The 144,179-nt window shown below is 42.8% G+C and overlaps 1 protein-coding gene across 2 annotated transcripts; it reads right to left on the reverse strand.

Annotated features, from left to right (window-relative positions):
- Positions 1-2,835: 2,835 nt before the first annotated feature.
- On the reverse strand, positions 2,836-105,551 carry SYK (spleen associated tyrosine kinase). Of its 2 annotated transcripts, XM_082629194.1 has the most exons (14): positions 105,454-105,551; positions 55,154-55,582; positions 52,902-53,062; positions 41,790-41,925; positions 38,647-38,728; positions 38,219-38,262; positions 36,446-36,514; positions 27,508-27,589; positions 25,918-26,095; positions 22,468-22,677; positions 21,434-21,623; positions 10,104-10,244; positions 8,271-8,383; positions 2,836-5,490 (listed from the first exon to the last, which is right to left on the reverse strand). In XM_082629194.1, the coding sequence occupies exons 2-14, from the start codon at positions 55,553-55,555 to the stop codon at positions 5,418-5,420; spliced, it is 1,881 nt and encodes a 626-aa protein (XP_082485320.1). In that variant the 5' UTR covers positions 55,556-55,582; positions 105,454-105,551; the 3' UTR covers positions 2,836-5,417. The 2 variants fall into 2 exon arrangements, with proteins under 2 accessions (XP_082485320.1, XP_082485321.1); XM_082629195.1 differs by lacking the exon at positions 36,446-36,514.
- Between the last annotated feature and the right edge of the window lie 38,628 nt (positions 105,552-144,179).

The following is a 144,179-nucleotide window of genomic DNA, read 5'->3' on the forward strand; positions in this document are numbered from 1 at the left end:
TTGGTCAGCTAATGCCCCATAAGGGGGCAGTGACTGGCAGTGCCCAGCTGGTGAGATCATGAGTTTAAACAGGCACAGGACGGTTTGAATCAACTCAGGATGTGCTGGGCGTCCAGGTGGATTTTTGCTGCATTTGGTGGTGGTGGCTCTGGAAATGTGTACTTTCTTAATGTAGGTTAATTTTGTAAAACTACAAAATAATAAATAAGTGGTCTTAAAAAGAACTCTATGTAATGAAACATCAAGTTATGTGCCCTGGGCCCTCTTTCTGTATCAAAATGCTATCATTTTATTTCTTTTTCTTGGAAGGAAAGATTGATTATGTGTGTCCCAGTGTTGTGTGTGTGTGTGTGTGTGTGTGTGTGTGTGTGTGTGAGAGAGAGAGAGAGAGAGGGAGAAAGAGAGAGAGAGAGAAGGAAAGAGAGAGAGGGAACATGATGTATAAATAACCCACATTTGAGAACAGGACAGGGCTGGTTTTTCAGCTAATAAGAACAGGGTAACTGTTTCCTTGGCTGATTTCAGGGACAGAATTACATTCCCACAAGTGCACAGTATCCCACTGTAGAAACCCTCCCTCCTGCGTGGTAAGTCTGGCATTTCCTAAAGTGTGTGAGGAACACCAGCTTGGTCTTGCTAGTAGGCACTGAGCACAATAGTGCTTCTGTGGTCAAAGAAGCCGGGAAAGTGATGAGCTAGAAAAAAATGTGTGAAAAGGTCTTTGTTGCACTTTATTCCTTGAACTTTGGGCTAATGGGGCACCAGAGTCCTTATGTGGGAATGCACTCAGCCGTGTTATTTGATCAGGGAACTGCTGGGTGCGGAGCACAGCTCTGTCTTCCAGACTCATGTTTGCAGGAAGACACCTGTGAGCTGTTTCTCCGGTTTCTCTTTGGATGGACAGCAGGGAGAAGGAAAAGGTGTAGGGCCTGGGGGCCTGACTGTGCTTTGCCTCTGCTGGGCTCCCAATACCTGAGAAAGGCCATGATTCAGGAGGACTTGCTTTCCCTGAAGCAGGGACAAATTCCACCCTGAGGCTGCAAGCCAGTGTCTAGAATGAAGCAACTGCTGCCTAAAGTGGGAAATGCCAGCATCGTTTGTCCTGAACTAGAATCTCTTTCTGGCTCTTTCAAATTATTTTCATTTTTCTGAAAATCAGCTTTATGTTTCAGAAGCTGGGAGCCACTGATGCTCCTGGCCTTAGGTGTTCTACAAATTGATAGGCAGTTCAGGGTCACACAATGAGTTGTCACTTCCATGTATCAGGTGGTCATTTGATATGTTTCTTCATAGCAATGTCATTCATAGGACCCCCCCATATGGGGGGTTAGTTTTCAGACTCCTAGGTTTGGCCTGTGTGGGTGGGATGGGAAAAACACATTCTCTTCCTCCAGTCAACACCACCAGAATGGGCCGATTTCAATGAAATGGAACTCTTGAGGGGACAAGAAGTCACTCAAGCTTACAGGAAGTCAGCTGTTCTCTGCCACCCCCCTTTCCTTCGGGCCCCAGCAGCTCTCATCTTAACAGCAGCTCGGGACAAGGTCTAATGGGTACTTTTTTCTAAAAAGAGAAAGTGTTTATTGATTGGTTCTGAAGTCCCCTCCTCCCCTTGGAAAGAAAGGCAGGTCTTAAAATCTCTCTCCGCCTGAGCTCACTTTGGTGACAAAGCCATCTCACATCCCTGCTTCCAAGGATCACAAACAAGTGATTACCTGGGTTCTGCGCCCTCCCTGGGGTTGAAGAAGTCACTTCCTGAGCTGTCACACAGTGCCACCTGCTGGCCTGCAGAATCCCCATCGACCAGGTCACCCATTGCTCTTGGGGGCACAGGCTGTGGGGCCCGCTGGCATTTTTAGAATATGGCTCCTGGCCTCTGTGGCCAGCACTTACATGTGTCATCGTAGGTCAGTGGGTAACCCTCAGTTGCAGTTATGCACATCAGGAGGTTGAGTTTGTATGACTCGCCCAAGGTCAGTGCTGGAGACCACCTGTTGTGCCCTGCTTCCAGGGAAACCAGCCAAAGGGCTTTTTGGCAGTCATCCCCCTTCTGGGGCCCTCCTGGTCTCAGGGCCCACCAATGGAGTGTGAGGCCAGCCAACCCAGGTCTCCTCCAAACCTCTGCCTTCCAGGAGCTGGAGGACTTCTACTGGGGCTGGGAGGGAGGTTGATGGCCAGGAGAGACTCTGGTACTTGACCCAGGCCCAGAGCAGGTAGAAGAGAGATGACTAGACCCACTAACATGTATTCTGAGGCAGGATGTCTGTCCCACAGTGGCATTGAAGTGGTCATTCGGAATAAGCTTCAGTGTGCATGTGTGCTTATTGCAGTGTGTGTATGTGCATGGTGTGTGTGTATGTATGTGTATGTATGCGATGTCCATGCATGTGTGTAACCTCCTTTAAAACAGGGGATGGGGCCTCTGGATATCTTTCCTTGACACTCCCCATGCTCCCTAAGCTATCTGTACAGAGAAAGGGAAAGTTCACAAGCCACAAGGCTGCTCTAGCCTCTTTTGGGATTTCTGTCTTGTTAGCCCACCTCGCATTAGTGTACGATGTGAGCTGTGAAGCTCTTGCTGGGCAGATCCCCTGCCCATGAACAGAGGATCATGGCTGGCCAGGGCCCTCCTTAACAGGCCTTTTCCTTCTGTGCATGGCAGAAGCTTCCAGATCTGCTCCGACCAGCCTGCATACATCCATCTTTTTAGGATGTGGCTGGGGACTTACCATTTTTTAAAATACATGTTGCACATTGGACAATGCTGTTTGGCACAGTGTATTTGACAGTATAACCTATCATACTTCAATCACATCCATGAAAATCATCACAAAGCTCATTTAAAAGTTTTATTAAAAATCACAGTTGAAAAAAAGTCCAGTGACAAAAGATGGCTCTTCTGAAATGAATGGAGAATATGATGCCCGGATTGACAGGTCGAGTGTGCTCTTTGGGAGTCTGGGGGCCTGATAAACCGGCGGTCACCCCTACATGTGAAAACCCAGGGGGGATTGCAGTCATTGGGCTGGGGTAAATGTGAAGTCACCACGCAAAGGACAAAGGCAAGGCTGGTACCAGCAAGCGCAGGGGAAGGACACGCTCAAACGAAAAGCACTTGTAATTATTTTAACCACAGAATGAACTACATTTGTGTTACTAAAACTTTTGGTCCCACTGAGGTGACACAGTGTTTGTGGCATCAGCAGACAATTGGTACAGGCCAGCGCCGTGTGTCTGATGTGCTGTCCTTTGGTTCCTGCTAAACATGGACCAAAAGGTGAAGGCACACGGAGTGGGCCCAGACCCAGGTAAAGACGTGGTTAGACCCATCAGAAGGGCAACATGCATGGGAAAGCCCAGCCCTGCAGTAAGCCCTAAGCTTGCAAATTTTGCTCATTTACATCATAAGTCCTTCCACAAAGGTGCCTTTCCCTATGTGCCTTCCTCTGTGACCCCAGGGAAAAGGACAGTTATCCCTAACGCAGGACACAATTTTCACTAGACAAGACTTGGGCGAGTGGCCACAGTGAAAATTCTACACACAGGCCACTTTCCATTAGGGGGAGAAGCGGAGGCCAGAGCGGAGGGGAGTGCTGGCTGCCTCCTGGGCAGGGCATCTCTTGCCCACTCACATTCTAGATGTTCTTCATCCCCAGACTCCTGGGAAGGGTGTTGAGCTGCTAGACAGTGTGGAAAATCCCACTGGAAAGAAGGCAAGAGCTCTACATGTGTATGACATGCATGCCCTCTATTCCTGTAAGTGTGTGGCCTTGCTACAGACACACGTTGCAGGTAGAAGGACCCTGGGAATTCAGCAGTGTGTATGGATGGTCTCTTTCTCAGATGCCATTACTGCTTTATCCAGCCCTTTCTGTGATGATTCTACAAACAACCTGACCACAGAGATTGTGTCACTCATCTTTATAATCTCAGGGACTCTAAATGTGCATTGCCATTGTTTTGAGTATCTGCTCAGCACACAGTGATCCTCTCTTTAACACGATGATTAAACTACCCTGTGGCAAAAAAGCATGGGTGGCTTCTGAAAGTTTCTTAACACAAGTTCTACCAGTGGACTCATGTCTTCTGCTGGCTAGGCTGGGGTGCCGACTGCTGCCTTTCTCCATGCCTGGCTCCCCTGTCATGAGTGGGGCCTCCTCTCTGGCCACAGGCTGGATGTACACTTTAAGATGTCTTAGGTACCGCTGAAGACAAGATGGTCTGAGTTTATGTGTCTCGACTGACCTAAGAAGGATAGCTACAGCAAATCTGATATCAATGGGCTGATGATCTGCATGAGATCAAACACTAGCCAAGGATTAACTAAGACTCAGGGACTAGAAAAAATTTCTTGGGTCTTGTATCTTCAACCCAAAGTCACACTTAATGAGGTTTACTTGTGGAGAGGGTCAGGCTCTGTGGCTTTATTGTGAATTAATACTTGCCTTAGAAACTCCTCTTTACATGACCTTGGCCACCAGGTTGTCCCTCACTATGAATACAGAAAACGTCAGGGAATTCTGGCTGCATCCCCTCTCTAAGGGAGAGCAAGCTTGGACCACACTAAGCAGACGGCAGCCCGTTGTACCCTGCTGTCTGTCCTAGGTCAGACCTGAGATGACAGACATCCTCTTCCCTACTGGGTCTCCACGAAGAACTTAATTTATTAGTCTCCAGTCAAGTACAGTCTTCAGAGAGGCTTTTGGGGGGAAAGTAAGCCAAGCCAATTCATTCCAACAGGCTCCATTTTTCATATAGATGTGAGTCTTCTGCCTCAGGACACACAGAGCAAAAGCAGTATCCAGACTTTTTATTTTCCCGTAACTAGGCTACAGGCTTAGAAATTGCAGTGGTCCAGCCTGATTTTTTAAGCCTCAAAACACTTTTATCGGGGCACGTTTTTCAGTGGCAGGGCTCAATCTTGGGACCTGTAGGAACCATGTCCTGGAGGCCGTCAAACCTCTTCTCCTCTCCCTTCCTTCCCTCCACGGCAGGCATCACAAGCCAAGGGCACCCTCTGGTCACTGAAAATGCAGCCGAAATGGGCAAGAGGGTTCAGCACCCCATGGTGATGCTGGGTATTCAAATGCAGCCCAGGAGCCCGAGAACTGAAAAGACAGAAAGACATTTGGAAACAAATCCTGCAAATAACCTGCCACTCAGACAAGAAACACACACGAATCCATGGGACCCTTGGTCCTGGTGTCCGTCTGTCTTCCCATCGCTCCTCTGGGACGGGTTGCTTTGTGGAGGGCGTGCTCCAGGACAGGCTTTGGGGAACGACAGTCAGTGGAACGTTCCACCTGAGCCGGCTCTCCCGGGCGGAGGAAGATGGAGACTCAAAATCAAAGCACTGGAATCGTCTTCCCTCGACTGCTCATTTGCTCAAAGGCAGCCACAGACGGGCGCGGGAGCCGTTAGTTGACCACATCGTAGTAGTAATTGCGCAGCCGCAGTTCCACTGCTACAAATCCGGGCCTGTTCTCCACGCTGCAAAGGTGAGAGAGGCATTGTTGTTTGTTATCAATGCTCGTGAAAAAGTGCTGGTCACAGCAGGGGCTTTTGCAGGCCAAGGGCTAGTGGAGTGGCAGCGCCCCACTTCCTCATGATCCTGAGGTCACACTGTACCCCTGCTCTAAGTGTGGCTGACCAGAAGCCTCTGGGGAATACGGTGTTAGGCCCACCCCAGACCTAAAGAACCCAATCTGCATTCAACAAGGTCCCCAGGTGACTCCTGTCCACCTTAAAAATGGGAAAGTTCTGTTCTCAAAGTCAGGATCTTTTAACCGCAGGTTCAGAGACTGTCTCCTTACGATCTAGCAAAACAGAACGTGTCTGAAAATACTTAGTTGGTCAGTGTGCTGCAGATATATATTTAACGTTTGACTCAATCTTTTTTTTAAAAAAAATGTGGACACAATTTAAACTTCCCCTCCCCACACCCCAATCAGGTGGCTCTGGATTTCCTGAAAAGATGCTGCTCTTCTAAACCTTAACGTGGCAAGGCCTTACTTGTGTCACTGTTGGCAGGTGAGGTGATGATGTATATAAACCATGGGTAAAAGTTTTCTTAACAACTTGCAACCTCTAAACAAACTTCTATAGACATCTCTGCTTTCTCTAACATGGGCATACTGAACAGAATCAGTTGGAAGCAAGTATTTCTTAAAATTCGGAGAGTCTATCCTTGCTTGGAAGTTAATTTTATTTTGCAAGATTTTGGGCTCTATGGCAAGTGGGTAAAACTGCCCAAAAAGTGACATAGAACTTGAGGTTAAACTGCATGAACTGTCCACATTCAACCTTTTTGACCTACAACAACTGTGATTTCATATGGTTCAGTCTAGTTATAAGAGAACAGCCAGGGACCACACATGGGAACCAAGAATCATTTACTGTGATAAGGGCAGGGTGGCTTCTACAGAACCAAAATAGGTTGTCTTGTCAAATGGCATCAAACAAACGGTTGCACCTACAGCTTTCAAGAGCAGGCAATAAAACTACGTAAAAATATCAGCCATCTGTGGTCACGTCTATAGACCACACTCACTGTGGGAAGATGCCTCTGGCCACTAAACTGTGTTGCAGGAGGGGACGTGATGGCCAAGCCTGGGATGTAGGACCATGTGTGGAAACCTGTGTCCACACAGCAGGAAAGCCTCCCTCCTGCTACTCAACTTCAAGCCAAAGAACACAACTTCAATATCTTTGCCAAACAGGATGTTCTACTCCTACATGGGGATCCGAATGCACAAAGAGTCCCTTTGAGTCTTGCTGTGAGAGTTTCATCCACGCAGCAGCCTAGCGCCAAGCGAACAAACTAGTGTAGGGAAACAGGAGTACAGACTGGCCCTCAGCAAAGATACCTGGTCAGGTTTCCCAGGGAATCTCTCCTTTATACCATGGGTGAGGCTGCCTCTAGGACATCACTGAGCTTCCGCAGAGGAAGGTGGCCAAGTGTCCTGTGTGTGTGCCGGCGTCCTGGTCACTTCCGACTACCTGGGTCTGGGGTGCTTTTTCCGCTCTGACCCTCGTGCCCAGTGGGGGCATTTCCGGCACTCAAGCTCCTCAACCTGCAGTTCTCGGTTGGAATGCCCCTCCCTAAAAGAGGCCAATATGGACTCTCCAATGGAAGTATGACCCTCCCCCCAAAACTCTCTACTCTCATTCAAAGCTCCCTGTAGCTTTCTCTATAGCTCCCATCACAATACATAATCAGGCGTTTATGTCGGGGTTAATTTGTTTCCTGTTTGCCTAGCCCAGAATTGTAACCTCCATGAGGAAAGTGGCAGGGAAATAACTGCCCTCTCCCTTGCTGACCCTGGGTCATTTCTAGACAATAATGAGATTCTTCACTTCCACTCCCAGCTACAGTTGTGGAAGATGCTTCCCGGGGCGTTGCAGAATCCCAGGTGGCATCTGAAAGCACCTGAAATATCCACCATCCTGAAGATACTCTTGCAATATCAGCTGTTATATCTGAGAACAAACCTGGCCCTCGAAGTATCAAATCTACTGGCAGATATATGAGCTCCCCCGGATTACAGACCTGCATCATTGTCAAGTTGCGAGGGCGCTATACGCACACTTCAGTGTCAGAGGGACAGAGACCATGGCTTGGAGGTTTCCCCATGATGCATGTCCAGGCTGCCAAACCCAGGCAAGGTCAAAGGCCACGTCCCTGATTCTTAGGTACAGTGTGTTTCCCTTGCCAGCTGAGCTGCCCTGGACATCACCTGCCTACAACGTCACACGTGCTCTACCAGGCAGGCCACGTGAGTCCCCTCAGTGCAGACTCTAGGGCCACTGTTCCAAGTTCTGAGTTGCTTCTCGGGAAGTGCTACCTTGGCCAATCCATCTGTGAGCTGGTCACCATCCGTGGTCATGCCTCACTCTGAAAGGTGATCAGGAATTAGGAAGTATGACATCCCCCTGCTAAGTACCCCTGCCAGCCACTCATGCCAAGATAGCACGTGTCACCAGACCAGACCCTTAAAAATATTTTTTTACTTTGACCACCCCTCCACCCTTTGGCCAATATTATCTACGTTTAAATGTTGATACCCCGAATTAGAGTAATTGTCTATACTCTTTAGACTAAAGAATATAAGTGTGTGGTCCAGGAAGCAAGACCTCTCCCCCCACTGTTTGTTTAGAAAGGAGCCCATCCCTGATTCATGAAAAGACAGAATTCATGCTCCTTTTTAGTGCTTGGCAATTCTATCTGCCTCCAGAGCATTGGGCTAAATGGCAGAAGGGCTGGTACTCACTCATAGGTCCAGCACAGGGTCATCAGCTCGTACATCTCTCTTGGACACCCTGGAGGGCACTCCATCCTCTCTCCTTTCTCCAGCATAGCAGAAACTTCACTGCCTTTCATTCCCTAATACATGCAAAATATTCTTGAGCTTTTTAAACATAGCATGCAGCAAAACAAAACAAATACATCCTACCCCCACAAAAGAAACAAAAGAGTACATGCTGTGTGATTTCAACTATATAAGTACAAAAAATAGGAGCACCGGGCTTCCCTGGTGGCGCAGTGGTTGAGAATCTGCCTGCCAATGCAGGGGACATGGGTTCGAGCCCTGGTCTGGGAGGATCCCACATGCCGCGGAGCAACTAGGCCCGTGAGCCACAACTACTGAGCTTGCACGTCTGGAGCTTGTGCTCCACAACAAGAGAGGCCACGACAGTGAGAGGCCCGTGCACCGCGATGAAGAGTGGCCCCCGCTTGCCATAACTAGAGATAGCCCTCTCACAGAAACGAAGACCAACACAGCAAAAATAAATTAATTAATTAATAAAAGAAAGCTGTTGTATGTAGAAAACTTAAAAAAAAATAGGAGCACCTAATCTATTTTTCTTAATATTTATTTATTTATTTGGCTGCTCTGGGTTTTAGTTGCAGCACAAGGGATCTTCATTGTCACGTGCAAGATCTTTAGTTGTGGCATGTGGGATCTTTTTAGCTGCAGCATGTGGGATCTAGTTCTCTGACCAGGGACTGAACCTGGGCCCCCTGCACTGGAAGCGTGGAGTCTTAACCACTGGACCACCAGGGAAGTACCAGGAGCACCTAGTCTATGATGCTAGAAGTCAGATGGGTTACCCTTGGGGTAAGTTTTGTGTGTGCAGGGGGAAAGGGGGGCTTCTGTTCTGTTTCTTCATTTGGGGGCTGGCTTCATGGGTGTGTCCCAATTGTGAAAATCCATCAAGCTGTGTCCTAGGATTTGTGCCCTTTTCAGTATATATATTGATGAAAAATATCTAAAAAAAGGCAACAGATGCAAATTTGATAATGGGAATAGCCATTATTTCTATTTCAAATCTAATAAATGGTGATTTGGGTATATATTTGATGAAATAAAATTTATATTTTAAGGCAGGACAAGAAAAAAATTAAACATAAAATTCTGTGTTTGTTTGGACATTCTCCCTCCCTCCCTACTGTGCAGTCTGCATCTGCATCACACATTAACCAGAGCTCCTCAAAGATGGGAGTGCCTGCTTGGCTATAAAGATCACTTTTTTTTCCTTTCTTCTGACACTAACACTGTAACTTCTTTAAAAAATAGTGCTCTTTCCTAGCTCTGTAGGTCATGGTGACTTGCTGCTCCCTTTGTACACGTTTACCTGGACTATGTATCCCTAGTGACCTTTATGTAAAATATCAGTATGTCATTTTGATGTATGACCCTTTGTCTCAAAAATATATATGACTATGCCTTCGACTTCTAATGGTGGAACAGTTCTCAGAGCTTTCCGGGAATCTGCTTCCTGGGTTATAATCCTCAGTTTTGCTCAAATAAAATTCCCTTTTACCCTTCTTAACTTGATAGTGAATTGAATTTTCGTTGACGTATTTTATGCATATTTACATGTGTAATACACAATAAAAAAACCCCACAGACTGTCCAGATAGCTTCAAATATTTCTTTCAGTTTAGAATAAAGTGAGATCATATTAACCCCCCACTCTCAAAAGATAAAGACTCAGAAAGGGTGTCCAGATTTGATGATTTTCAGGGTCCTTTAAAGATAATCTGGGGCTGATCTGTTTTGATGGTCTGTTAATTAGGAAATGAAACAAATGTAGCTCACCCGATAGGGCTTCTGCCCGTAGGAAAATGCTTCCCACATTAACACTCCAAAGCTCCAGACGTCACTCTTGCTGGAGAACTTGTAGTAGTTGATGCATTCCGGAGCGTACCACTTCACGGGCCACTTCCCGTGGGTCTGGGCCTGAAAACCAAGCACATAGAGATGTTTCATTAAGAATAAAATGGTGGACACCATGTTTGTTCATAGCAGCACTATTCACAACAGCCAAAGATGGAAGCAACCCAAATGTCCATCGACAAATGAATGGATAAACAAAATGGGGTATATTGATACAGTGGAGTATCATTCAGCCTTAGGAAGGAAGGGAACTCTGATACATGCCACGACATGGATGAACCATGTGGTTACCTTTATTATGCTCAGTGAAGTAGGCCAGTCAAGTCACTAAGGGACAAATATTGAATGATTCCACCCATCTGATGCCCCTGGAGTAGTCCCATTCACAGAGACAGAAAGTAGAATAATGGTTGCCTGGGGCTGTGGAGAGAGGGTGGGATGGAGAGTAGCTGTTTAATGGGTACAGAGTTTCGGTTTGGGAAGATGAAAAGAATTCTAGAGATTGGTTGTGAGCAAAGTGAATGTACTGAACATTACTAAACTGTACCCTTAAAGACAGTTAAGATGGTAAAATTTATGTTATGTGCATTTTACCATAATTAAAAAAAATAAAATCATGACTCACAAAATGCCTGTGTGTATATATCTGGTCTGAATCTTTAAAATATGTTAAATCTTAACATCTTAAATTTTTAAAATTTAAATACATATTTTTAAGGTTCAGACTGAATTTTTTATATTTTTTAGTCTCTTTCTCTTACTTTGTCTACTCACAGCTTCTTGGAGCTTGGCGTGGCAATGCAAGAGTCAGGCCTGAATATTACTTCATGGTTTTGCTCCAAGAAATACTAGGTTGTTCATAATATATTTAACTATTACTGTACATTTTTCTACAGCTTTAAGCCAACACTATTTTGGGGGAGATGGTTTGCTAGTATCATTTAAAACAAAGTTGTAAACTTTCTAATTTAAAAAAGCAAGTGCTAGTAAAGAGATAAAAATCTTGCCTAGCAAAACTCTTTCTTTGGGGCTTAGGGTTCAGCGTGGTGTAGTGAAGTCTTGATACCTCCCATGGAAGTCACTCTAACCTGGGTGACATCTCTTGAAGTGGAGGGAGGGAGGTGAGTTGCCCTACAGTGGCCAGAGGAGACAACTCGGGGATATCAATCTGAGACCACAGGTGCTAGGGCACTTCTCTAAATGACACACTGCTTATACGTCTGTCTCATTCATGTTATGTATTATTTTTAGATTTTGATTTCAAAAGTTGTGAACAATCTAGTCATGTATGTTATTTCAAGTTTATTCTGAATTTTAAGCCAATCACAAGATAAACCTTTGACAAATCCTAAATATGATGAAAAGGGAATCTCTCTCCACCACAAACTCCAAATCCTCACCAAGAGAGACATTTGATCGTTTTTCTTGAATCCTTCCAGAAAAATCTACATATAAGTATAAACTGGTAATATATGCTTTCTTGAGGGGTAATCAAGCTATAGGTATATACATTTTGCACTTTTTAATTTTTCTACTTAACCATGTGTCATAGATATATGTCTATGTCAGCACATGCAAAGAAAGTCACTTTTAGGAGAGTTAATTGTATGCTTCGCATAAATCTGCTACAACAGATTTAACCAGCCTCCTACTGAGAGGTCATTAAGTCATTTCCTGATTTTTGCTACTACACATCATGCTAGAATGAACATTACTGACAGTGTGTATCTGCCCTGTGTGTAGAGTACTTGTAAGGAGTTGCTGGATTAAAGGGTATTTGCATTTACAGTCCTGCTGCACAAATTCACGCTGTCATGCACAGTTCTCTGAGCACTGAGCTAATTTGCTTTCATCACTATCATTTCTCTTTAATCTTGCTTAACTCTTTAATGTTTTCCATTTTACTTTGTTTTCTTAAAGAAATTCTCCATGTTCCCATCTTTTCATGTGTGTTCAGTCTCTTTTAGCTGCTTCTAACATGGCTTCTTTTTTTTTGTACAGTATGATGATTGAGACACGTATATATTGCAAAATGTTTACAACATAAGGTAAGTTAACACATCCTTCACCTGACAAAATTGCTAATTTTTCTTGTCACTGTTGTAATGGTGAGAACACTTAAGATCTACTTTCTCAGTAACTTCCAAGTAATATACAATGTAGTACTGTTAACTCTAGGCACCGAGCTACAGATTAGATTCCCAGAATTTATTCCTCTTATAACTAGAACTTTGTACTCTTTGACCAACATCTTCTCATTTCCCCCACCTCCCAAACCCTGGCAACCAAAATCTACTCTCTGTTTCTATGAGTTTGGCTTTTTAAAATTCCACATATAAATGATATCATACAGTATTTGTCTTTCTCTGACTTATTTCATTCAGCAAAATGCCCTCAAGGTCCATCTATGTTATTGCAAATGGCAAGATTTCCTTCTTTTTTTAAGTCTGAATATATCCCATATATTTGTCTACAGTTTTAAGCCAACACACACATACACACACACATGCACACACACACACATAACACGTATCATATTTTCTTTATCCATTCATCTATTGATGGATAGTAGGTTGTTTCCATGTCTTGGCTATTGTAAATAATGCTGCAATGAACATAGGGGTAAAGATATCTTTACTAGATAGTGATTTCATTACCTTTGGATATATATACAGAAGTGGGATTGCCAGATGATATGGTAGTTCTATTCTTAATTTTTGAGGAAACTCCATACTGCTTTCCACAGTGGCTGCACCAATTTACATTCCCATCAACAGTGTACAAGGATTCCCCTTTCTCCATATCCTCAACAACACTCGTTATCTCTTATCTTTTTGGTGATCGCCATTTTAACAGGTATGAAGAGACATCTCATTGTGGCTCTGATTTGCATTTCTCTGATGCTTAGTGATGTCAGATACCCTTACATGTATTTGTTGGCCATGTGAATGTCTTCTTTTGTCATAGAAATATAGAAAAAAAATAGAATACTTCTACTCAGGTCCTTTGCCCATTTAAAAATCTGATTATCTGGGGGGCTTTACTATTGAGTTGTATGAGTTACTTATATATTTTGGATAATTACCAATTATCAGATAGATGGTTTGCAAATATTTTCTCCCATTCTGTAGTTGACCTTTCATCCTGTTGATGTTTCTTTTGTTGTACAGAAACTTTTTAGTTTGATGTAGTCCCATTTGTTGATTTCTGCTTTTGTTGCTTGTGCATTTGCTGTCATATCCAAAAAATCATTGCCAAGACCAACACTGAGGAGCTTTTCCCATATGTTTTCTTCTAGGAGTTTTATGGTTTCAAGTCTTACAATCAAGTCCTTAATCCATTTTGAGTTAATTTTTGTGAATGTTATAATATAGAAGTCCAATTTCATTCTTTTGCATGTGAATATCCAGTTTTTTCAACACTATTTATTGAAGAGACTATTTTTTCCCCATTTAACATTCTTGACTCTCTTGTCAAATATTAGTTGGCTATATATGCATGGGTTTATTTCTAGTTTCTTGATTCTCTTCCATTGATCTATGTGTCTTTTTTACATCAGTACCACACTGTTTTGATTACAACAGTTTTGTAGCATAATTTGAAATCAGGAAGCATAATGCCTTCAGCTTTGTTCTTTCTCAAGATTGCTTTGGCTATTCAGGGTTTTTTTGGGTTCCATATGAATTTTAGGATTATTTTTCTATTTTTGTGAAAAATGCCACTGGAATTCTAATAGGGATTTGTATTGAATCTATAGATGGCTTTGGGTAGTGTAGTCATTTTAACAATATTAACTCTTCTGATCCATGAACGCAGGTTATCTTTCCATTTCTTCAATTTTTTTCATCAATGTCTTATTTTTGGTATGTAGATCTTTCACTTTCTAGGTTAAATTTATCCCTAAGTATTCTATTACTTTGATGCAATTGTAAATGAGATTTTTTTTCCTTTATTTCTTTTTTGGATAGTTCACTATTAGTGTATAGAAATGCAACTCTTTTTGTGTGTTGATTTTGTATCTTGCTATTTTACTGAATTTGTTGATTAGTTTTCAGTTTTTTGAGAGAGTCTTTAGGGTTTTCTATATACAGTTGACCCTTGAACAATGTAGGAGTTGGGGGTGCCGACACTTCACACAGTCAAAAATCCATATATAACCTTACAGTTGGCCCTCTGTATCCACGGTTCTGCATCCATGGATTCAACCAATAGTGGATTGTGTAGTACCGTAGTACATACTAGTGAAAGAAATCCATGTGTAAGTGGACCTGCACAGTTCAAATCTGTGTTGTTCAAGGGTCAACTGTATAAGATCATGTCATCTGCAAATAGAGATGAGGTAATTTTGGTTTATAAGCCTTTTATTTCTCTTCTTTTCTTTCTTTTTTTTTTTTTTTTTTTTTTTTTTTTTTGCCTAATTGCTCTGGCTAGGATTTCCAGTACTGTTTAATCAGTGGTGTGAGTGGGCACCCTTGTCTTATTCCTTATCTTAGATGAAAAACTTTCAACCTTTCTCCACTGAGTCTGATGTTAGCTGTAGGCTTGCCATACACGGCCCTTATTGTGTTGAGGTATGTTCCTTCTATACTGACTTTTTTGAGACTGTTTACTATGAAATGATGTGAATTATGTCAAATGCTTTTTCTGTACCTAATAAGATGGCCATATGATTTTTATCTTTCACTCTATTAATGTGGGGTATCACATTTATTGATTTGAGTATATTGAACTATCCTCAAATTCAAGAATAAATCCCACTTGACCATGGTGTATGATCTTTTTAACGTGTTGTTAAATTTAGTTTGCTAGTATTTTGTTGAGAATTTTTGCATCTATGTTCATCAGGGATATTGGCCTATAGTTTTCTTTCCTTTTATCTGGCTTTTGTATCAGGATAATGTTGGCCTTGAAAAATGAATTTGAGAGTATTTCCTCCTCTTCCATTTTTGGGAATAGTTTGAGAAGGACTGGTGTTGTTAGGTCCATTTGGTCTAAAGCACAGGTCAAGTCCAATGTTTCCTTATTGATTTTCTGTCTCTATGACTTATCCATTGTTAAAAGTGGGGTATTGAAGACTGCTACTATTATTATATCGTTATCTATTTCTCCCTTCAGATATGTTAATATTTGATTAATATATTCAGGTTTTCCAATGTTGGGTACATGTATATTTACAATTATTTTATCTTCTTAATGAATTCACCCCTTTACCATTATAAGATGACTGACCTCCTTTGTCTCTTGCATCAGTTTCTGGATTAAAGTCTGTTTTGTCTTATATAAACATAGGTATACCTGCTACTTTTTGGTTTACATTTGCATGGAATATATTTTTCTATCCCTTCACTTTGAGTTTTTCTGTGTCCTTAAAGTTGAAATGAGTCTCTTTTAGGCAGCATATAGTTGACTTTTTTTTTTTTTTGTACATTCAGTCACTCTATGCTTTTTGATTGGAAAATTTCATCCATTTACAATTAAAGTAATTATTCATAGGTAAAGACTTACTAATACCGTATTACGGTTTTCTGGATGTTTTAAAGTTATTTTGCTCCTTTCTTCCTCTCTTACTGTCTTCTTTTTTGATTTGATGAATTTCCATAGTGGTATACTTTGCTTCCCTTTTCTCTATCTATCTTGTATGTATCTATGGCAAGTTTTTGCCTTGTGGTTACCCTGAGGCTTACATAAAACATCTTATAAATATGTCTATTTTAAGGTGATAACAGCTTAACTTCGATTGTATGCAGAAACTCTACCCTTGTACTCCTCCCCACATACTATGTTTTTTTTTGTGTGTGTGTGGTATGCGGGCCTCTCACTGTTGTGGCCTCTCCCATTGCAGAGCACAGGCTCCAGACGCGCGGGCTCAGTGGCCATGGCTCATGGGCCCAGCTGCTCCATGGCATGTGGGATCTTCCCAGACCGGGGCATGAACCCGTGTCCCCTGTATCGGCAGGCGGACTCTCAACCACTGTGCCACCAGGGAAGCCCATGTTATGTTTTTGATATCACAATTTATGTCTTTTTATATCGTGTATCCATTAACAAATTATTGTAGCTATAGCTATTTTTAATACTTCTGTACTTTAATCTTTATATCAGCATTAAGTGATTAACACAACACCATATTATAGTAATGGGGTATGCTGAATTTGACTATATACTTACCTTTATCAGTATGTTTTATATTTTCTTTTTTTTTTTTTTTTTTTTTTTTCTTTTTGCGGTATGCGGGCCTCTCACTGTTGTGGCCTCTCCCGTTGCGGAGCACAGGCTCCGGATGCGCAGGCCCAGCGGCCATGGCTCACGGGCCCAGCCGCTCCGCGGCATATGGGATCCTCCCAGACCGGGGCACGAACCCGCATCCCCTGCATCGGCAGGCGGACTCCCAACCACTGCGCCACCAGGGAGGCCCTGTTTTATATTTTCATATGCTTCCATGTTACTAATTAGCTTCCTTTTATTTCAGCTTGTAGAACTCAGAATTTCTTGTAAGGAAGATCTAGTGGTGATAAACTCTCTCAGCTTTTGTTTGCCTGAGAAAGTCTTTATCTCACCTTCCTTTCTGAAGGACAGTTTTGGGACATAAAGTATTCTTGGTTGGCAATGTTTTTCTTTCAGAACTTTGAATGTATCATTCCACTCTCTCCTGGCCTGTAGGTTTTTGCTGAGAAATCTGGTGGTAGCCTTATGGGGAGCTCCCTTGTAAGGGACAAGCTTTTTTTCCTCTTGCTGCTTTTAAGATTCTCTCTTTGTCTGATTTTTGACAATTTTATTATTCTGTGTCTTGGAGAAGATCTATTTGAATTGAATTTATTTGGGGACCTATGAGCTTCATGAACCTGGATGTCCAAATCTCTCCTCAGATTTGGGAAGTCTCAGCCATTATTTAAAAAAATAAGTTCTCTGCCTCTTTCACCCTCTCTTCTTCTTGGACTTAAGAAATATATAACTTGTTTCTCTTAATGGTGTCCCATAAGTCCCGTAGGCTTTCCTCACTTATTTTTATTCTTTTTTCCTTTTTTCTCCTCTGACTAGCTAATTGCAAATGATCTGTCTTTGACTTCACTGATTCTTTCTTCTGCTTGGTCCAGTTTGTGGTTGAAACTCTCATTGAATTCTTCAGTTCAGTCTTTTTATTGTACAACGCCAAAAGTTTGGTTTGCTACTCTTTTATGTTCTCTATGTTTTTGTTGAACTTATTTTGTTTTTGTACTGTTTTTCTGATTTTTATTAAATTGTTTATCTGTGTTCTTTTGTAGCTCTCTGAGCAGAAGAATTATTTTGAATTATTTGTTAGACAATCTGTGTATCTCCACTTTTTTGGGTTCAGTTATTGGAAGTTTACCATGTTCTTTTGGTTGTGTTATGTTTCCCTGATTCTTCATGATCCTTGCAGCCTTGTGTAGGCATATGTACATTTGAAGATGCAGCCACCTCTTCCAGACTGTATGGGCTGACTTCAGTAAGGAAAGACTTTCACCTGTGGGTGGGAGCATGCTGGAGCATACTTTGACCCTGGGTCTAGGGCATGGGTCTCCAACCCCTGGGCCAAAGACCAGTACTGGGCTAAACAGCAGGAGGTGAGCAGCAGGCAAGCGAGCAAAGCTTCATCTGTATTTACAACCGCTCCCCATGGCTCGCATTACCGCCTGAGCTCCGCCTCCTGTCAGATCAATGGCGGCATAGATTCTCATAGGAGCACAACCCTGCTGTGAACGGCATATGCAAGGGATCTACGTTGCATGTTCCGTATGAGAATCTAATGCCTGATGATCTCAGGTGGAGCTGAGGTAGTGATGCTAGCTCTGGGGAGTGGCTGCAAATTCAGATTATCATTAGCAGAGAGGTCTGACTACACAGAGCCCATAATAAATCAATGCTTGCAGACTCATATCAAAACCCTATCAATGAGTGGCAAGTGAAAACAAGCTCCGGGCTCCCACTGATTCTGCATTATGGTGAGTTGTATAATTATTTCATTATATATTACAACGTAGTAATAATAGAAATAAACTGCACAATACATGTAATGTGCTTGAATCATCCCCAAACCATCCCCACCCCTGGTGTGTGGAAAAACTGTCTTCCATGAAACTGGTCCTTGGTGCCAAAAAGGTTGGGGACTGCTGGTCTATGGTACAGGACATCAAGTGCAAGTGTATGTGATGGCTCCAGGTCTGGGGGTAGGGCTTGATGTCTCACTTGCTTACATCTCTGTGGTTCAAAACAACAACTGCGTGCTCCTTGGCAATAGCTACAGGGGATCTGCAGTGGCTGCAAGGGCTGTTGGGGTCCTCAGTGGTACCTCCAGGCCCAGCAGCTAGGGACCAGGCAGGTATCGGCAGTGGCCAGAGCCAGTGGTGTGCATATACTCAGCTGTGGGGGCTGGCTGCAGCTGCCTCTGTAGTGACTGGGGCTGGCTGCAAAACACATAGTGGCAAGGGCTGGGCCTAGCAGCATAGGTTGAGGCCAACTGTGGGTGCACTAGCAGCTGCAGTGACCCTGGGCTACAGACATGCCCTTTTGTGGCTGCAGAGACTTGCCGTGGGTACATGCATGGCACTAAAGGTGATGGGAGTTGGGCTGACAGTGTGTAAGTGCACAGCTGCTGGTGAGCCCAGTGGTGCAGGCCAGTGACAGGAGACAGGGCCATATCCAAGCCCACAAGATGCCATAGGGACCTTGGCTGTCAGAGTGCACTCCTGCAGCTGCACAGGCTCATCCCAGGTACATGCACAGCAGTGGAGGCCAGTAATGGGATTTGAGCTGGCAGTGTGTAGGTGCACAGCTACAGAAGAGAGCCATGAGTGCACACATGCTGGTGGGGATCAGCCATTGGGGTCCAGGCTGCCACTTTGCATGCAAGCAGCTGCAGCAGCTGGAGCGGGCTGCTGGTATGGATCCTGCTCCCCATTGGGTGAGGTGGGGGGGAGTAGGGAGGGACTCAGGTGGCTGGTGAATTAGAAAACCTGTAGGGCAAAAACCCTCAGCAGTGAAATCTGTGGGGAGTCCATGATGAGATCCTGCGTGATCAAAGCTGGGGGGAGCTGCAGCATCTGCAAGGGCGGTTGAAGCCCTCAGTAGTGAAGGCTGCTGGGGTTCCTTGGCAGAGTAGGTCACCAGGAACCATGCTCACTCCTGCTGTGTAGCTGATAGTGGTAGCCCCCACTCTTCTCCCTTCTTCCTTGTTCCTAGCTGTCTCTAGACAGCTCAGCTTTGCTGGCCTCTGGGTTGGGTGACACTGAAGCAGGTCCTTCGTGCACTGCTCCAAAAGGCTGGGGAAGTTGGTTGCTCACTCTGCTTTCCCTTTCCTGGTGAAGAGAACTCTTTCTAGCTGGGTTCTTGCCTCCACTGAGCAGTGCTGACCTGAGGGATGGGATGATGCAGGCAAAATTAAGCTACTGTTCCTTCCCTTTTTATGTAGTTATTCTCAGATTTTTCGCTCCTCTGTGCTGCTAAAGCTTCTTAAGTGGACTCCAGCATTCTCCCAGAGCTGTTTCATTCATGGATCGCTGTCTAACTGTTGATCTTTGTTGGGGGACAGAAGCTGGGGTCTCCTACTCCATCGTCTTGTTGCTGATCCTTTGCCTTTTACTTCTATACTGCCTTCTATATTTTCTTCCCCAATGATTTTCAGAGTTTCACTGGTTTACTTTCAATGGTATATTGTTTAATATCTGTGGCAGTTGAAAAAATTGGCCCTCGTGTTCTTTGACATTCCTCCCCACACCCTTGAATAGGGGTGGTCTGTGGCTGCTCTGACCAACAGAATAAGTGGACATGACTCTGAGTCAGTTCCTGGGCCCTGAACTTAGGAGCCTGGCAGCCTCCACTTCCTGCCTCTTGAGTAACTTGCTCTTAGGACCCAGCCGCCATGCTGTGAGTAAGCTCAGGGGCACATGGAGAGGCCACATGTAGTTAAGATTTTGTTTAATGGGTACAGCCCAGTGGAGGTCCCAGACCACAGCCCATGTCAAATCAGTCATTAGCTGTGTGAGTGAGCAGAGTGGAAATAAACCCTCTGCCCCCTTGGAACCACCTCCTGAGACACTGTGTGGAGCAGAGATGCACCATTTCCACCAAGCTCTGCCTACAGTGTAGAACTGTGTGTAAATAAATGCTTGGCATTGTTTTAATGCACTAAGTTTTGGGATTATTTGTTATCTCAACTTCTTCGTCTCCTCTCTGAGTCCTTGTTTTAGTCTATATTTTCTTCTCTCTCATTATCTTGATGAAGTGCATGTTACAAAGTGTCTCCAACATAAAATCTATTTTTTTCTGGTGTGCATGTGTGGTTGTTATTCTAGGCTATTGTTCCCTTTGCTCCATCTCCCAGCAGTCCCTGCAAAGGGCTCACTTGATACTTTTCTCATGATGGCTCATTTCTGAAGCAGCTTTGCTTTGGGGCCAGCTTCTCTATGAAGAATGGAGTGAGGAGCTGTGATGGGAGCTCTGATACTGTTGCTCGTACCTTTGTGCTGACCCTTAGCTGACCAAGAGCTGCTATCTGCTGCTACCTGTCATACACACACCTGGCTCTCAGAGAAAGGGTGGGTGGGTAGGTGTGGATACTTAGGCATATTTCTCCAGCCACTCCAGGGTGTGGCACACAGGGCAATCCCACAGATCCCATCCTGCCATTCACTAGTTAGATCTTCAGGGTATGCTGTCTATTTCTGAGGTGGCTGGACATCCCCAGGGAACTGAAGAGGTGGGTATCTGTTCTTGGTACCCTCTTCCACCACCTGGTCTCAATCCTAGTACATCTTCTAATTGATCAACATAGACTCTACATACAGACTGTGACTGAATTCATATGAGGACGGGGCTTTCTTATTTTTTTCCCTTCTTTTAGTTGCTATTAGTTCATTTGAGGGTTCAGAGAGGAGCTTTGAAAAGTCCTGCAAGAGTCAACTTGTTCAACGCATATTTTCCAAAACAATTTAACAAAGGAATTCTATTCTTGTCTTTTTCCAAATGAATCATCATTAATACCTTGATTCCCTATTGCTCCAAGGAACATAGTTTGGAAGATACTATTCTGAGTAAATCCCAAGTTGTGACATATTAGAGTATTTCTATTTCTTTAAACAGTAGAATCAAAGCTTAAGAAGAAAATTTCTTACATAGTTATTTTTAAATAGGGAAATTGCTTCTTGAAATCCTACCATAATAAATTAAGAAAACATACATTTGCATTTCAGGTTTTTACTACCTGATACTCTGAATATTGGCTAAGTTTTTCCTACCTTGTAGTAGTTTTCATCAGCACGAAGTGCTTTGGAAAGTCCAAAATCACTGATCTTGGCATAATGTTGAGTAACCAGCAACACATTTCTTGCAGCCAGATCTCTGTGCACAAAATTACACTCTTCCAAATACTTCATTCCCATAGCCACCTGATGAACCAGCTCTATGATGTTCTTATCCTTGACATGCCTGAAAGTCACAAACGTGTTATTAGTGATAGTGAACAAAAGTCCATTTTAGAACAACCAACCATGCACACAGAATATGAACCCACTCACTTCCTATTCTTCTTAAGCAAGAGTCACAAATGGTGGTGACTGGTGTTCAGCTGGTAGAATTTTCAAGGTATGCTTTGAATTGCATGAAAAGCAGTATAATGGGGTGGTCAGACCTGGCTCACCAAGAGCCAGGCTTCAGTTGGAATCCCCCTTCCAATATTGGACAGCTAGCAAAACCAACCCTGAGTCTCAGTTAAGTATAAACATAACGTAGCAAATGGGATAAAGTAATCAGTGGCTATTATTATGACTTATTCCACGTGAGTTCCTCCACCTCAACCATGGCTGGAGATGAGCACAGAATGATTACTCCATCAATGGTTGTAATCAACTAATAGCAACGGATGTTTTCAGAAGTAATTACTCAAGGGAATGTAGAGGTCAGCCAGACATGTAAAATATCACTGTTTTCTTTTATAAAATGTTTATTTAAATATTTCTTTTCAAAAGAGCATGTTTGTTCTGCTTGGTGAGGGGAGACTGCTTGCCAAGATAGTCTAAGGCTGATTCTATCACCAGGCCAGTACAGAGTGAGCAAAGGAGACCAAATTGTTGGATTAGAGTTTTTCTTTACACATTAAGAACTAAAGAGCACTTGGTCCAAAGACTACAGCTCTCTTGTCTCCCTGAGTGTGTACCAACCCTGGGAATGTGTGGGAGGAGACAAGGCTTCCTGTAGAAATCAGGTTATGATGTGCATTGGGCAGGTGGGCCCTGCCCCTCACAGTATGAGCTTCTTGGGTACCTAAGGATACCTGTTCTGCTGTAAATATTTGTTGAGTGGACCAAGTTCCGCCATCTCCATAACCAGCATCCAGGACTCGGCTTCGCATATCCCAATCATGCGCACAATGTAAGGGTTGTCAAGTTGCTGCATGACGTTTGCTTCTGCTAATAACTCATCTTTAAGAGCGGGGTCATTGGCCTCGTTTTTCAGGATTTTCACAGCCACTGTTTTCACAACTCTGCAAAAGAAATCACAACACATAAGAAACTTTTCAAAGTGGCTCACACGTAGGTAACTATCTTTCATGAAGCATAATTCCTATGCTAGAAATGATGTTATAGAAATATCTGCCACAGAATGGAAATGCGTCTTAAGAAGGCATGTTATACATGACTGATTTTCCACTCATGTTCTCTCATTTTATAGACAAAGAGAGTAACACCCAATTGGTTAAAAATAATGGGAGAGTGCTGAAGAATGCCCCAACCAAGCAGAAAGCCAACACATTGTAGAATATTTAAATAACTTTCTAACAAACTTTACAAACTATGACATACATGAATTCCAGTAACATCTTGAGATTTATCATCTCAGATTATGTGTAATGTACGTAAATACAACATGCCTTTAATATATGTTACAATGAATTTCTAGCTGGAGAATTAAAAAACATATACTGTTAAAGCTCATTAAAACACTTTTAAAAACTGAGCTTTGCTAATTTTAAGCACGCTTCAACAAGTTTGAAAAAAACTAATTACTTTCCATTTTCTAATAAAAACATCACCTGGGTCATGTTTCAACTCTTGAAAATATTCTGATATAGTGGGGCTTAAATAAATGAATGGAACTTAACTATGTATGATTTGAGAAACTGCATCTCTCCATGATACAGTTCCCACAAATACAAGAAATATACCTCTTTTGTTGAACTCTGAAATGGGAGAATAAAAACAGAACTATCCCATAAAATAGGTAAAATAACAGAGTAACAGACTAAGTCTGACATACATTCAGAAAAGAACCTACAGCTTCAGTGCAGAACTCCGAAGAGTGTTTACACATTGGACACATGCTATAGCTCCTACACATATAGAGATACACAGCATCACCAGTACCCTAGGAGCCCCCTGCATCCTCTTCCTGAGACCAAGGAAATATTATCCTATGCTATCTCTAGACAGTTTATTGTTTTACCTTTCACATTTCAGCCTGCCATCCACCTGGAACTGGTTTCATGTATGGTGTGAGGTAGGGGTAAAAATTAACAAGCAAAAACCTCTTGATTCTTCCCAATGTTTAAGGAAGCGAGAACACCCACAAACTCTTCCAGAAACAAAAAGAGGAAGGGAACTTCTCAACTCATTTTATGAGGATGACATTAACCTCATAAAAAAAAAGAGAAATTACAAGAAAATAATTTACTGATATCCCTCACGAACGTAGATGTAAAAATTCAAAGGGAAATATTAATACATTAAATTCAGTGATTTATGAAAAAGATATGATGAATATATAATTCATGAACAAGATGGGTTTATTCCAGGAATGCAAGGTGGGTTGAACATCTGAAAGTCAATCAGTATAATTCACCACATGAACACAATAAAGGAGAAAAAGCCTGTGGTCCTAGCAGCAGAGGAGAAAAAGTACACACAAAGAATGTAATACACATTTAGGATTAAAAACAAATCCCTCAGAAAAGTAGAATAGAAGGAAACTTTCATAATCTGACAAACAGTAGCTATAAACCTAATGGTGAAATGTGGAAAGTTTTCCCCCTGAAATCAGGAAGCAGGAATGAGGCTACTGCCACGTTTACTCAACACTGAACCACAGTTCCTAGTTAGTACAATAAGGCAAGGAAGAAATATAAAAATATAAGGATTGGACGGGATGAAATAAAACTGTTGTTATTTATAGATGATCTATTTCTGGGTCAAAGAATACATAGATAAACTACTGGAAATAAGAAGTGAGTAATAATAGGGGACTTTAAGCAAAGTTGCTGGGCATCAGGCCAACAGACTAAACCACTCATATTCCTGCATTCAAGCAATGCCAAGGAATAACAAGTAAAAAATTTTAAATTATACCACATATATTAACATCAAAAATACTAAATACCTATGAATGAATCCAACAAAGAAGTTGTACAAGACCTCTACACAAAAAAACTAAACAACTCTGCTCAGAGAAATAAAAGACCCAAGTAAATGGAAGGATGGGTCACTGTTATGGATTGGAAGACTCAGTATTGTAAAGACATCACTTTGCCCCCAATTCACCTATATGGCCTCTCCTCTCCCCAAACCTCTGGCTGAAATTATGTATCTGTAGTTATATCTATGTTAATTTATATATTTAATTAAGCAAGGAATTTGAGTATCACAAACTAGTTGAGAAAATCTATACCTTAATACAGGATAATTTATATTCATTTTACAAAATAACTGTGATATATATATGTATACACATATATTTAAAAATAAGCATAGCAGTCACATATATATATACATATACACACACACACACACACACACACACATATATATATATACACACACACATGTATCCACACACACATATGGTGGAAGGGGCAGGATTAAAAGCGTAAGTTTCTGTGCATACTTTTGTCTATATTTTTGACCCTTGAATCATTTACATGATTCAAGGGTCAAAGAAAAAAAATTTTCACAAATTCCTTAAATTTAAAATAGCATCAAACAACCAAACCCAATTATATTCCTATCAAACAGATTTTCAGAGAAGATTTGTTTCAAAGGACTTTAGAAACCAGTATTTTTCAAAGTACTTAGGAACCAGTACTTTTACTGAACATTCCCTGTTGGATGCCTTCTAAGGACCAAATGAAGTACAAAGAGGTTTTTAGTAATTTAGCAATTCTAACTGTTATGTAATATATACTATTATTTGAAATTACAGGATAAAGCAAATAATTATGCTAAGGATATTTGTAATCAAGAATTTTCTGGTTAAGGGAAATGAGACGCTATTTTTAAAAATCAAAGAAAATAAGTGAAAACACTGGGTTATCATTGAATGATTGCATTTTAATTAATTAGTACATATGTGCATGTGTGTACATATAAAGATCCAAAAACATATAGACACGTTTGTTAACAGCAGTGGTGTTTGAGTGGTAAAATAGGATGTTTTTATTTTCTTATATTTTGCTTGTTTCTATTTTCTAATCCTCTGGAAGGGACACATAATACATCTAAACTAATATGTATATAATTATTACATACACAGTTAATATATATAATGGATGATTTCACTTCAATTGTACCAGAAATGAACAAAAACTACATGCTGATAACAAAGGATTTAGCCATGCCAGGTTAAATTTTGCATTTGAGATTAAATAAACACAATACATGTATATGTGGTAGTTTCTAGAATGTAAGCTCACATGAGAATGAGTGTGCTGTGACGGGGCACAGCTTTGACTTACTTTTTCATCTGGTAGTAGCCCTTCTTCACCGTCCCAAAGTTCCCAGAGCCCAGTTCCTTGTCCTCCAGGGTCAGCAGCTTCGGGTCCAGGTAGACCTCTTTGGGTCTGATCTCCTCGGGGTCTGCATAGGGGCTTTCATAGACCTCGGTGTCCATGGGCAAGGCTTCTCTCTGGGCTTCTGCAACGCAGTCAAGAAATGCACAACCCTGGGGCTGGATCCCCCACGAAACTGCCATCGTCCCCCCCACCTCTACCTCCTGGGCTCACAGCTTGCCTTTTAAGACCTTGGTTACCTTGGGCAGTTATGGTGTCTGTGAGCGCTCAAGGCACTCAAGGCAGCTGGTAGCAGGGTAGGAAAAAGCTCTTCATCCCTGTTGTACTTGACCCCTGTTCTTGCACTAATGAACATCGAGAAAGGGTCTTCCTGCCAGAGGCAAAGACAGATGGGGCCCTCCTAATGGGCCATGGTGGCTTTAAACTATGTCTGAAAATTGTGACCCTCCTTCACTGAGAGGTGGAATCTATGTCACCTCACCTCAGTGGCTTTTGTAATCATGTCAACCAATAGAGTATAGCAGAAGTGATGTCTGTGATATACTCAGGCAAGGTCCTAAAAGGCCATGCACCTTCTGCCTGGGTTGCTGGAAATCTGCCTCTTGAAGCTTCAGATGCTATGCAATTGTCCAACTGCCCTGACCCCTTCTATGCTGTGAGAATGTTCCAGCCAGCCCAGGCGAAGAGACCAGACTGAGAGCCTCCGAGGCTCTGTGGAGACAAGGAGATGCTGGTCAGCCACCGGAGCCCCGGCCCCAGTCTCACCACGGTCTCCACCCCCTGCTCGCCCAGCTCCACCCCCAATCTCCCTTCAAGAGGCCCTGAGCCACCACGGACCAGCTCAGCCTTGTCCAGATTCATGATCTGCATGAGATAATTAAATGATTGTTGTTGATTTAAGCTACTAAGTTTGGGGGTGCTTTTTTTTGTAGCATTAAACAGACCAAGTTCACCAATTGAAAAAAACCTGGAGCCACCTAGAAAACCTAAGAAGGTCACCCAGAGGCCCCATTTCTGATCAGTCTAGTAGAGGCCTATTGAGTTTGAGGGTGTGCCTCCCTGAATCCTATCCTCTCCTGGCCTCACAGAATCACTACAATTCCCTGAACTGTGTTGAATTCCAACAACTCAGACATTCCTTCAGTTTTTACCAGTCACCCATTTATTTCTGCACCTCTTGCTGAAACGTATTCCTGAACACAGACATTTTTCCAAGAACAGGATCTTAGAAATGGAAACTTTGAGTAGTATCAGTTATTGTTGCAAGAGGTGAGAAATCCTGAAGCAGCAGGATTGAAGGATATTTTCAACGTGGCCAATTTATTGTGAGGGAAGCTGTACAGACCATTTCATCCAACAGACAGCACTGCTCACAGACACGTGGCATCTGTCCCCTGCCACTAGATGACAGGACCACTTGCTGCTAACCAGTGCTATGTTACAGCTGCTGACAGTGGGGTGAGCCCACCCTGCAATTGGCAAGGGACTGTGGGAGACAGTTCTGTAACACCCAGGGACTAAAGGTGTGTCTCTCACCTCTTTCGTTGGCCCAGGGCCCTCGGTCTGGCTCATAAGGGTTGAACGTCACCGAACTTTCTGGCCTTTGGGATGAGGAGCCCTGAGGCACACAAATGATAACAGCTCACTTTTCTTCAGGGATTAACACTGTTGAGTTGATCTGCATAATTATTTTTATTTCCAAATAATCACATTTTAACTTAAGCAGGGAAGACAAAGGAAGGAACTTGGAAAAGAGATAGGAAAACAACAACGACATGGCTTATCTCATTCTTCGGGCAACTGATGGGATGCTGTGAGGGTTAAATAAAGCTCTTGCTCCCACAAAGAAAGGGGCAGGCAGGGGTCCCATTGTGAGAAAATTAATCATAACTGTTTGGGTGGTATTCCTTCCTACTTACATGCCCTTTCAAATCCTACTTCCACTTGCTAAAAGATGCTGAAGATTCTCAACCCTTTGGATTTGTTTTCCTCCATTACTTCTTTCTCTTTAATTTTATATTGTAGGGAAGTGATTTAAAAAGAAACATTAGGTATCCACCAGCTGTGCTCACCCACTCCCCAACTCCAAATATCTATGCCTTCCTAGTAACCTCTTATATATTTATCATCCATGGAGATGTAGCAACTTTTGGGTAGATGCCAGAGGGTAGCACTGGTCAGTAAGCTAGAGGTCCCAAGAGGAAGCGGTTGCCAGCAGCCCAGGGTCCACTGCCCCTGCTGCTGATCTTCATCATTGCCATAATCATCATCATGATCATGGACCCTGTGAGATAGGGAAGCCTCTTTTTTTTTTTTTTTTTTTTTTTTTTTTTTGCGGTAGGCAGGCCTCTCACTGCTGTGGCCTCTCCTGTTGCGGAGCACAGGCTCCGGACGCGCAGGCTCAGCGGCCATGGCTCACGGGCCCAGCCGCTCCGCAGCACGTGGGATCTTCCCGGACCGGGGCACGAACCCACGTCCCCTGCATCGGCAGGCGGACTCTCAACCACCGCGCCACCAGGGAAGCCTGGGGAAGCCTCTTTTTGCTAGCCAGAAGGAAAGTAATTCTTCCTTGTACCCAGAGCAGGTAACTGAAGCATATGGAAACAAAGCCTTGCTGGCCATTATTAATGGCAACCTTCCCTATTATTTATTCAATTTGCAACAGTTTGCGGCATGAAATAATGGGGGAAAATCCACTGTTACATTCCTATATCCTTTCCCTTCTGAAAGTCTCTATCTCAAAGTCTGTCTGATCCACCTTCACCCCAACTTAAAACAACGGTATTGCTACTAAATTTGGTTCATGGGAAAACCACGATTCAAACATTTTTTTGGCATGAGTGAGTGGAAATTTTATATATCTATTTACCTTAGCAGTGCCCAAACACTGGCCACGAAGGAATGAGATACTGCCAGATTTTGGAGAAATTTAAAGAAACAGAGACAGTAAGCTTAATTTTACACAGTCACTTATCTCCCGGCACACACTGAATCTTCTGCTGCCTTCCTGATATCCCAAGCCCGGGAACCAAAAGTACAGTAACAAGGTCACAATGCATCACTGCTGCCACGTGTCCACTTGTCTCCAAACCTTCCTGCTGCCTACCGAGCTCTACAGAGCCACTGCTCACTGGGCAAAGGCCCTTTTGACAGCCTACAGGACATTCGCTCTTATGTGTCAATGGGATGTCATTGGATCCATTTTCTGACGACTGTCTCGGCATTCTTATCAAGCTGTTTAATAGAAGTAGCTATGATATATCAAGAATGAAAACAGAATATAAGTTACAGGGGGCATAGTCATTTATTCACTGAATTAGAGCTTTTCTACTTAATTTGGTTCACTCAACCCACCACTGATGCTAAACAAAAATGGGTTCAACAAACACATGATGAATGAATGAATGAATGGAGATACCCTTCAAACTGGGAGATGTGAAGTGTAAACTAATGTGATTTAAAAGTGAATTCTCTCTCAAGTTCTTATATTAACAAAGAATAGGTGCAGATAATTCCAAATGACAATATACCGCTTTTAAAAATTTACATATAATTATGAGATTATCGGATGTGTTGTGAGCTCACTTCTCATTTATAAAAGAATTATCCTGTCTCAACAGAACTGTCCTAGGAGAAACTAGGTAATTCCCAAGGCTTGCCATCCTCCTGCTCTGCTCAGTTCCCTCTGGCAATCAAACTCCAAGATGGAAATAGTTTTCAAAACTTAAAAAAAGGTCTCTTTTAGGTTCACATTGACTATCATTTCAATTTCTCTGATTTCCCCTCGAGGTAGGAAGGTTCTGAATCCAAAGAGACAAAACTTCAAGACACCAGGACCAACCATCAGGGACAAAGAGAGGGCACCAGCACCCCTTCTCTTGACTGGAAGACCTCCCACCCTTTGTTCATTTAGAGATGTATCCTGGGGCTACAGCCTCTCCACCCTGATGGAATGTTCTCCAGAGCAGGAGGACTTCATAAAGGCTGTTACAATGAACTCAAAATGCAATTACCTGTCATATGAATCCTTTGGGGGAGAATTTAAAAACAGAGGTAGGGGTGTAAAATGTACTGAAAAGGATACTAGGACATGAGGAGTAAGAATCAGTAGGGACGGACACAGTTTGCCTAAAGCCCTGGACAGAGTAATGTACACTCTGATTAGCTGTGTGGTGCTCACCCCTCATCTGTCTTGGCTATGGATAAGGAAAGGGGTTAGGGGTCTTCTTTGAAAGGTTGGGTCCCATCTTTTAAGCTGTGGTGGTTCAGGACTTCATTTCAACGCTGCCCACATGGACCACCCCTTGACTATGAGCCTTTGCAGCCTGAGCCTTGAGTTTCCCTTGATAACCACATCAGCTCCCTGTGCGGACCCCTCGGCCCTCCCTGCCCTGACTGGGACAGAGGATGGAACTACACTCGAGAGACTGTTCTTTGGAAGAAATGGGAGGTTTTCTGCTGTGTCTGTTAAAAGGGTAGTATTGACTTTATATGAAGATGACGATAGAAAATACAAGTTTCATCCTTCCCAGAGTACTCGGTGAATATGCCATTAGTAAAACAATGACAAAAGCCCTCTGGAATCAAATGCTCAGTTGAAAAGAAGAATTTGAGGACTTTGTAAAGAATGAGCTCTAAGGCAAAATGATAAATTATCAAAGTATTGTTAATACTTAGAATTTAAAGAAATTTTAATTTAATGAAAAACATATTGCTGGTCCAGTTTGCTGTTCCAGTCTATCACTTGTCATTATTCTTTCTTCTTTGTATTTGATAACTTATTCTGCCCTAATCAATAGCATCCCCTTTTCTACACAGAGAACAAGGTATAAATGAAATGTTGACTGTTGCTTTTTTCCCCATTTTTGCTGGTATTCGAAACAGAAGTCCAAGCTGCAGGACACCACTAGATGGCACTAGCTACCTTAGCTTTCCACCTTCCAAAGTGCAATTTGCGATTTTTGCAAATGCAGGTAAAAACAGATCACTCCACAACAATAAAAAGAATATTTGTTTCGGTTATAAATTATGATCTGTGATCTCTGACTGGCCAGGCTTAACTGCAAGTAGGATATATATTTGACAAATATTCTTTCCATGCCGGTTTCTAAGAAGTGCACATTCAGAAGTGAACAAAAGAGAGAAAAAAATATTGCCCTTATGGAGCTGGTAGGCTAATTCAGAGTTTCCTGATTGGGGAGTATTGCTAGGTGTTCTGATGGCCATTTATAGACTTTAATTTTTAGACTTCTTAAAAGGCATTTTCAAATCAGGCAACAGCAGTAATAAAGATGACAACATATTTGTCACAATTGAAGTGACAAAAAGAGCCAGTAGGCTTCAGAAATATTGGCTGCCCAAACCAGACATGGTTCTGGTCTCTGGTGAAATGACCGTGGTCCCGATGGACCACGTTCCACAGGTGAAGGCAGACTCTTCTTGGCCAGGGTATGAGATAACCTTAGGTTTGCTTCAGATCCATGAAAATAAACACTTCACCTTCATAATTAATCTTCCCTCACCTTAGAAGCAAAGATCTAAAATCTGGCCCTTTATAATGATGTGGAAATATTTTCTCAGGGGTCTGGTCCACTGCTCCCACATTACCAAGTAAATGGGTATGACTTAAGAACTTCTTCTTTCTCTCTCCCAGCTGAACACTAGTGAATCGTGTATGAAAATGTCTTAAAATATTCCAACCAGCAATGTATGTGTTGGAATAAAACATGTAAAATGGGTTTTAACTTGAAATTCTGGAACCCTTTTCCACAACTAAGATAAATGTGAATGCTATGTCTCATCTTAGAGACTGTGCCTTTGAACTGTGAAACAGAAGCATAGTCTCTAAGGCTGCTGTTGCTCCAACTCTGCCAATCATCCTTAATAGGATAGGTTTATGCACTTAAAGTAGCAAAGAAAAATATTCCAAGGCTAATAACAGGAGAAATTTTATTCCTGTAAGGACTACAAGTCCTTAGAGTAAGTGATGGCAAGGGGTAAGGAGAAGGTGAATTATACTTTTATTTTTCAGTTAAATCCACTTATATTTTTAAGTGTTAAAACGTACTAATCTCTAAAGAGAAGAAAAATACACCTGCCCTAAAGTTTTTATTATGGACTTTCAAATTATCTGATTAATAATATTCTGCAAATCAAAAAACACTTGTCATTAACTACCTACATGCTAGAGTTAAGTCAAGTTCTAACATGTCCATTTTGTGCCTGAATTATTAAAAATAACTATTTATATTGATCAAATTAACAAATTCAAGAAAATTATTTACACCTTAGCTTAACAAATGGGATATCTGATATAATTCCCACAGTCTTTTCTCATGACTGGTTAAATAATGGAAAATTCCCCTTCTATTTGTGAAAACATAAGTATTAGTTCTCCTAATATATTTCTGGTGAGCAATTAAAATATTTTTAATCCATTGCTTAAATCACACAATCCTTCCTTTATCAATTAACTATTGATATCTTTGATATTTATGAAAATTCAATGCATACTTCAAAGTTGTTATAAATTTACATAGGGACTTCCTTGGTGGTCCCGGGAAGTGGTAAAGAATCCACCTTACAGTGCAGGGGACGCAGGTTCGGTCCCGGTCAGGGAACTAAGATCCCACATGCCTTGGGACAACTAAGCCCGTGCACCACAACTACTGAGCTCACACGCCTCAACTACAGAGCCCACGTGCCACAAACTACAGAGCCCATGCGCTCTGGAGCTTGCGCGCCACAACTAGAGAAGAGCAAACCCTCATGCCACAACTAGAGAGAAGATCATGCACCACAACGAGAGCCTGCGCACTGCAACGAAAGATCCTGCATGCCTCAACAAAGAGCTCACGTGCCGCAACTAAGACCCGATGCGGCCAAAAAATAAAAATAAATAAATAAATAAGTAATAAATTAAAAAAAGAAACAGCAGTAGCATGCTTTAAAAATAAATAGACAACAGTCCTCTTTTAGCCAGAAAAGTACTTCCACAGTATTAATCAGATTAGTTTCTAATATTTAATTATCCTTTAAAATTGATTAAATAATTTAGGAGGGGCAAATTTTAAAAGGCACAACTATGAAAAGTGGGTCTGCTTGACACCCCATTTCCTACTCCCAAGGCAACTAGTGTTATCAGTATTTTCTGTATTCTTCTGGAACATTCTACACTATATCAGCACATATATATGTGCATGACTTTGTTGTCTTCAATTAACATTGTATTTTGGAAACAATTCTAGATCTCAGCTACTCATCACAGTATGAATTTTATTGTAGCTGATTTCATTTATTTCTCATTGCTTGACTTTTAAATTATTTCCAGATTTTGTCAATGATACATTAGAATAAACATTTTCATATATACACGATTACACATAAATGCAAGAATATCTGTATGATAAATACTTAGAAGTAAAATTGTAGTTAAGAGGTTATATGTACTCTCAATTTTGATGGATGTTGTGAGATTGCCTTTCTTAGAGGTTGTACCATTTCACACTTCTCCAATAAATTACAGCTGTGCTTACTCACCACAGCCTTGTTGTGTGGTGTCACCAAGCTTGTTTATTTGGATCAGTTTCACAGGCAGACATAAGGGAGCCCCACAGTTTTAACTTGCATTTCTCTTATATGAAATGGAACAGCTTTTCCTATGTTTAAGAGCTATTTATGTTTGCTTTACTATAAACTATTGCCCATTAACCTGTTAGTTAAAACTTTTATTGATTTATAGAAACTCCTTACATATTAAAGATATTAACCTTATATATGTATCATCATTACTAATACTTATTCCAAGTTTATTATGTTTCTTTTGATGATGTTATGGTTCTTATCCACACATATTTTATTTTTAGGCAGTCTTACTGATATTTTCTTCAACTTTCCTTAGACATGTTCTTCTTTAATTTAAAGATCTACTAAAACTTATTTTCTGTATATTTCTTTAGTCACTGTGGGTGACCTGAGCTGGCTTCAGCCTGCTTGGGACAAGGACAGGGGTGGGAGTGGGGCCTGTCTCCTCACAGTGCTGGGTTACTGTTTCCTGGGGTGATGGCATTTTGATGTGTCAACCTGGCTAGCCTGAATGATATTCCTGTGTTAATGAATCAAACTGTGATCTTGGTACTGCTGTGGAGGGATTTTGAAGAGGTAATTAAAATCCTTAATTTGCTGATTTAATTTAAGGAGATTATCCTGAATGGGCCTGGCTTAATCAGTCAAGAGTCCTTAGGAGAGATTGAGGCTTTCCTGAGAGAGAAAGTGCATCAAGGGGAGAGGGGTGACTGACCCTTGGCTGGTTGTGAATGACAGCTTTGGCTCTTCCCTGAGTGCTTCCACCCTGCTCATCCTCCCTTCCTGATGATCTGCTCTATGGACATTGAACTTGCCCCTACAGTTGCGTAAGGCAAGTCCTAGTGATGTCTGTATATCTGTGTGTGTGTACATGTATACAGATGTGTGTATGTATAAATATGTACATGTGTGTGTTATGTATGTACCTATGTGTGTGTATGTGCATGAATGTGCTGTGTGTCTTTCACGCATCAATCTCTGACTGGTCATGCTTCCCTGGTTGAACCCTGAATGATGCCCTTGGAAACCACAGAATCAAGATAAATGTGGATTGCTATGTCTACTCTGTCTGCAGTGAAACTGTTCATTTCTGGGACTGTGCAGGGTGAAGGGCTATGTGTTGGCACACCAGCTGTGGGCCATGATAAAGAGAACGATGAAGAAACAAGCGGTGGGAGGCAGGGGTGTGGCCCACGCCCATGGGGGCTCCTCCATGGCTGCCAGTTAGACCTGGTGCGTGGAGGGGCCAAGGAAGCCAGGCGAGCGAAAGGTTCTGGGCCTGCTGATGGGGCACCATGCATGGGCAACTCAATGTCCCTCCCTGAGTTGTGCTATGAAGCTTCGTCAATGCAGCATTTGATCAGGACTCCTGAAAAGATGACTCGTGATTGGAAGGCACCTTGAACCAGAACACATTTTGAATCACCTCAGTTGATGGGGTACCATCTGACCTATTTCCCCCAGACAATGGTCCTGTGAGATGCCATCCTGGCAACCAGGTGAGCCCTGTCCAAGGAGAAGGGGCGAATGCCAACAGGGGTCGAGAGCCATGTGGGCCAGAAGGTGGCCACCGTGGAAACTCTCCACGAGTTTTGCCTTTGATCATGGGGAATGCTGACCTCTTCAAGGTCAAAGCCTCAATCACGTACTGGCCCTGGTGGCCTGAATCAAACAACAAATCATGGGGCAAAAGGGACACCAACATAGAGCATGTATTGTCTTGACAACCTGGTCCCCAACTCCTAACATGCCACCCTGGCATGGGTAGGCCTCACTGTCACGCCCCCCCCTCCCCGGAAAGGGATGCCCCCTCATGGCTGATGTTTCCCACGAGCTGATCCACACTGACTGGGAGCATGATATCAAAACAGACAGTTATTCCATTCAGGTTTATCACATAACTTTTCCCCTCAAACACCACACTAAACTCACTTCTCTGTTCTGTGGTCAACATGATTGAGAACATCTAGAATATGACTGCCACTTGGAAAGAAAATCTCAGGGCTTTTATGCTTTTTATTTCCGTTGTTTCTACTTAGTACTTTAGGCAATCTGCTTCATGAACTGACACTCAATTATATGCTGAAATGTTTGGAAAAATACCAACCGATATGAAAATGGAAAGACTTATTAATAAAATAATCAATTTTAACCCCAATGATAAAACTAAAAAGTAAAAACAGAAAAGCAATCCATATACAAGTTATAAATACATTTTTTGAGGGAGGTGATTCATTATAAATAAAAATCTTTAAAAAAGGAACTTCTTTTTATTTCTTTCATAATTCAATCATATAGCAAACTATGAAAATGCATTATATGTCAGCTTCACTCTCTCATAAATAAAAATGGCATTTCTAATTCTCAAATTCCACCTTGTCTTTATACATGTTATATTTAAAGTTTTGTGTTGGAACTGTACAGCCACAATGAAGTGACTGTGGCACTTCATATTTATAAATCCAATGGCCTTGTGTAGTCCCTGGGCAGGATCCACACAACCTTGGCTGTTCCTTCCGCCAACATGTAATTTATCTAGTCAATTACCATAAGGCTGCAGCATGTGATTCTGGCTCGCTTTGAAAAGACTTTCCCATATGAGAATTCCCTCCCACCTATTGCATGGACTGAAATGAGTTCCAAGAGCACATTATAGCGGAGAGAGCACACTCACGGTGATGGACTTTGCAGGAAAGGGACTCGGACCACACAGAAAGCAGGGCGTGGGCTGCCCAAGACGGCTACATATGGCAGGGACATGAGACCAGAGCAGCAGGAGGGTTGGCAGCAGGGCACACGGAGTGGGCAGCCACAGGGCAGAGTGTGGGTGCTGAGTGCGGGTCTGTCCTACCACTTAGTCAGGGACAGCAAGCAGGGGACGTTTGAGCACCTTTCTGTGGCCAGGCTTTGGGAAGGAGTATGATTTGATTCTTGAGATTATTCCACCCGCTGACCAAGTCTAGAAACCATAACGGCAAAGAGGAACAAAAAATGTTTCAGAAAACAAATACAGGCTACCTTACATGACATGCTATTTTAACCTGTTCTATAATTACACTAACGCCCTCCAGATTCTGTTGATGAGATGCACTAGGGGCAACACATGATCATTAAAAAGGCTTCAGGAAAAGCTGACCCCTTGAGCAGAAGGATCTGGAAAAATACTTGGGCAATATTTTCCATAGAAGGCTATAAATTTGAGCTTTTACATTAAATAGCCGACTTTTCATACAGAATTATTAAGTCACAAACTCAAGACAAATCATCCTAAAGAAACTAATTTTGCATGCCCAATTTTGTTACTTCTTGTGGGTGCTGGTTCCATGATGTTTGTGGAAATTCACTGAGTTTGGCCCTTAGGGAACATGCATTTTTTTCCTATATGTTTTTCACTAGTCAATAAAAAGTTTTTCCAAAAGGTCCAACTCCTTGAGGCCATTAGGTGATGCAAGGTTAAATAGAGGGCTTGATATTCTTTTAAGAGTGCTCAGTCCTAAGCCCTCATGCCTCTTAGAGGAAAATGGACCTGTCTCATGATGGGACGGGTACAACCTTAAAGTTGACTCGCCAGGTCCAAGAGCTGTATAAAGGGCAAAATAAAATGATGACTCCATTAAGGTGCTATATTTTAGAGGTTGATCCCAAAGTTCATTGGTATTTTAGCAAGCTCCAGTTGCCCCAGTCTGGGGACAGGGGCTGTGCCCGGAGAACCTGCCTGGTTCAGCGTAGTTGCCGCTTCTGAGCAAGTCAATAGCCCCCTCAGAGGGCAGAGTGGGCATTCTGCCTTTTGCAGATTTTAAGTGTTAACAGGCAGAAAGTGAGGTATAGAGTGCACAGCTCACGATGGGGTAATTTTCATTCCTCACAGATGGCATTAAAGGGCATCAAATGCCCACAGTGAGGTCCCCCTTAAAGTAGCAGGACATCATTCCTGCTTGGAGTATAAATCCGTGTGTCAACTCATAACAGTCTGGAGGGAGGAAAGAGCTGGAATTCTCTCTTTTTGGGAGTATCAGGCATGTGTTGGGCAAACCCACGTGGAGAAGTGTGGACAAACCACATTCTCACCTCCTATTGACAAGGAGGGAGATGTGGGTTCTGGCCAAGCCCCTGAATCCATCCTTCTCTAAGGGCTTCTCTCATGTGATGGCACAGAACATCCCCATCCCAAGCCTTCCTCCACCAAGGTATGGCCAAAGCAGCTTTCCTGGAAAGGGTGATTTTTCTGATAACAATGTCTTGGTTGATTTAACCAAAAGAGTCGGGCGGTCTACCTCAGTGAGATGTCTTACACACTTGGCTCACCACACCATCATGCACGTGGTCACAAGGATCGTGCACATGCCTCCACATGGACGGATCAGGACTGAACCTGAACAATATGCTACATTTCCCAAATCTGCCAGGAGGCATATTTCTGATTTAACACTGGGTTGCATGGTCATTTTGTATACTTTTAGAAAATGGAGGAATTTTAACCTACCTAAGAAGTTAAGTTGGCTAGCTCGGATCTGAAAATAGGCTGATTCTAGCTGACACCCGCAATCCCAGTTTATCAAGTGTGATGAAAACAATTACCATGACTCCTGTTATCTAAACATGCTTTTCATCATGTTAATATACAACTGTTTCACTTTTAACAGCATGGCTAAGTAACACTTACCACAGGATGGGAACTTGGAAGTTGTGGACGGAAATTAATATTTCCTGGTTAGAAAGAACATGGATAGTTACTGTTATGTTAGTGAAAACCAACTATTTATCCCCTCCCCCACTGCAGATCAATCAATGTGACTGTAAAATATTACTGCTTGAGGAGTAGATACATTTTCTGCATACATTTCTTGATACCCTCTTTCAGCTTTCTCACATAAGCAATTAAAATGAGTTTGTTTTTTAAAGTTAAAGTTATCAGCTATTTTTTGATGAATGATATCTATAAAACTGGAGCAATCTGACATCATTTTAATCAATCAGTAAAAACAAAAGCCTCATCCCATCTTGTCTGAATTTGCAACAGACCAGATCTAAAACGAGGCTGATTATTATCAACATCTGAAAGAGTGAGACTCCAATGTCTTGGCTACTCACCCACTTGCCCGTCAAATTTTTGACATGGAACTGTAAGAACTCTTAACAAACCATCTGACTTATAAGAATAATGCTCGACAAGCTGAAAAAGAAGAAAGTAAGAAAGTATAATAAATAATGGAGGCAGGCAATGGAGAAATCCTGACCTGGAGCAGCTGACTCCCCTTTGGACTTTAAAAGTGATTCAAGGACAGCGCTTAACAACAGAAGGTGCTTCCTTGGTGGTATTCCTGATCCCTTCCCATGCCTCTCTCCTGCCACCCTCAGACTTCTGGACAGAAGTCCACATGCCACCTTCCCTTTTGGACTCTGCTCTTGGCTTACCCTCTTTCTCTCTTTCTTCTTCTTCTTCTTTTTTTTTTTGGGGGTAGCAAGTTGCATTTATTTGTTTATATTCTCCCATATCTGTGTGATATTATAACAATGAATTCAGCATGCTAATGTTCATTCATTTATTCAGTCATTAAACAAACATTCTGCTGTGTGCTAGGTCCTGAGATAGGACAAAAGGTAAACTATGGTGAATCATCCTACAGTTGAAGTACTTTCTTGGTGGAGATATAAATGAACAATGTAAAGTGATTAATGGTGTAATAGTGTTGTGGGCAAAGGCTATGGAAGGACCAAACAATTCAGCCCAAAAGTTTCAGAGGGAAGACATCACAGCACAGGTGATGTAAGAGCTGGGACATGGGGAAAGCTGACCCTTTGGTAAATGGCCTTATGTTGACAGGATATGGACAGCCTTGGCTAATGGCTCCCAGAAAACTATGAATCATGATGCCTGATTGCTACATGAAAAAATAAATGAATGGCACATAGATTTACTTATATCTAATCAAATTATGCAATAGGAAGACAGTCTTAGTTTTCACATTTACTTTTCTCATACAGACATTTCCTCTTCAGACAAGCTAAAGCCTTCATATCTGATATTTCTTCCTTATCTGTTTATTGGTACCTTTTCCAGTTAAGGACTCTTTGCTTCTGAATCTTTTTTCCTCTCAAATCTTACCTATTTAGATGAATGTTTGTCGAATGAATATATTTTATCCTTCCAGGGAGCATTCTGTTTTTTAAATTTTATTTTATTGTGGAAAGAACACAACATGAGATCCACCTTCTTAATAAATGTTTCAATCTGAGCAGCCCTAACACACTACTGAGATGGACATCAAAGTTCTCTCTATTCTGTTAAATGCAATAGTGTGTTCTAAGGCTAATAGTATTGAGGTCCCTACAACAGCTGAAATATCACACATCTCCCCACTGTCATTCAAATATCTCCTTACAAGCTTATGTTTTCAGATAATCTATGCCACAAGGGTGTCTGGGAGGTGGGCATACATGTAAAGATTTCCCTCTTGGGCACGGGTCTGCAAACTTTTTCTGTAAAGGGCCAGGTAGTGATATTTTAGACTTTTTCACTCCACATGGCATCTGTCACACAGTTCTTTATTTATTTTTTTAAAAACCACCCTTTAACATATAAAAACCATTGTCTTCAAGTACTACAGAAAAGCAGACCAGGGGCAGATCTGGTCCACGGATGTGTTGACCCTAGCTCTAAAGAAAGGAATACTAGGGTAGTGTAGCAGTTACCAACTCTCAGACTCCTGGGTGGGGGAAGGGCACAGAGGTACCTTACGTTGGTGTCATGGAAAACCAATGAAATCACACTTGTAAAAATGGAAGGTACTGCTGGCATTTTTATGCTCTTTCTTAAACATATATAGTTTCTAACAATTAAAGTTGTTTAACATTATAGTCAGCATGCAGACTTGGAAACTGTGAGTGGGCTCAGACAGGGAAAATGGTCATTCAGGAGAAGTGTAATGGCTGTGTACCAGTGATGGAGCCCAGGACCCTCAAGCATTGGGCTGACAGATGGACTCCAGTGCCTTTAAATGCACACCATCAATAATTCTTGTAGGAAGTGAGAGACTCTGATGGGAAATTAATACCAGAAGGCAACATTCCCTACTCATCTCTCTGATTTGCATTGGGCATTAGTACCTAATAGGTTAAATACTCTTTCAAAGCGGTACCATTAAAACAAAGTCTGTGGTTGATAATAAGCTACATGCTAATGATCTACAAACCAAAAGACAATGTCAGCATTATGACTAATATGAATAAATATTAAAATACCCAGCATTCAAAGAAGAAGATTTTGTCCCCAGCTACAGCGTTAGGAACCAAAATACACCGTGTGGTGGTTACTCTAAGTGCTTTAAAGGTAATGGGCATCCCTGATCACAGTTTTTAAAAAGGCAAGATTTTGAGTCAGGTCCTTTCCTGCTGTAACCACACATGAGGTTCCTGGCGGGGCCTGGTGTGGACATTTGAACCCATCCCCGATGACGTGTCGCACCTACAAAAGCTCAACGTAGCTCTCGCTCTTGGGATGGCAGAGTCCCTTGGTTTTCTCTGTCTCTGGACCCACTACAGTTTATAGGATGCTTTGCCATTTCCTCATGGAGCTGTGATTTAGAATGAAGCCAAGTCGTTCGTGCTCAATGTTAAGCAGGGATGAACACCAGATTAGGGCTCATTAGTGCCTAAGAAACTCCCAAATTATGCTCTGTTTTCAGGTTTACTATCAGGTAGGTCAAGAAGAACCCCTTTTTAGACCAGGGCTGAACAATCCTAAACAAGTGGTGGCCTGAAGCGCAGGTTCAACTGCTAGGTTGCCCTAATTTTGCAGCAAGATTCACTTGGCAGTGAGAATGGCACCTGGCATTTTATATTAAATTTGGCCTCTCACAACTCAAAGAACAGTCTGATTACCCACTTCTAGGCCTCCCTTCCCAGCCATCCAAACCTTTCTATTGTGTGTATTTGTCTGATAGGCTGTTCTGGGTTCCAGGCAGAACGTCTTAGAAAGAAATGCCTCTAGTGCCCCAAGCCAGGGTCTCTGGTTAAACTAAGCACAGTCCTGAGCGGGTACCACTTCCTAGTGCCAAGAGCTGAGGGGCCCTGGATAAGCTATGGGAGCCTCTATCACCTGACATGATGACCCTAGACCAGTCATCCAGGAACCTGAAGGCTGAAAAGCAGACTCTGATTGGGCAAGGACCCAGGTGGCATATTCTAACAAGGTCCAGGTCCTGGTTCCTCTCTTTTCTAAGGATGATGTATACCTGCCAGAGCGTGTCGAAATTCTTCCCACCAGGGATGGAGAGCTTCCCCGTTTTGTCCTTATCGATGCGGTAGTGCAGCACCTTCCCCTCGTGCAGCAGGCACAGGGCGTAAGACCCGTTGTCCCTGGACCTGATCCTGGAAGAGAGGAGACAGCGCATCACTATCACTCCTACCACCTGGAAGGGAGAAGCACCCTGGGGAGGCAGCCTGCAACAGCGTCCCAACCTCGGGAACAAGGAGTCAAGGACTTTGTACCCAGGGAGGCCCAGCCCACAGCTCAGTGACACCGCAAGCTCCAGACAAGGAAATGCTATGGTCGGGGACAGGCCACAGCCAAGCCCAGCAGGCTGGGGAGCGTTGGGTGGGCATCAGGAGAGGCCTGGGCTCTGGGGGCAAGTCCTCTGTTTGCCTGGAGCAGCAATACTGCTCAGGGTACCAGTAAGTGGGACCCTCAGCATTCCACAGCTGGGGAGTCCTCTTCACTCACCTCCTCTCTTCAGTGAGGTCTGCATTTGGATCAGATTCCAGGGAGTGCAGCTCCCCTGTCTAGCCAAGGGTGGGCGTGGAGGGGGGTGGTGTTTGGTGGGCATTTTAACTAGGAACCTTCTGGACCCCAGATGGAGGGGGCTGAAAGCTCTCTTCACTCCCTCAAGCTCGCTCTCCCCTTTGCAGGGAGGAGAGGGCGGGACCAGGACCGGTATTTAAAATGTTCCATGTGATGCGGTCAGATGACGTTGCCAGAAGAAAATGTCCTCCAGCGTGGGGTGGGGAGCAGCAAGCAGAGCCAGGTCCGCGCTGGCTGTGCTGGGCGCCCAGGCTCTGCCTCCTGGTCCCAGTGGGTGCTCCTGGACCCCACCCCCTTCCCTTATCTAGGAAATGAGACTTGTGAGTCTGATACCGAGCAGAGAGGCACCTGCTGTGATGCAGGGGGACCTGCCGCCCATGGGGAGGGCCTGTGGGACTTGGGGAGGGCGCAGGCTAGGTGGGGCTGCAAAGGCACAGAATGGAGGTGAAGCCCCTCCCCAGCTGAATTCCTTAGTCATCGCCATCCTCAGCCCATCTTCCCCTCTCAGCAACTCAAGCCCTTGGGATCACAAGATCTGCGAGAGAGTGAGTCATTGAGGTCCCAGAAAGCCTCTCCGGCTTTGGCATTTTCTAAAATGAGGAAACTGAGGTCCCCAAATGTTAAGCAATGTGCCCAATGCACTGTATTTTGGGAAGAGTACAAATATGCCAAGCTGCCGTCGGATTTCCATGTTGAGGGGAAATTTCTGATGCCTCCTTTGGGTTGTACGAGGCCACATCCACAAGATGCACTTTGGAAGCTGACGTGGTCACCCTTGGCCTTGTACGTTCACCTCAAAAAGCTAACCCAGGACTTGAGATATGAGCTGTGTCGTTGGAACCTTGTTTTAAAAATAAGTTTAAGTTGTGCTTGGCTGTGCGTGACGAACTGGTTCCCTGCATGCACCAGTGCTCAGGGCAGCTGGTGTGGGTGGCGGGAAAGGCCCAGACCTGCCTCGGCCTCGGTAGGGGCCGCTTCTGAAACCTTCTGCTCTGTGAAAACATCCCTTCCTCCCAACCCAACCAGGTCACCGGCACCCCAAAGTGTAAGCTCCCTTTCACGGTTACATGGCCCATGAAGGCCAGTTGGTTGCTGTCAAACTGAAAAACCACCACACAGAAAAGGAAAAACATATTTTTATATGAAGGATAACTGAGTCTATCTTGTAGGGAAGCTATTTTATAATGTGGGGCTACTCACACCTGCTTTGTTAATTTTATAAGCATCCGTGGCAAACAAATAGGATAGTTTGGAGGTACAAAGAACTATACAAATTCTTAATGTGAAGCAATATCAATTTACATATGTGCATATAAATGGTGACCTTGGGATACTGATGCTCATAGGCCATTCCAAAATACCACTCTCTTTGATTTAAAGTCCTTTGCATCTTGGACCTCAGGGCCCTGGAATCAATGAACTGGATCTGAACTCTGGTTTTCCAGATCCATGTCCAACGCCCAACCATTCCACCTTGCCTTATGCCCTGATTGACCTTTTGTTGTTAAAACTGAGATGGAGGATCACAGAATGTCTGGAGAGATGGTTCAATCACCTCATCAGAAATTGGGAAATGCAAATTAAGACCACAGTGGAAATACCATTACACGCCCTTCAGACTGGCAAAAATTAAGAAGACCAAAAATGCTAAATATTTCTGAGAATGAGGGCAATAGGCACCCTCGTATACTGCCTGTGGGAGCATGGATCAGTTCAATCATTTTGGTAAACAGTTTGGAATTCTCTACTGAAATTGAACCTATTTCTCCCCTCTGAGTCAGCAAAACACTCCAAGATATACAAAATGTGTGCATTCTGCACCTATAAAGTATGTGGGGATGCTTATAACAGCTTTATCTGCGATTATCAAAAACTGTAAGGGTGGGAGGGAGGGAGACGCAAGAGGGAAGAGATATGGGGACATATGTATATGAATAACTGATTCACTTTGTTATAAAGCAGAAACTAACACACCATTGTAAAGCAATTATACTCCAATAAAGATGTAAAACAAAATAGCATACTTTGCCAAAATTTTGTAAAAAAACAAAACAAAAAAAACCGTAAGCAGCCTAAGTGCAGAGTAAGTAGGTTGTGGGGTATTCATACCACAGAATGTCATAGAATAAAACAAACAAATGGCAGTGATACAAAGCACAGATGACTCTCACAAGTATAAAACATATACTGTGATTCCACATGCATGAAGTTGCCAGACAGGCAAATGCAAACAGTTTTGATGTACACCTAGGTCCTAGGTGGTGACGAGAAAGAAAAAAGAAGAAAAAAGCCAGGGCATGCTGGACACAAGGGTGCAGGAAGTGGTGTCCTGTAACGGGTGGGTGTGAGTGAGCGGCTTTCTGCGATGCTGCTTGTGTTTTAGTTCTTGACTCCAGTGGTGTTTGCTTTAGAATTATCCATTAAGCTGCACTTACAGAGTGACTCACTCTTCTGTGTGTTTAGTATTTCATAAGAAAAACAGCATTAAAAGAGAGCTGATTGTAGGCAGAAATTGAGCATCTCTTGCTTTTGGGCAGTGATTTCTGCAAAGGCACACGCTTCCTTGGGGCTCACCCTGAGAACAGGTCCCAGAGGAGTTTCTCTCCCAGAGCTCCAGCCAGGCAACCTGTTTCAGCTCCCGGGATGCCAGCGGTGACAGCTACCTGGTGAGCACAATCTAAGGACTGGGAGGCACAGGGACAGGCTGTGGACACGCAGCCCGAGCAGCCCCCAAGGCAGCTGGCAGGAAACGAGGGCAGAGAAGGGAAACCCACAGGCCCAACATCTGTAGGTGGCAAAGCCCAGAGGCTTGGTGACACTAACGGCCAGTAACTGTGAGGTGTCTGCTGGCTGCAGGCGGATCCTGGGATGGGCTATTTTTAATCTAACATATGGAAAATACTGGTTTGGAAGCTGAAGTATCTCCTCCTCCTGGCCCCCTCCTGTTCCTCAGAAAGCACCCCTCTACCCTGGGACACCCGCCAGGTTTGTCACATGGACACCCAAAGGGGAAAGAGCAAAGACTAGTCTTGCACCTTTTCTTGGGGTTGCTGGCCTCCACCCTCCAGGTCAACTATCTTCAGACATATTCCTGGAAGCCACAGAATACTGTATTTTTTCCCAGTGAGTCTCTTGGAAGAAGCAGGCTCATGACAGATTTGTGTTTTGCTACGACAGGGTGTGGGACTTCAGCACTTTTGAACTGCAAAGTTGTCCTAACTGGCCTTAAGACCGTTTTGAGGTCCTTGGTGAGAGGGCAGGAGAGCCACCTTGCCTCTGCGGGTGGATGGTCTCAGGCTCTGCGATGAGCAAGGCTTGCACCTCACAGACACCAAGCACTTGGCAAAGCTGAGGTGGGGAGAGTGTTTGTTCTGCCAGGCACAGCCTGGGGGGCCTGAAGCCCTTTTCCACCCTCCTACGACCTCCTGGATCAGAGAAAACATGTGGTAATGATGCCCAGACACTGACAGGGAAGTGAAGACTGGGAGGTGGTGGGACCCTCAAGGTGACCTCCACCCAGCAAGGTCTGGGGACAGTGCATTGCGTCTGCTGCAGACAGAACAGGACAGCTGGGGCACATCCTAGCCCACCAGGCATTCTCACTGTCCTGTGCGTTTGTTTTCCCATGGGCAGAGTAGAGCGTGGCTGGACGGAGGGGAAAGGGGGTGCCTGGGATAAGCTGTGTGCCTATGGCTGGGATGGGCTGTACAAAGAGACAGGGAGGGGCTCACTTCCAGGGCTGACACTGTATCGGGTGGTCAGATACTGCGGCATGGGGCCCAACCGTGGCTTCAAGACAGCAGATGAGGAGTAAGGAAGGAGAGGATATGGGAGTGGCAATGCCCAGTAGTATGCTTGCCCGTATAACGCTGAGAGCACCCCCAGACTCAGGAGAGGTATCAGCCCTAATGATCCACGGAAGACAAAAGGAAATGCAAGTTCTGGGTGCCTTTGCTTTGCACTATAGCAACATTTAGGCACATGAGCACACCATACATGCAATGAAAGCAGGATCAGTGTGGAACACAGGTGTAAATATGGGGCCATGCCAAGCTATTCTTTCACACATCTGCCTTTTAAAAAGTTTTATCAATTCCCCCCCCTCTCCCTCTGCTCTAGTTTATGAGGTGAAACTAGGTCAGGCTGCTTCTCCTCCAGCTTCATGGGGACCTTGATCAGACCAATGAAGTGATACTGATGTTAGTCCACAACCCCCTTTAAACTTTTCACTTCAGACAGGCCATGACACTTTATGCTGACCTGCGGCTGCAGAACCACACGTGTCGAATAAAATGGCACACTTTGATCCATGATGGCAACACCTAAGAGCGCTCACTGAACTCACCTTTTTTGTGGCATATGAAGGTCACACAGTCTCATTCATCTATGAATAAGGTTTTATCTAAACCCAGAGATCACTTTTGAAATTTAAATATATAACAAAAAGTGAGTTATAACTTAAGCGGGGAAAAGTGAGTGGCAAAAAAGAGAAAAAAAAAAAAAAGTGAGGGCTTCCCTGGTGGCGCAGTGGTTGAGAGTCCACCTGTCGATGCAGGGAACATGGGTTCGTGCCCCGGTACGGGAAGATCCCACATGCCACGGAGCAGCTGGGCCCGTTAGCCATGGACGCTGGGGCAGGGGAGGGAAGGTCTGGGGTACCTGGATTTCAGAGGCAGAGCACATAAGAGCACATCACACAGGGAACTCAATTGCTCTGCAGGGCTGGAAAGGTGGTTGACTGTGGAGGGCATGCGAAGGATAAACGGCACCACTACGTGGTACCTGCTCAGAGGCCTCTGCACTGTCTTGTTTCTCTGCATACAGGGCCCCAGGCTACCTGGGATGACTGTAACATATTAAAGAGCTGTCATGAGAAAAGCACGGGTCGAGGAGTCCCACCTATCATATGCAACAACCACAGGCCAGCGCAGGGTGCTGAGGACCACCCGCAACTGCAGGGGATGTAACGCTCTACGACCTCAGGACCCGCGAAGCCCACAGGCCACAGCTCGTACACTCCCCAGAACATGTGCCTCTCAGACCCTCAGACTCCAACTCTCTTGGCCTTCCTCTAGGCCTTTGTTCTCACCTTCCTGCCCTGCCCACACTACTCAGCTATGGCATGGGCAACACTCGCTCTTGACTTCTGCAAACTACGGTCCTGGTCGAAGACCTGACTCTCTGCCATCTCTCCCCCTGCAGAACCCTCATTCCCCTCTCTTCACAATCCAGGGGCCCAGCCCAGAGGTCAGGGTCTTCCTCAGGACCTCAAAAGTCTCCCAGACCTGACTGTACCACTGGTTTGGCCCAGGAGACTCGACCTGGCAGCTCCTCATCCCCACCTGCTCTCCTGGGATCTCCTTCAATCCCCTCCACCTCTTAGTCCCATGGCAACGCTGGCCTGGCGTTCACCAAGCATTTCCAAAATAAGACCTGCAGTCAGCACCTCTTGCCTTCCACCATTCTCACCCAGCGGCTCTGGGCACAGCCGCCCCAGCACTCATCCTGCTGTGGCTCTTCCTCCCTCCTGATGGAGTCCAGAACTGCCTTAGTACCACCTCAACCTCAGCTAAATCTAATCGGCCAGTTTAAGGATCATTTGGCAAATATTACAGTTGGTGTGGTAATAGGATGACCATCTGGCCTGAGACAGCCCTGTGGACCCCTGCTGTACCCCCTCCCATCATGTTATCGGCCCCCTTTCACTCTCCCTGAGTGGACAATCCATTCCCTGGTCCACCCCTTAGGGTCAGGAGGGACTTCCTGTCTGGTTGGACTGCCTTTCCTTCACACAGCTTGTCACTCCTGCCCTGCTCCTGGGCCAGGCCACGCTCAGGTGGCAGTGTTGCCCCCTAAGACTCTGCACTGACACTTCCTCCTGCCCAGGACCCCTTTCTTTTCTTTCTCTACTGCTTCTCTTCTCCTCACTGCTCAGAGCACAGCTGAAATGTCCCTTTCCCCAGAAAAAGATTCCTACCACTGAGACCTGTTCTGAGCACTGGGGCTCCACCCGTGAAGATGGAGGCTGGTCCCTGCACTTGGGCATGGAGAACAAGTGGGACTGACGGACAACAAACAAGTGAACAGAAATAAAGATACCAACGGTGTCATTAGGTGGGACGACCGTGATGGATGGAGTGGGACATGTAGTCACACGTCACACACTCTGTAGTTATGTGTTTCTAAATTTAACATCTTCCCCTAGGCTGTAAGCACGGTGCAGGCAGGGACTAAAGTCTATGTTGTTTGTCACAGTCCTATCACAATGTCTGGCACACATCTGGTGGAATGCATTATTTTGTGGAGTGCAAGGCTATTTTTGCAGCTTTTTTTTTTTTTTTTTTTTAACAGCATACTTGTAAAGTCAGAAAATAAGAACTACAGTGAAAATGGCATTGGCGACTTACTGGTTTGATGACTCCTTTGACAAATCTGAGATACTATCTTTTCTGTGCCATGTTAATTCAGCCGTTTGGAGAGCTGCCATCTGTGTATTTTAAAGGTCACCCAGAACTCACTCTTGACCCTGTAAGACTTGCAAGGACTTTTAGCCAAAAACAATAAAATGTTTTCCTGGGTACTAAACACACAGCAAGTGACAATTCCATTGTCTTTCGTTTGCAGAACATGGAAATTTTAGAGCGTTTTCGTTCTGAGATCCCTTACATGATGATACGAAGGGACTAGCACATTACATTTCAGCAGATGTGATGTGTTCTTGGAGCAGCACTTGTGAATGTGAGCTCTGAGCTGTCCTGCACGAACCACACGGTGAGATATTTCTGAACTGGACAGTCAGAGAACCATTGACCACAGCCCGTCCCACGGCCTCGTTTGGCCCAAGCAGGGCCCAGCAGTGGGACCACATGGCCTTAGAGTTTTATATGATTTGTAAAAGATATTTAATCACAGCCAGAGAAGACCACTCTTTCTTCCACTCCAACTTCTTTTCCCAGAGTTGACAATGATCCTAAAAATGGATGTGCGTTACTCAGAATGAGCTGTGAACCTAGAGGAAGGACTGAGTTTTCTTTTTTCAAAATGAAGAAAATACTACCAAATTATTGTCAAATGAAGAGGCAAACACTATGCCGTCAAAAGATGTAGAAAATAAAAGGTGCTATAGACATGTGTCAGGAACTTAAGTAAAAATAAAATATTGCTTTTTCTAAATTTTGTATGTTTAAGGGATTGATTCGTTTTTTAAAAATTGCAAATCATTGTGACTTTTTTTCTCACTCTAAAATATGCTGTATTTTGTACCTAATTTTGTGTTCTTTCTTAAAGAGGGTCTCCAAATTAAACATGCTTTGGACCCCACCAATTCTGGATCCTTCCTTTGGGGGAGAGGATACAACATTTTCAGAAAGTAAGCTTTGTTTCTCTTTCCTGACAAATCCATTTTGTAGTCACGCCTGAGCTGTGGCTAATTTCTCAAAATGGCAAACTGTGCTGTCATATGAGGCCTCAGAGAGCTGAGGGGACTCATCCCCAACACAGCCTGTCCACTCTGCCTCTGTCCCTGATGTCACGAATGAGGCACAGCTCTGGCCCCGACCCACAGGACCTGGGCTGAGGGTCCCTGTCTAGTGTTCCCATCTGGCCAAGCCAGACCCCAGACACAGGCAGGTGCCTTAGTCAGAATACCACAGGCTGAGGGGCTTCAACAACAGACGTTTCTTTCTCTCAGTTCTGGAGGCTGGAAGTCTTGGATCACGATGCTGGTGAAAGCCTGTTTCCTGGCATGTAGACGGCCGCCATTTGGCTGTACACTCACGTACATGGCCTTGCCTCTCTGGTGTAGGCAGAGTCCAGCCTCTTCCTTTTCATAGATAATCCCATCATGGGGCCCCATCTTCATGGCTTCGTCTAAACCTAATCTTCTCTCAAAGGCCCCACCTCCAAATCTGTTACACTGGGGGCTGGGGCTTCCACATACAAATCTATGGGGACACAAACATTCAGCCCATCATAGCAGGTGATGAAAAGCCACCTCTAGAAATGCCACAGATGACTGCAAGGGAGGGTCTACAGGCCACACTGTCCATCTCCTCTGGAAAGAGCCTTTATTCTCCAAGGACAGTACCACTCCCTGACAGCCACTCTTCACAAAGCCACTCCTGAACGGTCCCAGACAAGCTGTGTGGACAGGAGACTAGAGGGGGGAGCGGGCATTCTGAGTGATGTGCCCTGGCACCACGCCTTACATGGGGAGAGCGGTGGAGCCAGAGACAGTGGACGCCCTGGACGTGGCTTTTGCTTCTGCTTCCTCTCAGCCCAGACATGCCAGGGACACCACATTCCAGCTCTCATCTCCTACTTGCCTGACAAGCCTTGGGCAAGCTCCTCTGTGCCTAAGTCCTTGTCTGAAAATCAAGGGATTTAGACCATTAGCAGTGAGGTCCCTTCTGGCTCAGGGGTTCTGCTACCGCAAATGGATTTCACACCATAGTTCAAGCGGAGAGAAAACATGCACAGTGTGGCCGGTGAGCATGCTCACTTCTGCACCTCTGCACTGGCTCTTTTCTACATGCAGCCAGACGGGTCCCATTGAACTTCAGTTGGATCCTCCCTAACACCTTCCCGAAGTTGGACAGACTGGTTTGCCCAAAGCAAAGTCCTCCCAATGCCCGAGAGCCTTCAGTAACCTGGCCCCCATCCTCCATTTCTCCCCCTCTCATTCTGCACCAGCCACAGTGGCCTTGTGGTGGCCTGGCCCTCCTAGCACACTCCTGGCCCCTGGGTACCCACACATGCTGCTCCCTCATCAGGATGGCTCCCAGCTGCTTTCAGGTCTCTGCACAAATGTCTCCTTCACAGTCAGGCCCTTCCTTGTCATCCAGCATAAAACAGAACCCCCAACCACAGCATGCTCTAGTCCCTTCCTTAAATGCTCTGATGCGCTGTGCAGCTCTTGTTCAATCATTCAGTGTCTACTTCTGCCAGTGACATGTGGGCTCCACAAGGCAGACGCCTCCGTCTCCAATGCCCAGGACGGAGCTGGTGTCCAGTGCCTCACGCAACTGTGGACACTGATAAATGCTGGTCCACAGATGGGCGAGTCGGTTTAAATGATGGGGAAGTAGGCAGGAGACACATTCTTTAGGGAAACCTGGATGGGGCTGGAGAAGACCCAGTTGGAAGGACCCCACAGCTGTGGGGCTGTCCCAGGGTGGGTGCTCCCTGCAACACCCCCTTGTCTAAGTGGGGAGCAGGCGCTCTCCCTGAACGTAGCTATTCCCTGGTGAGAGTCTGAGTGCAGGCTTCTGAACCGGTGAGAAGGCAGAGGCCTTGCTGTTTGGATAACCCAATTTGGGGCTGACTTAACGTACCAAGATGCCACGTATGCAGTCCCATGACAGGTGTGATGGAAATTATTCCTAAGAAGGTGGTAAAAGTTCAAACCTCAGGGGAAAATGAGCTGAGAGGTGTCACACTGAGGGGAAAAAATACCCCTCTGTCCCATGATTTCTGCCAGCGGCCATTACTGCATCCACTGAGCCATCATCCCAGCCACGCTGTGTGCCAGCCTGGGCTGCTCTGGACTTGTTTTTAGGATCTTTTTTTTTTTTTTTTTTTTTTTTTTGAGTATTGTGTTTAAGATCATTTCTTAAATAATAGGGATTATGGGAAAGTCTGAGGAAAATTCTTTACATAGATGGATACTCAGAGAAAACACTTCAATTCTAGGAAAAGTTTACAATGCCAGCTGGGTGTGACTCCACATCCTTGGTCATGGGGCTACACTGCTGTGTAAGTGTCCGAGCCCAGATTGGGGCACCCAGTCAGCATGTCCGGGGCAGGGGTCACTGAGCAGTGACAAACACAGGTGAGCATGCCTTGGCTGGCAAGCCCACCTGCCACAGCACCTCGGGGGAATGAGGTCGACACCTATCCGAGACAGCTCCTTGCCCTCTCTGGACCACTGACCCTGCCCCCAGGCAGCCTGCATCTCCAGCACCTCCAGGATTGAGGTGCACTGAGCACTGAGGATAAGAGTGAGCAGGCCTTGAGACACACACCTCATTTCTGAGATTATGAGGCCAGAGTCTGCACACCTGCTTGTGATCAAGTTCCTGCACTAACCTTTCATATGAGCGACTCCCAGCAAATTTTCTTTATTATCCATCCTATTGGTACTTCTCCCCAAGTAAAAAGAGAAGAAAAGTCTGAGATCCTGGGACAAATGTGAGCAAACACACTGCAGTATCTTTAGCTTGGATGGATAGCCACAGAGAGTGTTACGCATTCCATGTTTGTCATTAAAAGCAGAATATGTGGCTGAATAGATATTCTTCAATGATGTCCCTCAGTGCCCAAGAAAAGTGTTCACTTTGGGGCCATACTGGGCAAAACAAATGCTGAATTCCATGAGATGGCTTCAATTTGAGATGCCTGTGCAGCCAACCAATACACGTGTTTTGATGATAGCACATGATCCCCACCCCAGGGTCACCAGGACTCCAGGGATGGGGAGGCTGAGCTACCACTAACTGTCCAAGCAGGCCTGGAGCTACTGGGTGAAGGGAAAAGACACAATACTTACAAAAACTTTCCATTTGTCTTTGATCCTATCAGGACAATCTGCTCAGATTCATCCCGAGAGATTTTTCCGTGGAACCAGGGCATTTTTTCATGGGCTGTGGTGGCGATCAGCTTCTCCAGCTGAGGTTTCTGGCTGATAATGGCCTGCTCGAGAGCTTGACCCTGCCACGAGGAGAAGAGAGTGAAGCCATAGCAAGTGAAAGTGACGAGAAAGACGCAGAAAGCATTTCCAATCTATCCTAAGTCCTGACATGGTAAAATGGAATCACATTTATTTATGTGTTTGTATGTTCATTCAATAAATAAAGCCAATAGATCTGATATATTATTTAAGTGCCTTCAAGTATATAACTAACAAAATAGATTTTAGGATACAGAGGTGGGCACTTTCAAAGCCACATTGGGCTTTAGAAACCATCTGGTATAATCCATGAGGTCTAGAGAATGGTCTTCCTGCCCTCTTCCAATCAGTCGCCTCCTAGAACTGATTGTTCTGTGTTAGACCCTGGTCACATAATAACAATCTGTCTGCCTCTACAAGGCTTCACTCTGAGCACTTACACATGTTGCTGCCTGTAACTGCAAGAGATGTGATCACAGAAAGAGGAGATAAACCTTGACAACATGGAAGACAAAAATGAGAAAAAGGCTGACAGCTGGGTAAATTCGCTTCTTCAACTGTTCTTAGTGGGAGAGAAATAGATATCTTTCACAGTAGTAAATAAACAACCTGAGTTGATTATTCCAAGTTATAAAAAGAATCAAAAGTGAAAATAAAAACATAACCAACCCACACGAGGAGATGGAAGGGGGGAGGGAAGGCAGAAGGGAAGGTGAATTTGAAAATTTTGTCATGCTTCACAGATGGAATGAAAAACAAAAGCAGTAATAGTTACGTACCAGAGAGGCATCCGATTCAAAGTAAGCAGAGGGCAAAAGCAAAAGGGTGTGGAATACTACTCGGCCATAATAAAGAATGGACCCCTGACACACAGCTGACTCACAAATGCATTATGTGGAGTGTAAGAAGCTGCTCTGAAAAGGCTACATGCTGTGTGAGTCCATTTATATGCATTCTGGACAAGGCAAAACTATAGGGACAGAAATCAGATGAGGAGTTGCCAGGGGCTGGGGTTGGGGGTGAACATGAGGATGCTTGATGGGTGATGGAACTGTTGCATATCTTGACTGGGGTGGGGGGCTACATGATGCCCTGTGATTGTCAAAAAATCATAGAACCATATACCTAAAAAAGATGAATTTCACGGTGTGTAAATTACACCTCAATAAATCTGATTTATCTGATTTAAGAAAAGAGTAAAAAGATGGTCTAAGACTTATGTAATGAATACTGATGAAAAATACTGAATACATAGTATCTGTTTGCAAGACTGAATTCAGTGCAGAACATATTAAAGGAGTCAAGAAGTCGGTGTATAGAATCCTCAGAAAGCCTGTACTGTCATACATCCACATGGATATATAGGAAACATACATCCAGGAAACACAAGGAAATGGTTGAACATGTGGGTCTGAGCAGGAGACCATCAGCCAGCCTGGTGGCTCCTGATATCAAGTGCTCTTGAGAGTGTGGCAGGAATGTAAGTTGTCACAACCTCTGGGAGCTTTCTGGATGACAACCTGTCAATATGTCCAAATCCTTCACTGTGGCAAATGCAACCTGTTCAGGGTTATCCTGCTGATGCTGCGTAAAGCATTAGGAGAATGTCACTAGCAGCGTTATTTATAAACCATGAAGGTGTCCGTCAATAGGTACTAGTAAAATAAATTATGGTGCACAGAAGGGACCATCAGGCAGCCAGTAACAGGCTGATGTAGCTGTGCATCTGTCAACATGGAAAGTTCTGCAAGAGATATTATGAAGGGGTGAAATCAAGTGCCAATCAGTGTTCAGTATGACCCTGTTGGGTAAATAAAAACCAGTATATGCCTGTGATGCCTCTCTGAAAGGGCCCAGCACGAATTGGGTAACAGTGGTTTCCTGTGGTGGAGAAACCCACATGGCTGGCACAGTAGGGGCCCACCCTCTCAAGGGTGACCGCGAAAGAGGAAAGGCTGTCTTCTTGGAGTGAGGCATTTGGGGGCCCATGCTGATGACTAAGGAATAGGTTGCTTATCTGAGGCACCACTGCATGGCTCTCATGCAACTGGGTGCCCGTGTGGCATTCCAGGGCCCGCGCGCACACGACACCGTGCCCCGCCGCCACTGCCAGGGGACCGGCTGCCGCCCACCTGTAGGTTCCATGTCTGTTTCACATACTCCCGGATGAGGTTCTCCTTCAGGTCCTCAAAGGGGCCTGTTTTGGGCTGCACCCCGGGCGGCCGGTTGAAGGGCTTCTTGAGGAGGCAGATGAGGCCATCCAGCTCCTGGGAGTGGTAGTGGCAAAGCTCGGCAGGGCTGCCGTGGGCCCTGCCGCCCGAGATGGCGTAGGTCCCGTTCAGCTCACGCTCAATGGTGTAGTGATGCGCCTTCCGGTCGTGCGCCACCGACAGGGCGAAGCCGCCCAGGTAGTTGCGGCTCTGGCGCAGCAGGTAGAGCCCGTCACTCATGCCCCCCTGGATCAGGTAGTCTTCTGCCTCCTCCCGGGTGATGTTGCCGAAGAAGAAGGGCAGGTGGTTAGCGCTGTCGCCCATCCCTGCGCCTTCCCCTCACGTGTCCACCTGGCAAAACAAAGATGGGGCGGAAGTCAGGAGCTGAGCGGCAGGACGCTGTTAGAGCACCGACCCTCCAGATAAGGACGCAAGTCCTCCTGCCCGGCGGCAGCTCTTCCCTCTGGGACTCGGGTCGAGAGCCTGAACCAACTGTGCCCCCGTCGTTTCTGCCCACATAACCATTACATTTCCAAACACACCCTCTCAATACTGAAGCAAGAAACAGAGCATTGGACCCATGCAGTCAAATTAATCTTTTGTGTGGGGGGGGGGCGGGGGGGACAGAGAATGCTAAGAGACAAACTAGAAAGAGAAGTCCCCTTGCAAAACAGGGCTTAGGAGCTCTCTGACAGTCAGTGGGGCACAGGGGCAGAACCCAGACAAGCCCCTTGTTCTCTGGAGATGCAGAGAGTTGTCAAAAACACTCACGCTGGTCAGAGTTATGTGCAGTGAAGACGTCATGGACTCCTTCTACGTGGACATTGAGGGTCTACTGTGTCACACGCTATAGCTGGACACCAGAGAGTTGAGCACTGGCCACATTTATATATGTCAAACCTCTGGCCAGGAGGTAGGACGGGCAAGTGGCTGCCCTGAGGCATGAAAGTGCCCTCCTCCCAGAGCCCCAGGCCTCAGAGACACACTGTCCCCTTCCCACCCTCCTCCAGACCACTTCCTGGCACCCGCCTTGTACCATCCGCCGGAACAGTATCGAAGAAATAGTGCAGGTTCCACATGTGATGAGGACACCTGTCACCAAAAACAGATACTTCTCGCACTAAACAGACACACACTTCAGAGGGGAAGTGTGAAGGCAGTGAATGTAATTTGACAGGAAGACTGTTTGATCATTTGTGGTTGTAGATGAGGAGGATCTATATTGCCAGTCTAAAAGGGGCTTGTCATCAATGGTAAAGTATCTAGATGACTGCATCTGTGCATCTAGGGAGCAAAGCACATACCCCTTCATGTTACACACACAGACATACACAGAGACACCCAAAGAAACACACACAGACCCACATACCACACACATACAGAGACACAGATACACACACACATGATTATGTGAAACAGCCTCTTCTCAACAGGACTCACCTTACAAAAGACAGTAGAACATAGTGCCTGCCTGGTAGAGGTAACAGAATTTTCTCCAGGCAATACTGCCAAATCAGTATTCCTGAGTGAGTCCCCCAAAAGACATGGGTTTTATTATAATTTGATTGTACAAATAATTTTCTCATTTGCTTCTCTTAATATTTGACTATCAATCATTAATTTTTCTTTGTCAAAGTCTCTAAACATTCATCTTCCATCAAGGTTTTGTTTTCTTTCTTTCTTTTTTTTTTTTTTTTTGCGGTACGCGGGCCTCTCACTGTTGTGGCCTCTCCCGTTGCGGAGCACAGGCTCCGGACGCGCAGGCTCAACGGCCATGGCTCACGGGCCCAGCCGCTCCGCGGCGTGTGGGATCTTCCTGGACCGGGGCACGAACCCGTGTCCCCTGCATCGGCAGGTGGACTCTCAACCACTGCGCCACCAGGGAAGCCCCTGCGCCACCAGGGAAGCCCCTGTATTCTCTTAAAAGTACCATCCATATTTGCTCTTAAAGTAAAGACATCTGCTATTAACCAAAAGACATCCCTGGAAAGACAGTGAGTAGATGTGTCTTTGGGGAGCAGTAGTTCCCTTCTGCTTCTTTCTTCTCAGGCTAATCCCTCTATGTCATTTGTGTTACAGTTTCAGCCCCTGCCCCCCATCCCCCAAAGAGTGAGGGCCTGGCCTCCTTTCTCATGCTCCTCTCTGTTCCTGAAGTGGGTCTTCCAGGGCCTCAACTATCTGTCTGCACAGTGAACCCACCTGCACTTCCAACTCCTGTCCCCTGCAGCCCAGCACTTTTCCAACCTCCACGTGCCTACACATCATCTGAACTCTGTTAAGCGCAGGGGCCAGCCGAGCTGCAGTGCCAACAATCTGGGTGATGCTGATGCTGGGCCCCTGACCGTATCTGAGGCTGAGATCTCCATGTACTACCCGCCTGCCTTCCTCAGCCCAGGTCCTCCCCCAGCCAGGAACTCAGAGTCCTTCAAGAGTCCTTGCTTTCTCTCAGGCTGGTTTTCCAAATGGCTGTGGTGTGTGTTCCGTTCCCTCTGTATCTCTTACCACTGCCCTTTCTAATGCAACACTCCCAGCTGCACTGCTGTAAGCACTGAGGTCCTGCTGCCCTGCCGCCCCCTCCCCTCCTGTTCTGCTTCACCTGTCCCGTAGGCCCACAGTTCCCTGCAGCTTGCCCCATCCCTCTCTGTCCCGTAGGCCCACAGTTCCCTGCAGCTTGCCCCATCCCCCTCTGCCTATCAGCCTCATTCCTAGCAGGCTCGGTCCACAGGCCACGGCTGTTCCCTCCTATCTCCTTGCTCACACACTCCCTCTGCTTGAGGGACACACCATCTTGCACACCTGCCCCAGATGCACCCTCGATCTCAGCTGTCCCTAGTGCTTGGGACTTCTCACAGAGCTGCCACCCACCATTGGCCTCAACAGTAAGTCTTCAAAAACAATATTGTAAGTGTTTACAAATATTTTTTAATTTACATAAACCTTAACAACTATCATTTTTAAAATTCATCCGTTTGCCACTAAGATTGACATTGGGGCTGGCCCTCGGACGTAAATCCCACATTGAAGCGAACCAACGTGACAAGATAGAAGACAGGCGGAAAGGCAGCCTGCCAGGCCCATCTTCCAGGCCTTTGCGGGATGCTCCTGAATGGCTCTGATGGTGAATGTCAGACTCACCCCTAAGCAGGTGGTGCCTCTCTGGCTTCCCTGGGAGGGAAAAGGCCTGGCTGCCCTCAGTGTCAGCAGTGCCTGGCCAAGCAGCCCTTTTATTTATTTATTTTATTATTATTATTATTTTTTTCTTTTGCGGTACGCGGGCCTCTCACTGCTGTGGCCTCTCCTGCTGTGGAGTACAGTCTCCGGACGCACAGGCCCAGCGGCCATGGCTCACAGGCCCAGCCACTCCGCAGCATGTGGGATCTTCCCGGACCGGGGCACGAACCCATGTGCCCTGCATCGGCAGGCAGACTCTCAACCACTGCGCCACCATGGAAGCCCAAGCAGCCCTTTTATAATGGTGTGATTTCCTGTGCTGGAGGTGACGCTGGGCGAGGGCCTGAGAAAATGCACTGGGCCATTGCCGTTGGTGGTGGTTTTGACAGTAGATATGGTTTATTGCAAGGACAGCTTAGGGCACATTCTTGGGCTATTTAATTTGGGGGATGAACAACATGTGCGATGCCTTGCTTATGCCTTCTCAGGACCAGTTCCCACCACTGCCCACTCGGGGCCTTCTCCACAACACAGGCCACGGTGACAGGAGATGGTCACCTTCATTGCAGCCGCTGGCCACAGAATCTGCGTCACCGCGCTGCTGCTCTCAGCCCTGTTCCTCAGACAGTAGCTCTCGCTCACTATGGTAAATAAGTACAGACAGCAGCTTCCCCGCTCTGCTGTGTACTCCCCTCCACATGCCCGTTGACTTGGCCCCCTCTCTGTCCACACTTGCTCACAGGCACTGCTTAAATCTTCCTTTTCTTTGGACCCCAGGGAAAGTCTGGAGCTCAAACTCTGTTTAACACACACAGGGATAATACTCTCCTCAACAGTGCCTAGAGCTTGCTACTTTTTTTTTTTTTTTGTCTATTTCAACATTCCCAGTTATTTTTCGCCATCTGTGAAATCACTTTATTGTGATAAATCAGCTTTATTCCAAAGCTCAAAACTGAGAAACTAAAGAGGCCGTTGGTCCCCATGGACCAGGCCCCCCAACTCCTCCCCAAATGCCCCCAGCGCCTCGGCTGGTGCACAGGTAGCTCTTGAGTAAGGTGAGGCTTCATGCTATTGCCAGGTGAGCACCTCAAAACACTACAGCATTGGGGAGGGTTGGATTGGGAGTTTGGGACTAGCAGATGTAAACTATTACATATAGAATGGATAAACAACAAGGGTCTATTGTGTAGCACAGGGGACTATATTTGACGTCCTGTAATAAACCATGATGGAAAAGAATATGAAAAAGAATATATATGTATAACTGAATCACTTTGCTGTATACCTGAAACTAATACAACACTGTAAATCAACTATACTTCAATTAAAAAAAATAACAATACAGCATCATTTGCTTTTTGGGGCCTTTTTTTTTTTTTTTTTTTTTTTTTTTTTTGCGGTACGCGGACCTTTCACTGTTGTGGCCTTTCCCGTTGTGGAGCACAGGCTCCGGACGCACAGGCTCAGCGGCCATGGCTCACAGACCCAGCCGCTCCGCGGCATGTGGGATCTTCCCAGACTGGGGCATGAACCCGTGTCCCCTGCATCGGCAGGCAGACTCTCAACCACTGTGCCACTAGGGAAGCCCTGGGGCCTTTTTATGACACAGGTTCAAGGTGGATTTCCCACTAGAAAAATGTTTTATAACATGAAATAATGTTGTGATGCCTGTGCAGCCTATCTCCCTTCCTGGCTTAGTTTTTCTCCAGAGCACACCTCCATGGGTAACAACCCTTTAACACACTGTAACTTGCTGTTGAATTGGATTCTTGTCTCAGTCCCCGCACCAGAGCGCCAGCTCTGAGAGGTGAGAAGAGGATGCCTTTGTTCACTGCCCTGTCTCGGCACACAGCAGGTGGTCAAAAATATTTGTTGATTAATAGGTATCGTAATAGGGAAGAACAAATCTGACTCCATATTGGATGTGTTTCTCTTACTTTAACCTTTGTATTCTATTGCTTTTGCTACAAGTTAATCACTAAAGGGATGTTGCCCATCGCTTAGAGAACACATAATGGCCCATCTCTGGGAACCCTGCCTCCTATGCCTGAGTGTTAAGCTAAAATGCCTTTGTTTAGCTCACAGGAAATATCCTGACAAGGGCCACCTGTGAATGGCCAGCAGGAAAAGAAGAAATTAACACATGGCCTGCAGAGTCTGGTCAGAACCAGGAAATATTTGCAACAACTTAGTGTCACCTTTTTTACTTTACCTCCTCACCTCCCCCTCTTTGCTCTAGAAAAGAAACTAGCATCCAAACCCCAGTAAGATGGTTCTTTGGGACAGTAGTCTGCCATCTTCTCAGTCTGAATAAAGTTGCTTTTCCTTGCCCCAGGACCTCATCTCTCAATGTATTGGCCTGTCGTACGTCGATCTTGGACTTGGTAACAGTATGATTAAGTGAAAGCAGCTTTCAAAATAATGTGTCCAGAGCAATCTAGTTTTGTTTTTAAAAGGTTATATGTACCCAAGTATGTAATAACATACACCGAGAGAGTGAGACAAGAGACAGAAAGTCTGAGAGGACAGTGGGTATGGAGGAAGGACCCTGGCTGCTTTTATTGGCCTCTTTTGTATTTTCTGCCAAAGCCTCTGCACTGCCGCATCCTCTTCTGCCTACTGTCCTCTGCCTGGCCTTTACTCCACACTCCATGAATATGCTCTTGCCAATGTCACCAACCTCTAAATGGCCAAACTCAAGGTCACTCCTCTGGCCCTATCTTGCTTGACCTCCCAGCAGTGCTGGATGCCACCCAGCACTCCCACTTCAGTGGGTCAGTCCCTCTTCTTGGCCGACCCCTCCCCAGTCCACCGCTCCTTCTTTCGTTTAATCTGCAACCCAGTGTTGGGTCTTCAGCTGCATCTTCTCCCGGCACATGGCCCCACTGCCAACGACGTGCCCGTGGATCCCACATCCATCTCTCCAGGCTGAGTTCCTGACCTAAACGCTGCTTACCTGACGTTTCCACCTGAACATCTAAAGGGTCACTCAACCTTCAGGTGCCTAAAGTGGGACTTTCAATGGCTCATGCTTGGTCCTCCCTGAGCCCCTCCTAACTGAGGAAATGACACCAACTCTAACCAGTTGCTCAGGACGAGACCCTAGAGACTTTCAGGATCCCTCCTTTTCACTCATCATGCATGTCTAATCCACTAGCTCAGAAAAGAACATGTTTTCTTTCAGATGTGTCCAGGCCACCCTGGAACATGTCCCTTTGAGAAGCAGTGAGCTCCATTCAGAGACCAATGGGCTCCATCATGGGCTGGGGAATCTCAAAGGAGGTTGGACCAGCTGGTCTCCAGGGATCTCTTATCAGTTTTCCTCTAAAACATATCCCAAAGCCATGTCTTCTCTCTTTTTCCCTTGACATTCCCTGGGTAGAAGGTCCATCACCTCTCACTCACATGGATGGAAGTCTTACCCGTTAGTTCTCCCTTCCGCCCAGCACTCCTCGTGGACCATTCCCCACACAGCAGGCAGAGTGATGCTAGCAAGCCATCTCCCTCTCCCAGACACATCCCAAACCCTCTTCCTCTGGCCTTCAAGCCCTACTTGGTTTGGCCTGAGCCCCCTCCTCAACCTGCCCACTTACCCATCTCACCCGTGCTCACCACGTCCAGCCACACCACCCTCCTTCCTGTCCCAGCCGCTGTACTTTCCCCCATGGCTGGTTTCCTCCTTCTCAGGCCTGTGGTTTCAGCTCATGTCACCTCCTCAGAGGGGCGCATGCTGATGGCCGAGTCTAAGTGGCTTCATGCCCCAGTTCATCTTTATTTCCTGAAAAGGTTTATTTCCTGCATCACATTCACCACAAGCCTGCCCTCGTACAAGGTAAGGTCCAAGGTCTGGAAGTATCGACCTGCATCCCCAACACTTAGGGGCTTCCCAGGGGCTCACAAAATACCTATTAAATGGAAACCTGCTGATCTCTCCTTTTTGGAGTTTCTACAGTGAATAATGCCATTGCTTTACTAATATAAACTCTCACTGTGCAGCTGCTGCTTCGCCCAGGTGAAGAGCATGGTTGCAGAGTCAGAGAACCTCAGAGAACATGTGTCCAACCTCCTTCGAGACCCACACAATTCCAATTTGCCCAAGACACTCTTAAGGGTATAGTTGGCTTCAATGCCACCACCGCTGAGATCTAAACACACAAGTGCACAGGCCCCTCTTGGGCTGCTGTCGGTAGCCCACAAATGCAGCCATGGGTGGCCTCAGCTTCCAGTATCCACCTTGGGTTTCTGGCAAATGAAAAGCTGCCCTTTTCACATGTGGTCAAAGCACGTCCCCCACCCTTGATTTACACACTAAGACCGCTGCATTTGCCCCTCTCACACTCATTTTGTTGGTCTCACCCATTTCCATCTGTCACCTTTCATTACATCAGCACCAGGCTTCTCAACCTTGGCACTCTTGACATCTGGGCTGGATCATTCTCTGCTCTGGGGGCTGTCTTGTCCACTATAGGCTGGGGTAGCAGCAATCCTGGCCTCCGGCCACTAATGCCAGCAGCTTCCCCCCATTCCCCAATCATAGCAACCATTTCCAGACATTGCCAAATGTTTCCTGGGGGCAGTGTCCCCAAATGTCCCTTGACTGGAAGCCAGTGTGTTAGCGGTTTGGCCTGCCCACAAATCTGATGTGTTCCTTCCATTGCTCGAGCACCTTCACTAATAAATTAGATAAATATCCCTCTATCGAATTTATTACCATGCTCACTCTGAGCACAGGACAGGGAGGGGTGGAAAGGATCAGAGCCCCGTGGAGGTAAATGTGCGCTGACCCTGGAGGAGAGCTAGGGGTGCAGAGAGAGTCTGGGAGCCAGACAGGCTGGTGTCCCATCCCAGCTTGTGTGACCAGGGCACATTAGCATCACAGTTCTGTACCTGTGAGAGTGATGTCGGTGGCACCAAAGTCGCCGCAGTCATGATGGAGAGTGTGGAGGGGTTTCCATGACAACTGGTACCTCACAAGTGGAGTTCCGAATAAAAGAGAGAAGGAGTGGTTCATGGTGGAATGGTGAAGGGGAGGTATGGGCAGCCCACACTTGAAAGGAGAGTGTGTGTGTGTGTGTGTGTTTGTGTGTGTGTGCACGCATCCCCAGTAGACACCTTCACAAAGGCAAGATGGAGGCTTGAATGGAACCACAGACAATGTTTTCTTACTTTAAAATCCTGCCCAGTCAGGTAAGGCTTCATCTTCCATTCAATGCACTCTGAGGAGTTACATCTAGAATAGAGCCTATATCATCCCTGGGCTTTGATTCTGGCTGCCCACCGCCCCACACCGCCCCACCAGGAGCCCCACCAGCAGCCCTCCCAGAGCCTGCAGAAATGAATTCCTGTGACCGACCATGAGCCCCTTGAATCCGACTAGCACTCTCATGTCTTCCTCGTTTGATTTAAGCAGTACTGTATCCTTTTGCACTTCCTGACATGTTACAATCTCTTCTGCCATCTAGACTCTCACAGTGCATTTCCCCAGTCCCAGAGCCAAGGCTGCCTGCATGACCTTTGCCCTTTAAAATGCATTTAGCTTGGAAAATATCACTAAGTTCTAGCTTATCAGACAGCAGTTTCATAGATGAAGAGGAATAGCCCAGGCTTGTCATCATAAACAAAATGTTTCAGATAAGATTTGAGCTAATTTTTTTTTAAAAGTCACATTTCTGGGGGCAGCCTGATTGAAAAATTAGGTACAGCTGCTCACATCTAGGCTAGTAGCTGAAAAAGCTGTCTGGAACCCACAACTCAGGTGGAAGGAAATTTCGTCCCCAGCAGAGGACAACCAGAGTGAAGTCAACGTGATGAAGGGGAGCTGGGCTCTGCATGCCCACCCACCTCAGCTTCATAACCTCCTATTTTTTCCTTGTCTGCATCCTGAAAGCCATTAGAATAGATACTCCATAAGGATCAGTATGTTTACTGTATTGTTCCCTGCTGCCTAGAACAGAGGCTACTCTAAGAATGGGCCTCCACCCTGCAAAGCTCGGTAGAGAATTATTATAGAATGTATACATGGCAGGTAGCCTCCTAGATGACGCCATGGATCCTCATCTCTTGGTTCCAGGCCTTCGTGTGGTCCCTCCCACACTGACTGAGGGCTGCCTGCACAGTGAGAGTGTGGGATGCCTGAGCCTAGCCTGTAAAGGCCTTTACAGTTTTCCCCTGGTCTCTGGGTCTCTCACCCTCGGAGAAGCCAGATGCCAAGTCATGAGGATGCTCAAGCAGCTCTTTGGGGGACTGAGGCCTGCAGATAACAGCCAGCATGGACTTGCCACCCTCAGAAGAGGGTCCTCTGGGCCCAATGAGCCTTCAGACTATGCAGCACATGTGACTGCAGCCTCACAGGAGACCCTGAGCCAGGCCAACCCATCTCAGATTCCTGACCCACAGACACTGTGAGGGATGCTAAATGATTATTGCTGTTTCAAGCCACTAAGTGTAGGGCAATCTGTTATGGAGCAATGGATAACTAATGCCGCATGTGGAATAGGGTCACATGAGAGAAACAAAGGTGCTTCATAAATATTGGAATGATTTGTTGACAAACAAGGCCCCCAAATCTGTGAGTGAGGGAAGTAATTAGAGGATGGGTTCTGGCAGAGTCCGAATAAAAGTTTCTGGTACTGAGAAGGGAGGAAGAGGAGGAGAGAAACCCCTAAGGTCAGGAGGGAGGGAAATGAAGTACCTGTGCCCGGCGAGTGTCCTTAGGAGCTGCCATCTCAGTCCGCCTTCCTTCATTCCCTATTTCTACCCGCTGAAGACTGTCAGAGGCACTGACTCCAAGCCCTGCAAGGCTTGGGAACCAGGATCAGAGGCAGATGCCAAAGTTCAGATTAATTTACTATCTGTGACAACTGTAACTCACACACCTACACAGCATCCTCTCCTTCCCTTCTTCCTCCTCTCTCCATTATGTCAATATTGCTACCCTTGCCTCTATTCTCTGTTCATCTAATGCATAAAACAAAGCATAGTCAGCTCTCATTTTTGGTGGCGGTAGTTAGGCTCTACAAAGGCGCTGTGAACAATGAATATCCAAATGCTGAAACACTGCTCCTGGGGAAAGACTGGGTTAGGTTCTTGCGAGCCTCTGGTCCACGACAATTTTGTCCACAGATCAATATATAACCTTGTTTCAGGTGTGTTCCTGTTTAAAGAAACTTATTTCATATATATTGTTGACTTATTAACATTGCATTCACGGCCAACAGCACCATAACTCACACCTGAAGGAAGCTTATCTAACATGTGTTTTCTCTGTAAGGCATATCACAACCTTCTCGCCCTTAGGAACACCAGGCAGCACTTCAGCACTATGCTTGGGGCTCTTCTAAATAAGAAAAGCACAGAAATATACAACACACTTGGCACTAAACAGACCATGGAAAGGACCCTTGTTTGCATATGAGCTGAGACAAGAGGGCAGAGTGTCTCCTCATTCAACCACAGCGGGCAACGTACGTCTTGGGCGACTCAAGTTTTTCACTGCCCTGCGCGTGTCCACAAATAACCACACAAGTGTGGTGAGTATTGATGTGGGTGTTGCAAATCTATTTTAGTGAGACGGTGGATTCATAAAAATGGAATCCGTGAATAATGAGGATCGACTATAAGTGACTTTCCTCCACTCTCCCCCACCTGCCCCAAAAAGCTCCCACCTCGTGGGCTGATACATGATGATGCCTTAATATAAGACCGTGCTCTTAAATGTATTATTCTTATTCTCTAAATCTGTGTTCATTTCAGTGCTTTTAAACTTGGCATGGAACCAGAAGAGGTAGCCTATGTCTCTGTACTTTTTTTTAAATTTTTCTTAATTTTTTTAATTTTAATTTTTTAATTTTTTTAAGAGTGTAGAATATTTTTATTGAATAATAGTGTATACCTTAATCATAGATTCCATAAAAATCCCAACACTTGAATGCTAAAATTTCAGCTACAAAACGATCATTTGCTTACTTATATACATTTTTTTCTTTTTTTCTCCATAGTTTTAAATACATTTTTATTTTATATTGTAGTAGAGTTGATTAACAATGTTGTATTAATTTCAGGTGTGTGGCAAAGTGACTCAGTTATACATATACATGTGTCTATTCTTTTTCAAGTTCTTTTTTAAAACCCTATCTGCCCTGGTTATCACTGGCCCAGACCTGAGCTTCAAGGCTTCTGCTTTTCTTAAGACCCATCAAACCATGGCTCCTGCAGGTGCTGTCCTCTCGACTACAGGATTCAGCCCTTTCTACTTCCTGTGGAGAACATTTCAACAGCGCTTAGCACATTAAAGGTGGCTGATTTCTCATCACTGGGCCACAGTTTCCCCACATAATGTGGACTGAGGTGACAGTGGCAAGAAGTAAATGGTAACCTGGGGAAACAACATCTGGGGACAATTTCTGCCACTGCCCTACCATATAGGGGAACAAAATCAGGAAGATGCAAAAATATATCTTGGCTTATCATGCTCAAAGCCACACAGCCACCTCAATGCAAAGAAGCCCTGATAAAATTTGCCTGGGAATTTCCTTTGCGGGTAGAAGCTGAGAAAATTAAGTACCAGGACTTTGGTAAAAGGAAAAACTTCATCTGTGGGTTTGACTGATTTTCATAAGAAAGAGGAAAGAGCCCGGCCCAGAGGGAGAAGGGTTCTTCCTGGGTTAGTCAGGGACTGGCTGATTAGTTACAAGAAATGACCAGGCAAAGGGAGATGCAGATGGTGCAGGTCCACCCCAAACAGCACCTGCAGACAACTGCCCTCCATCAGTCTGCAAAGGGCCCTGGGCGCTGCCTTCTGCAACAGGGTTTTGCTGCCAAAAAAGAAAACTCATGAACACATCTGCAGCCACAACACGGAGAAACAGAACCCAAGGACCCAGCCTGATTTGGCCCCACGTCCACCCTGCTTCCTGAGTGACACCAGCTGGCCTCCTGCAGGGCTGTCCCCAGGCCCCCTGAGGCCTGCTGGGCCGGTCATACTGCTGCAGACCTGGTCTTCCGAGGCAGAAACATACTTTGTGACTTCTGCGGAGTGGCCCCCGCTTTGCATTTGTGGTACAGCACAGTTTCTTAGATACAGACACACACATTTCAGAAACAGAAAGTAAGTCTAAGGCTGGCAAGAACATGATGTTTCACTAATATTTAGAAACACAGGGGCTGTTCCAATACTTGAAAACATTATCCAAGCCTTCAAAACCGAGATTTTTTGCTTTGCCTTCAAAAACCCCGAAGGTCCTGAAAACGCATCAAGGAAAGACTGATGTATCTCAACCACCAACATCTGGATTTTCAGACTCCACGAGAGATGCTCAAGAACCTCTTTACTATGTCCACCTAATATTGCTCCCTCGACCTAATTAGCACAACTCACTGATATCATGCCTACATAAACGTTAACTCTTAACATAAACATTCACTCTCAACATATTTGGTTACAGATAAGCCACCAGCCCACCATAGTGAATTTAACTTTAAAATATGAATCATTTATTCATTCAGGATGTTTGTTGGGCATCTACTAAGAGCAAATCATTTTGTTGGGTGCCCTGTGGAATAAAAAGGGGACCTCCTGCCTCCAGACAGTGAGTAGGCATAAGAGGCTCATGGGTGGCGGGTTCTGTTCCAGGGGCCCTGCTACCATGCCCAGGACTGTGAAGATCCAGGGTCTCTCCTGTCTACACCTCTTCTCGCCTCCCAGTGTGACTGGCCAGGGCCACCGCAGACGCAGCTTCTAGGTGGGAACTCACCATGCCGTGCACTTCAGGCTCAGCCCTGGAAATGGGGGTCCCGACCCAGCTCAGGCCCGCAGGTAGAGAAGGCAAGTCTGGATTTTAAACAACTTCCTGGTGATTTTCAAGCACTCTCCTGTTTGAGAACCTCTGCCGTAATCCAATGTTTCAGTCCCCAAGTGGGACTGGCGGAGAGAAAAGGGAGTTGAGTAGGTCTCCCTCCAGGATGTAGGGAGGAAGGGAATCAGGAGATGGGCCGAAACTGGGCTGCTGGCTGCCACGGCAGCGAAGGGAACCAGGGAAGGAAATTAAAGTCCCCCATAGTGTGCCTGCTGAGCCCGGGGCAGGAAAACTCAGCTCCAACTCCACCAGGGAGGGAAAGTTACCCCTGCACCACTCTACCAGGGCACAAAGTCACAGGCATGCTCGTCATGAGGCCAGATTTATGCACAAGGATGCGGTAATTAAAAATGAGCTATCCAAAAATGGGCAGAAGACCTAAATAGACATTTCTCCAAAGAAGATATACAGACTGCCAACAAACACATGCAACAATGCTCAACATAACTAATCATTAGAGAAATGCAAATCAAAAGTACAATGAGATATCATCTCACACCAGTCAGAATGGCCATCATCAAAGAATCTAGAAACAATAAATGCTGGAGAGGGTGTGGAGAAAAGGAACACTCTTGCACTGCTGGTGGGAATGTGAATTGGTACAGCCACTATGGAGAACAGTATGGAGGTTCCTTAAAAAACTAAAAATAGAACTACCATATGACCCAGCAATCCCACTACTGGGCATATACCCTGAGAAAACTATAATTCAAAAAGAGTCATGTACTAAAATGTTCATTGCAGCTCTATTTACAATAGCCAGGAGATGGAAGCAACCTAAGTGTCCATCATCAGATGAATGGATAAAGAAGATGTGGCACATATATACAATGGAATATTACTCAGCCATAAAAAAAAAGAAAATTGAGTTATTTGTAGTGAGGTGGATGGACCTAGAGTCCGTCATACAAAGTGAAGTAAGTCAGAAAGAGAAAGGCAAATACTGTATGCTAACACATATATATGGAATCTAAGAGAAAAAAAAATGTCATGAAGATCCTAGGGGTAAGACAGGAATAAAGACACAGAGCTACTAGAGAATGGACTTGAGGACATGGGGAGGGGGAAGGGTAAGCTGGGATGAAGTGAGAGAGTGGCATGGACATATATACACTACCAAACGTAAAACAGATAGCTAGTGGGAAGCAGCCGCATAGCACAGGGAGATCAGCTCGGTGCTTTGTGACCACCTAGAGGGGTGGGATGGGGAGGGTGGGAGGGAGGGAGACACAAGAGGGAAGAGATATGGGAACATATGTATATGTATAACTGATTCACTTTGTTATAAAGCAGAAACTAACACACCATTGTAAAGCAATTATACTCCAATAAAGATGTAAAAAAAAAAAAATGAGCTAGACTTTGTGAAGAATCAATGAGCACGGGACCCTATCCAAGTTGTCACTGGGTGACGCCCTCTCATGCTCTCCTAAGCAGAAGAGGAGAAGTGTGGTTGCTGTCAGTGGGCTGAGGCCCAGGTCACCCCGGATTGGGTCCCAGGACATCCCCCCACCCCTCTGAGAACGTCACTCAGCCACTGTGTCCTGAAAGCCACCTTGTCACCCACTCTGCTTTGGGGAAAGATAAAAACAACACACAAAGTCATAGACAAGAGAACTCACATTGAAAGTGGCTGAGAGCCCTCACTGGCATTCTCTTCCTATGGGCAAACCACACAGGGAATCTGAACAGGCAGCAAAATTACTGAGTTTCCCCTGGTCCTGATTCAGATGACTTTCCAAGACCCTTTCCCACTCAGAGAACAGAGCTCCTGGCAAGGCTGTGGTCCCCTCGCAGTGTCTTGGCCTCTCCTGTCCCCTGTGGTGGCGCCTGGAGAAAGTTTTTAGCTTCCAGGCACTATTTTACTTTCCTGTCCCCCCACCTCATTCACACAATATTTACAGGGACCCTGCAGCTGCCAGAGAAACCATACCACCTGATTTAAATGAAACACGCCTTTAAATCCTTTAAATGAAAGGATTACATCATCTACAGAAAGTTTTACTTTCTGTAGATAATTTTTACATTAAAAATGGCCATCACTTTTTTTCTAGTCAGTGAAAGAATTATGTGAGTGACTCATGATGGCAAAATATTATAGAAGCTTATGATCGTATTCTTAGATTTCATAAACCTGTGACATATATATACCCAGTGCTTAAACAAGTGGCAAAAGGTTCTATGAAGGAGAGAGAGATGATCTGACCATACAATAACTGCAGGCAAGGAGTAGGAATGGCAAAGACCTGAGCCCTGGCTCTTCTGGGCATGCGTTCAGTGGGAGAAGGCTGGCTCTACAGGGAAGGATACACGCAACACATGAGCACAGACATGAACTCACTGAAGCACGAGTGTGGTATCCTTCCTGGGGGCAACCACAGAGGGTAGAACTCTGAGGTCACCCTTCTGGATTTACTTGATTCTGACACATCTGACCCACCTTCCTTTTCTGGATTCAAGCGTAGGTCTGCAATCAGGAGCCCAGGACAGCATGGAGGGAGCATGGGATGGAAAAAAGCCCAAGATGGAGAGACGTATTTAGAGGGAGAACAGCAGAAATGGAGAGAAAGCAGAAGACAAGCCTTACCAGCTGGAGTACTTCCTGTCCGCACTGTGTCTGCAATTAGGGAAGTGGGACTTCTCCTCCCAAATCGGCAAACCAACCAGAAAGCAGAAGTGCAGTTCCCCACGCAACCAGCCTCCTTCACTTGTGGGTACAAAAGAACACCCCAGGGACATGGAACCCAACAGAACAGATTGCACCAATGGCTGATCCTGTTACGCTGAGCCAGCCAGGAAATGCACTCTCCCAAGAGTTCTTGCCAAGAGAACTTTGTTCTAAAGTGCTAGGTGGGGTATACCAAAATCATCTTGGTTATTACTATTATTTTTTTAAAATTTTTAATTTTTTGCTGTACGCAGGCCTCTCACTGTTGTGGCCTCTCCTGTTGTGGAGCACAGGCTCTGGACGCACAGGCTCAGCGGCCATGGCTCACGGGCCCTGCCGCTCTGCGGCATGTGGGATCTTCCCAGACCGAGGCATGAACCCGTGTCCCCTGCATCGGCAGGTGGACTCTCAACCACTGCGCCACCAGGGAAGCGCTTTGGTTATTTTATATTTTTAAAAGCCCTAGGACATTATAAGTATCAAATTCCACCTGAACGCTGGATCAAATAGGAGAGGAATCCTAGGGAATGCCTTCTCAGAGAACTCAGTATACTGATTCATGGCTGGAGACTGGAGAGGTAGGTAAGCAGGCCATTATGACAGGAAGGCCAAAGTGCAGGGTCAGAGTACACGTGCCAGCCCTCTCCGACTCTGCTCCCAGGACTCCTGGCAGACAGCCACTCATGGTACCAGCAGGAGACATGACTCCACAGAGGACCTCTGGTGAGGTCCTTCAAGCTGAGTCAGGAGGTACTTCCCAAGCATCTCCTAAACATCCACACACTCTGCAGGAAGAATGATTTTGAATTTCTCACTCCAGGCTGCATCATCCCCCACGCTTGGAAAAGGAGCTGGGAAGAGCCTAGCCAGGCTTCACTCTGAAAAGGTGAGGAAACATCCGTGAGGGGGCAAGATGGAGAGACACCCTCTCCAGACACTTGAAGCTGGAAGGAGCTCAGTGGATGGTTTACAGGGGTGAGGCCAGGAGACTCCCAAGGATGTGTTCAGAAAAGTAACCGTAGCCAACCTGCACCTGAAGCCAGCAAAAATGACAGCTCAATGCAAAAAGCATTACCATTTTACAGGTGATAAACCCAAGCCACAAAGAGGTTTAGGCCGACCAGGATGACTGTGAGAAGGATGATGACGAAGGTGACAAGGAGGACAACCAGAAGCAGCTCCCTCGTAGGGCATTGGCTGACCTGCATAACATCCCTAAAGGTAGTGGCTACTGTCACCCCCAATTCACAGACTTGGACATTGGGCTCAAAAAGGTCAGTTACTTCCCGAAAAACACACAGGTAATAGTGGGAGACCAACGTTGGAAGCCAGCCCTTCTCTTAGCTACTGCCTTTAGAGACCCTCAGGTGGATGTGAAAAGGCGCCTCTATCAGCACATCCAAATGCAAGTTCAGAACTTTTGCAACATCAGCATCACCAGGAACTTGCAAGAACTTTGGCTCAAGGACGCCATCCATGTAATGGCTAGAGACAAAAATCTAAGTCCTCTCAGATAGTGCTCTCCTACGAATTCCTCAAAGTAGTGCATCGCCAATTCCATGCATCTTATCTTTGAGTCTTCCAAACACGTCCTCTCTTCAAACAAAACCTGATCACACCACTTCTCTGCTGAAGATCCACCACTGTCCACTCTCTGATCTCAGGATAAACATGCCCCTGTTCCCCAGCATCCACATCAGCTTCCCTCAGATCTCACTCCCACTGGGCTTTCTCTGTACAGCATCCTCGGATGCTCTCAGACCATCCAGCTCCCCTCAAGGTACCATGTGCCTTTGTTTTGTAATACTGACCACTGTCCTAACTAAATTTTAATTTACCTTTACTTAGACGAGTGTGATTATTTGATGAATTCCTGTCTACCTGAAGAGGGCCGAGATTATATCTAGTCATCTCTCTCTCTTACTTTTTAAATAAACTTTTAATTTTAGAATGTATTGAGATTTACAGAAAAGTTGCAAAGATAGTACAGAGAGCTTTCATGTACCCAACATCCAGCTTCCCCTATTATTAACATCTTACATGATTATGGTACATTTCTCACAACTAATGAACCAATAGTGACAATTTATTATTAATTAAAGCCCATACTTTATTACTTTCTTTGCATTTCCTTAGTTTTTACCTAATGTATTTTTTTTTCTGTTCCAGGACCCTAGCCAAGATACCATATTATATTTATTTGTTATACCTCCTTAGGCACCTGTTGGCCATGACATGTTCTCAGACTTTCCTTGCTTTTGATAACCTTGACATTTTTGTGGAGTACTGGTCAAGTAGTTTGTAGAATGTGCTTCAATTGGGGTTTGTCTGATGATTTTCTCATGGTTAGACTGGGGGTTATGTGTTTTGGGGAGGAAGAAAACAGAGGTAAATTTCCCTTCTCCTTAGATCTTACCAGGGTGCGTGCTATCAACGTGACATCACCACTGATGTTAATCTTTGATCCTTGGGCAAAGGGAGTTTGTCAGGTTTCTCCACTCTAATGTTGCTCTCCCACCCCATCCCCTTTCTATACCACCCTCCTTGGAAGGAAGAAACCCTGCACAGCCCACACTTAAGGAGAGGCACTTATAGATCACCATAACAGATATTGATACAATATGAAAAAGTTTGAAATATTGTGAGAATTATCAAAATGTGATGCAGAGACATGAAGTGAGCAAATGCTGTTGAAAAATGGCACTGGTAGAGTTTTTTGACACAGTGTTGTGACAAACTTTCAATCTGTATAAAACACAAAACCTGTGAAGCACAATAAAGGTAAGTGCAATAAAACAAGCTATGCCTGTATTTGTCCATTGTTGGACTGAATATCTTATAAGTATCAAGTAGATCAAGTTGATTGACAGTGCTGCTCAGGTCATCTACATCCGTACTGATTCTCTATCTACTTCATATATCCATTACTGACAGAGGGTGATGGAAATCTCCAGTTGTAATAGTGGATTTGTCTATTCTCCTTTCGGTTTTATCAGTGTTTGCCTTTTGTATTTTGATGCTCTTTTGTTATGTGCATACAAGTTTAAGATTGTTCTGTCTCTTTAGATAGCTGATCCCTTTATCATTATGTAACATACCTCCTTATCCCTGGTAATCTTCCATTTTCTGAAGTCTGCTTTGTCTAAAATTCATATAGCTACTCCAGCATTCTTTTGATTAGTGTTAGCATGGACTATCTTCCTCCATCACTTTACTTTTACTTTATATGGGTTTTAACATTTAAAGTGGGTTTCTTGTAGACAGTATTCAGTTGGGTCTTGGTTTTTGATCCACTCTGACAACCTCTGTGCTTTAATTTGTGTGCTTAGACCATTTGCATTTAAAGTGATTACTGACTTAGTTGGATTAATATCTACAATGTCTGTATCTGTTTTATTTTTTAATTCACTGCATTTGTTCTTTTTTCTCCTCTGTTTCTGCTTTCTCTGGTTTTAATCAAGCATTTTATATGATTCCATTTTATATCTTCCCAGCATATCTTTTAAAAATTTTTAGCGGTTGTCCTGTAGTTTACAATATATCAATACATTTTAAATTCCATTTTCAAATAATACTATACTGCTTCATATATACAGGTACCTCGTAACACAGTATTCCCAATTCCTCCATCCTGTCTTTAAGACAATACTGTCATTCATTTCATGTATCCATATGCTATAATCATCCAATATGCAGTTACTTCTATTGCTTTAAACAGTTACCTTTTCGACCAATTAAGATTATGAAAAACAAAATATTTTATTTTACCTTTATTTTTCTCTTCTTTATAATGTTCTTCCTTTATTCAGATAGATCCAAGTTTCAGACCTATATCACTTTCCTTCCACTAAAGAACTTCTCTTAGTATTTTTTTTTTTTTTTTTTTTTTTTTTGGTTTCCAAACCTAGGTCTCAGTCCTATCCTTGCAAAAAACCAAGTTGAACTTTATGTCTTCTGTTTACCAGAGAAAGAGATTAGGGTCTCTCTATACAAAGAAAAGTAATTATTAGCCATACAAGAAAAGTGTAGGTACAATATTCCATTCAAGGTTGATAAGCCACTGGAGTGAAAAAGAATTGCCTTTTAATAATGAAAACAATCCCTGATCTTTCACAAAAAAGATATCTATGGGGAGTATAAAAGCAATCAGATAATAAACCTATTGAAAATCAGTTTTAGGATCATCAAGAGGTTTGCTGTGCTTGGCTTCTTCACATGGTCATAGTTTGTGGGAGAACTTTAACCTTATTTGATGCAGTAGATGCATGTGTTTGTCTAGCTTATTGATAATAGTATGAAGGAAAGGGTCTCTTGGATGGGCCAAATTGCTTTTTGTTTTATTGATTATTTTATGAAATTGGGATTGCCTTTCTTTTTCTTTTTTTTTTTTTTGGGGGGGCTTTTAACTTCATTTTATTTTTTATTTTTTTTTAAATTTTTTGCCTTATAACAAATTTAATCAGTTATACATATACATGTTTCCATATCCCCTCCCTTTTGCGTCTCCCTCCCACCCTCCCTATCCCACCCCTCCAGGCGGTCACAAAGCACCAAGCTGATCTCCCTGTGCTATGCGGCTGCTTCCCACTAGCTATCTACCTCACGTTTGGTAGTGTATATATGTCCATGCCGCTCTTTCACTTTGTCACAGCTTGCCCTTCCCCCTCCCCATATCCTCAAGTCCATTCTCTAGTAGGTCTGTGTCTTTATTCCTGTCTTACCCCTATGTTCTTCATGACATTTTTTTTTTCTTAAATTCCATATATATGTGTTAGCATACAGTATTTGTCTTTCTCTTTCTGACTTACTTCACTCTGTATGACAGACTCTAGGTCTATCCACCTCATTACAAATAGCTCAATTTCATTTCTTTTTATGGCTGAGTAATATTCCATTGTATATATGTGCCACATCTTCTTTATCCATTCATCCGATGATGGACACTTAGGTTGTTTCCATCTCCGGGCTATTGTAAATAGGGCTGCTATGAACATTTTGGTACATGTCTCTTTTTGAATTATGGTTTTCTCGGGGTATATGCCCAGTAGTGGGATTGCTGGGTCATATGGTAGTTCTATTTGTAGTTTTTTAAGGAACCTCCATACCGTTCTCCATAGCGGCTGTACCAATTCACATTCCCACCAGCAGTGCAAGAGTGTTCCCTTTTTTCCACACCCTCTCCAGCATTTATTGTGTCTAGATTTTTTGATGATGGCCATTCTGACTGGTGTGAGATGATATCTCATTGTAGTTTTGATTTGCATTTCTCTAATGAGTAAAGATGTTGAGCATCCTTTCATGTGTTTGTTGGCAGTCTGTATATCTTCTGTGGAGAAATGTCTATTTAGGTCTTCTGCCCATTTTTGGATTGGGTTGTTTGTTTTTTTGTTATTGAGCTGCATGAGCTGTTTATAAATTTTGGAGATTAATCCTTTGTCAGTTGCTTCATTTGCAAATATTTTCTCCCATTCTGAGGGTTGTCTTTTGGTCTTGTTTATGGTTTCCTTTGCTGTGCAAAAGCTTTTAAGTTTCATTAGGTCCCATGTGTTTATTTTTGTCTTTATTTCCATTTCTCTAGGAGGTGGGTCAAAAAGGATCTTGCTCTGATTTATGTCATAGAGTGTTCTGCCTATGTTTTCCTCTAAGAGTTTGATAGTGTCTGGCCTTACATTTAGGTCTTTAATCCATTTTGAGCTTATTTTTGTGTATGGTGTTAGGGAGTGATCTAATCTCATACTTTTACATGTCCCTATCCAGTTTTCCCAGCACCACTTATTGAAGAGACTGTCCTTTCTCCACTGTACAGTCCTGCCTCCTTTATCAAAGATAAGGTGACCATATGTCCGTGGGTTTAACTCTGGGCTTTCTATCCTGTTCCATTGATCTATCTTTCTGTTTTTGTGCCAGTACCATACTGTCTTGATTACTGTAGCTTTGTAGTATAGTCTGAAGTCAGGGAGCCTGATGCCTCCAGCTCCATTTTTCGTTCTCAAGATTGCTTTGGCTATTCGGGGTCTTTTGTGTTTCCATACAAATTGTGAAATTTTTTGTTCTAGTTCTGTGAAAAATGCCAGTGGTAGTTTGATAGGGATTGCATTGAATCTGTAGATTGCTTTGGGTAGTAGAGTCATTTTCACAATGTTGATTCTTCCAATCCAAGAACATGGTACATCTCTCCATCTATTTGTATCATCTTTAATTTCTTTCATCAGTGTCTTATAATTTTCTGCATACAGGTCTTTTGTCTCCTTAGGTAGGTTTATTCCTAGATATTTTATTCTTTTTGTTGCAATGGTAAATGGGAGTGTTTCCTTGATTTCACTTTCAGATTTTTCATCATTAGTATATAGGAATGCCAGAGATTTCTGTGCATTAATTTTGTATCCTGCAACTTGACCAAATTCATTGATTAACTCTAGTAGTTTTCTGGTAGCATCTTTAGGATTCTCTATGTATAGTATCATGTCATCTGCAAACAGTGACAGCTTTACTTCTTCTTTTCCGATTTGGATTCCTTTTATTTCCTTTTCTTCTCTGATTGCTGTGGCTAAAACTTCCAAAACTATGTTGAATAAGAGTGGTGAGAGTGGGCAACCTTGTCTTGTTCCTGATCTTAGTGGAAATGGTTTCAGTTTTTCACCATTGAGGACGATGCTGGCTGTGGGTTTGTCATATATGGCCTTTATTATGTTGAGGAAAGTTCCCTCTATGCCTACTTTCTGCAGGGTTTTTATCATAAATGGGTGTTGAATTTTGTCGAAAGCTTTCTCTGCATCGATTGAGATGATCATATGGTTTTTCTCCTTCAATTTGTTAATATGGTGTATTACGTTGATTGATTTGCGTATATTGAAGAATCCTTGCATTCCTGGAATAAACCCCACTTGATCATGGTGTATGATCCTTTTAATGTGCTGTTGGATTCTGTTTGCTAGTATTTTGTTGAGGATTTTTGCATCTATGTTCATCAGTGATATTGGCCTGTAGTTTTCTTTCTTTGTGACATCCTTGTCTGGTTTTGGTATCAAGGTGATGGTGGCCTCGTAGAATGAGTTTGGGAGTGTTCCTCCCTCTGCTATATTTTGGAAGAGTTTGAGAAGGATAGGTGTTAGCTCTTCTCTAAATGCTTGATAGAATTCGCCTGTGAAGCCATCTGGTCCTGGGCTTTTGTTTGTTGGAAGATTTTTTATCACAGTTTCAATTTCAGTGCTTGTGATTGGTCTATTCATATTTTCTATTTCTTCCTGATTCAGTCTTGGCAGGTTGTGCATTTCTAAGAATTTGTCCATTTCTTCCAGGTTGTCCATTTTATTGGCATAGAGTTGCTTATAGTAATCTCTCATGATCTTTTGTATTTCTGCAGTGTCAGTTGTTACTTCTCCTTTTTCATTTCTAATTCTATTGATTTGAGTCTTCTCCCTTTTTTTCTTGATGAGTCTGGCTAATGGTTTATCAATTTTGTTTATCTTCTCAAAGAACCAGCTTTTAGTTTTATTGATCTTTGCTATCGTTTCCTTCATTTCTTTTTCATTTATTTCTGATCTGATTTTTATGATTTCTTTCCTTCTGCTAACTTTGGGATGTTTTTGTTCTTCTTTCTCTAATTGCTTTAGGTGTAAGGTTAGGTTGTTTATTCGAGATGTTTCCTGTTTCTTAAGGTGGGATTGTATTGCTATAAACTTCCCTCTTAGAACTGCTTTTGCTGCATCCCATAGGTTTTGGGTCGTCGTGTCTCCATTGTCATTTGTTTCTAGGTATTTTTTAATTTCCTCTTTGATTTCTTCAGTGATCACTTCGTTATTAAGTAGTGTATTGTTTAGCCTCCATGTGTTTGTATTTTTTACAGATATTTTCCTGTAATTGATATCTAGTTTCATAGCATTGTGGTCGGAAAAGATACTTGATACAATTTCAATTTTCTTAAATTTACCAAGGCTTGATTTGTGACCCAAGATATGATCTATCCTGGAGAATGTTCCATGAGCTCTTGAGAAAAATGTGTATTCTGTTGTTTTTGGATGGAATGTCCTATAAATATCAGTTAAGTCCATCTTGTTTAATGTATCATTTAAAGCTTGTGTTTCCTTATTTATTTTCATTTTGGATGATCTGTCCATTGGTGAAAGTGGGGTGTTAAAGTCCCCTACTATGAGTGTGTTACTGTCAATTTCTCCTTTTATGGCTGTTAGTATTTGCCTTATGTATTGAGGTGCTCCTATGTTGGGTGCATAAATATTTACAATTGTTATATCTTCTTCTTGGATCGATCCCTTGATCATTATGTAGTGTCCTTCTTTGTCTCTTCTAGTAGTCTTTATTTTAAAGTCTATTTTGTCTGATATGAGAATTGCGACTCCAGCTTTCTTTTGGTTTCCATTTGCATGGAATATCTTTTTCCATCCCCTTACTTTCAGTCTGTATGTGTCTCTAGGTCTGAAGTGGGTCTCTTGTAGACAGCATATATATGGGTCTTGTTTTTGTATCCATTCAGCCACTCTGTGTCTTTTGGTGGGAGCATTTAGTCCATTTACATTTAAGGTAATTATTGATATGTATGTTCCTGTTCCCATTTTCTTAATTGTTTTGGGTTCGTTATTGTAGGTATTTTCCTTCTGTTGTGTTTCTTGCCTAGAGAAGTTCCTTTAGCATTTGTTGTAAAGCTGGTTTGGTGGTGCTGAACTCTCTCAGCTTTTGCTTGTCTGTAAACGTTTTAATTTCTCCATCAAATCTGAATGAGATCCTTGCTGGGTAGAGTAATCTTGGTTGCAGGTTTTTCTCCTTCATCACTTTAATTATGTCCTGCCACTCCCTTCTGGCTTGTAGAGTTTCTGCTGAGAGATCAGCTGTTATCCTGATGGGGATTCCCTTGTGTGTTATTTGTTGTTTTTGCCTTGCTGCTTTTAATATGATTTCTTTGTGTTTAATTTTTGACAGTTTGATTAATATGTGTCTTGGCGTATTTCTCCTTGGATTTATTCTGTATGGGACTCTCTGTGCCTCCTGGACTTGATTAACTATTTCCTTTCCCATATTAGGGAAGTTTTCAACTATAATCTCTTCAAATATTTTCTCAGTCCCTTTCTTTTTCTCTTCTTCTTCTGGAACCCCTATAATTCGAATGTTGGTGCGTTTAATGTTGTCCCAGAGGTCTCTGAGACTGTCCTCTGTTCGTTTCATTCTTTTTTCTTTATTTTGCTCTGCAGCAGTTATTTCCACTATTTTATCTTCCACCTCACTTATCCGTTCTTCTGCCTCAGTTATTCTGCTATTGATCCCATCTAGAGTATTTTTTATTTCATGTATTGTGTTTTTAATCGATGCTTGATTCATCTTTAGTTCTTCTAGGTCCTTGTTAACTGTTTCTTGCATTTTGTCTATTCTATTTCCAAGATTTTGGATCTGGGAAATAGAATCTTGGATCATCTTTACCATCATTATTCTGAATTCTTTTTCAGGTAGACTGCCTATTACCTCTTCATTTGTTAGATCTGGTGGGTTTTTATCTTGCTCCTTCTCCTGCTGTGTGTTTTTCTGTCTTCTCATTTTGCTTATGTTACTGTGTTTGGGGTCTCCTTTTTGCAGGCTGCAGGTTCGTAGTTCCCGTTGTTTTTGGTGTCTGTCCCCAGTGGCTAAGGTTGGTTTAGTGGGTTGTGTAGGCTTCCTGGTGGAGGGGACTAGTGCCTGTGTTCTGGTGGATGAGGCTGGATCTTGTCTTTCTGGTGGGCAGGTCCACGTCTGGTGGTGTGTTTTGGGGTGTCTGCAGACTTTTTATGAGTTTAGGCCACCTCTCTGCTAATGGGTGGCGTTGTGTTCCTGTCTTGCTAGTTGTTTGGCTTAGGGTGTCCAGCACTGTAGCTTGTTGGTCGTTGAGTGAAGCTGGGTGCTGGTGTTGAGATGGAGATCTCTGGAAGATTTTTGCCGTTTGATATTATGTGGAGCTGGGAGGTCTCTTGTGGACCAGTGTCCTGAAGTTGGCTCTCCCACCTCAGAGGCACAGCACTGACTCCTGGCTCCTCAATTTGGGATGATGTGTTGTCTATTCATGTATTCCACAGATGCAGGGTACATCAAGTTGATTGTGGAGCTTTAATCCGCTGCTTCTGAGGCTGCTGGGAGAGGTTTCCCTTTCTCTTCTTTGTTCTCACAGCTCCTGGGTCTCAGCTTTGGATTTGGCCCCGCCTCTGCGTGTAGGTCGCCTGAGGGCGTCTGTTCTTCGCTCAGGCAGGACAGGGTTAAAGGAGCAGCCTCTTCGGGGATTCTGGCTCACTCAGGCCGGGCGGGAGGGAGGGGCACGGAGTGTGGGGCGAGCCTGCAGCGGCAAAGGTCGGCGTGATGTTGCACCAGCCCTAAGCGCGCCGTGCGTTCTCCCAGGGAAGCCGCCCCTGGATCCCGGGACCCCGGCAGTGGCGGGCTGCACAGGCTCCCGGAAGGGCGGTGTGGGCAGTGACCTGCGCTCGCACACAGGCTTCTTGGCGGCGGCAGCAGCAGCCCCAGCGTCCCACGCCCGTCTCTGGGCTCCGCGCTTTCAGTCGCGACTCGCGCCCGTCTGTGGAGCCCCTTTAAGCAGCACTCTTAATCCCCTCTTCTCGCGCACCAGGAAACCAAGAGGGAAGAAAAAGTCTCTTGCCTCTTCGGCAGCTCCAGAGTTTTCCCGGACTCCCTCCCGGCTAGCTGTGGCACATTAGCCCCCTTCAGGCTGAGTTCTCGCCGCCAGCCCCAGTCCTCTCCCTGCGCTCTGACCGAAGCCCGAGCCTCAGCTTCCAGCGCTGCGCGCCCCGGCGGGCGAGCAGACAAGCCTCTCGGGCTGGTGAGTGCCGCTCGGCACTGATCCTCTGTGTGGGGATCTCTCCGCTTTGCCCTACCCAGGTATGTGGGGAGTTTCTTGCCTTTTGGGAGGTCTGGGGTCTTCTGCCAGCGTTCAGTAGGTGTTCTGTAGGAGTTGTTCCACGTGTAGCTGTATTTCTGGTGTATCCGTGGGGAGGAAGGTGATCTCCGCGTCTTACTCTTCCGCCATCTTACCCGGAAGTCTCCTCTTAGTATTTTTTGTAGGGCCAGTCAGCTAGTGGTGAATTTTCTGTTTTTTGTTTGAGAAAGTCTTTATTTCTCCTTCACTTTTGAAGGGTAAATTTATCTGGATATAAGATTCTAGGTTGTTGCTTTTATTTTTTTCCTTTCAACACTACATATCTTTTACTACTCCAATTCTTGTTTGCATTGTTTTTCATGAGAAGTCTGCTATAATTCTTATCCTTAGTCCTCTGTAGGTAAGACTTTTGCTTTTTTCATCTGGGCTCTCCTACAAGTGTGTCTTTTGTATTTGAAACAACCAATCCCCCACCAACCTCATTTACATGCCAAGCCACTATTCGCCTGCCCCAATCATCCCAAGGTCAGGTACCAGGCAACTAGAGACAGCCCCTATGCACCATAGCCCACTGAAATCATTCAGACTAGCCAATCCCAAGCCTGCTTACCCTGCCTTACCTGTTCTTTCCCACAGAAACCACAACAAAGGCTCTTGTCGACATTTTCCCCTCTCCCTCTGCCTCCTGACTAAACCTGGTGCTTCTCCATGTAGCCTTGCATGGTATGCTGTGCCTGCTATTTCTAGGGATATGTGAATATAAAAACTTCTATCTTCATGACGGTTATTTCTGTGTCTTTGTGTCTTACCATACCTAAGTAGACCATAACCCAGGTACCCTTAAAACAAGGTTTCTAGAGGTAAAGCCCAAGAAAGTGGAGACGCTTCTGAGACTGTGACCTATTGGAGTTTCTCTCTCTCAAACTTGTCCATACTTGGCCTCACCAAAGTGATCATTTAAAGAGTTCCTGTCTGGTTAGGGCTCCAGCAGCATCACGCCAGGTAAGCAGGTTTTGGTGTTTCTAAGTATACCTGTCTCTTCCAGATTTCTAGGTGACAATCTGCCCTAAGACTTCAGTTCTCTGATAGTCTAAGAAGAATCACTGAGTCACAATTAGTTCAGCTTTTTCTTATTTTAAGAATAAAAGTGAGAACACCTATTTTAAGTTCTTTATTTGTTGAAGCTGAAACTGGAAGATGGTGTCTCTTTTCTTTCATGCTTACCTGGTATTTATCCTATTAGAGATGGCCCACAAACATTTGTCAGATGAATGAATAAATGAATGAGTAATTAGATGTGATTATTCTATAACAGATGGTCCATAAGCATTTGTCAGATTAAAGAATGAATGAATGATCCAGATGTGATTACTCCGTAATAGATGGTCCATAACCACATCATACCTATGAATTTATGAATGAATGAAAGAATGATTCAGACGTGATTATCTGGTCCATAAACATTTGTCAAATGAATAATGAATGAGTGAGTGAGTGAGATGTGATTGCAGTTTTATCCAGACGGGCGTCCCAACTGCTCATCTCAAATCTAAGGCAGCCCACAGGTGCTCCGGGGTCCTGAGTCCACTCCACACTATTTCACTCCAAATCACTAGAGAGCCCAACATCCTCTGACACACAGTGCACACCCTTTCCATATTTTCTCCCCAGGAGCTCTGAGACAGTCCTAAACTACTTTTGCCTCAAATGATTAGGTCTTTGCTTTTTCATGCAGGTCTGGAATGCAGAAGGAAAAAGAAATATTTGTTTTTCACACTCCCCCAAATACAATATATTTAGAAAACCTTGATATGTCTCATTTAGATATTGACCAGTGTTATTTTCTACATGGCTAATTAATAAACCACAATCTTGTCCCAAATTACAGAGAATTTGTGGGCCTTACTGTCTTAATTCCCTTCTTTTTCCCTCTGCACAACCTTTAACAACATTTGAGGTCTACACCAAGAAAACTACAATAACTCTGCAAAATTAAGGGCCTTGTGTTTTGACAGCAATGTTCACTTTTCTCTTTCACCTGAAGAGCAAGGTCAAGCAGCATTTTCTGTGCCTTATTTTAGGCAGAACCCTCTTGTAGAGTCACACAAAGCCTTGCATACATGGGGTGGAGGGGTGGTCTGTGACAGGCTCATGAGTCCCAGCTTAAGACAGAGTCCCTGAGTCCAAACACTGGATCTGTTGCTTTTTTTTTTTTTTTTTTTTGTGGTACGCGGGCCTCTCACTGCTGTGGCCTCTCCCGTTGCGGAGCACAGGCTCCGGACGTGCAGGCTCAGCAGCCATGGCTCACGGGCCCAGCCGCTCCGCGGCACGTGGGATCTTCCCAGACTGGGGCACGAACCCGTGTCCCCTGCATCGGCAGGCGGACTCTCAACCACTGCGCCACCAGGGAAGCCCTGGATCTGCTGCTTTTAAGCCACGCAGCTGAGCCTCAGCTTCCCTCATTTGCAAGATGAGAATCTTGGTGAAACCCACCTCCAAGAGCAGTGTGGGGATTCCATTGCCAATCTGCGTGAAGTGCTCACAGCACGTAGCCTGGCACCTGGTATATGCCCCGGGTTGGCCATGAGGATAAGTGTCCTAGTGGCAGGCAGGGTGACAACTAAGTGCACACCCTCACCATTGGAAATGACCTCCTTACGTAGACTTTCTTATCCAATCACTCCCAGGATGGTGTGTTCACACATTCCTCTTCACCTGTCTCTGTGGTTCTGAAGCTAGGGCGATGCCAGAATTACAAATGTCACCTAATGCTAATTGTGTTAGGGGGGATATCATGCCTTTTTTCAGAAAGGAACATTAAAGTGTTTAGGGGTGAAATTTTATAATATCTGTAGTTTACTTGGAATGCACTTCAGAAAAAAAAATATGGAAAAATATTACCATAACTAAGTCATGAGTATACACATGATCATTACACTCTTTTCTCCATGTGTCTGCATATGAGAAAATTTTCATGATAAAAATGTAAGCTTTTTTTTCATGCAAAAATATTAAAAAATGAGCATCAAACTAATGTTCCATAATATGGGCTTTAAAGACAAATTCGAAGCTTGTCCCCATCAGCCACCACTCTGACTACACGAGGGCCCATGATTATATTCAGGCACATCAACTGCAGCCCAGGGCAACGATGATCAGTAAAGATGCTCTGCATTTTGTGGATCTTACTGGAAAAAGTGGGAATGGCCACAACACCCTAGACACAAACACACTCCTAGCACATAAAGTGATAGAGAGGATCAAGAATAAGGTGCAAGAAACTTTGAGAACATAGAGCCTTAACCAAAAAAAAATCTCTATTATGATATCATTGAAAGTATTTTGTTCACAGAAACCTCCAACTGCTAAAATGACCAACATTTTACCCTCCAGGGAACATATGACCTTCATCACAAGAATTGCTTGGATTCAACATTTCCCACCTAAAGAACAGACTCTGCCCCACCAGAGGATGGCTCTTCTCCCATTGGCTATGTGGTGCCCACCTATTTAGGCATCACCACTTTTGCTCATGCTAACTAGCATTTTATTTTATACGTTGCATCTGGACTGAAGGAACTATAAATATCTAATAAAAACCAAAGGTTTGGCCTGTTTCCAGCGGGACCTTTAAGCTGTCTTGAGTGTTGTTCAGAGAGATAGCTGGCTTCCTGGGCATGCTCTGGGTGTGGACCTGTCTCTTTACACCTGAGGTGTATGATGCAGTCAAGACCCCACTGGAGGGAAATGCCTGCCATTGACCTGCTGCGCAGAGCAGTTTCTGCCTGACAGCCTTCTGAGTCAGCCTGTGCCAATATGACCTATGATGACCTAGGGGTCTGCATACTGTGAGCCACGAGGACTTTCTGGTGGGTGTGTATTACAGTATTTCATCACGAGCCTCCAACTGTGCAGCTGGGAGGGAACTTGCCATAAAATCAGTCCTTGGTTATGAGAAAGATATTTACTTAAAAATACTGCTATGAAAAACTATTCTCTCATAAGAAAACACTCGTGTGAGAATCAGACTCTTGTTTTGAGAACTCACTAGGGTTGCTACCAAATTTAAACAAAAATCATGTTGATGAAGTGTCGGGACTTTTAATCTTGATGATTGTGATCTGACCTCTGGACCTGTTCACCGATGTTCTCCTGGTACCAGAACAGTGCCAGGCACAAAGTAGAAGCTCAAGAAGAACTTGCTAATTTAATTAACTAATACAAAATGCAAGGCAAAGAGATTTTCACTGGATTATAAAATAGTTATTTTCTTTCAAAGATATGTCTCATAAAAACAGTCACATCTAACTGCGTTTTAAAAATCATTTCCCTGATGTGTACAAAAAAAAATACAGTCATTTCTCGTTATTTGTGATAATTATGTTTTATAATGTTGCCACGAACACTGAATTAGCAAATATTGAACCCTTGCTCCTAAGGGAAATACATGGCTAGGGTCCAAAGAGCTTAAGGTCACATTTTCATCAACCAATCAATACATAACCTTGTGTTATGTGTGCTTCTGTTTAAAGATACCTTATTTAATATATACTGTTGATTCATTAACATTGACCTCACAGCAAAAGCTCCATAATTCATGCCTAAATGAAGCTTATCTAACACATGTATTTTACCCATAAGGTACAACACAGCCTTCCTGTGCTTAGGACACCAGACAGCACTTCAGCACTGTGCCATCTTAAACAGCAAAATCACCAACAAAAAGCACAAAAATAAAAATGTACCACTCAACTGACCCCCAAAAAAGACACTGTTTATAGGATGAGCTGAGGCTAGAAGTCAGAGCTTCACCTTATTCAGCCTCAGCTAGGAACACGCATGTCGGGTGACTCAAGTATTTTGCTGCTCTGCACATGTCCACAAAGTACTACAGAAGCACCATGGGTATTGATTTGGGGGTTACAAATAAATTTCAGTGAGTAGGTGAATTTGCAGTTATGGAACCTGCAGAATGCTAAGTATAAGTCTTAGGTTCATTCTTTATCCATTTTGAATGACTTCTAGAATATTCACAAGGGGCCTCAATGGTCACAAACTAGATGAAAAAGTATGGGTTACTGTAAAAATCAACACAAGGGTAAAGAGATATTAACATCTGGAAAATTCACATCCCAACTCATCTCAGCTTCTGATAACCACCTTTCCCTTTATTTGCTTGGCTCTCTAACAAGACGTTTCTCGGCACTCTCAAAAATGTAGGCTTTATTTACATTTACTAAAAAGCAGTCCATTGCATAAGAAAAATCCGTCTGGTTTACTACCGTAGGTGTTGATATTTGCTGTAGAGGAGCCGCACAGCTAACATGGCACAATCAATGCCTTGTACACAAGGCAATGCAGCAAAGTAAATAAAAGAATAACCAGACTTTGTACCTAGAGGGGCCTGCTGCTCACCAGCTCTCCAGCCTTGAGCAAGTTACTCTCCACAACAAGGGTTCAACTTCTACTTTATTTGGGATGTTCTTTCTTTAGAAGAAATAAAGGCAAAAATGGTAAACTGGCAGTGTTTGTTAATTATGTGTTATTGCACTTTTCTGAATTTTTAAAATGGTTATTGTGAAGAATAAATGATGTTATATCTGATTAAGGCCTGGTGCTGGGCCTGATCTTTCTTTCAACTTGACTGTAAACAACTTGAGTGCAGAGAAGGATATTGGCTACAGCTATAGCCTCAACACCTGCCACCATCCCTGGTTGGTGGCAGGTGGCCAATGAATCAACATAATGAACAGATCAAGAAACCAGCCAATAAAACGGCCCCAGTTGTCCAGGTAGATCAGAGAGGCTGGCAGAAAGCAAAGAGTGCCACATGAACTTTTGTGGTCATTCTGAAGTTTTCTGTTTGTTTGCTCTTAACTGTTCCTGTAGAAACTTAGTTGTTTGACAAAAATGCCAAACACGCTAAAGTTGTCCTGTATGATAAATATCAAAATATCAGATAGCCTGGATGTTGACAGAGTAAAGATGTCACGACCCCCTTCTCTCTAAAATCACCCCCCAAAAAGAACAAGAAAGAGAAACGTCATGGAAGTAGTAGACCGTTCTCACCCGGAGCAACAACCCAAGGGGAGCAGCAAAATGCAGCAAAGGCTTGTCCTGGGAGCATGAAGACTTTTAGGGAAGACGGTCAAGGAAGCGGAGGTGCTGCTGCAGACCTCAAAGCCTGCAGATGTGCAGCTTCTATAGAGCAGGAGGAAGCCAGCCACCTCCCAAGGGTAGAGAGGAAATTCTGAACGGCTAGCAGCCTCCATGGGAAGAAGTAAAGGTTTAAGCAATTCTTCCTTCCTTCCTTTTCTCCTTTCTTTCTTTCTTTCTTCTCTTTCTTTCTTTCTCTCTTTCTCTTTCTTTCTTCCTTCCTTCCTTCCTTCCTTCCTTTCTCTCTTCCTTCCTTTCTTTTCTTTCTCTCTTTTTCTTTCTCTCTCTCTCTCTCTCTCTCTCTCTCTCTCTCTCTCTCACACACACACACACACACACACACACACAAACACACACACACACACAGCATTATTTAAAATGAGGAAGATACTCTGTTAGGCTGGAACACATGCTGGGCCGCTCCCTGACATGATTCATTTCCAAGATGAGGAACCTACCCTGGGTCTGTCCAATTACACTAAAAGAATAAAAGGAGAGAAGCAACAGAGAAACAAGTAGCACACAATGAACATTGGCCAGAAAATCTTCCCAAGGGGCATATGAAATCATAACCACACATACAGCCATGGAGTCAAAGGACTTCACAGAAGAGTCACTGTAAAAAACAGTAGCTCTAAATGGAGACATGAAAGGCAGGGGATGAGATGCGAAGGCAAGAAAAGTCATGGGAAATAAGCTGGAGATCAGGGGAAAATGCAGGAAAGAAATGATGGCTATTATTTCAGACAGCAAAAAGAGAGCAGACATTAACATTGTGAAGAAGGTGGTGGACAGGATGGAGTAGCCCGAGAACAATGAAATGGAGATGAACAAAGAGTGAGAAAATTCAACAGAAAACGACTAGAAGGACAGAGGAGATCTAACATATGCAAGATTGATGTTCCTGAAGTAGAGAATTTAAATAAAGGAGTGGAAGAGATGTTTAGAGTTATGAAGTAAATTTCCAGAAATAAAAGAGGACTTTTCTCCTGGATTCTCTTACCCAGGATCCTATAAAGGGAAGGAAAGTACTGGGCTTCAGACTTCTCCTGGGCCATGTTCCCAGCCAGCACAGAGAGGGCTGAGGTCCCCAGAGGAGGCAAGAGTGTCCAGCCCAGAGACAAAAGGTCCAGCTGGGCTAAGGGCTGGCTACAAGCAGCACAATTTCAGGACACGGACTAAGAGGACTGTGAACAGTAGGAAGGCTTTCATGCTTCTGCCAAGAGTCCAAAGGCCAAGCAGGCCCATTACACCTCCAACACTGCTTCAGAATCACTCCAGATGCTTCTTATCCGTGCAGACTCGGGGCCCACTGCAGCCTAGGGTGTCTAAGTCTGAGGGCCTGGGCTGCTGCCCAAGGTGTTGAGTATGCACATAAAATTACAGAAGAGTGCTTTCAACAGCAAGTTCAATAGCAAAGCTCCGGGCCAGAACAGTGATTCTCTACCCTGGCTGCAGGTGACAACCACCAGGGTACTTTAAGTACTGGTGAGGGGGTCCTAGTCCAAACTAACTCAGAACCTCCAAGGCTGGGGCCCCGACAGCACTAATTTTTTTTTTTTTTTTTAAGTTCTCCGGGTGATTCTCATGAGCAGCCAGGACTGAGCATCACTGCTCTAGAATTATTGTCTCTGCATGGAAGGTTCAAAACTGATCCAAACAGAGCTGACCACTGAAGTGAGCACGGGTTATGGAAAGGAGGAAGATGGGCAGAGTGAAAAATGCAAAGTTTTACACAGAATTCTAAAGGAGAAACAGGAAGGGCATCATTCAGGAAACCACTTTCAGTTCAATAAAACCTCCTGACACACACTGATTTTGAGACGTACTTATTTTGCTAACACAGTAATTCAGGTAAAAGAATCTTGCCCGTGTTCGCCTCGTCCATCACGCATGTGTATTGGCCGGGGGGGCATGAAGTCAGCTTGGGAATAGCATACGTGTTGCTCCACTTCCTGATGTCGGGCTGAATCATGAAAGGAAGTTCTATAATTCGCAAACCCTTCCAACTGCTTCTCTTGTGGTGTTTTATCTCTCCTGAAATTGAGCAGCACAGGAATTCCAGAGACAGGCAAATGGCACATCTCTCCCCGGCCACCCAGGATGAGAATGAGGCAGAGATGGAGCCTAGTGGACGGGGCAGGCGCCCAGCTGGAGTGGGTCGCCCTGCCTGCGGTGGGCCCCTCCGCCTGTCCCCTCCCCATCACAGGCTCCTCGGGTGCTACCTCTCACAGGATGATCTGCCTCTCAGCCCACCTCTCCCCTTCCACTGCCCTCGGAGTTCTCCAATGCACGTGGTGCACATTCCAGAAACGAGTCTTGTTTTCTTGTATTTGCAAGAACAGAACATGGTCACGTGGTAAGCACTGCATTTTCCTCAGTTTGTCTTGACGAGGAGCACACTCCCTCTTCAAATCTTCCTTTTAAAGTGGACAGAGCCTTGGATTCCAAATATTTTGAGAAAATGACATTGGATTTTTTTTTTTTTTACTGCAGAGAAATTAGTCAGTACTAAAGTTTTTCCCCTTACCTCTAAATCCTCTTGAACAAAAAACTAGTTTATTCTTCCAGAAACGATACCTCACCAAAGGGTGCTTAACCCCACCGTACATTACCTAGTAGTCTCCAAGGCTGGGTTCCCGTTAGACCGCTCCAAGAAAACAACTGGGAACCATTTCCCTTCCTGTTACTCATTAGTAACCTCTCACTTACCCAGACTGCCACGGTTTGTTTGCATGTGCATGTGCACACACATGTAGGTGTGTGCTGTGTTTCTGTGTTGGCGGAAGCTGTTGTGCTGAGTAGGAGACTGTCACTGTGTTGAGGATGAAAGGGCCAGCCCAGATCCTGGGGACAAGACTTGGGGTCTCATCTGAAGGATGTGGGCATTCGGATGCCACCACCACTTTCCAGGGTCAGAGCCTCTTAAGGAAACGGGAGACACCGGGGTCCACACATGGAAAAGAGTAATGATGCATTGCCCACACGCAGTGGTACCAAGGGCTAGGAAAGGTAGGAGCGGGTAGAAGCTTGTGTCTCTTGACTCCCCAGGAAGAATCGCGTGGGGCTCAGGTGTAACACAGAGTGGCTAATCTGTCCCCAAAACCGTACTGCAATGATGGAGTTGTTTGTGCTACACTGTCCCACACAGAGCCACCAGCCACATGTGGCTAGTGGCCCCTGAAATGTGGCCACTGTGACTGAGAACTGATTTTTACATTTTATTTCAGTTTAAGTATTTGAAATGTAAATGGCCACATGTGGCTGGTGGCAATGTTCTGAACAGCACAGTTCTAGATCCTCGCCAGGGAAGCTGGGGAGACGCCATCTGTCCTCACCTGGGCTAGGTGTCCGAGGTGGAGCAGCAGGCAGCACCTCCCTGGGACCAACATGATGGGATTGCAGGTCAACAAAGGGAATATTATAAATTCACCCTGAGGAACAAGCTGTATGGTCCAGACACTTTTCCCTTCCAGATGTTCCTCCTACTTGGGCCAAGCTTGGGGCTCTAGGTTTTCTTTCTATTAACGAGAGACACATTTTACTCCAAATATCTAGCTTACTGTATCCAAATCCTATGTGACATATTGAAATGTAAGGAGGGGACTTTAAGAGCACCTACCCATGCACAGAGGATCCCATGCTGGGAGTAAAGAGCTCACAAAAATGTCCATAGCATGGTCTCCAAACTGATGTTGTAAAAATATATGACAAGGGCCAAAATAATGTTACACAGCATTTTAGCACTTCAGGTGAGAGTGCTGACAGGACCCCCTGAGCAAGGTATCCTTGTCCAATCACTGGGGAGAGAGCACGCTCCCTAAGGGCTGTGTGTTAAAACCCAGGAGGGTTCCCAGGTGTGCCGCCAGGGAATAGACACTCATTTGCTTCAGAGTCAAATGACACTTGGGCCAGAGCCCTTCTTTCTGTGACTTTCCCATAAAGTCTTCTAATATCATTTTGTCCCCAGAAGACCCCCTTTTCAATCCCCAGGTAACCAGAGGCTACGTAGCTCCTTGACTCCTGCACCCAAATACGACTGCTCTGCAGGGCACCTCTTTGCAAGCCAGTCTGATGGGCACTCTGCACAGTGGGTCTCTGGGTGCCACAACCATCCAGGGGCAGGTCTTTCTGGCCTAGTGTTGAAGATGAGGTGGCCAGAGCTGAAGGAGTTTCATGGAATGATGGATTGAGACAGGCTGGGACCCGGGACCTGGGACCCTTTGCTGCAACATTCACACCTGGACAAACGTCTCCTCCGGGAACAAAATACAAAGAAACTATAAGAGACTAAAAATAACCCTGTGCATGCGCAGTTGGGGCAAATTATGGACAAGGCGATACAAAAAAGACCACAAAAGCCCCAACTGCCACTTCTGAAGAGCCAGGAGCCAAAGCAGGGGGTCGGGAGCAAAAGCAGAGTACTGCGCATGGCCCCTGCACTCAGCACCACCAAAGGGGTGGGCAGACCACCTAAGTCACCCCTCTGGCCTGACCCCCCGGACCTACCCCTACTCTCACCCCATATAAGGAAACAGCTCATCCCCCCACCTCAGGAAGCAGGCAAGGGAACCTGTTACTTGTTCCCGCTCCCCCTTGCTGCAGCAGGGGCCCCAGTAAAGCCTTGCCTGAATTTCTTGTCTGACCTCTGATCAATTTCTTTTGCTTTAGGAGGCCGAGAATCCCACTCAGTAACAGAATCAGAGGTGTGTGCCTGGTCTGCTCCCGCCACCCACACTGCCCCCCAGAGGGGCTTTCAGAACTGGACGTTTATGGGTTATCGTCGTGCTCCTAGAAGTTTTATTACAAAATATAAATGTGGGTGCACTCCCCATGTGAGTGTTGCACGGTGCTCCCACGTGTGTGCTTGGATGGACAGGGTCAGCACTGGGAGGCCCAGCCACAGATTGTCCCCAAATGGCCCATAGCGGGACTGGCCCCCTCTGTCACCACCGGCTGCAGGCTTCGAGGCCCAGAAGCCACAGACACCAAGAAACCCAGGCCCTGGCTCTCCATCCACAGCGAGACTTTTCATTCACATCCTTCTCGTGTGAAAAACCATCTCACATGAAACAGGCAGATGACAGAAAATAAGTACAGTAGACTTGGGAGTCACCCTAAGAACTAATCTGAGATGGAAATCATTCACATTATCTTGGGTAGAAAATGTTACTGGTGGTGTTTCTATCAGACCAGTGCGCACATTCTTTCTCTGAGAATTGTATCAATGTGTGCTCACCTCCCACAAGTCTCACAGCAGTGTGCTGAGAACACGCTGACATCCTCGCTCAAATGCCTGCCTCTGTAACTGTCATAGGCCTCCAGACTTTATGAATCCATGTTCCCAAGGAATGGAGTGTTTGCAGCATAGAAACATGTGAGTTCTCTCTCTCTCAATCACTCTCCTTCTCTCAATCTCTCTCTCTCTCTCTCTCTCTCTCTCACACACACACACACACACACACACACACAGTGGGGATGCACCAGCTAATATGCCCAAAGTCTCTACAAAGGTACACACAGCTGCCACTATATCCAGTGTACCAATACATTCAAATTTGGTGGAAATTGTGTTAGGCTTGAAAGATGTGCCTGTGTGCTATACAATCCCATTAACTCATTCTAAACCAGTGGTTCTCAACCTTGGCTGCTGTACTTGATGGGGAGGCCTTAATAATGAATTTCCAAAGGCAGGTCACACATTAGACCACATCAGAAACTTCGGAGGCAGGCTGGGCATCAGTGGGCCAGACAAGCTCGGGTGACGGCTGTGCACAGGCACACTTGAGAACCTCGACTGTATAACTCTGGGCAAACCACCCAACCTCTCCAAGCCTAATGCCTTGTTTGGAGTCAGAAGGGTCCCAACAGCCATGACTGGTGCTTTGTTTCTGAATTAGTTCTTTTCCTGGTCTCATCCTACTTAGCCCCCAGACCCCCAAGCAAACCTCATTTTATCATCTGTATGCAGAGTAAAAATGTACATTGCACTTTTTTTCTCAAAACCAATTCCCTTACTGCCCTCTCCAGACAACTGCTACTCACAGTTTGGTACCTTTGCTTTTGGATCTCTCTGCATATTTACACACACACATCGGTATAGGCAGATTTGCATCCATATGTAGTAAATAACATTCCAATAGAGCCGACATTGCTATGTGCATGTATGTGTTTTTAAAAATATAGCGATATGTTACATTTTGCTGTTTCACTGAATATAACTTGGACATCTTTATTTTTTGGTCTACAAGATTCCACATGTTTAAAAAGGCCACATATAATTCCAATGCATGGATATACCATAGTTTATTTAACCAGGCATGATACACATTTCCCTTCCTTATCCCTTTCTTTCTTTCTTTCTTTCTTTCTTTCTTTCTTTCTTTCTTTCTTTCTTTCTTTCTTTTTCTTTTTTCTTTCTTTTCTTTCTCTCTCTCTCTCTGTCTCCCTCCCTCCCTTCCTTCCTTCCTTCTTTCTTTGCTATTACAAAATAAAATGTTGCAATGAATTACTGTATGCGCATATATTTCCCCACTTTTGTCAATTTATGTGTGTAGTAAGTTCCTAAAAGTGAAATTATTGAATCAAAACACATGTGCGTTTTACATTTCGGAAGACGTTACCCAACCGCCCTGCTGGTGGTGACCTGTGGGAGTGTCTCTTTTCCCCACACCTCACCACACAGCGAACTCTTAAATCAATGCAAGATTACACAGAGGCAAAGCATATTTGTGTGCTTTCGGTTCATTTACATTTTGAGTTGCCTGTTTGCATCCTTGACTGATCTTTCTATTGGAGTGTGTTTATTTTTCTCATTGATTTGAAAGAACTCACTGCATATGAAGGCTACTGGTCCTTTACCACAGACCTTGAAAATAAATATATCTTATAGGTTTTTTCCCTCACTTATTAATATATATTTTTCATTTGTTTAGGGACTTGCTTACAATTTTAGAAAACCATACTTATCAACTGTTTTCTATTATGGCTTCATATTTCCTACCATATTTATAAAGGCCTTCACTCCACAATTATTTTAAAACTCACCTGTTTTCTTCTACCACTTTTATGATTTCACTGTTATATTTTTATTCTTTGTTAAATCCGGAACTTATTTTAGTATACAAAGCAAAGCTATATTTTTCCCAAATTATCAGCTGGTTTTCCCAAGACCATTAATTGATAACTCATGCTCCCTTTCCTGACTGATGGGAAAGGCCACCCTTGCTTTGCACTAATTTCCACATGGAAATTAGTTGCCTCACTTTCCACTGCAGTTTTGACTTAAGATCTTATAGAATTTGTCTCTCCTCATCATTCTTATGTTTCATTTTTTTCTCTGGGTCTCATAAGTTTCTTTTCTTAAAAAACATGCTAATTTAAGGTGGATGGACAATTGTTTCTTGAGCATTTTAATTTGCTTAGTTTTGTGTGTGGTGTCCACGTACATCATGTTCCATAACTATCTGTGCACGAAGCTCACTTCAGCTGGCTTAGACATCTCTCCATCATGATACCGGAGAGCTCCCTCGTGCTCTCAATGGCAGCACAGCAAGGCTACTTGGGAGGAGAGACCAGGCTCCACTTAACCACCTGCTGTGGGAGGAATTGTTTCCCCTCCCAAATTCATATGTTGAAGTCCAGACCCCCAGTACCTCAGAATGGGACTTTTCTTGGCAATAGGGTCTTTACAGGGGTGAGTAAGTTAAAATGAGGTCATTAGGGTAGGCCCTAATCCCCTATGATTGATGTCCTTATAAAAAGGGTAAATTAGGACACAGACACATGCAATAGAGGGAAGAAGATGTGAAGATACAGAGAGAATATGGTGTCCACAAGCCAAAGACAGAGGCCTCAGGAGAAACCAACCCTGCCCACCTTGATCTCAGACTTCCAGCCTCCAGGACTGTGACATGATAAATGTCTGTGATACTTTGTTCCAGCGACCCTAGCAAACTAATACACCATTCCTCTATTAATGGATACTGACAGTTCCCAGAGTTTTCTTAGAAGGGATAATCTAGAAAGAATATCATGCACACATCTTTGCAGGTATTGGCTCCTTCGGGGAAATCATACATGACTTTTCTATCTTCATTCTAGAAGGCATCTTTTCTTTGCAGTTGTCAAGCTGCCTTTCTTTCACTGAACCACTGAAATCCCACCTGCATCACAAGTGTTTCCATCATGGAACAGAACTACTTTTGAAATTTTCCTTTATCTCCTCCATTCCAATCTTCAGGACCCCATGTATGCCCCCTCCCCAACTCTAGGGACAGTAATGTGTGCAGAGAGTAGCAATTCTGTCCTGTGTGGGGACAGCCACAGAGATGCAGGCCTGATGTGCAGACAAAGGCTTGGTGCATCCTTTTAAACCAGCTTCTCACACTACTTTAGTGCACTTTGGGTGGTAAATTTGAAAGTCAGCTCAATCTTTGTTGGAAGCAGACGTATGCAAAAGCATCAGACATTCTCATATTAACCCCTCATTGATTCAGGATTTTTTTGTCCAGTTCCTACTGAATTCGCTTAATTTCTCAACACAAAGCTATAAAGATAATAATAAGTTTTGTAAAACTCCTGGTAAAAGAGTGAAATCGACACATCAAACTGGGCTTATGCCCTCCGGCTGCCTTCTCAGGCTCCTGTCTCCCCTGATAGGACTTGAAATCTGCTTACCACCAGGCATGACGGCAGGTCCCTTTTTGCTCCTCATTGGACTAGTGGATAGGACTTCTGGTTCTGGATTAGAAACACCTGGGTTTTCGGCTTCGCATCACAGCAACATCACTTAGCGGTTGGATAAGTGAAAGTCACTTTACCTTTCTGGGCCTCACTGCTTACCAGCAGGTTGAATTAGACATTCTCCAAGATCCTTTCTCCCTCTAATATCTCTGGCGTCCTTAAACATATTTCTAAGAAACTTATGATTTGGGACTAGCAATTTCCTAATAATCAGTACAGACTTGACCACTGCAGCCCTCTCCTTGGACACACTTCCTGCCTAAGCTACAGGAGAGCTGGCCCAGCTCCCAGGGCAACCGTGAAGACTAAAGAAGCCCCAAGCCTGCCATTCATGCCTGCTCTAGAGAGCTCCTCTCCCTCCTCCTCCCTGTCACTTCCTTCACAGCTATGACCATCAACTGATTGGTGTTGCTAAAAAAAAAGAAAGAAAAAAGGAAGTGGTGGACTTCCCCTTCAAGTAAATACAGCAGCTATAAATGCATAGAAAGAAAAGAAGCAGCATTGAAAACAATAACATAGAATATAAATCCATAACGACACTGGGGAGCAAAGGAGGCATATTACCAGTGGGCTGGAAACTACTGCTGTCATTGAAGGAAGCAAAGCAAGATGGGCTCAAACTGAAGAGGAAAACCACAGCCTAAGCGCAGGCAGCTGGGGATGGCTGCGAAGAGCCAAGGGTGTGGTGCCTTGGAAAGGACAAAGCCTGGGTGGGATGGGGTGAGGGAGAAGCAGAGCGGGAAGCAGGCAGGCAGCCAAGCCCTCTCCAACTCCTCAGCTGCCGGCACCCCTAAGAGCAACAGGAGTCCCTCTGTAGGAAATACGTGCATTTGGAGAGTCAGGGTATGGCCACATCCATGAAGAACAGAGAGCACCTGCACCCACCCCCGCCACACTGGTTACTGGCTCATCTTGCCCTGCTCACGTCTCACCTTCCTCACATCTCATGGCGGACAGGTTACAAGAGGGCCATGCAACACACACAGCGTTAAAAGACTAACTCTTAGGGCACCTCAAAAACAAGACCAGCATACATCCTAGAAGTACCAAGCACATCAGGAAAGCTAACCGCACAAAGGAAGGCACCCAATGGGCAAACAGATGAGTAGATGCCAAAGAAGACAGAGGTCATGGAGCAAGAAGAGAACGTCTATGCTGGAACCAGTAATAAAAACAAATATTAGGCAAGAGCCTAATGTATCACTTAAAAAATAAATAATTAGATTCCATATATATGAAGAACCTATGGGTAAGACAGGAATAAAGACACAGACCTACTAGAGAATGGACTTGAGGATATGGGGGGGGAGGGTAAGCTGTGACAAAGTGAGAGAGTGGCATGGACATATATACGCTGCCAAATGTAAAATAGATAGCTAGTGGGAAGCGGCCGCATAGCACAGGGAGATCAGCTCGGTGCTTTGTGACCACCTAGAGGGGTGGGATAGGGAGGGTGGGAGGGAGGGAGACGCAAGAAGGAAGAGATATGGGAACATATGTATATGTATAACTGATTCACTTGGTTATAAAGCAGAAACTAACACACCATTGTAAAGCAATTATACTCCAATAAAGATGTAAAAAAAAAATAATAATAATAAATAAATAAATAAATAAATAAATAAATAAATAAATAAATAACTACCTTCTGTGCTTGCTAAAATATAAATGACTCAATAGATGGCCTGAATAACAGATGGACAGGGCTGAAGATCTTTCTTGAGAAAGTGATTAACCTGTCAGTTCCATGAAATGCAATGAAAAGGGTAAAAGAGAGGGAATGAATGAAAGAAGAAGTGCATTCCCTGCAGCTTTGTTTACAGTATCAAAAATTAGAAAAAAGTCCTAAATGTCTATCAATAAACAATCATATTTTTCGCCCTGGAATAAAGCACGATGATCACTGATAGGAAGGGCTCCCCCAATCCTGTTGATTCAAAAAAAAAAAAAAGTTGCAGGATGATATTGGTATTAAGAAGGCACACACACACACACACACACACACACACACCCACCACCACCACCACCATTACATCGTCTAAAAATACACACATATATACACATGCATGAATGCACAGGATGAAAGATTAGAAGAATATGCACCAAGTTGCCCCCCCTCAGTGGGCATGGGCTGGGGCTCAGGGTGGTGGTTAAGGAGGACTTCAATGTCGCCTGTTATATCTGAATTCTTCACCAATGGATATGTACTTAGACATCAGTTATGCAATTTAACACTTTTCAAAAAGAAAATGATAGAAAGTTCTCCCATCTTGGAGGTCAGAGAAACTAACTTCAGAGACAGTACTTACTCATCTGTGACCTATTTGGGACTGCTCTTATTAGCCTCCAGCCAAGACTACAGGGGCAGACTCCCAGAGCCACCCACCTGGGAGAGACTGTGACAGTTATGCCAGTTCTAACCACAGGCCAGGTATGGGCACTGTGATCTCCACTGTACATCACAGTGAAATCCTTTGTAATCCTTCCATCTACAAAAACTAAAAACAGTAGCTTGAAAACACAGTGGGATTTGAGCCCAGTGGGACCTCAGCCCCCCTACTCTCAACCACTGTTGATAAAAATATTCAGTGACTGTTACTTTGAAGCATTAGGGCAATCAAGTGATTCAAATACTCTTAGCATTTTGGAACTTCCCTGGTGGTGCAGTGGTTAAGAATCTGCCTGCTAATGCAGGGGACACAGGTTCGAGTCCTGGTCCGGGAAGATCTCACATGCCGGGGAGCAACTAAGCCCATGCACCACAACTACTGAGCCTGTGCTCTAGAGCCCGCGAGCCACAACTACTGAGGCCAGGCGCCACAACTACTGAAGCCCATGCGCTCTAGGGCCCGTGCTCCGCAACAAGAGAAGCCATCGCAATGAGAAGTCCGCACACTGCAACGAAGAGTAGCCCCCACTTGCTGCAACTAGAGAGAGCCCGCACGCAGCAACGAAGACCCAACACAGCCAAAAAATAAATTAATTAATTAAAAATAAAATACTCTTAGCATTTAAGAGGCATTCTGCCTCCACCTAAGCAAAGCCTGAGGATCTTGTAAAGGGGCAACAGGTTACCCAGTGTTTCCCAAAGTGGACTTTGGAAGTCCTGGTCCCCGAGGTGCTCCAAGAACCAATGCATCCTATGACCACAGGGGTGTAAGAGTTCAGTGACGTATGTCCTGACCACGCACAACACCTGCACAATGGCTCTGCACAAGCCCACGACAGTTACCCTGCTTACTCAACTTTATTCTGTCTCTCATTTCACTCACTTCAACAAGGAAAGCTTCCTCGGGAATACCATTTAAAACTGCACAGCACCCACTTCAGAAATCCAGGGAATAGAGGCTGGCCATCTGATTAAAGCCCTGTGGATTCCCCAGTCCCAGGAAAATACATATTCCCATCAATCAGATAATAAACCATCAGGGTCAGAGCAAATACAGAGGTGACACTGAGACTGATTTAAAACATAGCTGCTAACCGCTAAATTGGAGCTAAAAGTAATCTTTCACAAAGCATGATTCAGAATATGTCCTGACGGGAGAAATTATAAAAGTTCCAAAAGCTACAAAAAGTAATAAGTTATATAAATAAGCAAATATCCATAGAAATCAAAAGTTTGAGGAAAATGTTTTCAACAATTATGACAATGGATTTACAATGGATTTGAAAGCTACATGAATGTTGATAAGAGTTATGTTAAGACTCCAAAAAGTATACAGGGCAGCAACTTGCAGGAAATATGTTTAGCCAACCAACTCCCCAAAATATGCTTCAGTTATTAATAGGTGTGTAGCAAGACTGAAAAGAAACCGTTAGACTGGCATAAGGAGGCAGAGGGTTCCAGAAAAAGAGAGAAATGGAACTGATAGGTTGCTTGGTGTATTTAACTCAGTGGGAAACTGAGCCAAGTGTGGGGGGGTGTTTAGCTTTGTGTCACAGAGTTGGGGAGAGAATTGTAACAGGCATAGGACCAACTGAGAAAACACAAAAATGAAACAAGAGTTTACACCAGGAAAAACAACATGGAGTAAATGAAAGAAAATGGAACTATATTATATACTGTGCTCTAGCAGTAAATATAACCACAACAAGGTAAACAAACACCAAATAGCATCTTAACCCTAAATTGTAGAAAGATTCTCCTGGGTTATAAGAGTCTAGGACTGCCATGCACTTATTTTTCAGAGTAGGAAGTCAGGAGACATTGTCTAAAACTGATACATTAAAAAAAAAAAAAGTGTTTGGGCTTCCCTGGTGGCGCAGTGGTTGAGAGTCCGCCTGCCGATGCAGGGGACACGGGTTCGTGCCGCAGTCCGGGAAGATCCCACATGCCGCGGAGCGGCTGGGCCCGTGAGCCATGGCCGCTGAGCCTGCGCGTCCAGAGCCTGTGCTCCGCAATGGGAGAGGCCACAACAGTGAGAGGCCCACGTACCCACCCCCCAAAAAAGTGCAAGTGAACATAACATCAGGAAATAAGAAGGAAAATTCTAGAAGAAAGAGCTAAAAACATTAAAAGATTGCTTTTGGGGAGCAGTACTAGAGCATTGGAAGGTATTGTTATAAATTGAAATTGAATAAAAAGAAAGATTAACTCTGGTCGCACCAAAAGATTTCCATGACAACTGAACAGAAACGGATAGATTTAACAACTTGTTGGGCTGACCAACACAGCATGAAGATTTAGCAATTAAGACAAAGAGATGGAGTGGGAATGTAGGAGGTTAATTGTTAGACATTCAAATGCTCTTTGTAGCCATTCTGAGTATAACTAAACAAACCAGTATTTAAATTGTGACTTTTCCTAACACTTGGCCCTTGGCCCCCTTCCTTCCTCCCACACTCCCCCCATTGACTGTATCCAGGCCTGAGCCTCACTGACCCTGACATCAGCCCTACACTCTCCTGTCAGTCATGCTGCCTGCCCAGCCTCTGCTCAGATCAAAGATGTGACACTAAGCATGCCAATCTGGAAGCCCAGTGTCCTCCCACATCTGTGCTCCCCTCCAGGGCTCCAGCACAGCACTGAGGGGTACTGCCTTCTCCAGTTTCAGGGGCCAGGACTCCAGGGTCAGAGACATGTACCCACAGGACAGAGGATGCTGCCTAACAGATACTGTCCATCATAGAAGCTTTCAGTACATCCTCATTAGTAATTGAGGTGTTAACGATATTTTAAATCATCCTCACCTTCCTCTTCCCGTCATCAGCCTCTGGCAGCCACCAAAACAAATACATAGTATCCCAGAAATAAAAGAATCAAGAAAGAGTCATTTTTGATTTGTTAAACCTACTATAATAGAAACTAAATAGTCTTCCTTCTACTGGTATTTTTGGCAGTGGCTAAATTTGACTATACTTAAGATTCCAATGCAACCACCTTTCAGGATTCATAGGGCAAAACTTACATAACTCTTATTAAAGTCAAAAAAAAAAAAAAGATTCAAACCGACGCAGGCTAACACTTTGCCAGACAAAATTATAAGCTAGTAGAAAACTTTCCTGCTAATATAAAGTCAAAATGAATGAATAAACTTTTCCTTTAAAATCCAATCAGCCTAGTTTTTTTTAATCTTCCTACAATTCCTCAGTTTAAAAAAACTCTCTTGGGCTTCCCTGGCGGCGCAGTGGTTGAGAGTCCGCCTGCCGATGCAGGGGACACGGGTTTGTGCCCAGGTCTGGGAAGATCCCACATGCCGCGGAGCGGCTGGGCCTGTGAACCATGGCCGCTGCACCTGCGCGTCCGGAGCCTGTGCTCCACAACGGTGAGAGGCCCGCGTACTGCAAAAAAAAAAACCCCAAAAACAAAAAAAAAACAACTCTTTTTCTGAGTGGAAAGAAAACCCAACTTGTTCAATTCCAAGGTAGAAGAGTAAGATGGTAAGATATAATTAAGTCAGGCAATTTAATTCCAATCTCTCTTTAAGACTCTGCCTTTTGATTTCAACTGCTGTAAAAGAAAAGCAATGTTCAGTGTGCAGACAATTTTTAAAAATTCTTACCCAAAGGTCTAAATTCCTAATTTTCTCTCCACTCATTTGCAGCTAAATCAATCCAGAAGTGAAAAAAAGTGTTGGGGGGGCAGGGTGGTGGTGAGTTAGGGAATCGTTGGAAAAAAAATCTATTTGGTGAAAAGCTGAGAAAGCAAAAATTAGCTCAGATTGTACAAAGTACCTGGCCATTCCTTAGGTACAGATAACAGACATAGATAGAATGAGCTGCAAAGTGAACAGGAAACAGTATTTCTTCCAAGGCCATGCTGTAGCTGTGAAGGGTGGTAAAGGCCCTTCTTTAAGTAACTACTGCCTTCTTTCTCTAGAATCAGACTGTCAGAAACTTTGCTGTGGGAAAGTCTCTCAGTAAGGATGAAACATCCTATTCTCACTTGAAGGATCTGTATTTTGATTGTTATCACTGAAAATTCAGTGAGGTCTTGCTATTTCAGGCTTCCTGGAAAGGGGGGAACTACCCATCTAATTACTGGGAAGTGTGAGTTGTTGGGCAGTAGAAATGTAATTTGCTTTCAGAAGCAGTCAGTAGCTTGATAGAATCTAATACAGAATCAGTCCCATAGCCCTAACTCCAAAAACCGCTGAAAAACAAGGTTTTTTAGTGAGTTTTATAGGGAACCTCATTAAGTGACATTGACACACAGCTATTTGTAGCCTCTCTTTATTCCACTTAGTGAGACTTTTCACACTGTTTATGCAGAAATATTAACGTGTGGGATTATAGGATGCTGCCCAGGCTGTGTTGGAGTGGTGTGTAACATATGGCATCAGTATGTATGCAGACCTTTCTAAATTCTGAGAAATGTCTTTCTCAAGGCTGAAATTCAGATGCTAAATTTGAATTCTAAATTCTCAAAAATTCCGAATTCCAAAATATATCTTGGCACAAGGGTTTTGGATAATGATTATGGATATGCTATGTGCTAAGTGATGTCCTACTAAGAAGTCTTTGGTTTAATAGAGAAATCAGACCTGCACTTAGAATACCAAATATGAACCTAAAGAAGGCTAAGGTAAGTTATTTCTGAAATGCAAATCTAGCGATAAAATGATCTTTGTGACAATTTCATCCCTCAGGAAAGGTAAAGAGCTAAAATATACACCACAATATCCTTGGCTTAAAACATGAAAAACATTCTGGTTATTAAGATGATTTATAAAATCCTACATATTGAAGCACTCCAAATACAAAGAATATAAATGTTTCTATTTTAGTGCAAAATTTCCCTAAACAGATCAAAAGTTCGATGTAGACAGAACAAAATAATTTGATAAAATATTTTTAGTAGACAAGATTTCTCACTTAAAATACCTAATACTTTACAAGTATTTAAACCTTTTACCTCAAAGACAAACATATCCAGGCACTGTTTGGCCTTTTTTTTTTTTTTTTTTTTTTGCAGGGAGAGGGAGGCGTGGTATGCACATCAGTGAATTAAACTGCATTTAAGTAAAATGCCACCTGTGTAATAGCAATGCATTTGTTCTTACTAAAACAAAGAAAACAAATACTAGAATCAATTCCATTTCTTTCAGGAATTCTCCATCATCCCATGATTTTTCTTTTTTAACGTGAAGATTCAGATGTGACAATTTGAATCTCCAAGTCTTTAAATTACATCTCCAAGTCTTTTAATTACACACTGAAATGCCTCCAGGGTTTAAGAAAATGAACAACTCCGGTCAACACTTTTACTTGGTTTAAACGGGAATCTTTGGCAAGTCAGGCAAACTCATTAAGATAACCTGCAATCCTGTTTCCAAAGGCCACCTGGCAGGATGGCATGGGCCTTTTCATCACCAGTGGGGAACGTCTTGGGTTAATGACTGGGAAGACTGCACCGTGAATGAGATTCTCTTTCCCAAGCAACTGCACCTCAAACAGCCAAAAGACTGAAACTCTAACTTCTCCAATGATTGTCTTGCTAGTTCTTGATATTTAAACAAACCAAAAAAAAAAAAAAATCGCTTTTGTATCGTTATTTAGGTGGGTTTAAGGTTTTGAAGCCATCCGGCCCAAAATATCTTTAACTCAAATTCACATTTTACTACACAAAACTTCCCTGCTCTTCAAGTCATTCACTGGCTGATGAAGTTATTTTACCATGAAAATGTGAAAAAAAAGGCAATCATGCTACATTTTCGTAGTGGTTCAGAAACTTTCATGTTTTTATGCAACTGCTCTTTCTTCCTGTAGTAAAAGTATGAATAAAACCTTTGCAGGCATATGAACATCCCTACATTGAGTCACTTCGACAAATACAGTGGAATTTTCCAGTGGATTCTGTAAATGGCCAAACGAAAATGTGTCCTTTCTGAGACCCCGACACGGAGTTTCTTGTGCCTGCGGACTCCAGCTAAGTCTCCCAGGACCCAGCCGCTTCCGCACTTCCTGCGCTCGCGGCAGCACCTGAAGTTTTGGCTTCTCGGCACAGGCCCCCACCCACGGGCCCGGCTCCCCGTACAAAAGCTGGACCCCAAGAGGCACTAACTCGTTTTAGGAGAAAAGCTGGCACAACTGACTAGTTTTCAATCGAAAAGTTTTATCAAATGTTCCCTCCGATTTTCAAAGCAGGAGGGCCCTAGGCGTACCCGTCTGGGTTTGCATAGGCGCACAGACCTCGTGCCGGCCGAGGAGGAAGGGCCGCATCCTCCCCTCTCTCGGCGCCTTGTCCCCTTCCACGCCGCCTTCCCACGCCTAAAGGTGCGTCCCGACGGCCCAAGCGGAGAGAGCGCGCGGCCACACCTACCTGTGTCAGGTGAGGCTAGGGCGGGGCGCGGGTCTCCGGGAACCGGACTGGCGCGAACTAGGGGGCAGCTCTGGGCGCAGCGCCGAGCAGCCCCCTCCTCCTCGCTGCTCCCGCCGCCGGAGTCGCCTCAGTCGCCCAGTGCACGGCGCTTCCTCATTTTGGGCAACTTCCTTAACGCTCCCGGGCAGGCCCCGCACTTCCTCCCGGCCGCCGCGCTCCACCGGCCCGGGACCGCCCCGCCGCCCTTGCGCCGCGAGCGCCCAGTGTGCCACGTGCGCCCCCAGCGCCCAGGGCAGGGCAGCGGCGGCCGGAGCGCCCCGGAACCCAGACCGCGGGGTTGGCCTACGAGGCGGGAGGCCGGAGGGGAGAAGAGAGAGGAGCCGGGTGGGCGCTCCTTGCCAATTCCCGGGCGCAGAAGGCCCGGACAAAGGGGCTTCATACCAAAAACGGGCGCGCGGCCAACAACGGGAGCCTCTTGCCACCTGGCCTGCCTGCTGCCTGATCCAAGGACCGACAGGCACTCAGGGGCACGCTCATTTGCGGTGCAATTGCTTGGGAAGAGAATCTCGTTCACTGTGCGGGTATTCCCAGTCACCAACCCAAGACGCTTCTGCTGACTGGTGATCAGAAGGCCCCTGTCATCCTGCCAGGTGGCTTCTGCCTTAGGTGAACATCAGATTTTATAGCGCACCTTTGGGTGAGACTAGCCTGTCCAACAAGGCAGTTTTCTGAGGGCTTTAATTATTACAAGGTTCTTGACAGTGAGTTAAACTTGCTTCCTTCTTACCCACGATCTGTTCTGTTTCATCCTAATTAAAGTTTCATGCTTCTCCGTAGTCTTTAAAATAGTTTTAAAACACCTACGTGGTTCCCCTCCCCCCTTTTTTCTGTTAACCCTCTTTAAAATTTTCCCATAAAAGTTTCAAGCCCCTCACATTCTTGGTAACAGTGGCTAACAGTGCCTGTTTTAAAAAGCTGTACCTGAACCGAAATACAATCAATAAAATAAAATATATAGTGTGTTAGATTATAATTGTCATGGAGAAAAATAAGGTGATAGGAAGCGTTTACACTCGGTTGGAGCCCCTCAGCATTTTCCACTGGGACATTCTCTTCCATTTATTTTTGCCACTAAATTTTTATTCCAAGTGAAAGATTTTTATTATGGTTATATTTGTTAACCACTGGACTTAACTTTACTGCAAATAACCAACGAAATATCCATTGTTGTCTAAACAGAGGCTGCAGATCCTCTGACAATATTGTTGGAAGTGGGCAGGAGGGTGACCTGTCTTGCTTTTACTAAGATTACAACGTTTCCTTAGGGAATGCTCGTGGGAGATGAGATGAAGTTTTGGATCCATCTCTAAGCCACCCTTTAGCATTGCTGCAGTGCTTCCCACCTTTGAGTCATCTTGCAAGTTAATTAGTATGCTTCTCATGATTTTTTTAAATGTTAAAATCATCACACAAATGCCTAGAAAAAGAATCCTCCTAAAAGTCAACACGTTTCTCCCAGCCTTTCTTCCTTCACCCCATGTGTCATTTCCTTTTGCTGACTTTGCTTTTTATCTTTCTTTGGAATAAATCTTAGCTGTGATTATATGCCAAGTCCTGGAAGCCTTCCTAACAAAGCCCTGCACCCAGAGGGTCTCAGGGACTCCTGACACCTTTACTTCTTAAATTCTCCTGTTACCTGGAGATCCTTTATTTTTATATTTCTTTGAAAATAGTAAATATATATTTTATATGTGGTTTTGCTGTGTTAATATCACCTTATGAAGTCTTTAATGTATACTTATGTTGTCTGAGTGTCACCATTGTTTCTTGCTCATGGTGCCTGGCTTCCTTGTGTATTTGGTTACATTGGATGTGAGCCACTCATTGTCCTTGAAAAATTATTTGTGGAGATTAATTGAGGCCTAGGGAGAAGGTACTTTCTTTCGGAGAGAATTTGCCTTTGCTTCTGTCAGAAGCCTAGGGTGCAACTGGTGTCTGGACAATTTAAGGTAAATTCTCAGCTTTTGTGTTTTGGGACCACCTAGATGATATGAATCTGGGCTGGAAATTTGGGCACAGTTTTGGTCAGCTGGTGGTGACTGTTTCTCAAGGATTCATTTCTTATGCTCTGTGCTCTGCTCTGTGCTTCCATTCACATTTCTTTTAATCTTTGAGTCCGTGTTTTTTGTAGTCCATGCTTTCTCTCCCTTAGTTCACTCCATCATTTTGGTGGAACACAATCTTCAGGAGTTTCCTGAGAAGTAGAAGTAGGTATATTTTTCCTGTACACAGATATTTATTTTTTAAAAAACATATTAACAAGTAGATACATTACAGTTCATATGACTCCACAAGGTGAAGCGTGTCTTTAAAATACTTTAGGCAATCATATATTTCTAATGGCCCTAATACCCCCAATGAGAGTCCATATTTAGCATCCCTATGTTAATCATCAATACCTGGGGGGGGGGTATGCTGCCACTGATATGAGAAGCCATGTAGTGGTGGCCTCCAATGTGGTTAGAATTCTAGCTGACCACTAACTGGGATGTGGATCCCAATTAAGGGAAGCGGAAGTAGGTATTATAAAGAACTTCCATATCCCAAAAGTTTCTACCTTCAAGTTTGATTGATGGTTTAGACTGTAATTACACCTCTTTCTTCTCTCAAGATTTGAGAGAGAATTGTCAGGATTTTGTAGGCTCACAAGATGTAGTTTTTGGGAGGTGGGGACATGACCTCATTGTGGTACTCTCAAACTTCTGTTTTGTAGATGAGCCAGCATTTTTCTAAATTCATCCAGTTAAGCACTTCTCCTTTTCTTGTTTGGTTACTATTGGTAACTTACATTTTTATTTCTCCCCTTCCTTTTTTTTTTTACTGGGGAGGGGTATAAGGGAGGTGTGGGTGAAAGAGGAGGAAGCGTTCTTTATTTTTTTCTAGATAGTGGATATTCTTTGGCTGTTATGAATACTCCTGCCATGAACATCTGTATACAGGTTTTCGTGTGGATATATGTTTTATTTTTTTCTTGGATATAAAACTAGGTGTGGAATTGCTGGGTTATATGGTAACTCTATGTTTAACACTTTGAAGAACTGCCAGACTCTTTTCCAAAGTGGCTTTACCACATAAAGATGGCCAATAGGCACATGAAAAGATGTTCAGAATCACTAATTATTAGAGAAATGCAAATCAATACTACAGTGAGGTGCCACCTCACGCTGGTCAGAATGTCTATCATCAAAAAGTCTAGAAATAACAAATGCTAGAGAGGGGGCAGAGAAAAAGGGAACCCTCCTACACTGTTGGTGGGAGTGTAAATTGGTACACCCACTATGGAAAACAGTATGGAGGTTCCTTAAAAACTAAAACTAGAGTTGCTGTATGATCCAGCAATTCCACTCCTGAGCATATACCTAGAGAAAACTATAATTTGAAAAGATACATGCACCCCAGTGTTCATGGCAGCACTATTCACAATAGTCAAGACATGGTGGCAACCTAAATGTACATCAACAGATGAATAGATAAAGAAGATGTGGTAGATATACACAATGGAATACTGCTCAGCCATAAAAAAGAAGGAAATAATGCCATTTGCAGCAACATGGATGGACCTAGAGATTATCATACTAAGTAAAGTAAGTCAGACAGAAAAAGACAAATACCACAGGATATCACTTATAGGTGGAATCTAAAATATGACACAAGTGAACTTACTTATGAAAGAGAAATTGACTCACAGACATAGAAAGCAAACTTATGGTTACCAAAGGGGAAGGAGGGTGGGGGAAGGACAAATTAGGAGTATGGGATTAACAGATACAAACTACTATATATAAAATAAATAAACAACAAGGTCCTACTGTATAGCACAGGGAACTATATTCAATATCCTGTACTAAATCATAATGGAAAAGAATATGAAAATCAATATATATATATATTGATTTTTATCAATATATATATTGATAAAATCTATATACATATATATAACTGAATCACTTTGCTATGCACCAGAAACCAATACAACATTGTAAATCAATTATACTTCAATTTAAAAAAACCCAGCAAAGTGGCTTTGCCATTTTTAGATTTCCACCAGCAATGTGGGAGGGTTCCAATTTCTCTCCATCCTTATCAGCTCATGTTATTGTCATTTTGATTATAGCCACCCTAGTGCATGTGAAGTGGTATCTTACTGTGACTTTGATTTGCATTCCTTTGTGTCGTATTGCTAAGAATCTTTTGATGTGCTTTATAGCCATTTGTATATCTTCTTTGGAGAAACGTTTATTCAGATCCTTTGCCCACTTTTCAGTTGACTCATTTTTATTATTGAGTTGTAAGAGTTCTTTACATATTTTGGATACAAGTCCCTTACTTGATATAAGATTTGCAAATATTTTATCGCACCTTGAGGGTTGTCTTTTCCCTTTTTTGATGGTATCATATAGCAAACAAAAGTCTTTAATTTTGATGAAGTTCAATTTTCTCAGTTTTTCTTTTTTTGCTTGTAGTTTTGTATTATATATAAGATGCCATTGTCTAACCCAAGATCTTGAAGATTTACTTCTATGTTTTTCTCTCAGATTTTTATAGCTGTAAATCATATCTTTATGTCTCAGATCCATTTTGAGTTAATTTTTATATATAATTTGGGGCAAAGGTACAATTTCAGCTTTTTTTCAGGAACATATCCAGTTTTCCCAACAGTAGGTGTTGGAACAACTATTCTGTACACAATTATCTTGACACCCTGTTGAAGATCAACATAAAGGTTTATTTTTGGACTCTCCATTCCATCTCATTGATCTATGTATCTGTCCTTACACCAGAACTACAGAATTTTAATTACTGTAGTTTTGTAGTAAACTTGGAAATTGGGAAGTTTGAGTCATCAAGCTTTGTTCTGTTTCAAGATTGTTTTGGCTGTTATGGTTTCTTTGCATTTTTTATATGAATTTTAGGATCAACTTGTCAATTTATGCAAAAACAGAAGCTGGGGTTTGATAGGGATTGTGTCGATGCCATAGATCAATTTGGGAGCATTTCCATCTTAACAGCATTAAATATTCTTATCCATGAACATGGTCCGTTTTTCTAGGTCTTCTTCAATTTCTTTCTTTTTCTTTCTTTCTTTTTTATGGTTCCTCTACTTCTTTGAACATATTTATAATAACCCCTCTGAAGTCTTTGTTCACTAGGCCCACCATCTGGGCCTACAAAGGCTGTTTATGTTGCCTGCTTTCTATTCCTGTGTATAAGTGATGATTCCCTGATTCTACACATGTCTCATTTTCTTTTTTGGTTGAAAACTGAACACTTTAGGTTATACATAGCAAGTTTGGAGACTGATCTCCTCTCCACCAGGGCTTGTTGATGTTTGCCTGTTTGCTGGTGCATTTGTCTGGTATTGGCTGGACTATTTTCCTGGCTGTGGGAAGCCTGTGATGTCACTCCTCTGAGGGCACAGCCCTGGGTGTGGGACAATATCTCTGACCATGGGGAGTGACTGTGGTCTTAATGGGGTCTCTTTGACTTTGTCTTTCCCTGATCTCCCTGATGAGCTTCTGACTGGTTTGCTGTTGGTGTCGTGCCAAGATTTTAACCTCTTTTAATTGCCTGCTGATTTCTTTGTTGTTTTCAACAATGCCCAGGGTATAAATTGCTCAACTGTCTGATCCAATTAAAGTCAGTTCTCTTTGCAGGGACAGATGTTACCAGGCTTTGAGGCTTGCTCCTACCCAGGAAGGCTCTTTTTAGCTACCTTTTATTCTTGTTCTCTTAATCTTCCAGCTGGTCTGTTTTGCTTATTGCTACTAGTATTATTAAGTTACCATCTTCCTTTTAATTGCTCACCTCCAGAACCTCTATTGTTTTTAACAACACTTTTAGATGTGAACTTCCTTATGTTCTATTCCCATTAACTAACATTAGTCCCTATGGACCTACTCATCCCTGAACCAAACAAATAATTGTTGTGCCCTCCTTGGCATGCAGGCTAGAGATTGTACTTGCCTATCTCAGACAGTAGAAAATTAAACTTATAAAATTGACACTTTGTAAAAAATGACTGGTATTTTTCTTTTAGTTCAGTAGTACTGAACTTTGAATTTTGTTTCTTTAAGTCTATATGTGGTCTTAGGGAGATGCTGAATGATTTGTGGAGGAAATTAAGTTAAATATAAAGTAAATAACTTGATGAGAAAATATTATTTTAAGAAAGTCTTCTAATGTAAAGCATTAAGTGTATTGGTATGAAATTCTATTAAATATTAGTACCCTGGGAATCATAATCTATTTCAAGTGTACCTAGAAAAAATATGCCTAGAAACAAAGAAACATATTCTGGTGTAAAATATGTTGCAGTTCCATGAATGGGCATTTCCTGCTTGCATTTCCCATATATCTCTTCACTTAATAATGTTTGAAAAACTTGATTGATTTGAATTTTCAGCTTTGATCTGGGGTTGCAGTTGCCACCTTGAAACTCAATTAAGAATGAAAACTTGTCCTTCTTTTCATTCATACAAATGGCCAACAGGTACATGAAAAGATGTTCTACATCACTAATCATCAGGGAAATGCAAATCAAAACCACAGTGAGATATCACCCCACACCTGTTAGAATGGCTATCATCAAAAAGACTAGAAATAACAAATGTTGGTGAGAATGTAGAGAAAAGGGATCCCTTGTTCTGTTAGTGGGGATGTAAATCGGTGCCACCACTATGGGAAAGAGTAGGGAGGTTCATCAAAACATTGAAAATAGAGCTACCATATCATCCAGGAACTCCACTTCTTGGCATTTGTCTGAAGAAAATAAAAGCATGAACTCGAAAAAAATATCTGCACCCCCATGTTCATTGCAGCATTATTTACAATAGCTAAGATATAGACACAACCTAAGTGTCCATTGGTGGATGAAAGGATAAAGAAAATGTGGTGTATAGACACAGTGGAATATTATTCAGCCATAAAAAACAATGAAATTGTGCCATTTGTGAAAACATTGATGGACCTCAAGGTCATAATGCTAAGAGAAATAAGTCAGACAAAGACAAATACCATGTGACCTCACTTAAAAATGGAATCTAATATATATATATATATATATATATATATATATATATATATATGCCCATAGGTACAGAGAACAGACTGGTGGTTGCCAGAGGAGATGGGGGACAGGAGAAATGGGTGAACTGTTTTTGACTTTTTTGCTTAAAAAATTGTATTTATTTTTGAAATTAAAAATGAAAAGCTTTCAAATTAATGTATCTTTTATAGTTATTAGCACAGTTTGTTGTGAAATTTGTTACCATATAGAAATTGAAGAAAGGAGTGACTGACTGAAGTTATCTGTCAATATGTACTTTGACTTTTGAGTCTATGGACCCTCAAGTCTCCCTCCTCTCCAAATGGGGGCTCTTTGATTTGAGTCAAAGACAAAATAGATGGCAAGGAATGTCAGGGGGCTACTAGACAGATGGGGTTACATGAAGACAGAATTTATACACAGATATGACTCAAGAAAGAACTCTGGCTTTCCAAAGAAAATATATATCTAATAAAAGGGGTAAAATATAAAAGTCATCCCAAGTCACAACTATAGAGGCAGCTACTCAAACTTTTCTTGATGTAGTTTCAATCATTTCTCTGCATACAGAGACATATAAATGTGTGATTATATAAGTTGTTTTATCACTCAGTTATAGGATTAGATAGCATGTTATGGAAATACATTTTTTAACATCTTTATTGGAGTTTAATTGCTTTACAATGGTGTGTTACTTTCTGCTTTATAACAAAGTGAATCAGTTATACATATACATATGTCCCCATATATCTTCCCTCTTGTGTCTCCCTCCCTCCTACACTCCCTGTCCCACCCTTCTAGGTGGTCACAAAGTACCGAGCTGATCTCCCTGTTCCCGCTAGCTATCTATTTTACGTTTGGTAGTGTATATATGTCCATGTCACTCTCTCACTTTGTCCCAGCTTACTCTTCCCCCTCCCTGTATCCTCAAGTCCATTCTCTAATAGGTCTGCGTCTTTATTCCCGTCTTGCCCCTAGGTTCTTAATGACCATTTTTCTCTCTTTTTTTTTTAGATTCCATATATATGTGTTAGCATATGGTATTTGTTTTTCTCTTTCTGACTTACTTCACTCTGTATGACAGACTCTAGGTCCATCCACCTCACTACAAATAACTCAATTTCGTTTCTTTTTATGGCTGAGTAATATTCCATTTTATATATCTGCCACATCTTCTTTATCCATTCATCTGTTGATGGACACTTAGATTGCTTGCATGTCCTGTCTATTGTAAATAGAGCTGCAATGAACATTTTGGTACATGACTCTTTTTGAATTATGGTTTTCTCAGGGTATATGCCCAGTAGTGGGATTGCTGGGTTGTATGGTAGTTGTATTTGTAGTTTTTTAAGGAACCTCCATACTGTTCTCCATAGTGGCTGTATCAATTTACATTCCCACCAACAGTGCAAGAGGGTTCCCTTTTCCCCACACCCTCTCCAGCATTTATTGTTTGTAGATATTTTGATGACAGCCATTCTGACTGGTATGAGATGATATCACATTGTAGTTTTGATTTGCATTTCTCTAATGATTAATGATGTTGAGCATTCTTTCATGTGTTTGTTGGCAATCTGTATATCTTCTTTGGAGAAATGTCTATTTAGGTCTTCTGCCCATTTTGGATTGGGTTGTTTGTTTTTTTTTGATATTGAGCTGCATGAGCTGCATGTAAATTTTGGAGATTAATCCTTTGTCAGTTGCTTCATTTGCAAATATTTTCTCCCATTCTGAGGGTTGTCTTTTCGTCTTGTTTATGGTTTCCTTTGCTGTGCAAAAGCTTTTAAGTTTCATTAGGTCCCATGGGTTTATTTTTGCTTTTCTTTCCATTTCTCTAGGAGGTGGGTCAAAAAGGATCTTGCTGTGATATATGTCATAGAGTGTTCTTCCTATGTTTTCCTCTAAGAGTTTGATAGTATCTGGCCTTACATTTAGGTCTTTAATCCATTTTCAGTTTATATTTGTGTATGGTGGTAGGGAGTGTTCTAATTTCTTTCTTTTACATGTAGCTGTCCAGTTTTCCCAGCACCACTTATTGAAGAGGCTGTCTTTTCTCCACTCTATAATCTTGTCTCCTTTATCAAAGATGAGGTGACCATATGTACGTGGGTTTATCTCTGGGTTTTCTGTCCTATTCCATTGATCTACATTTCTGTTTTTGTGCCAGTACCATACTGTTTTGAATACTATAGCTTTGTAGTAGAGTCTGAAGTCTGGGAGCCTGATTCCTCCAGCTCCCTTTTTCTTTCTCAAGGTTGCTTTGGCTATTCAGGGTCTTCTGTGTTTCTATACAAATTGTGAAGTTTTTTGTTCTACTACTGTGAAAAATGCCAGTGTTAGTTTGATAAGGATTGCATTGAATCTGTAGATTGCTTTGGGTAATAGAGTCATTTTTACAATGTTGATTCTTCTAATCCAAGAACATGGTATATCTCTCCATCTATTTGTATCATCTTTTTTTTTTTTTTTTTGCGGTACGCAGACCTCTCGCTGTCGTGGCCTCTCCCGTTGCGGAGCACAGGCTCCAGTCGCGTAGGCTCAGCGGCCATGGCTCATGAGCCCAGCCGCTCTGCAGCATGTGGGATCTTCCCGGACCAGGGCACAAACCCGTGTCCCCTGCATCGACAGGCGGACTCTCAACCACTGCGCCACCAGGGAAGCCCTATTTGTATCATCTTTAATTTATTTCATCAGTGTCTTATAATTTTCTGCATACAGGTCTTTTGTCTCCTTAGGTAGGTTTATTCCTAGGTATTTTATTCTTTTTGTTGCAATGGTAAATGGGAGTGTTTTCTTAATTTCACTTTCAGATTTTTCATCATTAGGGTATAGGAATGCAAGAGATTTCTGTGCATTAATTTTGTATCCTGCTACTTTACCAAATTCATTGATTAACTCTAGTAGTTTTCTGGTAGCATCTTTAGGATTCTCTATGTATAGTATCATGTCATCTGCAAACAGTGACAGCTTTACTTCTTCTTTTCCAATTTAGGCTCCTTATATTTCTTTTTCTTTTCTGATTGCTGTGGCTAAAACGTCCAAAACTAAGTTGAATAATAGTGGTGAGAGTAGACATCCTTGTCTTGTTCCTGATCTTAGTGGAAATGGTTTCAGTTTTTCACAATTGAGGACTATGTTGGCTGTGTGTTTGTCATATATGGCCTTTATTATGTAGAGGAAATTTCCCTCTATGCCTACGTTCTGGAGGGTTTTTATCATAAATTGGTGTTGAATTTTGTCAAAAGCTTTCTCTGCATCTATTGAGATGATCATATGGTTTTTCTCCTTCAATTTCTTAATATGGTGTATCACATTATTGATTTGCGTATATTGAAATATCCTTGCATTCCTGAGATAAACCCCACTTGATCATGGTGTATGATCCTTTTAATGTGCTGTTGGATTCTGTTTGCTAGTATTTTGTTGAGGATTTTTGCATCTATGTTCATCAGTGATATTGGCTTGTAATTTTCTTTCTTTGTGACATCTTTGTCTGGTTTTAGTATCAGGATGATAGTGACCTCGTAGAATGAGTCTGGGGGTGTTCCCTCCTCTGCAAATTTTTGGAAGAGTTTGAGAGGGATAGGTGTTAGCTCTTCTCTCAATGTTTGATAGAATTTGCCTGTGAAGCCATCTGGTCCTGGGCTTCTGTTTGTTGGAAGATTTTTAATCACAGTTTCAATTTCAGTGCTTGTGATTGGTCTGTTCATGTTTTCTATTTCATCCTGATTCAGTCTCTGAAAGGTGTGCATTTCTAAGAATTTGTCCATTTCTTCCAGTTTGTCCATTTTATTGGCATAGGGTTGCTTGTAGTAATCTCTTATGATCCGTTGTATTTCTGCAGTGTCAGTTGTTACTTCTCCTTTTTCATTTCTAATTCTATTGATTTGAGTCTTCTCCGTTTTTTTCTTGATGAGTCTGGCTAATGGTTTATCAATTTTATTTATCTTCTCAGCAAACCAGTTTTTAGTTTTATTGATGTTTGCTATCATTTCTTTCATTTATTTCTGCTCTGATCTTTATGATTTTTTTCCTTCTCCTAACTTTGGGGTTTTCTTTTTCTTTCTCTAATTGCTTTAGGTGTAAGGTTAGGTTGTTTGTTTGAGATGTTTCTTGTTTTTTAAGGTAGGATTTTATTGTTATAAACTTCCCTCTTAGAATTGATTTGCTGCATCCCATAGGTTTTGGGTCGTTGTGTTTTCATTGTCATTTGTTTCTAGGTATTTTTTTATTTCCTCTGATTTCCTCAGTGATCTCTTGGTTATTAAGTAGTGTATTGTTTAGCCTCCGTGTGTTTGTATTTTTTTCCAGATTTTTTCCTGTAATTGATATCCAGTCTCATAGCATTGTGGTCAGAAAATATACTTGATATGATTTCAATTTTCTTACATTTACCAAGGCTTGATTTGTGTTCCAAGATATGACCTCTCCTGGAGACTGTTCCATGAGCACTTCAGAAGAATGTATATTTTGTTGTTTTTGGATGGAATGTCCTATAAATATCAATTAAGTCCATCCTGTTTAATGTATCATTTAAAGCTTGTGTTTCCTTATTTATTTTCATTTTAGATGATCTGTCCATTGGTGAAAGTGGGGTGTTAAAGTCCCGTACAATGATTGTGTTACTGTCGATTTCCCCTTTTATGGGTGTTAGTATTTGCCTTATGTATTGGGGTGCTCCTATGTTGGGTGAATAAATATTTACAATTTTTGTATCTCCGTCTTGGATTGATCCCTTGATCATTATGTAGTGTCCTTCTTTGTCTCTTGTAATAGTCTTTGTTTTAAAGTCTATTTTGTCTGATATGAGAATTGCTACTCCAGCTTTCTTTTCATTTCCATTTGCATAGAATATCTTTTTCCATCCCCTCACTTTCAGTCTGTAGGTGTCCCTAGGTCTCAAGTGGGTCTCTTGTAGAAAGCGTATATGCAGGTCTTGTTTCTGTATCCATTCAGCCAGTCTTTGTCTTTTGGTTGGAGCATTTAATCCATTTACATTTAAGGTAATTATCGATATGTATGTTCCTATTACCATTTTCTTAATTGTTTTGTGTTTGTTACTGTAGGTCTTTTCCTTTTCTTGTGTTTCCTGCCTAGAGAAGTTCCTTTAGCATTTGTTGTAAAGCTGGTTTGGTGGTGCTGAATTCTCTTAGCTTTTGCTTGTCTATAAAGATTTTAATTTCTCCGTCAAATCTGAATGAGATCCTTGCTGTGTAGAATAATCTTGGTTGTAGGTTTTTCTCCTTCATCAGTTTAAATATGTCCTGCCACTCCCTTGTGGCTTGTAGAGTTTCTGCTGAAAGATCAGCTGTTAACCTTATGGGGATTCCCTTGAGTGTTATTTTTTGTTTTTCCCTTGCTGCTTTTAATATGTTTTCTTTGTATTTAATTTTTTTTTTTTTTTCTGTACATGGGCCTCTCACTGTTGTGGCCTCTCCCGTTGCGGAGCACAGACTCCGGACGCGCAGGCTCAGCAGCCATGGCTCACGGGCCCAGCTGCTCCGCGGCATGTGGGATCTTCCCAGACCAGGGCACGAACTCGTGTCCCCTGCATCGGCAGGCGGACTCTCAACCACTGCGCCACCAGGGAAGCCCTGTATTTAATTTTTGATAGTTTGATTAGTATGTGTCTTGGCATGTTTCTCCTTGGATTTATCCTGTATGGGACTCTCTGTACTTCCTGGACTTGATTAACTCTTTCCTTTGTCATGTTAGGGACGTTTTCAACTATAATCTCTTCAAATATTTTCTCAGTCCCTTTCTTTTTCTCTTCTTCTTCTGGGACCCCTATAATTGGAACGTTGGTGCCTTTAATGTTGTCCCAGAGTTCTCTGAGACTGTCTTCAATTCTTTTCATTCTTTTTTCTTTATTCTGCTCTGCAGTAGTTATTTCCACTATTTTATCTTCCAGGTCACTTATCAGTTCTTTTGCCTCAGTTATTCTGCTATTGATCCCTTGTAGAGAATTTTTTATTTCGTTTATTGTGTTGTTCATCACTGTTTGTTTGCTCTTTAGTTCTTCTAGTTCCTTTTTAAATGTTTCTTGTATTTTCTTCATTCTATTTCCAAGATTTTGAATCATCTTTACTATCATTATTCTGAATTCTTTTTCAGGTAGACTGCCTATTTCCTCTTCATTTGTTAGGTCTGGTGGGTTTTTGCCTTGCTCCTTCATCTGCTTTGTGTTTCTCTGTCTTCTCATTTTGCCTAACTTACTGTGTTTGTGGTCTCCTTTTCGCAGGCTGCAAGTTCATAGTTCCCATTGTTTTTGGTGTCTGTCCCCAGTGTCTAAGGTTGGGTCAGTGTGTTGTGTAGGCTTCCTGGTGGAGGGGACTAGGTCCTGTGTTCTGGTGGGTGAGGCTGGATCTTGTCTTCCTGGTTGGCAGGTCCACGTCTGGTGGTGTGTTTTGGAGTGTCTGTGGCCTTATTATGATTTTAGGCAACCTCTCTGCTAATGGGTGGGGTTGTGTTCCTCTCTTGCTAGTTGTTTGGCATAGGGGTCCAGCACTGTAGCTTGCACGTCGTTGACTGGAGCTAGTTTTGTTGTTGAGATGGAGATGTCTGGGAGATTTTCGCCATTTGATATTATGTGGAGCTGGCAGGTCTCTTGTGGACCAGTGTCCTAAACTTGGCTCTCCCACCTCAGAGGCTCAGCCCTGATGCCTGGCTGGAGCACCAAGAGCCTGTGATCCCCATGGCTCAGAGTAAAAGGGAGAAAAAAAAAAAGAAAGAAAAAAGAAGAAGATAAAATAAAATAAAGTAAAGTAAAATAAAGTTATTAAAGTAAAAAATAAAAAATAATTATTAAGAAAAAATGTTTAAGAAGTAAAGAGAGAAAAAAATGGACAGACAGAACCCTAGGACAAATGGTAAAAGCAAAGCTATACAGACAAAATAACACATAAAACATACACATACACACTCAAAAAAAGAGAAAAAGGGAAAAAAATATATATATATATCGTTGCTCCCAAAGTCCACCTCCTCAATTTGGGATGATTGGCTGTCTATTCAGGTATTCCACAGATGCAGGGTATATCAAGTTGACTGTGGTTATTTAATCTGCTGCTCCTGAGGCTGCTGGGAGAGATTTCCCTTTCTCTTTTTTGTTTGCACAGTTCCTGGGATTCAGCTTTGGATTTGGCCCTGCCTTTGCATGTAGGTCACCTGACGGCATCTTTTCTTCACTCAGACAGGACAGGGTTAAAGGAGTAGCTGCTTCAGGGGCTCTGGCTCACTCAGGCTGGGGGGAGGGTCAGGTACGGAGTGCGGGGTGAGCCTGCAGCAGCAGAGGCCAGCGTGACATTGCACCAGCCTGAGGCATGCCGTGTGTTCTCCCAGGGAAGTTGTCCCTGGATCATGGGACCCTGGCAGTGGCGGGTTGCACAGGCTCCCAGGAGGGGAGGTGTGGATAGTGATATGTGCTCACACACAGGCTTCTTGGTGGCTGCAGCAGCAGCCTTAGCATCTCTTGCCCGTCTCTGGGGTCCGCGCTGATAGCCGCGGCTCGTGCCTGTCTCTGGAGCTCCTTTAAGTGGTCCTCTTAATCTCCTCTCCTCATGCACCAGAGGCAAGGCAACAAAGAGGCAAGAAAAAGTCCCTTGCCTTTTTGGCAGGTCCAGACTTTTTCCCAGACTCCCTCCCTGCTAGCTGTGGCACACTAGCCCCTTCAAGCTGTGTGCACGCAACCAACCCCAGTCCTCTCCTTGGGATCTGACCTCTGAAGCCCGAGCCTCAGCTCCCAGCCCCCACCTGTCCCAGCGGGTGAGCAGACAAGTCTTGGGCTGGTGAGTGCCAGTCAGCACCGATCCTCTGTGTGGGAATCTCCCCGCTTTGCCCTCCGCACCCCTGTTGCTGCGCTCTCCTCCACGGCTCAAGCTCCCCACCTCCGCCACCCACAGTCTCCACCCACGAAGGGGCTGCCTAGTGTGTGGAAACCTTTCCTCCTTCACAGCTCCCTCCCTCTGGTGCAGGTCCCGTTCCTATTATTTTGTCTCTGTTGTTTCTATTTTCTTTTGCCCTACCCAGGTATGTGGGGAGTTTCTTGCCTTTTGGTAGGTCTGAGGTCTTCTGCCAGCGTTCAGTGGGTGTTCTATAGGAGTTGTTCCACATGTAGATGTATTTCTGATGTATTTGTGGAGAGGAAGGTGATCTCCGCGTCTTACTCTTCTGCCATCTTGAAGCTCCTCTTGGAAATACTTTTAGATTATCTTCTTTTTGGCTACATTTTGGCTCTGGAATGCATGGACAATGATTTATAACCAATCCCTGACTGATATACCATCAATTGTTTCCAGGGTTTTGATATTATCAATAGCCTTACTACAGACATCCCTATTTATACATCTTTGATCCTTGATGGATCTTTTTGGAATAAATGCCTACAAGCTGACTTAGAAAGTCAGAGGATTTGCAGTTTTATTTGTGGTGCTTGTTGCTGAATTGCACTCTGGAAAGATATGAGTTTGATTTATACTTCCACCTTGCACAGCTGGTGCTCAGCACAGGATCAGGTGGGCTGGAATCTAGCCCATACTCTGCTTGACCAGCATCTGCCTGGAGGAAGGGTGCTGATTCTTCATGGTACACAGGTGCCACTGGGCAAGCAAAGCCCTTGGGCCAGCCAGCAGTTTGTGAGTTTGCTGCCTGTTGTAATTAATTCCAAGCACCATTGATGCCTTTATGCCATGTAGTGTGAGAAGTGAAAGATATCTTATTTTTAGTTCTAATTTGTATCATTTTAACTAGAGAGATTGAATATCATTTTATAGGTTCATTGGTTATTAATATTTACTTCTTTTGTGAAATGCCTATTCATTACGTTTCCCAGTATTTTCACCAGATGCTAATTTTTCTGTATTGATTTATTAAAAGATTTTGTGGCTTAGAAAGCTTATTTCTATCTATGTTCACCAGTTATGTTGTAAATATTTCCCCCATTTATTCTTGTCTTTCAGCTTCCTATATTTCATTTGTTTATGTATTTATGCCAAAAATAATATTTCAACTTTTTATATAAAAAATTACCTATCATTTCTAGCTTTAATGCCTTTGTTATCTTCAAATATATAAAAATACTCACACCTTTTTGCATTTAAATGTTTATAATCCATTTGGCATTTATTTGGCCATAAGGAGTGAAATAGATATTCTGTCTCTTTCCCCAAATGGTTAGTCAGTTCATTCAACAGTCCATCTTTTCATGGATTGATAATTATGTTTTATCAAATACTGAATTGCTAAACACTTGTGTCTATTTCTGGCCTTTCTGTTCTGTTTAATTTATCTGTCTAATATGCTAGGACATTACTGCTTTAATTGCTATAGCTCCGTAATTTTGCTTCATTATAATTCTTTCTCAGGATTTGAAAAAGTCTTCTTTGATAGCAAAAGCCCCCCCCCAATGTGATAGGATGTTTAATTTTATCATTAGTAGACTGAGGAAATGCGTATGCATGTGGATTCTTAGATCACAGACTCTCTGATTCAGTTCTGAGGAGATAAAGGAGGAAAACAAAGGGAAATTTTTCTCCAATTCATGGCTATCAAGTGGAAAAGTGAGTTTGGTATAGTGATATCCCACAATTCTCCTACAGTGATCTACATTGAATGTTAAATTTTTCTGATATTTCTGGTGACCTGCAGCAGAATGAGCTGCTAAAAAACAAGTGTGGATCACTCTACGCTTTGTTGTCTTTTCACAAATGCTGTTGGACATATTTGTATTTAATATAAATTTGTTAAGCTATAATTTATGCTATAGAATGTGTTTATGTTAGTTCAAATTCAGAGGCTGTGGTTGTTGTCAACAGTTTTTTTCTGAATAACTGATTTAACTAGATTTTCCACTTTCAGTATATGTTTGATATTATGAAGAGAGTCCTTAATAGGAAGTATACATTGGAGTAACCTTTCTGTTAAATACAGACACACAAACTACATAGAACCTAAGTACTTAAAGACTTCTGCTATCTATTTCTCCTACAGTTAAGAGGACTATAGCTTGCAAGGCAATATATAGACACGTTCCCTATTCCAACCTTCTGTATTAGAGAAGGTAAATGTTAGAACATGGCTGGGACCATTGAGGATTTAGAAGGAACAGTGTCTGTGGTCACACTCAGAGGATGGACAGCTTGAAGCAGCAGGAAGCAGGGGACCTGTCAGTGTCCTACATTCCTGCCACATGATGGGAAGGGAGCTCCTGCATGGAGCTCTCAGCCATGGAGGGCATCAACCTCGGTAACATGGAAGGTGTGGCTTGCAGTGATCCAAAATAGGTCCCCCATTCTGCATCCTTCCTCCTTGTCAGAGGCTGCACTGAGGGCCGAAAACACCTTGAGCAACCAGAGCATTAGAATAACTCATGGTGGATGAGAAGCCAATGATGGCTCCATCAGGACTGGACCATCCTCTGCTGTCCACCTGGTCTCAGTGTCTTTGTAGTCCAGGGGCATCTCAGAGGAGAAACTGGACTAGAGCTTCCTGGATGTGCTGTCTGAGCAGGTTGGGGAGGGGACTGGGCATGAAATGCAGGGGAGGGGAAGCAGGGAATGCAGCTGGCCACTGAGCTCAGGTGAGTGGGCATCAGGTGAGCAGGTATCAGGCAGACTCATAGCCACACCCAAGATTGGAGGCTGCCGGCTGGTCCTCTGGGCTCCTGGGACCAGACCCTCAGATCCTGGAGAGCCCTCAGGATCCTCTGCGCCCAGGAGGAAGTCCTTGACCAGAGGTAGTGTGAGCCTCTGGCTACTGGCACACTCCCCCTGCAAATCCACAACCTTCCTGCCTGGAACCTGCAGAGGCTGATGTCTGAGCAAACCATGACCTGGGAAATGGCCCTGTTAATCTAGGAAGATTTTGTCATCTTAGGGAAAGGTTTTTAACAGGGCTTTTCATTCTTTTTTTCCTTTGAGACATTTTATTAAAAGTAAAAATTAAAGAAGTTGTCAGCAGCGATCAGGCATTGGCAAACTACAACGGCTGGCCAAATTTGGCCAGTGGCCTCTTTTCTATGCCCTCCCAAGCCAAGGATGTTTTTTATATTTTTAAAGGGCTGTTTAAAAACGCACACAAAAAGTAAACACTATTGACTGTGCTCCAGCGATTCCACGTGGCCCACAAAACCTAACATTTTTACTATCTGGCTCCCAGAACAGGTGTGCGAACCTCTGACATAAATAATCTAGATTATTCAAGGAGTTTATCTAGAGAGTATTATGGCCCTTCTGTACAGTGCATGGATTCCTTGCCCAAAGTCAGAGACAGGTGGCATAGTGCAGCATTGGAGATAGCACATTAAGTAACTTTAAGAGACAGAAACTATTTAAGTGGAAGTTAGGTTCTACTTTGAAAAGCACATTCAAGTTACTTGGGACTGAAGAGCTATTCTGAACTGGGTTACCCTTGTCATAGTCAGGAAAAAGAAAAAAGGGTCTCATTACCCTCAAAGCCCACTGAGGCTGCCTCTGGTCACAAGTCTTCCAACTCCTGCCTTCTTCCATGTGACCTTTGTAGGGAACTGATCACCCCCAACACCACCCCACCTACCCGCCACCCTCCAGAAGCCAGAAGCTATGTCTTGGCTTATACTAAATCTTATATTAAATATGAAATATTTGTCATAAGCTTTCTCACTCTTGCTCTTTTATATATAATAATGAAAGGAAGAAAATACAAAAATATAAAAGGAAAAACAGTTCTGTTTTCTTTCATTGAAGGTATTACTACTATGCAAACTTTTTAAAAGAATGACTCTGTTCAAAAAATTATGGTGCATGACGATTTTCCTAGGAGTATCAGGGTCAAACATTTTTGTATCCATGTGTGGTGCTCACTCTAAGTTCTTTTTAACATTTATAAAGGTTTTAACTGTTCGGAAAATTTTCATTTTATCTCATGAATGACAATGAGAAGGCAGTGTTGATTTGTTTAACCTTTGGGAGTCTTTAATAGAGATCCTGATTTAAACACGCGTTAAAGGATTAAAAAATGTATTATTACTCAATACAGAAAACAAACTTGACTCAGAAATATATTAATAAATGGAAATCTGTCTTCCATTTTAAAAACAAACTTTTAATTTTGGAATAGTTTTAGATTTACAGAAAAAATGCTATTGGAAAAATGCTATAGAGAGTAGTCATGTACCCTTCTCCCAACTTCCCTGACGTTAACATCTTATATAACCACGGAACATTCATCAAAACTGAATAATTCCCATTGGCACAATACTGTTAGCTAAACCGCAGACTTTATTCTGACTTCATCAGCTTTTCTACTAATGTCCTTCTCCTGTTTTAGGATCCAGTCCAGGATTCCAGGCTGCATTCAGTGTCCTTTCTTGTTTAAACTTCACTACCGACAATAAGACAAAATCACATTCACACTTACGTTTTTAACAAGAAGACTGGACCTTCTACTTTTGAAGGTTCCTTTGAGACCTGATTTTTTTTTATTCTATAATGTAAAGACCAATGAGAGAAAGAAATAAAAAATTCCCCTGACTTTGTTTAAGTACTTTTAAATAATCAAAGATCTTTGGATAGATGCCCAGTCCATAATGACAGAAAGAAACCCTTAGTAATTTTTCTTAGAAACTCAAAACTCTCATAATTAGAAAGTTCTTCCTAAATTACAAATTAAATTCTTTCTGTGGCAATTCAGCAGAAACAACAAAGAGTTTATGATTGTAATCATTAAAAATAGAATCAATGATTGTTTGGTTTAACTCATCCTGAGAATCAAGGTCCTGGTGGGGAGTTTAGTGGCCGCCAGAGAAAAGGCAAAGTCAAGAACCATAGGCGAACACTTTCTGGGCTGTGGCAGGAGAGACAGGAGAGCACCCTTGGGCAGGGCTGCTGGCTTTGCCAGGGCACCCCTTCTTTTCACCAGGTGAGTGTGGGGTGAGACCCTGGCGGCTGGTGGCCCCCCCGGGTTCGATGAGCCTCTTGTCATAGCTGTCAGCATTTCTACTTCAGAACAGTCTCTGGTGGGTGCATAGTTTTATCAGGGTTTGTTTAGTTGCAGATGACTGGAAAACAAAGTCTGGAGCAAAACACCTAAAATCTTGCCAAAAAACCCCAAAACACCTCTGAGAAAAAGTGGCAGTTATACCACAGGGAGTGTATCAGCTTCCTCCTGCCAGCTGAGCCTTCACATTGAGCATGTGCTTCTGTATTTAAAATTGTTTCCCTTTTTCTTGCTTTAAAGAAACCACATGTTCTCATGTTTCCAGAGAACGTTCTGTCAGTGACCTTGAGGAGAGGCTGTTGAATTCACTCACACTCCGTCAGGATGTTGGTTCTGCTTCCGGGAAAATGGCCAGCATGCCAGGTCAGGAGAGGGAAAGGCAGCCCCGTCTCTGCCTCCACATTGTTCTCCCAGAGCCAGGCTTGGCTTAACTGAAGACATCCCTTCCCTGGGGGATTCAGACAGCCCAGCCCACTAAGAGCAGGCTTGTGTTGGGGGATTTGTGCTTCTACTTAGGAAAGGATCCCTTCTGAGCTCCTTCCATATGCAAGAACTCTGCCTATGAGCATGTGTGCCCACACTGGTGCATGTGGGACCCCCTTGGAAACTTGGCTCTGTTCTGGGGCCTGTTTGATGCATCCATAAAGGCATAGGTGCCTCCAGCCATTTTGTTCCCAGGGTCTGCGTGTAGGATCAGAACATTCCTAGAATCTCTGTTCCATTTTTGGAGAACCCAATTTTTATAAAGTTCTTTCTCATATTGATCAACACTTTTACATCCTAAGACATCTCTCCTTTGGTGTTAAGGCTGCCTTCTAGAGCTAAGACTTAATCCTCTATTGTCACAGCAGTCTAGTTTAGAGACAGCTGTCACAAATATAGCAGTATAGTCAAGAGTATAGACTGGGTTTCTCTAACTAGAACTTCCAGTACTGTGTTGAATAGAAATGATGAGAGTATCTTCCTGGTATTTAACCTGTAGGGGGAAAACATTGTTTTTTTACTGTTGATTATTATGTTGCCTGTGGGCTTTTCCTACATGGCCCTTGTTGAGATCACTTCCTTCTGTTTGTAGTTTATTTTGACCATGAAAAGATGGTAAATCTTGTCAAATGCTTTTTCTACATTTGTTAAGATGATTATGTGATTTTTTTTTATTATACTTGAGTTTGGTAATGTGGTGTATCACATCTATTGATTTTCCTATGTTGAACCATCCTTGTATCCCAGAGATAAATCCCACTTGATCATGGTGTATGATCCTTCTTACATGCTGTTGAATTCAGTCTGCCAGTATTTTATTGAGGATTTTTGCATCTAGAGTCATCAGGGATACTGTTCTGTCGTTTTCTTTTCTTGTAGTGCATTTTTCTAGTTTTGGTATCAGGGCAATGAAGACCTTGTAAAATGAGTTAGGAAGTGTTTTTCTTCTTCAATTTTTTGGAAGAATTTGAGAAGGAATGGCGTTAATTCTTCTTTGAAAGTTTGGTAAAATTCACCAGTGAAGGTATCTCGTCCTGGGCTTTTCTTTGCTGGGAGGTTTTTTATTACTGATTCAATCTTTTTACTCATTGGTTTGTTCAGATTTTTTATTTCTTCATGATTCAATTTTGGTAAGTTGTATGTTTCTAGGAATTTATCCGCTTCTTCTAGGTTATCCAATTTGTTGGTGTATAATTTTTTATAGTAGTCTCTTATAATTCTTTTCATTTCTGTGGCATCAGTTGTAATTTCTGATTTTATTTATATGAGTCTTTTTTTCTCTTTTCTTCTTGTAGCTAAAGGTTTGTCAAAGTAGCTGATTTAAAAGAAAAAAAACTAACCCTTAGTATTGTTCATTTTTTTCTGTTCTCCATTTCATTTGTTTCTGCTCTTATTTTTATTATTTCCTCCCACCTCCTAACTCTGGGCTTAGTTTGTTCTTCTTTTTCTAGAGCCAGTCGGGGTACCCAATGCCTGTAAGCCTAGTGACTGGACAAATGGTGGGCATGTAACTCAATTAGGGCCCACCTAGAATGCTTCCTTGAGATTTGACATAGAAATCATGGATAAGGGTGGGTTTGTCCTTCTGTTGGATTGTGTACTGCAAGGATATGTCCCTGGAGCTTCCAGAGTCATAATTTCTTGGCTCACTGAGACAGCCTCTCTGAAGTAGGAGGGAATGCAGCCAGCAAGTAAGAAGAAAGAGAGAACATTATAGCTGGGAGAATGGAGCAAGAAAGAGAGAGAAAACCATTCACACATCTGGTCTTCTAGCTATACCAAATCTCCTCCTTGATGTTCCAGTTGTGGAAGTCAACACATCTTCCCCCCCTCTCTCTCTCTCTCATTTTCTCACTTTCTCAGTTTCTTCCTCCCTTGCTCTTTCTCCTTTTTGTCTTAAGCCATTTTGAATTAGGTTTACATCTCTAGCAATTGAAAGTATTACTATATTTTGTTGTTGTGAAGTCTAAAAGCAATAACTTGTGTAAGATACCTGACATCAATGAATATTATTTATTATTATTAACATTTAATTATTATTTATAACTCCTTCGGTTCCAGTTCTTTTTTTTTCTAGTACAGATAGCAATATCTACAGCTTTTTTACTCAAGATAGGGCAATTCCTTTTTTTCATGGCACTCAGAAGACCTTCCCTAGCCCTTTGCTTATAAATTATACTAAATACATATTTATAAAAGCTCCAGGCACTTTGCTAAAATCTTTCCCTGTATCTAATTTTTTTCTTCAACATAGCCTGTGAAGTAGGGACCATTATTATTTCCATTTTACAGATGGAGACACTGAGGAAAAGGAGGTGAAGTAATGTGCCCAAGGTCACATAGGCAGGAAGTTTTAGAACCAGGATTTGAACCCAGATCTCTCTGCTCCTGGAACCCAATTTTGTCTTTAATGTTACAGGGACCAGAGAATAGATTTCTGGAGTAAGGGTGCAATTATTTCAGAACCTGTGTAATGTGTTTTCACAGTTCAAAACACAGACTAACCACTTTGCATTAGTCCACCAAATAATAAGGATGAGAAAAGACAAATGTCACCAATGGTGACACCTTGAGTCCTCCATGTGATCATTTATGCAGGCTGCCACCCTCCTTGGGAGAGACACACTGGTCCAGAGCACACCAGGCATCAAGGACTGTGACCTTCCTTCACCAGGATGTAGGAACCAGAAATGGCCCTTGAGGTCCAGGGTGCATATTGGGGTCATATAAGAGAAGCTGGGGGAAGAGAGGTTATTATCATTCTTGTTGTGGGATCAAAGAAACATCCAAATTAGAATGATAGTCACATTTACATATCACGTTCCACAGCCATTTTCACATAGCTATTCAGAGGTGTGCCTGGGAACTAAATTTTATATATTTGTCAGGACTTGGGAAGATTATTGAAAGCATGCTATTTCTTTGTAAAATCCAGTAACTTTGGCCTTGGAAAGGTCCTGGGTATTGCTGACAAAGGAATGTTATTAGTAATGTTTAGTTGATCAGACTGCTACTGATTGAATTCATACATCCAGCCAGCAAGCCAAATTACATGATTTTCAGTATCTTTACAATTTACTGACTTTCCTAGATGAATTCTTACAAATTTATTTACTTATTCATTACTTCCTCCCTCCCTTCCTCTCTTTTTTCCTCCTTTATTTATTTATTTATTTATTTATTTATTTATTTTTGCAGTACACGGGCCTCTCACCACTGGGGCGCCTTCCGCTGTGGAGCACAGGCTCCGGATGCACAGGCTCAGCGGCCATGGCTCACAGGCCCAGCCGCTCCACAGCATGTGGGATCCTCCCAGACTGGGGCACGAACCCACGTCCCCTGCATCAGCAGGTGGACTCCCAACCACTGTGCCACCAGGGAAGCCCCCTTCTTTATTTCTTCTAAAATTGAGGTTTAATTGATTTTGCCCTTCTTTATCTAGTTATTTAAAATTGAGGTATAAATGAAACAATTATTTTTATTTTTCAAGAAAAATGACCCAAGCCAGATACCTCTTTGCTGATAAATATTTTTATTTCCAGTTGAGGTCAAGAGCAGCTAAAATTTCATGTGAACTTGGTACATTTCTTTATCCAAAACACTGTGTAATGTATTCTACAGCACATTTCTGTGGACATAAAAAGAAGTCCCACATGGAGAAACAGAGGGCTTCCTGCAGAGATTTATACGTGGAGTTTTACAAGATCTCAGCCTTCTAGTGGAAATAAGCATCTTATAAGTACAAACCAATGAGAATTTGTCTTACATGGCTTTGCCCACTCTTCTTAGTCAACATGTATGTATGTAACATCTGCTATGCACCAGGCAGTTCTAAGCCCTGAGATATAAGATAGGCAAGGTCTCTGACTCCAGAAGCTGACAATCCAGTGGGCAGATAGGTGATCAATAAGCAAACTGATACATATGCAGTTTAATTTTGGGTAAAATTAGCACTATGAAGAATTACAGCCAATGGGAAGGAAGAGATAGAGTGTCAGGGAAGATGTCTCTGAAACAAAGATATCTGGGGTGTGAGTAAGTGAAGAGGTTCATGAATTAATGCTCTGTGAGAAGATGTGGAATAAGAGTGTTCTAAAGAGAGGGCAAGGGAAGTGCAAAGGACCTGGACTGTTCAAGCCGGGGTGTTTGAGATGAAGTGATCATTAGAGTGAGTGATAGCTGAGTGTGGAGGGGAAAGAGGCTAGGTCAGGTCCCCCTTGTAAATCACAGTAAGTACTTTGATTTTGTTAAAAAGCCAAAGAAGCAATAGGAAGATTTTGATGACAGGAGGGACTTCATCGGATTATTATTTTTTTAATTATTTGACATAGGAAACTACTGCATTGTAAAATTTTAATTTCATTGGGTTGACCCTGATCTATTTGTAAAATTAAGGCATCATTCACATACAGTAAATACACAAACCTCATGTGCATGTTCTGATTAGTTTTAACAAATTTATACGAATGTAGGTAACCACGACCACAATGAAGACAATTTCCGTCCTCAAGAAACTGCCCCATTGCAGCAAGTCTCTGCTCTCTTAGAGTTAATAATTCTCATGTGTATCACCTTAGATTAGTTTACCCTGTTCTTGAACTTTATTTAAAAGAAATCATACACTTAATGTACTCTTGTGTGTCTGGCTTCATTTCCTCATCATCATTTTCTTAAGATTCATCCATGTTATGTGTTTATTTATTTTTATTGGATGTATATTCATTTGTCCATTTTCCTGTTAGTGGATATTTGAGCTGCTTCCAGTTTTTGGCTGTTCTAAATAAAGCTACTATAAACATTTTTGTGTGAGTCTTTTTTTGTAGATTTATGTTTTTATTCTTCTTGGGAAAATTCAGAGGATCTAGAATGGAATTGCTGAATCATGGATTTTGTTTAACTTTAAGGGAAACTCCCAAATACTTCCAGAGTGAGTGTAACATTTTATGTAAAAGATTTGTGCAAGGAGTTCCAGTTGCTTTGCATCTTTGCTAACACTTGATGTTACTTGACTATCTTTTAACTATTCTTGTGGGGGTGTAGTGATATCTCACTGTGATTTTAGTTACTCTGACAACCAATGGTTGTTGAACATATTTTATGTGCTTAATGATACTTCCATTATTATTTTTGAAATTAATATATAATTTATAATAATCTATAATTTTACATTAGTTTCAGGTGTACAACATAGTGATTCAATATTTTTATAGATTAAATTCCATTTAAAGTTATAAAAGAGTGGCTACATTCCTGTGATGTAAATTACATCCTTGTATCTTATTTATTTTATGCACAGTGGTTTGTACCTCTTAATCTGCTATCTGTGTCTTGCCCCTCCTCCCACTCCTCTCTCCACTGGTAACCACTAATTTGTTCTCTATATTTAGGAGTCTCTTTCTGTTTTGTTATATACACTCATTTGTTTTATTTTTTAGATTCCACATATAAGTGAAAACACAGCATTTGTCTTTCTGTGTCTGACATTTCACTAAGCATAATACCCTCCAGGTCCATCCATGTTGTTGCAAATGGCAAAATTTCGTTCTTCTTATGGCTGAGTAATATTCCATTTTATGTATATGCCAAATCTTCTTTATCCATTCATCTGTGATGGACACTTAGGTTGCTTCCATATCTTGGCATTTGTAAATAATGCTGCTAGGAACATTAGGGTGCATGTATCTTTTTGAATTAGTGTTTTCATTTTTTTCTCAGATATATACCCTGGAGTGGAATTGCTGAGTCATATGGTAGTTCTATTTTTAGTTTTTAGAAAAACCTCCATACTGTTTTCCACAGTGACTGCACCAATTTACATTCTCACTAACAGTGAATGAGGGTTTCCTTTTCTCTACACCCTCTCCAGCATTTGTTATTTGAGTTCTTTTTGATAACAGCCATCCTGACAGGTGTGATGTAATATCTCATTGTGGTTTTAATTTGCATTTCTCTAATGATTAACAATGTTGAGCATCTCTCTCTTTTTTTAAAAATAAATTTATTTATTTATTTTATTTTGTCTGTGTTGGGTCTTCGTTTCTGTGCGAGGGCTTTCTATAGTTGTGGCGAGTGGGGTCCACTCTTCATCATGGTGCACGGGCCTCTCACTATCGCAGCCTCTGTTGTTGTGGAGCACAGGCTCCAGATGTGCAGGCTCAGTAGTTGTGGCTCACGGGCCCAGTTGTTCCACGGCATGTGGGATCTTCCCAGACCAGGGCTCAAACCCGTGTCCCCTGCATTGGCCAGCAGATTCTCAACCACTGTGCCACCAGGGAAGCCCTGTTGAGCATCTCTTCATGTCCCTGTTGGCCACCTGAATATTCTCTTTGGAAAAATGTCTATTCAGATTTTCTGTCCATTTTTTAATTGGGTTGTTTGCTTTTTTGATATTTAGAATATTAACCCCTTCCTGGTCACATCATTTGCAAATATTTTCTTCCATTCAATAGGTTGTCTTTTCATTTTGTTGATGGTTTCCTTTGCTGTCCAAAAGCTTTTATGACCCATTTGGTTATTTTTGCTTTTGTTTCCTTAGCCCAGGGAGACAAATCTAAAAAATATACTGCTACAAATTATGTCAAGTAGTGTTCTGCCTAAATTTTCCTCCAGCAGTTTTATGGTTCCTGGTCTAACATTTAGGTCTTTAATACATTTTGTGTTTATTTTTGTATATGGTGTTGGAGAATGTTCTAATTTCATTCTTTTATCTGTAGCTGTCCAGTTTCCCCAGCATCAATCATTGAAGAGACTGTCTTTGCTCCACTGTATATTCTTGCCTTTTTTGTTGTAGATTAGTTGACCATAAGTGCGTGGGTTTATTTCTGGGCTTTCTATCCTCTTTCATTGATCTATGTGTCTGTTTTTATGCTAGTACCATACTGTTTTGATTACTGTAGCTTTGCAGTATAGTCTGAAGTCTGGGCGTGAGATTCCTCCAGCCCTGTTCTTCTTTCTCAAGACTGTATTTTTGTTTCCATACAAATTTTAAAATTATTCATTCTATTTCTGTGAAAAATTCCCTTTGTATTTTGATAAGGATTGCATTGAATCTGTAGGTTGCCTTGGGTAGTATGGTCATGTTAACAATATTAATTCTTCCAATCCATGAATATAGTATATCTTTCCATCTGTTTGTGTCATCTTCAATTTCTTTCATCAGTGTCTTATAGTTTTCCAAGTACAGGTCTTTTAGCTCCTTAGGTAGGTTTATTCCTAGGTATTTTATTCTTTTTGATGCTGTTGTAAATGGGATTTTTTCCTTAATTTCTCTTTCTGATAGTTCATTGTTAGTGTATAGAAATGCAACAGATTTCTGTATATTAATTTTTTATCCGGCAACTTTAACAAATTCATTGATGAGCTCTAGTAGTTTTCTGGTGGCATCTTTAGAATTTTCTATGTATAGTTTTCTGTCATCTGCAAACAGTGACAGCTTTATGTCTTCCTTTCCAATTTGGATTCCTTTTATTTCTTTTTCTTTTCTAATTGCTGTGGCTAGGACTTCCAATACTATGTTAAATAAAAATGGTGAGAATGGATATTCTTATCTTTTTCCTGATCTTAATGTAAATGCTTTCAGCTTTTCACTGTTGAGTATGATGTTAGCTGTGGGTCTGTCATATATGGCCTTTATTATGTTGAGGTATGTTCCCTCTATACTCACTTTCTGGAGTTTTTATCATAAATGGATGTTGAATTTTGTCAAAAACTTTTTCTGCATCTATTGAGATGTTCATATGATTTTAAAAATTCAGTTTGTTGATGTGATGTATCACATTGATTGATTTGAAGATATTGAAAAATCCTTGTATCCCTGGGATAAATCCCCCTTGATCATGGTATATGATCCTTTTAATTTATTGTTGCATTTGGCTTGCTAATATTTTGTTGAGGATTTTTGCCCTTATGTTCATCAGAGCAGAAATAAATGAAATAGACACACAAAAAATAGAAAGTTCAATGAAACTAAAAGATGATTCTTTGAAAAGATAAACAAAATTGACAAACTTTTAGCCAGATTCATTAAGAAAAAAGAGAGACCCTAAATCAATAATATCAGAAATGAAAAAGAAGTTACAACCAACACTGCAGAAGTACAAAAGATCATAAGAGACTGCTATAAACAACTACATGGCAATAAAGTGGACAACATAGAAGAAATGGACAAATTCTTAGAAATGTACAATTCCCCAAGACTGAACCAGGAAGAAATAGAAAATATGAACAGACCAATTACCAGCAGTGAAATTTAACCAGTAATAAAAATACTACAACACACAAAAGTCCAGAATCAGATGGCTTCACAGGTGAATTCTACTAAACATTAGAGAAGAGTTAACATCTGTCCTTCTCAAACTATTCCAAAAACTTGCAGAGGAAGGAATGCTTCCATACTCATTCTGTGAGTCCAGCACCCTATGTCTTTTGATTGGAACATTTAGTCTTTAACATTTAAAGTGATTTTTGATAGTTATGTACTTATTACCATTTTGTTACTTGTTTTCTTGTTGTTTTTGTAGTTCTTCTCTGTTCTTTTCTTCTTCTTTTAGTTTCTTCCCTTGTGGTTTGATGATTTTCTTTAGTGGTATGCTTATGTTCCTTTCTCTTGGGTTTTTGTGTATCTATTGTAGGGTTTTGATTTGTGGTTACCATGGGGTTCATATTTGTTGACCTATAACTATATCTATTTGTTTTTCCTACAGCTAATCATTTAAGTTCAAACACATTTTAAAAGTTCTACATTTTTTACTCCCCTCCTCTACATTTTGTGTTTTTGATATTATATTTTACATCTTCATGTCTTTCCCTTAACTGTTTATTGTAGTTATAGTTAATTTTATAATTTTTTGTCTTATAGTCTTTATAGTTGGTTAAGTGGTTGATCCACAGCCTTTATTATATATTTTCCTTTTACTAATGGGATTTTTCCTTTCCTATAAATTCTTTACTTTGTATTGTAGCCTTTTCTTTTCCACTTAGAAAAGACCCTTTAACACATCTTGTAGGGTCAGTTTAGTATTGATGAATTCTTTTAGTTTTTGCTTGTCCTAGAAATTCTTTATCTAGCCTTCAATTCTGAATGATAATCTTGCTGAATAGAGTATCCTAGGTTGTAGGTTTTTGCCCTTCAGCACTTTGATTATATCATGCCACTCCCTTCTAGCCTGTAAAATTTCTACAGAAAAATCAGCTTATAACTTTATAAGGATTCCCTTGAATGTGGATCTTTGTTTTTCTCTTGCTACCTTTAAAATTCTCTCTTTACCTTCAACTTTTACCATTTTAAGTATGTCTTGGTGTGTGTCTCTTTGGGTTCATCTTGTTTGGGATTCTCTATGATTCCTGTACTTAGAAATCTGTTTCCTTCTTCAGCTTCAGGAAGTTTTCAGCCATAATTTTATCAAATACATTTTCTATCACTTTCTCTCTCTCTTCTCCTTCTGGTACCCCTATAATGCAAATGTTAGTATACTTGATGTTGTTATGGAGGTCCCTTAAACTTTCCTCATTTAATTTTTTTCTTTTTGCTGTTCTGATTAATTTCCATTCATATATCTTCCTGATCACTTATGTGTTCTTCTGTGCCACCTACTGTGCTGTGAATTTCATCTAGTTTATTTTTCATTTCACTTCTTGTATTCTTCAACTCTGATTTTTTTTTCTAGCTCCTTGTTAAAATTCTCACTGTGTTCATCTCTTCTTTTCCCAAGTTCAGTTAGAATTTTTATTGCTAATTCTTTGAACTCTTTATCTAGTAAATTACATATCTGTTTCATCAGATTTTTTTTCAGTAGATTTTTCTATAATTTTTTCAATAAAGGGCTTGTCCAATATTTTCCCATTAAATATATTAGACTATTCATGTTTTAATTATTGATTTCTGGGATTTTAAAAAATATGTTCCAAATTCAAGTCCTTTGACAGATATACATGTGGCAAACATTTCCTCCCTTTTAATTTTCTTATCATTGTCTTTTACTGAGCAGTTGTTAATTTTGATTAAGTAAAATTGATCAACTTACTTATTTTAAGTTTAGTGCTATTTTTGACCAGTCTAGAACTCTTTGCCTACCCCATCTGATATTCTCTCTCTCTTTCTCTTTTGCAATTTTATAACTTTTAGGTTTAATAAAACTTTGATCCATCTTGAATTGATTTTTGTGTATGCTGTAAGACAGAAGTTGAGGTGTTCTTTTTTTTTGGATACAAATATACAATTGATTCAGCATCATTTCTTAAAAGGACTTTCTTTTTCCCTTTTGAACTGTTTTAATGACTGTGTCAAAAATTATTGTATACATATGGACTCTCTATTTCATTTTAATAATCTATTTATCCTTACACAGATATGCTTACTATACTATAGTAATACAAATTATGTAATTAATTCCTTCCTTTTTCTTTCTTTTTTTCTTTTCTTTTCTTTCTTTTTTTTTTTTTTGTGGTACATGGGCCTCTCACTGTTGTGGCCTCTCCCATTGTGGAGCATGGGCTCCAGACGCGCAGGCTCAGCAGCCATGGCTCATGGGCCCAGCCACTCTGCAGCATGTGGGATCCTCCCAGACTGGGACACAAACCCATGTCCCCCGCACTGGCAGGCGGACTCTCAACCACTGTGCCACCAGGGAAGCCCCTTTTTTTTCTTTTTTGAGACTGGGCTATTTTAGGTCCTTTTTATTTCTATATAAATATAAGAATATAGCTTATTATTTCTTACAAAAAATCTCTCCATTAATTTAGGTCTCCTTTATTTTCTCTCAACAGTGTTTTCTAGTTTTCAGAGTACAGGTCTTACACAACTTTATTTATGTATTTCTAAGTATTTTACTATTGTAAAATAGTATACGTTTTGTGAACTTTATTTCCAAAATTTTACTGATAGTACATATGTATACAATTGAAATTTGTAGATTTACTTTGTATCCTGAGACCTTAGTAAATTCACTTGTGTGTTATAGTAGTTTCTTTATAGATTCCTCAGGATTTTTGATGTAAGCAATTGTGTCATGTGCAAATAGAGGCAGTTTTACTTTTTATTTTTCCTTTCTCATCTTTATGCTTAAAAATTTTTTTAATTTCTTTTTTTCTTGCCTTATTGCAATGCTTAAGACCTCTAATACAGGGTGACCAGAATAGGTGAGAGTGAACATTCCTGTCTCCTTCCCAATTTAGAGGAAACATTCACTGTAGCGCCATAAAGTATAATATTAACTATAGGTTTCCCATAGATGCCCTTGATTGAGGAAGTTTCCTTTCATTTTCAAGTGTAACTTCTCCAAAAGGCCTTAGGTTTTGTTTTGAATTGAAAGGGTTTTAAAATACCACTAAAGTCAAAAGCATTATTTCACAAACAGTGTTAACTATGTGCTGTTCTATAGGTATTAACTGACTTAATCCTGAAATAAGGTTGGGGAGCAATTATCTCCATTTTATAGTAGAGGAAAATGATGCATAGGCTGGTTTAGAATTTGCCCGAGGTCAGACAGCTAAGAGGTGGTAGAATCCTACAGTCTGGCTTCTGAGATCATAGGCTGGCTGCTCCTATAACCTCATGCATGGGGTTTCTGTCATTGTAACTCCCTTCTGCCTTCACTTGCTCATCTGAAAGTAGCAGATGCTAGAGAACAATACTTCCTTTTGGGGGTGGGAAGGTAATGACTGCTAGGTGTGTTAGTAGCAGTGCATTTCTACAACATGGCTATAACTTCTTGCATTGGAAAAATGTAAGTCAGCCTAAAATACATACTTATATAGATATAATTTGCTTTTATTTCTTCAAAATACTTAAGGAAACAAATGAGGAGAAACACTGATTTCATTCCTCAAACAATTTTAAATCTCATTTTAATTTAGTGGCTATCTCCAGAGCTTTCCTTAAAACATGTCTTTTCCTTGCCTCAAAAGATAAAAAAACAGCTGTCTTCATGACCCAAAGCAGTATCCTTTTTATTTTTCATTTGGCTGAGTAAGCATATTCACCCCTTGTAATATCAAGAGTATACATTCTTTCCTCTTTTCTAGTATTAGACTAAATATTTTACATACAGAAACAGAAATCAGCATCCATATTTTTATATGCACCAGTGTGTATATATAAACTTACATATACACAGTTCACATGTGTATTTTGTTTAGGTGTGAAATAATAACAATGGCTATGTAATGTATATAGTAAATGGCTATAATAATAACGATTTACTTGGTGCCCATTCTATTTAGGAAACCAGGAGCTTGACATTTGCTTTCTTTAATTCTTCTAAAATTTTGCAAGATTAATATTATTATTCCCATGATCCAATGAGAAGTTGAAGACAGGAAAGATTGAATAAGCTACTGAATGTGACCCAGCTGGGGTTATTTCTGGAATTCCAATCCAAACCCATTAGCAGTGGTGATTTAGACCTGTCCTTGTGTAATGACCCTGGGGGGCTATGAGGGCCCGATGCTCAATTATGCCTATGGTATCTATTAAAAAGACAACCATGATGTTGAGACAGTATGTGAATGGCCCCGGTTAGCATATATGTTATTTTGATGGCATAATGTTTTAAGTCAATATGAACCCTCACTTGCTCAAACTTGTTTACTGGAGAGACTGTTCACTCTGCAGGATATTATGGAAATGCCCTGGTAGGGGTTTCAGTCACAGTCCTGGGAGTGTGACAAACCACAAAAAAGGGGAACCAGTTCACCTACCAGATGCTCAAGGGTGTTTCAGAGCCCATCTGGAGCCCCATTTTCATGCTCTGTTCTTTTTTTTCTCTGTGAGTGGTGAGAAGACTTGCTTAGCAAGTGGTGTTAGTAAATACTTGCAAATGAATAGATATAAAATGAGTGAATGAGCTTTCCAATGGTTCAGTAAGGTCAGTCAGTTGATGGTCCCTGCTCTTGGACCCTGCTGCCCCAACCCAATTGCTCTTGGCATAGGGAATTTTCTCTCCATTTTGAGAATTATGCTAGCTTCACATTGCCCTCTGCTTAACAGAGCCTGTGGTACCTATGAGTGAACTCTTCTGTTAGGGAGGAAGGCAACATTTCAACTTTTCCTTGTGGGGTGACATGGTTAGTCAGGCAAGGGTCAAGGCCAGGTGTCCATGAGGCAGCACCTAGGTAGGGGGAGTGAAAGGAGCTCATTGGAGCCCAGGACACTTGCGGGAAGGTGGATAGTTCTGGCCTGGGATTACCCCCTCCTCCATCCCTAAGCGGACATATAACCTTGGGACCCTCAGTCAAGACCTTTGAATTTTTGTGTCTTAAAGGAGGAGGTTGATGATAACCAACTTTTATTGAAGTAAAGTGTCATTCTGCTAATGAATGACTTTGCCTATACTTTCTCCTTTAATTTTTGGATCTCCTTATGAATTACCTCCTTCCACCAAAGAGAAAACTGAGACTTAGAGGGGTTAACCAATTTGCTCAAGATGGCACAGCTGGGACCACCAGAGCTGGAATCCAGCTGTCCTTGAAACACTTACAGTCCCTTGATCTCCAAATGCACCACTGACCGCCTAAGTTTGCCTCTGAAGAGTAAGAGGCTTTGCAACTGTGACAACCTCACTTTGCTTTCTATGTGACACTCCTGTACAATGTTCATAAACTTCATTAGAAATGAAGAACAACACTTCTGAGAATTTCCCTGCGTGACTGGGCCTCTGTCGTCCAGCAGAGTGCAGTGCAGTCTAAGGCCAACTCCCCTTCCTTGCCTTGGATGGAACTGTGAAAATCTAACTGCTTCTAGCAAAAACCAGTCTCAGCTGGAAAGCACTGTATCCACCTGGAGAAGACGTTGAAGAGTGCGACAAAGTGAGAGAGAGAGGCATGGACATATATACACTACCAAACGTAAGGTAGATAGATAGTGGGAAGCAGCCGCATAGCACAGGGAGATCAGCTCTGTTCTTTGTGACCGCCTGGAGGGGTGGGATAGGGAGGGTGGGAGGGAGACGCAAGAGGGAAGGGATGTGGGAACAGATGTATATGTATGACTGATTCACTTTGTTATAAAGCAGAAACTAATAATAAAAAATAAGAAGCCTTCAGAAGAAAAAATAATAATAAAATAAAATATTTCAATATATATAGATGTAAAAAAAAAAAAAAAGAGTGCATAACAACGGATCCAGATGAAATCCTAACTCATTAGGAAGCACGATTTGAGCATTGTTTCTTGGAAGGCATTAGAAAAGCATTAAAAAAAAATGGAATTCTCGTTTTATTCCATGTGTGAAGAAAAAAGTGATAAAGGTTTTGTGCTTTCCTTCATCTCTATTTATAAACCTTATTAACATGCCTGTAATAGAAGCCATGTCACCTTTGCTGGAATTGATGGTGACACTAAATGACAGAGCACATGGTGCCCCGTTGCCCACATTAAATAGGGTCAAATGTCTCGAAAATTACCTATTTAAAAATTTTGCACATCACAGGGTGTTTTTAAAACCTTCTTTTTTTTCTAGGTTATTCCCTTTATATCTATAAGCTACTAGGATTCAGAAACGAAGGTCAGATTATTGTCCTAAACTCACAGGGGCTCTTTAGGTAGCAAAGCTACTCTGTAAGTGACTTCTACGGCCAGCTCACTGGCCACACACCTTCCCTGGTTCTCTGGAGACCAGCTCATGGTAGAATGAAGGCCTCGTTTTCACAGCAATGCCTCCATCCATTCTTGGTGTGTTATAACGAATAAATTATTGTTAAAATCTTTGAGCACCTGCTATTTCAGAGCACTTATAAACAAAAGCAATTCACCAAAGATAATAGAATAAAAAAATGTTTGAGCACTTATTGTGGTTGGGTACTTTTTAAGTGCTTTATCTATATGAACACATTAAATCCTAACAGCAACTTTATCAGGGAAGTATGATTATCATTTCTATTCTACAGAGGGGAAAAGTGAGGCATGGAGACACTAAGTGATTTGCTTAAGGTCCCAGAGTTAGTAGGTGGCAGAGCAGGGATTCAGTCCCAGACAGTCTGCCTGCAGAGTCTGTGTTCTTCACACCTACTCCTCCTGCCCTCAGTGTCAGCAACGGGCAAGCCTTGTGAAGATTGCCATATCCAAGCCACCTTCTGGAAGGAATGGGCTTTACCTGGATCTATCTGTGGTGGGTTCCAGAATCTTCTCCCTAAAGGTATATATTGCAGAACATATATATGTGTTACTACCACATGCTCTGGTCTGTGGGCTCTGCCTTGATCCTATCTGCATCTCCTCTTTACCTGAGAGCATCTCTTGAACTTCAGGAGCCTCTCTGGCCACATCCACATGGTCTCAGTGCTGGGAATTATACAAGTTGGTGTATAAATGCCCACTTCCTTCATCCCTCTGAGCTGTGGTTCCACAGTTTCTTGGTGGGGTGGAGCTGCACGGCCTACAATGATGCTGGCCTGATCCTGGCCCCTCAATGGCTGCCTTCTTGTCCTTTCTCTTCTGTCTCCTGCCCCACTTCCTGCTGAAGTACCCGCTGCACCTGCCAGATAAACTCCTCCCACTGGGGTCTTGTCTCCAGGTCTGCTTCTGGGGGAAGAAGGTCAGTAAGGGGTCTGAGCATCCACATCTAACAAAAATGGCCATGACCCTGCTCCCCACACAAGGTCCCTGTTCTCACGTCTGTGCCAATTTCCTGGGCCCGGACCCAGTTTACATTCTCTGGGGGAGAATCTCTTCTGCTTGGATTCAGAACTGAAAAGCAGACTCCCTTTGATGACTGCTTTTCTGCCTGGAGGAGGGCATGTTATTTATGCTAATAGTTAATCAATTCTGTGAACTGGGGGTCCCTCTAAAACATTGATTGATTGTTTACTACATGCCAGGCATGATTATAAGTGCTTTGCTTACATGAATTACCATGTGTGAGTGGTGCCCACTGGGCTTCAAACACAGGCTGCCTTGTGTCAGATCCCCAGGCCTGTAAAGACTTTTCTGCTACCTTTTGTTTTATGCTTTCCAATGACAGGACCAAAACTAAAGGCAGAAGAGGGTCGTGAGTTCCTCTTTTTCTTATTCACACTTGACCCCTTTCCAGTAACACCCTTGCTGATGTCCTTTACATAGTGCTTTCTCCAGTAGAACATCTGTGCCTCATAATTTTTAAAAATCAAATCAATGCAGGCAAATAGCAGTTTTTTAAAGCACAACCTCAGGGACTCCCTCCTTTAGCTGGTGCTATGGTGTACCCCCAGAGCACATGGCATGAGGGTGTCAAGAGCAATGATTCACACAGCTGCTGTTTGCAAGGTTCATGACCTTGGTTTTAGGAAAGTGTTACAAGCCTGCACAGATGCAGCTCCAGAATGTCTGGTTGAATGCAGTTGGCTGAGCACATGTGCTTAAGTCCCCACCCACCAAGACTCCATCAACCAGGATTTGAAGAAAGGGGGCAACATATGGGAGAGAACACTGGATGAGCAATGCCAGCAGACTAGAGCTTCTTCGATTTCCAGAAGATGTAACCTTGCTCTGTGAGAGCCAAACCAAAGGAATTTTTAATAAGCTAGGACCTCAAAAATGCTTTCTCTCTCTCGATGTTTTACTCCAGAAAAAGGAAAGTGAAAAGAAGCAAAGGAAGATTGAGAGAGAGAGGGAGGAAGGGAGAGAGAGAGTGAGTGAATGAGAGAGAGAGAGAATATGGATGTTGTAACACAAGAAAGAATATGTTAAATTCTGCCAGTGATTATGTCCATAGCTCTAAGTGCCCTATTTCTTGAGATTGTTTTGTACCTTTAGACTTCACACACTGACTACACATTCTTAATGATGAAATTTTAGTTCACTTTTTTTACCTGCTACTTACTTGTCCTTGCCACCTTCTAATTTTTGACATGAGTTATTCCACTTTCTCTATTGGTTGTCTAGTATCTTTAAATAGTATTCAGACTCTATTCCTGTTTGGTCCATTTAGATGTATCTCTGGACACTCTTCGCACACCCCCACCACGTAGGATGAGGTGATTGCACTCTTACCATTCCCTCTCAATTCTCTTCAACCACATCTTTGCTTTTCACTTGATCAATCCTCATAGCACTTGCATTTTGTTTTAGTACCTGAGGTAGACAGAACTATGGCCCCCAACAGCACACACATCGATTCTCAGAACTTGGGAATATATTACTTTGTAGGACAAAGGAATTTTGCAGATGGGACTAAGTTAAGGAAGTCTTGAATTGAGGGGATTATCCTGGATTATCCTGGTGGGCTCGATGTCAACACAAGCATCCTTACAAGGGAAGGAAGGAGGCAGGAAGGTAAGGAGTAGAGAAGATGTGGTGATGGAAGCAGAGGTCAGAGGTCAGAGATCAGAGTGAGGCAGGGCCATGAGCCAAGGAACGCAGACGGTCTTAAGAAACCAGAAAGGCAAGGAAACAAATTCTCCCCTAGAGGCTCCAGAAGGAGCACAACCCTGCCAACACCTTGAGTTTAGCTCAGTGAGATGTGTGTCAAACTTCTGACCTCCAGCACAGCAAGATAATAAATTTTGTATTGTTTTAAGGCTTTAAGTTTTTGATAGCTTGGTACAGCAACAACAGGAAACCTGTAAGGCACCATCACTAAGTCTTCCAGTGTTCTGTCTATAGGTTATATGCTATTATGGCTGTGGTGGTTTACATATGTTCTCTCACTTAATCCTCTAAACCACCATGACTCCCATTTTATAGAGGAAGAATTGAAATTCAAGGTTTTGGAACCTTGGTAAATATCACACAAGCAAAGAGTGGGCCTGGGGCTCACACATGGCCTCCTGTAGGCTGAGTCCTGATGCTTTACATCCCACTGGCTCCTCAATGGGAGGTGTAAAAACCACCACAAGTGCTTACAATCCATCAGAAGAGAGATTTGGGGGTTGGAGAAAAGCAGGAAAACAAAATTTCCAAGGGAAGCGTGCTGTTAGTCCTCTGTGAGGACATTGTCCCTTTTTGATGACCCCAGTTCTGGGACCTCTTTGTACTATCATTTTAAAGTGATGGAAGACGTTTTCACATATTAAGGTATGGGAAGTCATTCTGACTTATACATGATTTGGCTTGAACTTTATGCTAACTAAAACAGCCTGTCTGTCTTATGGCCAGTCAGCACACATTGTACGTCGGCTTTAACCATAAAGAGAAGAATGTTGCCCACCACCCAGTTATACAAAGGGCTAATTTGCAACCCACTGCAGTTGTCCA

This window comes from Mesoplodon mirus (assembly GCF_964341445.2).
Source record: "Mesoplodon mirus genome assembly, chromosome: 1".
Lineage (NCBI taxonomy): Eukaryota > Metazoa > Chordata > Mammalia > Artiodactyla > Ziphiidae > Mesoplodon > Mesoplodon mirus.

Bases quoted from the DNA above. Each gene is read 5' to 3' on its own strand.
- SYK (XM_082629194.1), bottom strand. From the start codon at position 55,555: ATGGGCGACAGCGCTAACCACCTGCCCTTCTTCTTCGGCAACATCACC. The intron at 41,926-52,901 runs GTAAGTATTGTG...CCTCTCTTCCAG, and splicing joins AAGACAAATGGAAAGTTTTT to GATCAGGTCCAGGGACAACG. The intron at 5,491-8,270 runs GTGAGTACCAGC...TCACCTTTGCAG, and splicing joins ACCCTGTGCTGGACCTATGA to CGTGGAGAACAGGCCCGGAT.